Genomic DNA, 108,454 nt, shown 5'->3' with positions numbered 1-108,454 from the left:
TCACTCTGGGGATCATCAGTTGCAGAAAATTGAATTTTTTGACCTCTGGATTTAATGTATGAACTAGAAGAAGCAGAATTAAAGTAACAGTAACATCTTCCAACCTAGAAATTCTGTGATTCTGTGTGATTCTGTGATAATCGGTCACTACATGTGACACTGCCACTACAGAAGGAGAAGAAGAAAATGATTCACTCAGTGGATGTGTGCTATATGAAAAGTCGGTTTTTTTTTTTTGGCATGTGGATATTTTTGTGTTCTGACATAACATAAACTTGAAGGTGAGGGATACTTTCAGATTCTCCTTTCCTAGAAGCAAACAGATAGTGTTATATCATGATTCAGAATGTCAAGGGATCACTCAGAAAAAAATAGAAAACTTCACTCTTCTCCCTGACCTGTTCCTGTATTGCTACTGTAGAAACCACCCTTCTTTCTTCATCCCACGCCCTGACACAGGCAGCTTCTGACCTGCAGCACAATCTCCCAGTGTCCTTACACAGGCGTTTTAATTCTGCCAGCCTAAATGATACTTTGACTATGGTGGAACAGTGATATTGTACAATCATGGAATCACAGAAAGGTTTGGGTTGGAAGGGACCCTTAAGGATCATCTCATTCCCTACCACGGGCAGGGACACCTCCCACCAGACCAGGTTGCCCAAAGCCCCATTCAGCCTGGCCTTGAACACTTCCAGGGATGGGGCATCCACAGCTCCTCTGGGCAGCCTGTTCCAGTGCCTCACCACCCTCTGAGTGAAGAATTTCTTCCTTATATCTAATCTTAATCTTCCCTCTTTTAGTTTAAAGCCATTCCCCCTTATCCTATTACTACACTCCTTGACAAAGTGTCCCTCCCCATCTTTCCTGTAGGCTACTTTAGGTACTGGAAGACTACTGTAAGGTCTTCCCAGAGCCTTCTCTTCTCCAGGCTGAACAGCCCCAACTCCCTCAGCCTGTCTACACAGCTGAGGTGCTCCAGCCCTTTGATCATCCTCAAGGCCTTTCTTTGAACTTGTTCTAATAGGTCCATGTCCTTTTTGTGCTGGGGGCTGAGCTGAATGCAGGACTCCTGGTGGGGTCCCACAAGAGCAGAGCAGAGGGGAAGAATCACCTTCCTCACCCTGCTGGCCACGCTGCTTTTGAGCCCAGCATACAGTTGGTTTTCTGGGCTGTGAGCACACATGGCCAGGTCATATCAAGCTTCTTGTCAACCAACATCCCCAGGTCCTTCTCCTCAGGGCTGCTCTCAATCCATTCTCTGTCCATCATGTATTCATGTTTGGGATTGCCCCAGCCCAGATGCAGGACCTTGCACTTGGCCTTCTTGAACCTCATGAGGTTCGCACAGGCCCACCTCTCAAGCCTGTCCAGGTCCCTCTGGATGGCATCCCTTCCCTCCAGTGTGCCAACTGCACAACACAGCTTGGCATCATCGGCAAGCCTGCTGAGGGTGCACTCGATCCCATTGTCCATGTCACCAACAAAGATGTTAAATAGTGCCAGTCCCACTACTGACACCTGAGAAACACCACTCATTGCTGATCTCCACTTGGACATTGAGCCATTGACTGCAACTCTGTGAGTGTGACTATGCAGTCAATTCCTTACCCACCAAGTAGTCCATCCATCAAATCCATGTCTCTCCAAATTTGAGACAAGGATATAATGTGGGAATGTGTCAAATACTTTGCACAAGTCCAGGTAGATGATGTCAGTTGCTCTTCCCCTAGCCACCAATACTGTAACCCCATTGCAGAAGGCCACCAGATTTATCAGGCACAATCTGCCCTTAGTGAAGTCATGGTGGCTGGCAACAGTCACATTCTTGTTATTTATGTGCATTAGGATAGTTCCAGGAGGATCTGATCCATGGTCTTGCCAGGTACAGAGGTAAGACTGTGAGAATAATTTTCTTCAGGCAGGGTCTTTTGTGAAGGTATTTTATTCATGATTGCAATGGTGGGTGTCCTACAAATATGAGCACCCCATGGAAAGCATATCATAACCTTATATATCATAACCTTATATTTGCTATTACCCGACACCTGATTTCTCCCACTTCCTCACTGGCTGCGTACTATGAGTTCACAACCTACTCAACACTCTTCTGTAACATATATGTACAATTTTATTTGATCAACCCTTTAATTTCTCCCTTTTCCTTTTTTTTTTTTTTTTTCCTTTTTTTTTTTTAAACTCTTTTCTTATGATTAGAGATCTTGTGATTTATTTATTTATTTATTTATTTTACTGTTCTTGCACTGCTCATCCTGTTTTTCTGTCTTCCCCCTTACTTTGGAACAGTGAGGCCTTCTACTGTTCCCTAATCTACTTACCATTTACCTTTGTTATGACTACACAAATACCTTTGAATCCAGAAGGTTGTTTTTCTACTACAAAAACACATTCTACTTCAAAAACCTGTTGTACTGCAAAAACACAAATTGGTTTGTCACAAGACTGACTGGTCTCCAGCTCCTCCTTTTTTCCTTTTTAAAAAATGGGGTGTATGTTTTTCCTCTTCCAGTCAGTGGGGACTTCACCAGACTGACATGAGCTCTCAAATATGATGGACAGTGGCTTTGTAACTTCATCTGCCAGTTCTCTCAGGACCCACAGATACATCTCATCAAGTCTGATCAAGAATCACAAAATTCTGTGATTCTGTAATTTGCAGGAAGTGCCTTTATTTCTAAAGAGACCAAGTATATACATTGCCACTGTGTGTCAATAGCAGTTGTGGATCCTTTCACACTCTGCCTAAAATGCTCTCTTAAATTCAGATCCCTGAATTTGACCTACCTGACCTGCTGTGGTTCCCTTACCCAGCAGTTATACCACAGGTAGAGGATATGGTCATGTCTGATAGTTGCCTCTGTTCCTTTGCAAGATTATCCCATCCTTTGAAAACTGTGTATGGAAGATTATTCCTTCCCAAGCACATATCACTTTTCTCCCTTTTATAGTATATCTTTAGGCACCTAATACTTGAACTTTTCCATAACAACTTCATGCAATGTGGATAACATTGCAACTGCAAATGTTCTTGCCATCTTTGTGATAGCCTGAATGTAGATGGGCTCATTTAGTGTGCCATTCTGTCTCTTACAGATCATCCAAAGTCACATTTTCATTTTTTTAATTGTTAAAATTATGTAAATCTACATCAAGATATATTACAAAAATTGTATATATAATTGAGATGTTTTGGAAAGAAATCAGTATACAGCCTCTTCAAGTGTTCAATTTATAAGTGCTATTAAGTGTTATTAAGTGTTCAACTATATTTGTTCTGAACTATGTTATTGTTTGTTACATGGGTGATAGCCCCTATTCTTAACACTGGATGTGGCAAAACACAACTCCATTTTATCACTGTTACATACTGTCTACAGTTTTTGTTTGCTTTTGCTGGAAATGGAGTTCCAAGTCTAACTTAAAGTAGACACAGGGTGCAGTTTTTATGCAACAGTGCACTCATGTGGCAAGATTTTCAAGTGCATCGATCATCTATTTTGCGATTTTTTGAATGAAATATGTTTTTCATTACAGAAGACAAAAACAACATATTACAGTTGTTATGGGTAGACACTATAATCTGTTCTCCACTATAATTCATTTTAGACACCTTTTCACAGAATCACAGAATCACAGAATTGAAGGGGTTGGAAGGGACCTCGAAAGATCATTGGGTCCAACCCCCCTGCCAAAGCAGGTTCCTTGGAGCAGGCTGCCCAGCTAGGCGTCCAGACAGGCCTTGAATATCTCCAGAGGAGACTCCACAACCTCCTTGGGCAGCCTGTCCCAATGCTCTGTCACCCTCACCGTGAAGAAATTCTTTCACTTGTTGGTGCAGAACTTCCTGTGCTCTATCTTGTGGCCATTACCCCTTGCCCTGTCCCCGCAAACCACCAGAAAGATGTTGGCCAAATCCCTCTGTCCCCCACACCTCAGGTATTTATACACATTGATGAGATCCCCTCTCAGTCTTCTTCTCTCCAGGCTGAACAGACCCAGGTCTCTCAGCCTTTCCTCATAAGGAAGATGCTCCAGGCCTCATATCATCTTTGTGGCCCTCCGCTGGACTCTTTCCAGGAGATCCCTGTCTTTTTTGTACTGGGGAGCCCAGAACTGGACACAGAACTGGATGCTTTGTCACTCTTTTATCTCTCTATGGTTGCTTACTTTGAAAAATTTCTCTTTTAAATAGTTTTGCTTATAGAAGTCACTGTTCCCAATAAAGGGTATTATCCTGATTTGTGACCTCTGCTTCCTTAATCTGCCTCCATTCTTTACTGCCAATTTAACCTCAGAGTGTAATCTTGATATTTATATTTCACTCACCACCACAGACTAAATATCAGTTTTCTAAGTGATACCTGACTATGGTTGAGATGTTATCACACCACAAATGGAGAAAATTATTTGTTGTGGCATGGTATTTGTTCATAAATTGAATATCAAATTCTGACTACAAGTTCTCACAGCCTGAAGGCAAGGCCAAATGTGTAGCTAGGAGCAATAACTTTTATTAGGTTACCTGGTATTGTTGGAGAATGTATAAAGGAGCTTCCAGGCAAAAAAGCTCTTCTTCAAATCCAAAACCAAAACAAAAAAACAACCAACCAACCAAAACCAAAACAACAAAAAACCTACAAAGTTGAAAGCTAAACTACATTGAAAAAACTGCTCTTATTTACTTAGACACACAGAATATAACCACCCAATTTTGTCTCCATCCTTACTTCCAGGAGAGACCTACAAAATACTTTGAGAGGACAAGCATTGAAGGAAAATTCATAACTTGTAGGAATACAAAACCAACCAACCAAACAAACAAAAGTGGAAAATACTGAGTTTGTATTTCATTACGGTCTCTCTTCCCAACACAAAGATGCATATTCCTTAGCCTAACAATTCTTTCTTATTTCATTAAGAAGACAGACTGCCACCTCAAAGAAATCATTATAGGCACCTGGGCACTGAGATGTTTTTGGCAGCTGGAGAGATGATCACTGATTACCAGACACAAGTCCAATTCACTTTATCTCTAGACAAGCTTATCTCCATTAGCTTTACTTCTAGTCTTTGTGAAGGCATTATTAAGTCAGGAAGAAAGAAGCCTTTTGGAGTGCATCTGACATGCTTTGGGCAATCACAAGAGGATATAGGTTGGTATAATGCAAGAATCAGTGAGCAGCAGGAGTGGCAGCTCCATAGCAAAAAATTACACAGGGGTTGAGACACAGCAAGGCACAAAGGGCAGAGCCCTTGTGAACAGGGGGTGCAGTCACACAGTACCCTAACAAGAGGAACATGATTAATAAATACCATACTTTATTTTTTTTTTGCAGTTGATTTAATCTCCATATATCTTGCCGGAAGACCCCCACCACTTCTGTCCTTGTGATGCTGACCCTGCACCTGCAGCCTGGAGTGGGAGCTAGACGTGCTGGGCACTATTACCAAGATACCAGAGTAAACACAAAATAGCATTCCCTCCATTTTTCACCAGGACATGCTGGTCCATTATGGTATTTATTGCAGCTAACACTATAAAGCAATAGCGAACAGTAATCTTTCAGCACTTCACAAGCTGGGAACCATGATTAGAGTAGCCCCAAATGGGCCCCCAGTTAGGGCACACCACACCATGCAGGCCCTGTCTGCAGAAGAATTACTCCACATTTGGTTATTCAGGTTGTAACAGGATTTTCTTACAAGAAAACATCTCTACACAGGGTTTCTGTTGTGAAACGAGACACTGGCATGGGAACTTGTTGTTGCAGTTTTAGACAAAGGCAAGGTCATGCAGGTGGCACAGCAGCTGGTACGAAGTAGGAACTGCCAGCCGTTCTCACAATGGGCTGTCTGGGTTTGTCCTCAGGCGATGGGATACGCACAGTGCAATGCAGGCCCCAACACAGTGCTGTGCATGGCTGTGCTCACCTCACCTATCTGTGGATGGCTGACTGCTTGATGAAAAAGGGTCTTCTCGCCAGGGTCGCTGCATTGCCCTCCATGTTGGAGGTACGCCACTGCCTCAGCTCCACAACCACTTCCTGAATTTGGGGATGTCTGATCTCACTCCTTCCAAGTTTTTATTTCAAGAAGTTTTGGAGGATAAAGCTAGATAGCTTTAGCTTTTTCAGTGTGAGCTGGGTGCTACACCTACTGCTTCTGTCCTTGTAGAAAAACAGCCTGACTGAAGCATTTACAAAAGCTGGCTCCGACCAAACAGGGGTGAACAGAGGGAAATTTCCTGGTGTCCTTAGAATGGAAAAGGCAATGATGATAGAGGAATGGTTCCACTTTACTTTGTCACATATCATGATTTATTCCTGTCAAGAGTGTGTTTTGAGCATGGTTTCCGCAATGATCTCTGCAGAGTTACCATTCGGAGAAGACAGTGATGTCTTAAAGGTGTCGTGGGCTGCTCACAGTAAACATCCTTGAATCTTTTCTTTTTGTGCAGTCATTTTCTCTCATAACAAGGTACCCTAAGCTTTTCACATATGTATGTTGGAGGGGGTTATCTTGAAACTCCAAGCACAAGTTTCTCACAAATACATAATAACAATACTGCAGGCCCCTCTGGAGCCCAGGCAACATTCCTCTGTTAGTTGATGACCATTGCTGTGGTGGAGTAGGACTGGAAAGTGTCTAAGGGCGAATATGAAAAGATCATAGAATCACACACTCATTGAGGTTGGAAAAGACCTTTCTTCAGGTCCAACCACCCCCCTACCACCAATGTCACCACCCACTGAGCCATGTCCCCAAGCACCATGTACAACCTCTCCTTGAACACCGCCAGGGACGGTGACTCCACCACCTCCCTGGGCAACCCATCCCAGTGCCTGACTGCTCTCCCTGAGCAGAAATGTCTCCTCATTTCCAACCTGAGCCTCCCCTGGCGCACCTTGAGGCCATTCCCTGTGCTCCCATCACTGCTTATCTGCCAGAAGAGGCCGACCCCCAGCTCCCCACACACCCACCAGCCCCTTGGGGCACTTCCACCTTTCCCTTTGCTGTTTGTAGCAGCCTCTGCTCCCGAAGCTGCTCCAGGCAGCACCCCCCCAAAGCACTGCGGCGCTTGGACCCCACCGCTTTCACACACCGCAGCACACATCGGTTGCCAAACAGCTTTAATGGGACACGGGCAGCGTTAACTGGGGACACGGGCTGGGGTGGGGGGCGGGCCGTGGAGGGCTGCGAACCCGGCGGGGCGGGGCGGGGCCGCCCCTGCCTGAGGCCATCGCCACCCGCCCCCCCGGTCGCCCTTTGATGACGCCACCCCACCTGGCGCCCATGACACACCCTCTCCCCACACCCCCCCTCCCTCCGCGGAGCTGGCTGCGCATGCGCGCCAGGCGGGGCGCCGCGTCCCTTTCTCTCGCCCCTCTCCAGCCCCCCCCCACCTCACCTCCCCCCCTCCCCTCCCCTCCCAACGGCCGCGCGGGGCCGTTAACCGCCGGCCTCCCCTCACACAGCGCGGGGCGGGGCCGGGGGAGCCCCCTCAGGGCGGGCGGGGGCGGCCGCTGAGGGCGAGGGAGCGGCCGCCGGGCGGGGCCGTGCGCGGGTCCGGGCCCGGGCCCGGCAGGGGGAGGCCACCCCCGTCCCCTCCTCCTCCTCCTCCTCCTCCTGCTGCTGCTGCCGCCGCCGCCCGGCCGCGGCTGGGGGCAGGGCTGAGGCCGCCGCCGCCGCCGCCGCCGTGGGGGAGCGTGGCGAGGGCCCTGCCGCGCGTCTCGGTGCCCGGGTGAGCCCCATGCCGCCCCTCCGCCCGGCCGGCGGCCCCTAGCTGCCCTCACACCATACCCCCGGAGCCGCCGCAGCCGCGCAGGCCCCGTGCGTGAGAGGAGCGGGAGACATGGACCCCGAGCGGCCCCGCGGCGAGGATGGAGCCGGTGCGGGAGGGCAGGGCGCGGGCAGCGGCTGGGAGCAGAGGCTGAGCCCCGAGCTGCAGCAGGGCTACCGCATCCTGCGCGAGTTCCTGCTGGAGAAGCACCGGCCGCTGACAGCGCCGTTCCTGAAGCCGCTGGCGGATCCGGCGTCCATCAAGGAGGAAGGAGGAGGGGGGGGTGGCTCCCTCCCGGGGCATGGTGCCAGTCACTGCGCTCCCCCGGCGGGGATGTGGCTGCTGAAGATGGAAGAGAAATTCCTCGGTGGGCAGTACGCGGGGATAGCGGACTTCGTGGGGGACTTCCGGCTGATGCTGGAGACATGTTACCGGCTGCACGGGGTGGATCACTGGCTCTCCAAGCAGGCCCAGAAGCTGGAGATGATGCTGGAACAGAAACTGGCGCTGCTGTCCCGGTAGGTGTAAAAAACTCTACAGCGGCTCTGGTGTATGCCGTTTGCATGAAGTACAACAGGAGGGTATGGGTTCACGCCCCCCTCCCCCCATACCATTTTTTTTTTAGTAGAACATAACCTTCTGTTCGCCTTTATGTAAAAAGCACTATTTGGATCGCTTATTTAAAAACAAACAAACAGAAAAACATTTGAATGGCTCCCGATAGGGTGAAACATTCAAGCTTTCAGCACTTATGCTAAGAAGAGTGGTGCTTACTGGGACCATTCAAATATTAAAAATGTTTTGGGAACACCAAAGATGGGCATGCTGAAATGCAAAATAGGGGTTAGCACTTCCTGACTAAGATTTTACTTCTGAAAGAAGCCTTTTAGGACTATGGAGACACAGTTGCTTGGACAAGATGTCAAATGCTCCTTTCTTTCCTTTATGCTGGTAAAAGCAAGCGACGCTGCCCAAGTTCTGTGTGACTGTCTCTTTAAAACTAATACCCTTCTCGGTTTCAAGTAGATGATACATTTTATATAGTAATTGTAGTCTGTGAATTTCTTACTGCCTTTGAGTAAGAATAAAATGCTGAGCTGAAGTGCTTCCTTTAAAATATGTAATTTAGTGTCAGAATGTATTTTGAAAATATGCATGATAAAACAGAAGGTAACACCTGGCATATTGTAGTTACAGGCTTACATAGCGAAATGGAAATTGTAATATGCTTAAACATAAATGCTTGGCAGGAGCTTGTTTCTCAGCCAAAGCAGCTGACCATGGAAGGTTTTCAAGCCATATTGTACAAAGCCCAATTTAAGTCACAACTGAAATCCACGTTTTCTCTTGAATTTGACATAGGCACAGCTTAGTTGCATTAAAAATACGGTGGCTTCTTACAGTGAAAGGCCCAGTAGTCTTCCATGTGACTTAATGTTTTGCACGTTAAAGCTGAGATGTTTTTTTTGGGAGAGGGTGAAAGTGAACAAGGAATGGTATTAGGAAATGCGTAAAGCTGTCCATGTCCATCAAGCTTAAACTTGCTAGCAACACAGAGCCTTGCTGCCAGCTGGTAAGAAGAACCTTGCCTCTATAGTGGGAACACTTGAATGCTGTGCAGAACTTAATTGAATAAGACACTGTGAACGTGTACTGTGCTGGTGTATCGGCCACCATGGTTTTGCATAACAGTAGCATTGGGACAATTCAGGAGTAGACAGGAGGAGCTGAACCTCTGATAGGGTGTGAAGTTTTACTCGAGAAAATTGGCAGTATCAAATTTTACACAAGTAAATAAATCCTCACGTAAAGGAATTACTGCTAGAAAATAAATAGCTAATCAAGCAGAGCTTGTAAGATTCACCCCAGGTTCATTTCTGTGTTGTGTGATGGCAATGTCTCAGCTGTGTTGAAGTGAAGGGTGTTTTGTGGAAGCCTTTGTTGAATGAAATGAGTACTTACCGGACTTGATAGGACATGATAGTGCTCAGTGCCTTTTTATTAAAAATTGCGTAAATCAGTTTATGAGAGATGCTGTCAAATAGCAATATGTATATTTACTAAAAGAAAATTGCTGTTGTCATTCTTTCACAAAGGCACATTCTTTTGTTCTAATCAACAAGAGATATTAGACTAAAGGTTGTTCTACCTTGATATATAGTGAGTCTTCTATTAACATTTCAGGGATTTGTAAGGAGTGTTTTGTGGTGTTTTTTTTTTTAATGTCTGTGTGTACTAGCTTGGAAAAAGTCTCTAAGATCTGTAGGAAATGGAAAGGATTATGGAATCTAGAAGTCTCAAAGTTCTTTTAAATTTTGTATCAGATAGATTTGTTTAACAGAATTAGTTTATTATTAAAATGAAATACAAGAAGTAGTTCTTGTAATGATCATCTTTGCTTCCTTTCAGATCAGTGTTTCGCTCAATGTTCCTTAACTACAGTAATGTTGACTGTGTGATTCTCAGATATTACAAGCCACAGAAAATTACCTCAGAGTGGAGGTTGATTTTGGGGGGCTGGATTTTATTTTTTTTCCCTCCTGTTTTCAGAGACTGTGACAGTGTCACTTCTCGTAATAGCTGTGCTGCTGTACTTCAAAACATATAAGATGAAACATAATTGCAGAACCAACTTCATGGTGCAGTGGCCTACATCTTTAAATTTTTCAGTTGAACTAAACTGTTTATCAAAACAACAACAATAAATGCATACGTTTTCTCAGTATTTTTAGGTGTCTTCTAGTTTCTTATCTGAAGTCTTGCGGAAGTATTTTCTTTCCAAATATTTATGGCTTGAAGTAGGAAATTCAATCTCCAAATAATATTTGGTTAATTGAGATAGGTATTCATCATCCTTAACAGATATGAAAACATCTTGGTATTTTATTTGTTTTAAATTTTACATTTTCGTAAAGGAATTTTCAAATGGCAACTCTAATGAATGGCAAGTGAACGATAACTGTTTTAGTCCTGAGTAAATATGTTTGATCTATCGATGGCGTTGAAGTACAGTTGGTAAGGGAAACTGTAATTGTAAGTTGACTTGTATTTTTCTTGTAGGCATTTAAGAGAGAAAACATCGATAGCAGTAACATCTAGAGGATGCTATGGGCAGGAAGATGAGAAAGGAACACCATGCACTTCAACAAGACGTCGTTCCACACCTCGCAATTTAGTAGGCTTGTCAGCAGGCATGTTCGAGTCCGTGATGGTTCAGGTTTTAAGGCAAGAGGAACAGCTGAGAGCAAAAGAAGAAAAAAGGTAAAAGGAAAAACTATTTTGTTCCATCTTGAAATAGCCATATCATCTTAATTCTCTAACAGAGATAGCTCCTTGAGGCTCCCTTACATCACTAAACTTTGTAATGTTCTTTGTCTTTAGTTCCTGAATGAGCCCAGACTTAAGCACAGTGCATCCACACATAAAGGAATTTGTTTTTGCTTTACCACCTTGTTAAAAAAAATATATTAAAGTAGTATAATCTTCAAGGGTGCCATTATTTTCAGATTTTGATACTTTAAATAGTAACTGAAAGTATCCTCAACAATATTTCTGGCTAGCTCAGCCATGCTTTATTGTACTTCTTCAGCTGTTTTACATGCAAAAATTAGATAAAAAAAATACCAAAATTATCACAGAACTAGACTGTAATTATGCTTGTCAGTGCTTCCTTCTCTGATAGCTGGAGGCAAATTAACTTTGCAAGTGCCATTCCTATTATCTCACCAATGTGGCACTTCACCTTGCCAGTTAGGTAACAAATTTACAGTATGTACATAGTAAACTCTGTGGGATTTCGCAGTTTTCAAATGTCTTAAATTTAAGAGGTGTGTAATTCAGGCAGTTGTTTGTGGTGTTCATAAACATGTATACCTTAATAGTAATTTGAGAAACTGTTTCTGAATGTGAAGTGTGATGATAACTATTTGCTTTAGGAAGCAAAATACATCCAACTTTTTCACACTTCAGTTCTAGAGATTTTTCCCATATATAATCAGTGCACTCTCATTTTGCAGGCTATCATCATTTTCAACAGATTTGAAGCCATACAGTTTGGCTGAGTTGATTGTGAGACTACTTCTTTCCTAGATACTATAGTGTCTGTCTTCTAATCTACCTCATGCTTTGCAAAAACCAAAGACCACTAGGGTTGTTACTTCTCTGGTAGAGTTCCCGTGAGCTGTGTTCAACTTTGTATTCAAGATACCAGAACTTGGTCACACAGGAATGAAAGAGGACATCCTAATAGGATTTTAGTTAATCCATACAGTCTATAGAACCTATCTATTCAAGTTTTTTCCTTTCATACACTTTTGTTAAGCACATTCCTACAAAACTGTAATAATCACTGGTTACATCTGAATATACTGTATCTGAATATACTCAGAAGTCCCAGATCCTGTGGGAAGGGTGCTCCATGGCACTGATCTTACAGAACCTTCTGCAAGAGCAGAAAAATTTCTTAACTAGCTTGCCTCCTTATGCGTTATGATTTTGGACTATGACACTTACTAGTAAATAAAAACAATGTTTCAGTAAATAGCTGTTTGGATATTACTTGAACTATATTGATATACTCAAATAATCATGCTTTGGATATCTTTTCATTTTTTTTTCTTATTTACTGACAGATTGACCCTGTAGTTACTTACACCTCTCTGTACCAGTTGCTTCTCAGCTCACTGTAATGCTCACCATAATGCAGGTGTTCAGCAAGTACATTGTGAAGGTGTTTTATAGAAAAAAAGATTTGGAAATTGTAAGGCCTATAAAATTAGCAGTACATCATTTATATCCACGTACTATTGACAACATGCGTAATTTTCCTTAGTATTTTTTATATATAGATGCACATTCTTGCAACACAAAGGTGAGACACCATTTTCCTTCAAAAATGTAGTGCAACTTGCTAAGCTTATTTTGGATTACTGATAAAATAATGGATTATGTTGAATATATTCATATCTGTTGTAAGGAAAAAACGGTTAATCCGTTTATTTTTTAGAAATCTGACACATAAAGGTTAGTACTGAACAGGTACTATTCAAAAGAGCATGCAAGATTGCAGCCTTGGGTAGCTCACTGGAGTTCTCAGTGCCTTCCTTCTAGGTAAATCCACGGCAGCATTCCATAGAGCTACAGAGTTCATCTGTTGGCAGGTGCCGGTTTTTACTGAATTTGCTTTTCAGTCTCTCTTCATTTTTTGTAACTCAGGTGAAGTTTCCTGAATTGAAATTGTTTACGTCTACTTAAAGCATGTCCTAAATTAGCAATGAAAACTTAAGCAAAAATGTGTGATAATGAACAATTATCCACCTGTTTGTCAGGTCACAAAATGTTAATGAGGAATTTATAATTGTTTTAATGTATTACAGTAATATTTATGGTGTAAACTGTATTAGAAGTAAAGCATTACTTGTTTAGATACAGTTTATTGATTATTAATATTGATTGTTTCATTGAGTCTTTTATCACTGTTCCTAAAAAACTGAATGTCCAAATGTATTACTGTAAAATATGCTATCCCATGTCTGAGTATAATTGTGAAAGAATGTGATGCTCAACTCAAGTGGGTGAAGCAGTTAAGTTTTTAATTTCTAATGTACTGAACTATTCTTTCCTCCCAGTCTTCCTGTGCTGATAATTTTTCCCATAATATTGTGTGTAATGTGGTAGTGTAACTTGTTTGTGTGTTGGCAAATTGGTTGTGTTTGGACAGGGACACCTGCTGTTTACCCTGTTTGAAACTGGGCAGTTTGACATACAAAAAAAGTACTTACTTTCTGGCTACGCAGCTGACTTGTCAACATACATACTTTTTAGCTAATAATCATAGTATTAGCTAAATAGCTTAGAATATTTAGCTGCCTGAGTTACATACTTCTAGCCCTAGGTGAGCAAGGTTGCTAATGCTGGAGCCTTGCTATAGAATTCAGCCTTGTGGCTAAAGAAATGGTCAGTTGAGGTCCATATTAAAGTATAATCCTTTGCTTTAGATACTTCCTCTCATAAGGCACCGGAATCTTATGATGGTTTCTGTTGTTGTTGTTGTTGGGTTATGTTTTTTTATTATAACAAGCTTTGCTTCAGTTGCGTGTTTTGGAAGAATATCCTAAAGTGTGATTCTTCTGTTCTTTTCTGTAGTTAATTTTATAGAGATCCTACTCTGAATCTTTTTGTTATTTCTTATATACATGTAGGTACACTTTGTAGATAATTTCCTTCTTTCTTGTTGTCTATCCATTTCTTGCACAGTTTTTCATTTAATTATTTATTTATAACCTCCCCCAGTTGATACATTTATTCATCATGGTAGATCCAGCTTAGAAGATGCCTTTGCATTTCACTGTTTTATAGCTGGTAGTTTCTATATGGCAGTAAAGCACTTTTTTTTTTTTTTTTTTTCCCCAAGTACAATTAGAAAAACGTCTAATTTAGTTTTCTTGTCAATCTTACTTATGAGCTATCTTTTTGGTAAATTGTTCTAATGATCACAATATCAAATATCTTCTTTGAATTATTAGTTACATTTCTTTGAAGTTCTACTCAGCTGCTTAGTTACATGCTACTTTAGTAGCATATTAATACAGATACTGACTTACATATTTGTTAACAATAATTGTGGAATTACTATATAATTGGAAATGCCTGCCTCTTCAGGGGCACTTAGATACCAAAGCATAGGTACAGATTCTTACTGGCATAGTTTTAAAACCCTAGTAAATAATAGAAAGTAAACTGGTTTATTTCAATGGGAATTAAGTTTCTGTTTGGCTTTGGATTGTTGAAAATTATATGACGCACTTCAATGTCTTTATCACCTCTGGAAATGTGGTCCTTAATTTTCACACGTTTGCTAAAACATTTGAGGAATTTAGGTTGCAGGTCAATCATTTAAATTAGTAAATCTTTGCATTACGTGTACTTATAGAGTCTCAATTTTGCCTTTTATGAGGATGTTGTGAGCAAGGAATGAACTGGTTTCTGTGAAAATATGCTGAATATGTGATAATGTGATGGAAGACTTTAGGGGTGTAGAATTGAAGTAACAAAAGCATTCCCATATTTGTGTCCTCATAACGATTAAATGTTAATTTAATTTAGAATAATGCATAATATTACTATTTTGCTTTTAGCTTAGTAGTTTGTTTTTTAAAAGAATGTTTGGAGAAGCCAATTATTGTAGAATTAAAACAACTTCCTGTACCTTGCCATCCAAGTTTGAATGCGTTACCTTTTAGCATAAAGCAGTATGCTTGCCATGTTTGGAGCTGTCAGACAAATAATACAGATTCATAACTGAAAAGAGTTATGAAAAATGATTCAAACTCTTAGCAGTCTTATGGATTAAGTGGGAAAAAAAGTATATCTATAATCTTGCCTCCTTTCACATACCAATGAAATTTGTTGTGGGTGAGAATTAATTAGCTGTTGAGATGTGTCCGCTGACTTAAGGTAGAAAATGGTAAGAAATGTGGGGAGTTGTATCTGGACTCTGTTTTAGGTAATCCCTCTACCTGGGGAGCATGGCTGCTGAGTTTTAAGGTCAGGTACTATGCTTTTATCCATTTGAGAGCTACAAAATAACTGCTACAGACGTGTTCCAAGAATATTTTTTTTCTGTTCATGTGGAAATGTCAGCCTGACCTTAGGATAGTTTGTGTTATTATTATAAACACAGTGCAAGTCTGCAAACATATCCCTGATAAATGTAAATAAAAGTAGGAAACAACAGTTTCTTAACAACTGCTGTCAGCATAAAAGCCAAATGTTTGTCCAGAGGATTTTTCAATGTAAGGATGTTTATCCTGCTAAATATCAAATGTTTTTTTCTCTCTCTCCCCCTTCACTTCCTTTTTTTTTTTTTTTTTTTTTTTAAGGTGCTCACTTTACCTATGCAAGTTGTATTGTTGACTTTACTGGTTTATACACCTAAAATGGCAAGTGAGATTTCTGTCTTTAGGTCACATTCATTATATTTTTAAATCAGCACTACAAAGTGGGATTTGCCTTTAGATACTGTTAGTTATATGGTTTGATTACTAATGTATTGGGAGAGTGAAGCTGGGAATTTACTGACCTATTCGCATTTTAATTTAATTTTACATGAATCCGTCTTAAGCATTTGATTGGTCCATTAACAACAGGGATGAACGTAAGTGGTATTAAAAATTTCTGACCAAGTTTTGGTAACAAGTCACTTGAAATTTAATTGTTCATAGGAGATAAAACTGTTAGTGGAAACTTTCTGTTACATGACACTTTAAACACACAGAGGATGCACATTTTTATAGTTTGTGGTCATGGCATATTTCTCTTGCATGATACCAAAATGTGGACCAAACTAGTTTTATCACACTACTTGAGATTGACATATTTAGATATTACTTTGAGAACATGCTTATTCTTCATGCTAGAAACCACAGGTAGGTTTACATCAAAAGAAAGATTTTAATATACCATTATTCTTTGGTTGAATTTGGAAAGTGTTGCTGCTTTAAATGGATAGATGACATTTATTTGATACTTACATATGAAGAGAAGTAATTGGAGGTTAGCAATCTGGAAATGAGGACATGAATTCCATTATTAGTTCACATCAGTGATATGCACAGGTGACTGTTTCCAGCAGTGGTCAGTGATAGAAGCTTTAGAGGAAAAGATCTGAGAAGTTATGGAAGAGCTCTGAAAAAAATAATCCTGTAGGTACCAATGTATGCTAATCCTATCTGCTCTGGTCATGCCTTGAGGCAAAAATGTTTGTTTACCATTTAAACACGGAAGTAGAATTCCTCCTATTACTAGTAAACCTTGATACTGTTACAATTAACATGGATGTCCTATTTGTCACTTTGGAACTAAATTAACATATCCTGTGTTCTAGTAAGTTAATTACCTTTAGCTTACTACCTGAAGTGGCGCAGCATTTTTTCCTCTTAAACTTGTTGCTTTTGAATGTCATGATGAATTTGCAAATAAAAGTAAATAGAAGTGCTCAATTAGTCTTTTCATATTAGTTTTGTATATTGCTATCATGTTTCCTCTTGCTAGTGGTTTGTATAGAGTCCAGGATTTTTCAGAAGTTTTACAGGACTCTGATTACCAATAACCTCTTTTTCTGAATACCCACTATTTCTGCTCTATCCTTTTTTAGATAGGGGGACCAGAACTGAATACAGTTTTTCAGGTGAGGGAAAACCATTTATTAATATAATGATGTTTTATTTCTAGTGTTATTTTCCATCACATTCTTCATGCATCCTGATATTTGTTTCCTTTTTGACCACCATTGCACACAAACTAGTAACAAGCCTATTCCTTGGAGAGAAATTCACATTCTTGTGTTTGAATGAAGCACTTAAGTTAGGTGTTCATATTTGTATACTGAAGAAGGGAGTTAAAAGGTAGGTGACATGACACAAGCTACAGGGCAATAATTTGAAAGTAAGTTATCTGGCATTTGTTTTAAGAGATTTTTATATGGGTAGGTGACTACTAAAATGCTGTTTTTTGGTAATACTGAATCCTGGCAAAAAGGAGAGACATGGGGTCTAAAGGGAATACATGTTAAAAATAGAAAAACTAATAAATAATTTAGCACATCTAAGCTGTTGCTATCTGCCATTTTTTTTCTTATGTGTTCCCCTTTTTAAACTAGTGGTGATGAGAAACAAGAGTCTATAATTTCCCATTTTGGTGCAGTGGTGCATTGTGTAATACAAAACTAAATGAAAATTTTATGTATTGTGTTCTTTATAACTTTAAAATGTGTTTGTCATGCTGTAGTTCTGATCTGTTTTTCTTCCAGTTTCTTTTAATCCACGTGATACCTAAATTTTTGTTAACTTTCTCCTAATAGGATGAGAGAGCAAGAAAGAAAAGAAGCAGAAGAAGCTAGTCAGAAAGAAATAGAAGAATGGGAAAAGTCACTTTTAGCTCAAGCAGCACCTACAAGGATGGAGACAATGTGGGAGATTCCAGCTATTGGTCATTTCCTTTGTTTAGCACAACAGATTTTAAACCTACCTGAAATAGTGTTCTATGAATTGGAACGTTGTCTTCTGATGCCTCAGTGTAATGCTTTTTTATCTAAAATAATGACTTCTTTGTTAAGTCCACCTCATCGCAGATCTACATTACATCGCAGGCCAACACTTTCTTACAGGACTTGGGAAGCAGCACTCAGACAGAAAGTCCAACACTGGTATAATGTTGTAGGGCAGACTGACAATCCTAATAGCTCTGCAGAAAAACTTGGGTTGTGTCCCCAGTTTTTTAAAGTCCTTGGAGAAGTTAATCCCTTACAGGAAAAACCATTTCACGAACTACCATTCTACCAAAAAGTGTGGCTGCTAAAAGGTCTCTGTGATTTTGTGTATGAAACACAAAAGGATGTTCAAGATGCTGTTCTAGGACAGCCTATCCATGAATGCAGAGAAGTAATTCTTGGTTATGACTACTTGGAGAATGCTTATGTTCATTTTCCACAGTTCTGTGGTGCAGATGTTCGGATTTACAAACAAAAACCTTTTCAGGCTCCTGAATTCCCATCCCCTCCCATCAAAGTAAAAAGAGTGCCACGTATTAAAGTGGAGAAAGCAAAACATGAATACATAAGGAAAAGCAATGGGGATGTCAGCTCTGGTGGTAGAGAAGAGCTGCTACCTCGTTCCAAGACAGAAGCAGGGAAATGTGTGGATTCCACTGTTAGCTGTCCAGAAAAAGAAAAATGTTTAGATAGCTTTAGTGTCACTACAGAGATTAAGATTAACTGTGAAATGAAGACCTCAGGAGTCAGTGACATCAAAAAAACTGGTTGTTATAAAGAGAACTTGAGAAATTTAATTAGTTCAGGAGAGATTGTTGGCATGGCTGGTGACTTTAGTTCAGGAGAAAGAAGACCTGCAGAGAATGGGCAAGGTTGTGCTGAAATGGCCAGAGTAACAGTTGAGATCAGTCCATTCAAAGAGAACACGCTGAAAGCTTGCCAAGTGCTTGTCAATGGCACTCATAATGACCAAGAAATAGATTACCACAAATCTGCTAAAGAAACAGTGCTGGAGAACTCACTTCAAAATAATAAGAAACTAAGTAAGTTGCGGGCAAAAAAGAAGAAAAAGAAAAAAAAGAAGTTGAAGGATATTCTAAATGAAAATCTACAGAAAAAAATTGATGACTTGCAAAGAAGGCGTGAAATTCATCTTCATCCATTCAAATCTTACAAATCTGAGATCCAGAGCAAGTTGTTCATAATCAAAAAGAAAGCAAAACACAAGAAGCACAAGTCTGGTAAGTTGATGCTTTTTACCCATCATAAAAATTAGGGGGTTACTGATTTGTTTTGAACTTTCCTTCTTAGATTTGTCAGTATTTTGTTTTGTGAAATGGGACAGCATTATTGTGTGGTGATGTTCTGATACTAATTTTAGTGTGACTGCTTCCCATTCAATAACATAAGCATATAAAACAGGCTCGTCAGGTACTTAAACCATGATTCATTTCTATAATTTATCTAGAGAGAACATAACTCATTGGAAGAGTTTGTGTATTACAAAACATATTTAGGAGAATGAATCTGAATGAATTAGCTTCAGAGAGTAGCGTGAAGTTACTCTATGCTATGGCATATCACGTCAGTTTTGGCAATATTCTTCCCCTTTCTGATATTACTACTTTATCCAGGTTCCAGAGAAATGTAGAGTAATAGCATGAGATCATGATTCTAAAGCTGTTACTGCTAGAGCTGTGCAGTCTTAGGTCACCAAACAATACTGTATTGACTGTGGGCCTGATAATATTCCTGCTTAGTCAAACAATTGAGATTAAAATGCTATTTGCATAAATACTCTATGACAGATATGGACAGTATCTTGTTAAGTGTTTTAGGTGGGTGATACATAGATCAGATTTCAGTTATCTTTAAAACAATCTTAAAATAGTGAGGTCACAAAGTTGTTGAGTCAGTTCAAACTGTCTGTTAGATGCTGTGTTTTTGATGTTATGTGAACCACCGTAAGCTTCATCTGCTGTCCTCTTGAGTCTTAAGCTACCTGGGTAAGGTTTTATCAGACTGCTTCAAACACTGTATTTTAGGATGCAACAGGCCTGGTTTCAGGACAGTGTAGACTGGAAGGTGAAATACTGTTTTTTAGCTGTAAAGCAATGAGACAAAAGCAAAAAACTGTGTTTAAAAAAAAATAAAGTATCTTTTAAAGAGAATTCAGTGAACTGTTGCCAATGCATTTTAGCTAGAGCTTGAGTGGAAATTTAAAGCTAAGAAAACAGGTTATATTTTAGATGTCAAGTATTTGTGCAGAATACCCAAACAACTGTTTTACCATGTAAATCATAAATTCCTCCTTCCAAAAAATGTCAATGCCACATCTAAACATAAATTTAAGAGTTATAATTTTTCAAATATGTAGTATTTAGCAAAAAATAATGTATTTTGCATTCAATTTTGTTACTGCTAGCTCTCCAAATGTATTACTGTTTTCATCTTAAAAACAGACAGCAAAATAAGTAACAATCCAAATTGCAAGTAAGAGCCTTTTCAGTAAGGGAAAAAAAGGGACGGCGACCATTTTTTTTTTTTTCTGAGGAAGTATTTAAATCATGTCACTTTCTTCAGTGGAGGTCTTATTTTATGTTGCATGCTTAAAAATCTACTTCCTATGAATTATGCAGTGCTGAGAACAAATAGAATGTTTATTTTTTTATAGACTATGTTTGAGAGACTACTACCATTAGCAATATTTGTCATATTTGGAAGTAGCTTTTGAAGTTGATTGATAGAGGTGAGGTTTACTGTGGTAACTGCTTTTCTTATGTCACTAACAAAAATAAGAGAGGTTCAAAAAAGGTTCCTGTTTTCCTCAGTCTTGTTACTTGGTATACTTAATAGCATGTTAGCAGAATTCTTTTATAGTTACAAGTTGTTTTGTTATTAAGGATGAAGGAAAAAAAATTGAAGTGCTGTTAGATGAACTGTAAATGCTGACATGACTTTTTTTAAAGAAATGCATAATTAACAGTTCTCAGAGAACAAATGTGTTTATATATCTGGTATATATTTGATGATGTAATTTCCGAATATTTTCTTATTTTAACTTCTAATTTGCGGTCTCTAACATTAAAGAATTCTTGATCTTGAGTAGATCAAAAACTTAATCCTGCACTGCTGGTGGAAACTGTAATGCTCATTCTAATATACTGAATAGCAATTCCTGAGTATAGACAGGTCTTCCAGTTCTAATTCCTGTCTTTAACTGATACTCTCTCAAAAGAGAACCTTCTTCCATTCAGTTTTCAATTTTGTATGTTGTGTTTGGTGCACTGGATAGTAAAAGTAAAGATGGAAATTCCTGGCTTTTCCTTATTCCTCACATATATTAACCAGTATAGCTAGAGCTTGGATTTCACAGTATCTTAATTCCAAGACTTATCTATAGTTGGTCCAATACCGGATTGTAATGGAGATGATTTATCCAATTATCATTTTTATGCTTTACACTGCGTTTCATTAGAAAGTATTTTCATATTCACACTTCACGCACTTTACACCACAAAAACTATGTCAGTTAAAACATTTGTTCTTTCAGTTGTAATATGTGTCTTCTTCATGAATGAAGAGTAAATTCAGCAGTAGGATGCTATGTGCTGCTGTTTTTCCAATTCCGTATTTTGTCATAAGGAGCTTAATGTCACCAGAGGTAACTTAATGCAGGAAACAATTCCTGTATATTTTTAAGTTTCTGTAACAGTAAACCAGTATCTACTGAGAAATAATGCAGTTAGTCATCTGAGCTTAGGTTTTAATTATATGTATTTTTGTTGTCAGAGAACACTGTGGGTGTAGAGTTACTCCCTTTCATTGTCACTTTCAAACAGGAAGAAAAGTGTGTTAGTACAGGAGGAAGTCCGGAAGAGATGAGCAGAGCTTTCTGCCATGTGTTCTAATGGTGCTTGCTTGGAGTTTTGCTACCTTAACACGGAGCTCTTGTGTCATTGAATGACAAATGATGGAGATTCCTCTCTTCCACTTTGAGTTTTCCTGTCTAATGACTTGATATACTGTATAGTCCCAAATTATGCTGACATGGCATCACTGTTTCCATTCCAATGGAGACATTGTTTGTCATCTGTAGGTGACAGGCAGTCCTGAGCATGATATGAAAGGTCCTGCAAATTTGGTACTCTTTTGTCTTTCATCTCTTAATCTTTTGGGGATTTCCCTTGTTATTCTGACCTTGCTGGAGGAAAATTTTCTTAGAGGATTGCAGATCTATATGATAGTTTACCTTCCTATGCTTGTGAAATCTCCATTAGTCCTACATGTATTAGGCTGAACTGGATAGGAGAGTATTAGATTGGAGAAATGAACTCATGATGATGCTATGCAACAGAAATTGCTTCTTACTGTTTTGTCATTTTTAAGGCTAAATAGTATTCCTCAATGCTCTTCTAAAACTTTATTTTTTCTTTGACAATATCCTTTCAGTGCAGAACAGTGAAAGTGACTTGGTTAAACCTCTTCTGAATTCACAAAAATACTGATTTAAATATGCTCATAGCAATCATTGCTCTTTTCTGCCTCTTATACTTTCAAGGAACATAGTACAAATCATCAGAAATGGAAAAGTGAGTACCTTTCCTTAATTTTTGACAAGTCATTTTTTTTTTTGATGGATTTTTCTAAGGCAGCCAAATTTGAATTACAGTTCATGTTTCAATTAATGTGATTGCCAAATTACTGACTTGCTGTAGCAGTGGTAAGGGGACACCCAAAACATGGCGTTTATGAATATAGATTGACTGGGTAGGTGTTAGCTGAAAACTTTGCATAACTACTGTGAGCAAAACTTAATGGAGAACATGACCATGTTTTATCTGTTGCCACAGATATGGTGGTACTTTACATGTTATGAAATGGAAGATGTAATCATGTTGTTGAATCTGTATCTTTGATTCAAGGCTGTGATTATTACTGTGCCGGTATTCTGAGTCAGTATTGCAGACAGGGTAGTACTGAATATGAGGGGATGTATAATCTCTGAAGTCAGACTTTGACTTCCCACATCTTCACACCCAGAAGGTAATAACATTCTTCTGGGAAGCTCAATGTTTGTCTTGCTGTACATGTAGACAAGGAGTGAAAAGGCATCTGAAGAGCAAACATTCTTATCTTTCAAGAAGGTGATGAGTTATAAATGTTTGACAAGTGAACGTCTGTGATAGAAGGACAGGCTCACAAGGGTAGTTCCATAAGCAACTAGCATGTTGGACATCCATTTAAAATAGTTATTACTGGATTTAGATGAATTAGGATATAAAACATGATTTGGATGGTGTCGTGTCAATAGTAATAGGCTTGTTGCATCTTGACAGCTATGCTGAAGTAGATCATGGGGAACAGCAAAGCTTGCAGTGCAGAGCACAATATAAAAGCACAAGAATTTTAACTGTGTACTTGAAACAGGGATTGGATGAAATTCAAAATATCCAGAGGGTTGAGAAAACAGGAGGGATGAGAGGCTGCTTTGATGTGCCTGAAGCAGATGTTGAAGTGTAATTTCAGTCTCTTACATTACAGTTGGTGTAGAAAACCCCAACATAACACACATCTGCTGTAATTTCAGTAATTTCTACAAACATGATCCTTTAGAAGAACCTTAATGAAAATTCTATACCCTATACTTGTGCTCAAAAAGGTTAATAGCAATCTATGTTTAAACTTTATTTTACTGTATTTTTCTTTCATTAGAGTTGTGTTGTTTTTTTTTTTTTTAAGTATATGGGTATTTTTTTATACACAAAACTTAAAAAACAAATGACATAAAGCTCTACCTGAATGTGAATGAATGATTTTAACATAATTAAATTAAAGCAGTTTTGTAGTATGTGGTATGCTGTGCTCGGGGGTTTTGTCTTCACCTTTGTCTTCAGAGTGGAAAAAACTTTGTTGTAATGGTGTCTTGCCTCTGTATCAGGAACAGCCCATTAACAGTGTTGAAAACTTTAAAGGTGGTGTTCTACAAACATTTGTGGTTTCTTTTCTTTTGCAAGTTGTAACAGTGTTCTTGATGCATTAAGCAGCAGTGTCTGTCAACTTTAATAAACCTGGAAACATGTACAATTGGGTTTACTTCCATTGTTCTGTAAGTCAGCATTTTTAATGCACTTGTTCAGACCTGCGGTGCTGTTTTAACTATATAAAAGCATATGCAAGGTCAATGTGGAAGATTCAAAAGTCTGTAGTAATGCTTCATTTTCCAGATCATTGTGTGTTACGTTTTATGAAATGAGAGATGCTGGGGTCAAGATAAAAGATTAGGAGAGCAATAAGAAAGCAATACATGTTCAGATCTTGCTAAACCTTTGAAAGACATAGTACTTCTTGTAAATTTGCAAAGAGGAAAACTTGCTGTTTTCTTGATTTGGAACAGTGGAGTTGGAACTAGAATGCAATGAAGAAACAGGAATTTTTGCAGTTTAATGTTAAAGTCACCTATCTTCTTCTGGGGAAACAGGCTGTGCTGCATATGCTGCAAAAATTGCATTACTACTCTATGATGACGTCATTTTATAATTTGAAGCACTGATTGACATCGTCAGACAGGAGCCATAAGGTCTTGAACATTCATAATGAAGTTGTACACGACTTTTAGAAATATTCCCAAGTCAAGATGATTTACATTATGATAACTATAAATGAGTTGTATTGCTCTTGCTGAGGTAATTTACAAATGTCAAGAGCATTTCTAAGATTTTTTTCAGAGCTGGCTAAAGGGTTCTTTTCTAATAAAATATTGATTTCCAGTAAATCTTAGAACAGAAGTGTTCAAACAGCATACTATTTAAAAGGAATACATGTAAAAGATCTGTAGATGTGAACTTTTTTTCACTCTCAGCAACAACTTTGTCAAACAAATGACTTGATCAGAAATCATAAATCTGTAGAATCACAGAATGGTGCAGGTTGGAATGCTCCTGTGGAAGACATCTTTTCCAACCTCTGTGGTCAGGCAGAGTCACCCAGAGCAAGTTGTCCAGGATGTTGTCCAGGCGAATGTTGAAGATCTACAAGAAGAGAGACTCCACAACCTCTCTAGCCAACCTGTGCAAGTACTTGGTCACCTGCACAGTTCAAAAAATAATAATAATTTACTGATGTTCAGGCAGAGTCTCCTGTGTTTCATTTTGTGCCCACTGCCTCTTGTCCTGTCACTGCACAGTAATGAAATGAGCCTGGCTATGTTTTTTTTCACTATCACTTTGAGGATTTATATACATTGGTAAGGTCTCCCCTGACCTTTTTCTTCTGTAGACTGAACAATCACAGTTTTCTTAGCTTTTCCTCATAGATGAGGTGCTCCAGTCCTTCCATTTCTGTGGCCCTTAATTTGACTCTCTTCTCCACGGCTGTCTGGCTAGCACTGGCCCCCATGCTCCAGGTGCAGGTTCACGAATGCTGAGCAGAGGGGAAGGGTGACCTCTCACCACCTGCTGGCAACCATTTGCTTCAAAGGCAAGCTGTCTCTTGTTCAGCTGGGTATCCACCAGGAACCCCAGGGCCTCTTCTGCCAAGCTGCTTTCCACCTGCGTGCCTGGGGTTGTTCCTGACCAGGTGCAGGTCTTTGCACTTCTCCTTGTTGAATTTCCTGAGCTTCCTGTCAGCCCATTTCTCCAGCTGTCAAGGTCCCTCTAGGTGGCAGCATGACCCCTGGCATGTTCACTGCTCCTCTCAGTTCTGAGAGAGGGTACAGCACAGCCATCATCCAGATTGTTCATAATGATGTTGACCAGTATTGCCCCCAGCATTAACCCGTGGTGTTACCATTACCACCAGTTACTGGCCCCCAAGTAGACTTTGTTCCACTGGTCACCACCTGCTTGGCCTGGCCATTCAGCCAGTTTTCAGTCCACCTCACTGCCCATCCACCCCACAAATCAGCAGCCTGTCTCTGAGGACCTTTTGGGAGGCAGTGTCCTGAAGGCCTTCCTGAAGTTCAGGTCGGCAACGTCCACTGCTCTCCCCTCATCTGTGAAGCTGGGCATTTTGTTGCAGAAGTTTATCAAACTGGCCAAGCATGAATCCCTGCTGACTGGATCGCTAGATGAGGAAAGAAATGATGAAGGAAAATCAATAACAATCAGCATTTAACTATCAGTCAGAAATCATCCTATCTTTTGGAATTGAGATTAGAACGGATGATAGCTCAAATCAGAAGTAATTCACTGAAGTTGTATTTCTTCTGCTACATTCACTCTGATGATCACCATTAATTTAGAATTTTAAATTTAAAAGCAGTGATGTAAAAATTGTTCACTTTCGAGTTATTTTTGTTCATTTATTCTTTTTTTGTTTGTTTTATTAAATACTGTCTTTAACTGAGGACTTGAGTGACACATGAAACCAGGAATACATTGTTTCGAGCAGAATTTCAGTGAGTGCCCTCCCTAGAACATTCAGTTACTTTGAAATCAACTTTTCAGAGAACAGCATTTATTTCATATTTACTTCATTGCTTTCAGCTACCTCTGTTACTGGCTTATGCTGATGCTCAATGTACAGGTTTCCTTCATCATCCTTCAAACTTCATAACTTGTCCAGTGGGACAGGTATCCTAGTTAACATATTCAAGTTGTCTGGTATCCAGGTTAATGTTACTTGTGTGTGCTTAATACAGTTTCCAGCTTCTAGGGGTGAGCACAGGCTTGCTCTGTGGTGAAAAAAAAGGTATTTTCCTGCATTCCTGCCACAAGATGGAGTTTGTTTTCATTAAAAAAAAAATTAAAAATAGTGTGATAGCTAAAGTGTCACACCACTGCACTGTCCCTTATTGTAGATTGAAAGCATACTGGCAGTGTACTTGTTTCAGTTTGATGTTCAAGTTGTCGTGTCAGCAGGTGAAGTCAGGAAAAGTATCAATTCAGCTTTTGTGCTGTGATGCTACCAGCCCTGAGTGTAGGTTGGTATCACATTATTGGAGAGAAACACTATCTCAAATTCCTAGAGTGTTTTTATTTTCTATCCATAGATAACTGAATTCTAGTTTAATTTAGGTTAAAATGCTGCAGTTAGCTTGAAAAATAAGATGTTTATTTCCCCCCTCTATTCTCTGGTAGAGAATGAAAGGAGCACTCATTTGTTGCACATTGTTGATTTGTTCAGTGAACATGGAAGGGCACTTGCCTTAGATGTCTGTAGTTGTCTCTTCCCTAACCTCACAAATGGCTTAGCTCTGTCCATACTGGAAGTAGAATACAAAGAGCTGATCCCCTCCTGCGGTATGGGAGGGGAAGAGAGATGAGAGTTGCAACTTCTGTCCAAGGTAGGATGTCTCATATCCTCTTTTCCTTTGAAAGGAAACCCAAGAGAGATATGGAACCTGTTGGAAGAATCAGTGTGGAGACATAATTAGTAATCGTGTCACACTTAAATCTTTGTAGTGGGTGAATAACAGTTTATACAGGAATAAAGTAGGACTTGTTCTCCAAGCCCCTCACCAGCTTCGTCGCCCTTCTCTGGACTCTCTTGAGCACCTCGATGTCCTTCTTGTAGTGAGGGACCCAAAGCCGAACACAGTACTCAAGGTGAAATTGAAATTGAAGTTGAACTTTATATGTATAAAAAAAAATACAGTACAGTGTTAATCTTCATTGCAAGTACTGCCACGTAGCAGGCACAGGAATAAGAATACACTAATATCTATTTATTAATCTTTATAAAACATTTATTGAGTACTTGTCCAAATAAGTATTTCTCTAGCACACAAAAAGTAACTTATAACTATTGGAATGGGAGGTCATTGTTAGTGCCTCCAGATGGCAGGTGTAACAGTAACTTCCTTTATGTAGTTGCAACTACTGAAGGAGAAGATCTCTACAGTATTTCAAGATCATAGAATATCCTGAGTTGGAAGGGACACTTAAGGATCATCAAGTCCAACTCTTGACACCGCACAGGTCTACCCAAAAGTTCAGACCATGTGACTAAGTGCACAGTCCAATCTCTTCTTAAATTCAGACAGGCTCGGTGCAGTGACCACTTCCCTGGGGAGCCTGTTCCAGTGTGCAACCACCCTCTCTGTGAAGAACCCCCTCCTGATGTCAAGCCTAAATTTCCCCTGCCTCAGCTTAACCCCGTTCCCGCGGGTCCTGTCACTGGTGTTAATGGAGAAAAGGTCTCCTGCCTCTCGACACCCCCTTACGAGGAAGTTGTAGACTGTGATGAGGTCTCCCCTCAGCCTCCTCTTCTCCAGGCTGAACAGGCCCAGTGACCTCAGCCATTCTTCGTACGTCTTCCCCTCCAGGCCTTTCACCATCTTTGTAGCCCTCCTCTGGACACTCTCCAACAGTTTCATGTCCTTTTTATACTGTGGTGCCCAGAACTGCACACAGTACTCGAGGTGAGGCCACACCAGCACAGAGTAGAGCGGGACAATCACCTCCCTTGACCTACTAGCGATGCCGTACTTGATGCACCCCAGGATACGATTGGCCCTCCTGGCTGCCAGGGCACACTGCTGGCTCATATTCAGCTTGCTGTCTACCACGACCCCCAGATCCCTCTCTTCTAGGCTGCTCTCCAGCGTCTCATCGCCCAGTCTGTACGTGCAGCCAGGGTTTCCCCGTCCCAGGTGCAGGACCCGGCACTTGCTCTTATTGAACTTCATGCGGTTGGTGATCGCCCAGCTCTCCAACCTATCCAGATCCCTCTGCAAGGCCTTTCCACCCTCATTTGAGTCCACAACTCCTCCAAGTTTGGTGTCATCAGCAAACTTGCTCAAAATACCCTCTATTCCTACATCCAGACCGTTTATAAAAATATTGAAAAGTACCGGCCCTAAAATGGAGCCTTGAGGGACCCCACTGGTGACCGCCCGATCATCTTCTTCTGTCTTCTTGTTTTGGTCTGGGAAACTCTTGATTTATTTTGATAGAGAGTGTTTTTATCATTTCATTCTTATGTGATTAGGGAGAAGTGTAAACAAATAGATTGGGTGAAAGCATTGTCTGATTTATGTTCCATCTGTGCAGTGCAGCCTTGAGTTACTGATTGCATTTGTTACTAATGTATGTATACCCTGCAAGGTAGTCTTTTAAAGAGCCACAGGCATAGAAAAGTTGGTTGGAAGGAACCTCTGGAGGTCACATAGTCTCATTCCTTGTTTAATGTACTGCTGTCACAGATGCCAGATATGTCAGCTGTGACTTTGTCTAGCTATGTCTTGAAGACCTCTAAAGATAGAAATCTATTTATTGAGCCACTGTTCCTCTGTTCCCCTATGAGAATTTTTGTACTGAAATGACTGGATGTTCAGTGGCACAAACTGCCCAGAGAGGCTGTGTAGTCTCCCTCCTTGGAGATCTTCAAAATCTGCTTGGACACTGCTTGGACACAGTACTGGGCACCCCACTCTTGGTGTCACTGCTTGAGCCAAGGAGGTTGGACCAGATGACCTCCAGAGGTCCCTTCCAGCCTCAACCATTCTGTTATTTTGTGACTACTTTATCTCTGTGTAGAACTATTGTTGAATGTTTTCTAAATTACAGTTAGTAAAAGCAGGAGACTGAAAGATGGGAAACAGGCAGGGTATGTTGGGTCAGTGCAGGTAACATGAAGAAAGGATGCATAACAGCTTCTTTATTAGGATTTATTTTTTATTTATTTGATTATTATTTTGTTGTGTTTTTCTGGCTCTGATTTTTTTCAGCAATTAAATGTGTACATTGAGTGTGCTCTGAAAGGTACAGTGAGCTATGGTTCAAAATACATCTAGCTGCTCTCAGTAACATTACTTTGTTTGTTGAAGTGAGTCATTTGAACCCTTTTAAGCAGTCTCTTTACCTAGGTTTATGGGCAAGAAAGCTCTAGCAGATTTCAGTGGGAGTGGTTTGAGAAATTGTCGCTCACAGGGTGCCTGTTCAACCCCTTATTCTCCATACGGGAGTGGCGGTTCAGCTTAGTGACTGTGCTCTGTGGAGGTAGGGCTGACGTGCTTGCATGGCCATGCTCTGTGTGACAGGGCCAGTACTAGGCAGCTGGTGGAGGGTGACCTCCCTTGCCATTGCTGTTTTTGCTTAACACATCTGCTTGTCATTTTAGAATCTAAACTCCAAGATCTCAATAGATGTTTACTGTGGAAATCTAATTCTTCATAATTTTATTAAAAGACATTCACATTTAAAATATTCAAATTCACTTACTTGTAGGTACCAAAGTTAGTCTGGAAACTGGACACAGGTGAGTTTACCCCAGGAAGTGCTAAGTAAAAGTTTCTTTAAATCCTTCCTTTATTGAGTTTGTTTTGTTTTGTTCTATTTTGGAGCAAAATTTTCATTTAGAATTTGGTGAATGAGGAAAACCAGGGATTACTTTTTTTTTTTTTTTTTTTTAAGAGCTTAATACTATTGCTATAACTTTTCTTCTTTTGAATTTAAATATGTTATTATACAAGGGTTTTATTAAGGTAGAAGATGAGTTTCCCAAAGTTAGTTTGCTATATATATGCTAATTCTCTCTAGTAGTGCAAATACATGTTGCATTTTCCTTTTTTTTGTTTTGTGGTATGTGCTAGCACCATAGGACATCTGGTGTGTTAAAGGGGGAATGAGACTGCAGTGCTACACTGTTACAGGTATATTATTAGTTCACAGAGGATGTCAGCTAGGGAACTAATTGTGTGGGTCTTATGGCACATATATTCTATTAGCCATGTTTTGATAATGCATACATTGGGCTATATTTCATTTATTTTTTTTACCCCCTTCTTTTCTAAAAATCTTTTTTTTTTTCTTTTTTAAAAAACCTCGATTCAGATTACATTGTAGATTGGGCTCAACTTCCTTGTGCTTCTAATCAGTTTTTCTGTTCTTATTGTTCTGTCTGTTATCCCATATCTTTCCTACTGCATGTACTTCAGGTGTTGCTGCAATGGAAGAAATATTTACTTAAGGTTTTGGTTATTAATTCTTCATTTCTCCACTGTTCCAGAAGGGAGTGCTGGGGCAAAGAGAGAACACATTTCTGTTATCTACATTACTTTTTTCAAACTACACTGCATCGTACAGTACCTGAAGCTGAAAATATGAAATATTTATTTTATTTCAGTATTTTCAACATATTTTAAAATTTTCATTTTAATTTTAATCATATTGGGATTGAAATTCTTTCTTTAAAGATGAAGCAAGATGGTCTGGCAGCCCCGTGTTTTTATTTCTTCATGTTCTTGTCAGATAACATTGCTTTATGGTGTTAAGTAACCACCATATGTCCAGACTTAATTTTCAGTCAGTTTGTCAAGAAAGTTTGTATTAGGTTTAGTTCATTTAATGAACAGCATTATACTTAATCATAGCAAATATGTTTTGAATGCAGTTGATTCCTTAAAATATGTAATAAAAATACTGATAATTATTTTTTTTTTTCATGTTGTCAAAATGTTTGGGTCATTGTTTTAATAAAACATGTTTCTTTATTTTTATCACTTTTCCTGTAATGTGAAGTCTGTGATCTCTTATTTTTGGTAGCTGAGGGCTGTTTAAATTTTGTTACATGTTCAGTATGTGGAGTTTCAAATTAGGGTTGATACCAGCCCTGTGCCCTGTCTTAACAGTGTTTTATTTCAGATTCAGGTACAATGTTCAGGAAACCTCACGATGTAATAAGTGGAAAATAAAAATTTGATTCTTCCCCTCCTCGCCATATTGGTTAATGATTGATTTTTTATCTTGAGATATGAAGAACTTCTCAATGTGTTTTGTTTAATTATACATGTATAATTGTGTGTGTGTATGTATGCACATCTTTGCACAGACAGGCAAGCATCTATTAGGAAAAAATGCAATTCATGCCTATTTTTCATAAATACGAATATCAAATCTGACTTTATTTGTGTTAAAGCAAGTAGTCTGTGATGATTCTATTTGACAATTAAATCAGCATAGTTTGTATGACTCCTTAGGTTTTTAATTAATGCTTAGGACTCCAGAATGTGAGTACTGGCAAAATCTTGTGGTGATGGTTTTAATCTAAATGAATAGGTCAAAGTTTGCCGTAGGAATGTAGAAATAACTGTGAGAATCTCCATTGTCTTGAGCTTATATAAGACGGTGATGCAGCTGCTTGTTTTGAGAAATGCGTGTAATCTGTTGTTAATCCTGGTACTTTACGCAGTTGACCACTTGCTTTGTCTTCAGGATTTTTTGTTGTTACATCCATATATAGTGTAATATAGCATAACTAGGTTGGAAGGGCCCTATTAGGAAGGTGTTTTTTCTGAAACCTTTAGGCTTTGCCACTACCAGAGTAACCATATCAGTAATCCAATTTCATTGGTAACTAGCATATCCGTTTAGTGATTTCCAGATATTGCTTGCGCTTCGAGGGTATTTTTTACTGTAACATAAAGAGGTCCCAGACCCTAATACGTAGTTCACTTTGCAGTGTCAGAGAACATACCTTGCAGGTAAGATACTATATTTCTTAAGTTTGTGGCATAACTTCTGGATTTTGCTTGTTCCAGAACACTGATGTGAATGTTTATTCTGTGAATTAAATTTCTTGCAGTGTTGCCTTAATTTTTCAGTGGTATATTATGAGCATTGTAATGGATTTGTTCTTTTTCTTTATTCTTTTTTTTTTTGAGAAAAGACTTCTCCACAGATACTTGTAGTTTAATGTTTGCTTTTGCTGCGTCTAGTTCTGATTCGTCATGTTTACGTGACTCACCGTCAGCCATCTGTTAGTTATAGTTTAACTTTAAAGTCTGTATGTAATTTGGTTTTATTAATGAAGTACAACAGCATTATGAAGCTTTTCTCTTTTAATCTTAAAAGGAAAAAAATCGGTATCTAAAAAAGCAATCACAAAGAAGAGGAAAGGTGTCACAAAGTCTGCCATACCAGAATTTCAGGTAAATAATTTTAATTTTTGTTTTAAATTCTTGAAAGCTGAATGCCTATATATTAAGTCCTTTACTGTCTTACACAACTTGGAAATCCTAATCAAAGGTAAATTTCCCTTTTCCAGATTAAAAGGTTTAATAATGTTTTTAAACGTGCATTTCACATTTTCTAAATAGAAAAATATTTCAGCATTTTTTATTATATGCAGCTTACATAGTGTTTCACAGTATTGTTTAAGATCTCAGATAAGGTTGATGCAGGACAAAACATGGAAAACCAGTAGTTATTCATGGAATTTATAAGGTAGATATAATTTTCCAGGATAAAATTACTTGTGTTATTTTTTGTGTTGTCATTGTTTTTGTTTTGTTTGTTTGTTTTGTCTTTTTTTTTTTTTTTTTAATGAGGTGTTTCATTGTGAGCCTTGAATTGAATTCTAGCTTGATTTACTGAAGGATTTGAAAAAAAATCTGTATGTTCATGTGTTCATCCTGTTTGTAACTTTCACCTCTTATCTGCACTTGACCTTTAGACCAGAGAGCACTATGCAGAGAGTGGTAATTATAATATGTTTTTTATGGTACTGTAACAGAAGTATTAAAGTACCTAATTTTTAAGTCAGCATTTATGTATGCATACTTGCTTGAATTGAAGTTCTCATTTGGTTCTGAGAATATCCTTTTATAAAACTTTTTTTTTTTTCAGAAAGCCATCTGTGCTTTTCTGAGTCAATAGAATTAGCTACAACTAATAGAATTTATTTAGAAATAAATAGAAATTATTATTCAATAGAATAAGCTACGACTGTTTTGTAAAATCCTCACAATAAATTATCTTCATCCATTATGACAATGGTGGAGTTACTAGAATTTCTGGTGGTAAAATTGATTAGTAGTGGTCAGTATTGAGTAAGGACTGATTTAAATGTATTCTGACTTTCATCTGTGTGTCTGTGGTAGTGACTAAAATCATTCCTGAGAACTCCAAAAAGTAGGTAGCGTCTAAAAATTGTTGGTTTTGTTGTTCTCAGCACATTTGCTGCATGCTATGAATGTACATAGTTAAGTTAGAAATGGGTTTTACATTATTTAACTACTGCATTTAAATAGTCCTCCTAAAGCATTATCTAAAACTTAACGTAACTTCTTGTCTAACCGAGGTAAAGTGTATGTTTCCTTCCTTATCTATTTAAATGCAAAATTAACGTTTTTACATTTACCTATGTAAAATGTTAATTAAAATTTAACAAAATAATCCCATCTCTTTTGATCAAATCTAGGCTTTACATCTGGTTTAGGTGAAAGTAGGATCTGTCAGTGTGAGCAGTTTAATTTTATTAGGGAACTTTTCAAACATTTAAATTTCTTTTTTCAAGAGGACAGGCAGGACTATTATAATGTGCCGCAAACACTTGCAAATAGTAAAACATTTATATTTGCAATACTCCTAAAACTAGTGTACACCAGCAGTGTAAAGCATGTATCTTGATACTTTACATACATAGATTGCCAAATTTCATAAGATATTACGAATACTTGAAGGTGAGACTATATTTTTAAATATTTGATATGACCAGTCTTTACAGTGTAACATGCAAGGGAGGGTATAACCATAAAAGATGTTGTAATTCATATCTAAACGTTAGGTCTTTTAAGGAAGAAAGCAAATAAATGAAACCTTTTTGAAAATTTCTATGCCGTTTTATGTGCCTGCAGTCTACAGATGTAAGAAATTAAGAAAAAAATAAAAGCCATATTAAAAGCCACTTTATTTCATAGGAATAGATCCTGCACCTTAGTGTAAATCCTTCACCTGATAAAAAAAAAATAAAAAATAAAAAATAAATCATTTATCTGAGAAAATGAATATTATTACATTTTTTTAATGTATGCAGTCACAGAGACTAAATGACCCAAATTGTACATTAAAATTGATTATTAACAACAACAAAGAAAATTAGGATGTGTTTAATAATCCTAACATTTATAATGCCAGTTTTAAACATCTTTTTGAGGAAACATATCACACAGATTTTCTATCCTCTCATAGTTTGAATGTCATGGACAAAACAGTGAAAGCACAGGTCAGTGAAAATCAATGAACATCACTCCCTACTTATATGTAATTTCAGACCTTATACCAAGTTTTTAGCTCGAGGGTGTTCTTAAAAAAGCAGTTGTCAATTAAAGTCTTTTTACCAAATAAAAGCACACAAAACATATGCTGTTTTTAATATTTTGTTAATATTTTTAATATTGTTGTACTTTTCCTTTTAAAATAAATTCTGATTTACAAGGTTATAGTTACTGTTTCTTGTTAATGTTTTAAGGAAATGGCAATAATTATACTCCTGTACAGGAAGGCTACTGAGGTGTTTTTTTTTTTATACTTCTGTCCCTGTTACAAAGTACCTTTATATCCAGTAGTGTTTTCTACCAGTCTTTTCCCATCCCTATATACACAGGTAGCTATATAGACCTTTGTATACCATAACTGAAGAAGGAACGCGTTTCAGGGAACTGGGCTAACACTTTGGCTTTTCTGTAACTGTGTGTAACAGTTTCAGCTTTCATCAGCAGTGGTCTATGTTAAATACAGAGCTCATAAAGGAGGTATCTAGATATTTTCCACTTGGAAATTGCAGCAAGAAAAGAACAGTTTCATGGGAAAGTAACTTAAAATCATGCAGATAACCTGAATTTAGGCACAAAACCACACAGAAGTGTTCCGTGTTTACAAACCTTGTCTGAAGTTCCAGCTGATTAAATAGGGTCAAGGAGGGAGCATCCATGATCCAGGGGAGTGTACTAGCTGTGTATTTGTGAATAGATCCACAGATTCAATTTTTTTTATAATGACAAAATTCATTTATTAATTCTGAGGGATCACTGGAGGGTCCCAAGTTGGAATGGTGCTTGTCTTGCCTTAGAAAAATCTGCAGAGATTTCTTATTCCTGTTTTTCCTCCTTGGGGTTCTAGAAAGCAGTGAAGGTGTTTGAGAGATTACCAGAATCTGAGATTGTATCCTAAAGGGGGAAGTTTAACGCTGAATTTGCAAATTTACCTGAAGCTTCCTTTGTGTTCATTTGAGAAACAGGATGCTTATTGCCTGTGAAAGTTCAGCCCATATGTAGTAAGTCCCACGCCTGATCTGAAAATGCCTGTATATAGTAAACATGTACATGACTGATGTACATGACTTCTACATTTATGGAAATACTGACAACCCAGATCTTTAAGTCACTGTGTAATAGGGAATAGGGACTAATTTTTCACTCCCTGTAAGTCATGAAGGAAATGGTTTTTTTTCTCTACAGATTCTTTTTCTCATGATAGATAATTAGAACACGTTCCTCATGAGCAGTGTGTGAAACGACAGTGAACTGTCAGAATGTGACAGGAACATTAGATTGTAACATCAATACCTTTCTTTTTGCATTCACTTTCACTTAACCTGTTTAAACATATACACCAATTTACAAAGGGAGTATTGCTTGCAGAAAATTGAATTGCTAAGTTCATGCAGTTAACAACCATAAGCAAAGAATACTGAAACATATATTAGAGTCTCGTTATGAGAAATAGCTGCTAGATTCCCTATCAAGATGATCTAAAGAAAATTTTCTGTGTGTTTACTGACAGTCAGTAGATGTAATGCAAAAGAAAAAGTTTTAAATTCTGTGCCTAAAACAATAATGATGTAAATAATTGAAAAGCATTATTTTTTCTCTTGCAATATATTGCAAAATAATTGAAGTCATAAGCTAAGCTTGTTAAGTAAGATAGTAAATAAAGGCTGAAATAAGCTATTACTTATTCAACACAATTTTAGAAATTCCCGATGATTTTACTGATCTTAATACATCCTAATGGCAGCCTATAAGGCTATTCAGCCTACAGAAGAGAAGACTTCAGGGTGACCTTATTGCAACCTTTCAGTACTTGAAAGGGACTTACAAAAAAGATGGAGAGCGACTCTTTGCATGGTCAGATTATGACACGACAAGGGGGAATGGTTTTAAACTAAAAGAGGGGAGACTTAGATAAGAGATTAGGAGGAAATTCTTCACTCAGAGTGTGGTGAGGCATTGAAACAGGTTGCCCAGAGAGGTTGTGGGTGCCCCATCCCTGGAGGTGTTTAAGACCAGATTATACGAGGCCCTGAGCAACCTGGTCTAGTGGGTGGTGTCCCTGTCTGTGGCAGGGGGTTTGGAACTAGGTGATCTTTAAGGTCCCTTCCAGCCCAAACTATTCTATGATTTTATAATGATTTTATGTTTTATGACCATAAGTGCATTAGAATTTTTTAGGCCAGCTAACTAAAATTTGAGAAATTCTCGAACTACTTATCTTTGTAGTTTCAATCCCCTTCTGTTTTCCATACAGAATACAGTCCACTCTTAAAGCACTGTTATTCTCATCTTTACTTCAACATGCTGGTTTCATTATGTAAAAAATGTTGCCCAAACGATAGAATTTTCAGAAAAAGCTCCTTCCCAACCAGTGTATATCTTTAATATCTTATCTCAAATTCTTCTTTTCATAAACAAATGCAGATTTCTTCTTTAATGCTTTTGTAGTGGTTTTCAGTACAGTGTTGGAGTGTTTCAGACACTAAACTCATTTTGACAATAAATCCTGTAAGCTGAACTGGTGCTACCTTCATTGTTTTATCAGTGGATAAGTGATACACAGATATTAGCCTTGAAGTACATCTGTTCTGATGCCAAACTGAGACATAGATTTGATTACTCTTCCGTGTCACTACCAGCCCCAAGACAACTAATTTTTATATATTTTAGTTTAGTTTAGTTTTGTTTTGTTTTGTTTTGTTTTGTTTTTTATGTTGATGTAATTTGGACTGATACACACTGACAATTTTGCAAATCGGATTCTTATGTCTCAAGTGACTGTTCTGAAAAGGAGAAACAGGACTAGGACCTGTGACAAGTTTGGCAACATGAATTGTCCGATGACATGTGGAAGCTGTATGGTAAAGATAAAATTGGTATTTCCAGGAAAGCATTCAACTAACATGATACTGGTCATCCTTCTTAAAAAACTCCTGCCTTACTACAAATGAACTTTTAGAGAGAAGTTCATACACTTCTAGCAAATGAAGTACAGGGCTGAACAGATAGTATCTTTCTTTGGTTCATAGTTCTTGCTTTGTCTTTGATCATTGAATTAAACACATTTGGTATGAGAAAATAAAATGCAACGATACAATTCAAAAACTGAATTGTCAGTTACATATGGAGTATGTAAAGTTCTGTAAAGGGAAATGTATGTAGTTCTGTAAAGGGAAATCTCTACCTATGGCTTTTTTGAGTTATGTCAAGGGCTTGATGTGACAAACTTGCACATTTTTGTATAATAATGCTGTATTATAAGTTTGCTTGCAGGCCAGATGGGAGAAGAAAAAACAATTACTTGGCTTCTCTTTTACATTTATGTACTTGGAACTTATTTACATGCAAAACAGACATGCAGTATTGAACCTCATAGAGTTGCCCATAGCAATAATATTTTTCTGGATCAAGAGAGAAACTGTCTGGAAGTTAATTTTTACACATTTTGTCTACAGCAACACAGTGAAAATTTCCTTATTCATTCTCTAGTTTGAACTTCTAAATATGAACACTGTAAATTTTTAGTTGGAGCTGCTCCATTTCCCTAAAGTGCTCTTAAATGTACACAAATATGATGAAAATAGTTGTATGTATGATATTAGAGGCTTCTGAAATGTGTTTTGCTGAAATTGTCTGTTCTGTGTTGTAATAATGAAACAACTTAGTGTTTTTTATATGAATTTACTCCAAATCTAGAACATTATGTGCAACTGAAGTAAAGATGTATTGTTGTGAATTACTGATTTGGCATAAAAAGATATTAGCAATTTTATTATAATAGTGTATTTGTGGGCTTTTTGTGTTTTTTTTTTTTTTTTTTTTTTTCCCTACTTGGATCTGATTATTTTTTCTTTTAAGTTACTTCAACATGTTTTCAATAGTAATGAAAACATTTCCACCTAAGGGTGGAAAAGTCTTTAGATGCAGTGGCCTGAACGAATCTAATAGCTTAATCATTTCCAGGTTAGTAAGTCTGTAATTGCCCTAAGTGACAGTAAGCCAAAACTTAAAGGTCATTTGTGTTTCTTTAAAAATTTACTCAAGGAAATGACATCCATATTGTGAAAGGAAAAATGTAAAAAGCTGTTTGCTAAGAACAGGAGCAAGAAGAAATTCCAATGCATTAGATATAGTACCTTTGCTAAAACAAAAGAGTTTTGATAGGCATATATAGGTTTTCTTTCTGGAATACTTCATATAAACATACAAGGTTCTGTTCATGTCAAAGTTGTAACAAGTGTAATAATATTATAATCACAGCATAGTCCAAAGCTAGCACATATTAACTCACCAAGTTATTGTTTGGTACTCAAGCCTGTTCTGACTCATTGCTACGCTTGAGATAAATTTGGTAATTTGTGTCATTCACTGCAGTTTTGAGAAAATACCTACATTTTGGAATGGAAGCTCATATGCAGAGATGCAATTTATATCTGAAGTGAATTACTTTCTTAGTAATTTGATTTGAAGAGGTCCTTTTTTTTTTTTTTTTTTTTTTTTTACATTAAATAATATAAGGAAATAAAAATCACATGGTTGGCACCAAGTAATAGCATGTGCTTTTAGATTTTATTTGACTTCATTGTGCATTTTCCAAGTCCCACATTACCAAGTGTTTATGTTCATTTGTTTTTTAGCTTATTTGCACTAATCTTGATGAACTCAGGGAATTAATCACAAAGATTGAGAATGAACTCAAAGATCTGGAGGACATTAAAAAGAAATCGGTATGTGACATAAAAAGTTTTCTCTTGTATGAGTATAAAACTATGCCAGTTATTTGCTGAGGCCTGTCAATTGAAGATTTTATGCCTTTTCAGTGATTGCATGAAACATCGTAAGGTTGGAGACCATAATCTTCATTTCTTCTGTATGTAGTACACTGTTCACAACGTTCTTTTGATAAGTAAATTCAGTAACTATTTGTTTACACTTTTCACTGCCAGAATAAAATGTGAGTAGTGGTAATACCTTAGAAGGAGCAGTTCATTTCTGTTAAACATGTTCCTTGAGAACAAACTTGCCAACAGGCTTACTGGGCAGAGTTCTCTTATCTGTCGATGCAGGACTGATCAGATCTTCTTGTGCCCTGACTGTCAAGATGATTTTCAGGATTTCTAACTTTTATTTTGCAAATAAGTTACTAAAACTGTCTTTGCTTATGTTTTGTATTCAAGTAGGTTGTACAGGAATGCATGCTATCTGGCTTTAGATACAATATTGAGATACAAATTTTCCCTGAAGTACCCTGAGAGTCTATGCAGCTGAAAAACTTAAAAGAATAACCATTAGAAAGAGAATCCATTGTGTTTGGGGTTTCGTTAGGAGGCACTGATTCTCCTCAGGGTGCGGGCTGGCTTTAAATGAGTAAATTGTGCTCATTTAAATGGCCCCGTACAGCCAACTCTTGTTAGTAATGACTTTTTCACTGCAGTTTTCTTTATTAAACCTTTGGCAGGCAAATCTGTGTCTTTCCTATGAGTAGTAGCAGACAAAAAAGTTGCTTTTTCTATACCTTAGAAATTAGGATGATAATTAATGTGAATATCCTTAGTCTCATGCAGAAACATCCTTTCTTTATAATTTTTTAAATACAGGAGAGAGACATGGTGCAGGAGAGGCACTGAAAGACAAATTTCAGTGCAGACACTTAACATTATAGCTGTCACAACATCCAAAGAAAGACAGACTTCACTTGAAGTTATTTTGTAGTTGCTAAATTGCAGATTGGTTCTAAGATAAGATTGTCAAGAGGTTATCAGAAAGGCTATGTCAACAATAGAAGAAAAAGCCAAAAATTAGAGTACACATCAGCATATCAATAATCCTAGTATAGGTGAGACTTTTAGTACTAGTAAAACCATACCAAAGCTTGTTCAAGGGTAGACAAATGCTAAATATGTCATAATTGCTCTTTGAACTGAAATCTGATAATGTCATTATGTAAATAAGTTGCATGACTTCAGCAGGAATACTATGTTTAGTTCTAATCACACCATCTTAAAAACCAGACAAACTCTCAAGTACGGGGGAGTTGAGATACAACTCAATCAGTGGTCAGAAGTTATGAGGTAAGGACAATCTTTCTTTGTGCTTGTATAGCTCTATCTGATCATAATTCTGTGTCTTGAAACACTTGTGATATAGAAATACAACATAAAGAATAAAGACTAATTGCTGAAGAAATGATCATAAATAAACAGTGAAGTATTGATTTAAAACATTGGAAATGTTTTAAAAATTACATACTTCTAAAAAATACAAATAAAAAGATGTTAAGTTAGCAAACTTGGCTAGACAGAAAGTGGTTTCACTTTGCAAGGGAAGTTATTAGAGTTGCATTTTTGATGCCAGTAATGCCATGCATAATTAAGTTAGATAACTTTAGAAGAGAGGCAGACTTTTGTCTGTCAGCTCTGACACAAATGGCAGTGGCAGTTCCAGAAGCATTCTCAATTTCTTTCAGTTTTCTGTAGTGCCTTGCATATTAAGTGAAACATACTGATTGGACATTGCAAATATGACCTAATGTGAAAGCTCATTTTAATATGATAAATTATGATAATTTTAAGGCTGTTCATGGCCTTTTCTTGTTTGGAACTGAAGATGGTGGAAATGGTGGTGTTCTTACTACTTCATGGTATCTGTCTTGATGGCTTTTTTTTTTTTTTAATGGTGAATCTTTCTTCTTCATGACTAGCTCTCTTGGTAATACCAGTTATAGTATTTGTTAACACATGTTACTGAGTTAAACTCTCACAGAAATCTTTAAAGCTTATGGTAAATACTAATGCGTATTAAAACTATAGCTTTTCTAATTTACATTAAGACTTTAATGTACAAGCTTTTTCTTTGTCCTAACTGTCCTTTGTTTCCAAGGAAATAATTCTAGACTATATAAAAGGAATTCCTTTTCCAAATTTTTGAAGTACTGAAGTCTATAATGAAAAAGCTGAACTATAAGACTTCTTTAACATGAGTAAACATACTGTTTGCTGGCATTTTTGTAGATAGTTGGACTCATATCTGACACTTTTCAGAACATCATCTGGAGCCAGCAAATGACACGAGAGATACTTAGCTCAAATAAGTTTTGTTTGGCAAGTTAAAAGCAAATTAAAACAGGGTTATGTAAAGGAAAGACATGGATAATTTTAAATGTAGGCATTACTACCAATTCCTCCCACAACAGTGAAATAATAAACCTATTTGAAAGAATTTTCATTACTCTTTTGTACATCTGCAATACCATTTGAATTAGCTATGAATAGAAGTTATCCATTACACTTCTGCTTCATTACTGTTGAGTTTTTTGTAACAATGATAAGATTTTCATTAGTGCCGGTTTGCAGTAACTGTCTAGAGAAAAAAAATGAAATTTGACCTCAATTCTTTAATGCTGAACAGAAATTCAGTCTTAGTATTACTTCTTTCCAGACTGCTTTCCTCTTGAACTCTAGCCACAGTTCAGATGTGAAGCTTCATTTTCACACATGCTTTCAACTGACATAAGCGAAAACTGCTGCCAAAAAATAGTTCCTATTCTCCATCACTCCATCAGCTTCTGTTTTCTCTGCCACTCCATAAGAGAGGGTAGCAAAATTCTTTGTTCAGCTGCATGGTGAATTGAGTCTGCAATAAACCAAACATTCTTTTCCACAGCTGATGAGGTGGTTTTAACCCAGATCATTTTCCTAGGGCAACTTAATAGTGCGTTTGCACAGATACCTCTCTGCTTGTCTTCTGCCACAGATTGAAGGGTTGCTGTAAGGACAAGAGTGAGCATCTCGAACAAAAGAAAGTGGGACTGCTTTTGTCATGAGAAGTGCTCTTTTGTGGCAGCTGAAGTTGTTAGGGATATTACAATCTAAGACAGAGGTGCTCTAAAATTCTCTATCTGTTCAGCTACTAAATAATTCCTCTCCTCACTACCTTATGAATTTCACGATGGAGAGAAAATAATATATTGGGCAGATTTGTTATTTGTTTGAGTATTTAGATGGGAAAAAGAAAGCTGGACACGCATAAAAGGGAATTGATGGATTTGCATCAAGTGGAGGAAATCTAATCCCTGTGTACCATCTTGTAAAATGATGGTGGGTAGCTCCATCAAGAATGTCTAATATAGAATGGCTTCTGGCTTTGGTGCATGTCCTAAAGCATGTGTCCTGGCACAAACATTGTGTGAGGAGCTGTAGAAGAAAAACCAAAGGGAAGTTGGCATACTGTGACTTGAAAGGAGACTTCAGGAGGTGACACCTCCTTAGGTGAAGTCTCTTTTGTACCTTTGAAAGGAATGGAACCTTTCCACAAGGCACCTCGTGTAGTCTGGGCAAAGAATCTATCACCATTTTCTGAAATTATGTGATATGTTATTGTAGTTTTAAAGATTTGTTTGTGACTACTGAAGATATTAGTCTTTATTTTAGTCTGTCTTTACAGGAAAGTACACAGTGCTAAATTTCATTTTTCCCCCCTCATTATTCATGATTCTCAGAGAATATCTTGAAGTTTTCATCAGAAGGTCAAATGCAGCATACAGTGTGGAAGTGAGTCAGAAAGGTGCCAGCACTCAAGTAGTACCTGACTATTCAGCAGCCTTGTGTACTGCTGAAATATAACTGTAATTTGGATCTGCCATCTATTGCTTTGAGTGCTGGGTATTGTCAGAATAGTATCTTAGATTTCTATCTTGTAAACTGTTCTCTGATGTCGCTGTATTTGTCATTATGGAGCACTATGTTTTTTAATTATGGAATTACAGTAGGCCAGCCCCTGATGGACTGCCTTAAAATTGTCAGTATAATCTGAAGGTTAAAGTTCTTGATTTTATTTTGCTATGTAGAAAATTTTATATCCTTAAAGGAAATCTAAGATCTAAATTCTGAGATAGGCTAATAGGACCCAAAAAGAAGCCAAGTAAAAAATGGCAGTTAACAAATGACACCTTTACAAATTAGCATATCTGAAGAGTCAGGAAGTAAGGAACTTGTTTTAAGTGAGGAACTTCTTTTTTTTTTAATTAAAAAAAGTGTTACTCATTTTTGTGTATTTGTGTGTGTGTACACTCGTATAGTGTACATATTTTTAAAAAGTATGTTTTGCTGTGTTTCTATGTCACATTTGAAAAGTGATGTCCTTTCATTTTAAAGCAATAGTAAAAAAGGAATGAATATGAAAAGAAAACTTACAACAAGAAAAATTAGATTTTAATAAGAATTGTCTGTTTTGTTGCTAATACCATCATAGGTAAGATGCAGCGAAAGTCATCACTAGTCAGTAGACAACTGAGAATCTGAAATACAGTGTTGGCTAAAAATCACTCTCTTGAAATTTTACTCCATTTTTACATCACGTTTGCTGAGAATGTATATATATATATAAGCATGACAGTTCATTTGAATGGGAACTCTTTGACATTTGCTCTAACTAGTAAATTAATTAAGAAATGCAAAGTAACACCTTTTGTGTATATATATCAGTATGCAGGATAACAACTAACAATCTGAAATTTTTAATACTTTTTTTTTTTTTTTGCTGTTTTCTGCTGTGTCAGGTAAAATGAGGGAGAGTTGCAGAGTGAATAGAAATTTCTTTACTGCTATTCAGATAATCACCTTCTTTAGTCATCTGAAGCCATTTTTGCATGAAACTGTTAATTAAGCTATTCTGTAAGTCAGTTGTATGTATTTAACTGTTGTATAGTACAGCTGAACTTGAGTATTTTTTAATCTCTTCTTGCCATTGTGTAGTATGAAACTGTGACAGGATTGCAGATGCTTGTATCAGATAGTAAATTTGGGGCTTAGAGAAGCCTGCAGAGGCAGGTGTTATTTCTTAACCTGACTTTATAGTAAGCATGTTTGTTGTAAAGTCAACTGGGTTGCGACAAGATCAGTTAACTCTAGACACTGTCCTATGTCTATGTTAGAGCTTAGATCATCTAAAGAGAGCATAAACATTCAAAGATTGTTTGTTTATTGAAATGCAATAATTTGTTGGTAGTGCCATTGGATTTGAATCATTGCATGCAAGTCTGATTCGTAACTGCATAGATGTCTGCGGAGGGAGAAGAGAGACTGGAGCCCAGGATTCCTGAAGTTAAGTACACAAGGTTAAAATGATAAAGGGCAATATGTTCCAGAGTAGGAAGCCAGACTCTCCCTACAGGAAAAGTCAGACAAAGGTGAGGGGAAGGAGAGTTAGCTAGTCAAAGGAGATAGCCAAGTTGACAACTAGCCAGGGTTTGTAGGAAAAGGATTGAAAATTTTGCTGTTTTGCAAAGGTGTGTAACACTCTAGTGTTCTTGACGTAGTAATAAGAAAGATAAAAACCTCCTTTGTAAAGGTTTTGGATTTTGCTGTTTTCTAATGTTGTTTCTGAAGGTTTAAATTAGGTGGTTGTGTTTCCTAACCCAGGTAAACATCTTTGTCTATCTTTAGGGGTGGATATGTCTTTTAAGTAGATGAATAACAGAAGTGCTGAAGACAAACTAAGGCTTTCTGCAAGCTTAAATTCATACAAGCTTAAATTCATAAGCTGCAGAAATCTGTATTTAGGAGTGCACCTGAAGATTCAGAGTTCAAAAGAAGGGGGGAACTAGCAGTTCAGGTCAGAAGTATTTAGGACTTCTGACATAAATTCGTTTGTGGGATCCACAAGACTGTTCAAAGCCATTTGAGCCACATTGAGCCAGGACAGTATGATGGAACAGTGTCTTTTTATTGTTGTTGTTCAATGTGTTCATAGAAAATGGAAGTATCCAAAATAAGAGAAGAGACTGACTTTTTCACTGCCACACATTAATTAAAAATAAATAAATAAATAAAGATACATAGCAGAAATAATGCAAAATGGCTAATTTACTAAATACACAGAGGAAGAATTTTAGAAATGTATTTAGGAAAGAAATGGGCAATATTGCCATCTGTTTGAAAATGTTTGGTAGGGGAACTGTGTTTGAATAAGAATGAACAACAATTCCCAAGAATGCTTGGTGGAAACATATGCAACCACCAAAAATAGATTAGGGCTTTTACTAATATTTCTGTGATTCATACACCAACTTTACAAATTGTAAAGTGGAAAAAAATATATAGTGTCTTCTCATTTGGGTTCAGTGGAAAATTTGTTGGTACTGGGTTAAATTTTCTTCACTTGTTAGCATGAGGTGGACTTCCTTCTCCCAATTCTTCTGCTCCCTCCTCAGTGAAATATGCACTGAGCTTGACAATTTGGGATGTAAGGAGTTCTCTGTTATACTTGTTTGCAAAGTTTTATATTTATACTAATATACATGCAAACAGATAATTATACTGTCTGAGAAATCTGTGTATGCTTTTGATTTAAACTTTAGATGAGGGGATCATTATCCTAAATCTTTAATGGAATAACATAATAGATCTAGTTGTAGTCTTGCAGCTGAAACATAATATTTTAATTTCATCTCAGGTTCTGTATCACTATGCATCTTCTTCTGCAAAATATCTAACATACTCTTTTTCCATTCTTTGTCCTAAAAACTTGATTTGTACTTTACTGACTTTCGAATAGTCTGTTATTGCTTCTTCCTGGCTTGTCTGCGTCTTTAAAAACACTGCTATAGCTCCAAAACATTGAATTTGGAGTCTGAAATAAGTTTTTGAAATTCACATTTATGTTTGTGCTATTTCTTATAGTCCTGAGATGAAAATGAGCATGTGGAGTTTTTGGAAATTCAAGCAGCTAATTATTTGCTTGCCATGAAGGAATATAGCCAATTATAGGCTTCAAATTTTGAAAGATTTCCCGCAACAATTACTTCTCTGCAATTCCTGGCTTATGCTTATTTCATTAGCTTTCTGTATTTTTGTCTCAGTCTTGTGTTTTTCATAGCTTCTCCAGTACCTCTGTTGCTCCCTGTATTAGGTGTATTTTTTCACAGCTGTTTTCTCTTAACATCCCATCATTTTTCATGCCTTTCCTAGTTTCTAGGCTAGTCCTCCAATAAATGTATGCTAAGATGCTTCACCTAAGCCACTTCTATCATTTATCTTTTAAAATTCCAGATGTGAAGGTGTGAGTTCTGCATCAAAGATATGAATTCATACATTTAATATGGAATGTTTTCATCATAGAGATACTGCTGTGTATTCAGGACATTCCATAGTGCTTTGGATTTCGGTCAGTTAGTATATTATTTTGAAAAAGCATGCAAGGCATTCCTGTCAGTACACATAGTTGAAATAAAACAGTTGATTTTAAGGTGTTCAGTTGAAGGATAGTAAAATATATATATATATATACAGAGTTAAGAAAGATGAAAAATTCAGCTATATGAAAGTCAGATGAGATACTTAATTAGTTAAAAGGAACATCAGCTTTTTTAAACAGCTTAAGATACTGCATGCATCCAGTTTCTTCATGAGTCACAGAAGTATAAATTAATTAGTATCTTGAATTTCTTATAATTAACAGCAAAATGTGACAGTTCAGTGGTATATAATTTGTCTTCTGAGTTAGTTTGGCAAAGATAGTAAGGTAAATACTTAAAGAGGTCTTATAGAAAAGATGGAGAAGGACTCTTTACTCAGGTAGATAATGATTGGACAAGGAGGAATGGTCTTAAACTAAATATAAGGATAACTAAATAAAAGGATAGATTTAGATTAGACATTAGGAGGAAATTCTTCACTATAGGGATGGTGAGGCACTGGAACAGGTTGCCCAGAGATGTTGTGGATGCTCCATCCCTTGGAGCTGTTTAAGGCCCAAGGCTAGATGGAGCTTTGGCCAATCTGATCTATTGGATGGCGTCTCTGCCAATGGCAGCTGGGTTGGAACTAGGTGGTCTTTAAGGTCCCTTCCAACCCAAGCCAGTCTATGATTCTTTGAATATGCTGATGATAAACTTTATCCTGCATTTTTGTGTTTTACAGTTTTAAATGTGGGAGATAATCAATGCACTGATCATCATGTTGTAATTTTGCCCAAAGAAAATTAGGACATGGCTGAATGTCTGGAGAGTCATTTCACAGTAATGAGCTAAATCATGAGATAAAGACACATCCTATAGCAAGAAACTTATTTTTGTGCTCTTGTGTTGTTGTGGGCTTTTTTGTTTTGTTTTGCTTTGTTTTGTTTGTTTTTGTGGTGGGGTGGTGGTTTTGTTTGTTTGTTTTTACCAGTCCATTTGTTTGCAATTATTAATAAGAGTTTAGGATACCATTTCAGGATATAGCTTGATTTGGCTGGATTCACATCATGAAAGTGCAAGCAGAAATCTTACGAAAAAAAAAAAAGCGACAAAAGTTCGAGGGTTGACATAAAGTGTTCACCAGTCTTTTAATTAGTTACAGGTAAATGCTCAAAAAGATGATCAATAAAGAGATGTCATGAGTGAGTTTGTTTTATGATTTACTACCAGTCATTCTTCCTGACTCCATCCCAGACCTCTAATAAAATCAGAGGTTAGCAGATGGTAGATAAAAAATTCAGAATAACATTGCCTAGGGTAAATACAAGTTATTGACTTGCAGGAACTTCAACTATAGAAAGTAACTCCAAGCTTTTCCAAAATGAAAGCGCATTCAATTATAGATGAGTTTGTATAGCACAAGTGATCTCATCATTCATTCTTATTTAGTCAAAGCTTCCACTAAAGTGTCTGAAATTCTAGTAGTCGGCCCGTAAGTTGGTTAATAATAGTATTCAATATCATTCCATCTCTGAATTGAAAAAGTTATTAATCTCTTTTCTTTAGGTATCTGATGTCCAAAGCAGCTGCAGATCATCAACTCCCTCTCCGTGTGACATCACTAGAAAACGGTAGACTGGTGATGTCACACATACCACAGAACCCCGCTGCAGAATGGAGCAGGCCTATTAAGGGTAAGGTAAGTTTTCTCCCTCCACCACCACCCCTTTTCAACAATATTGCATGGTTTTATAAGATTTCTAATTTCTTTATTTTATATCCCCAGGATATAAAGTAAAGACTAAAGAAAACCTTATAAAACTGCATAATATTGTGGTTGTGTGTGTGTGTGTTTATTTAAAAAACAAAACAAAAACTCCCTTATGAAGTTCAGTCCTTACCCCATATACCAATATCCTGGCTCCAGTCTGCTTTGGGGTTCCATGATGAATATGCCAGAATAGTGTATGTTGGGACATCACGGAGAGTGGAGTCAGCATTCCCTGGCTGCTCTGGATGTCAGAAACCTAATTTTAAAAGGTAAGTTTTCAGTTGAGAATGCGTTGAATGTCTCTCTTTGCTTATGTGGAAACATTCAACACATTTCTGATTTTTTTTTTGTTGTGTTTGCATTTTTAAAATTTAGTTGTAGCTTAACACAGCTTCAGGTAACATTTTGTACTTGGCCTTAGTCTAGGCCCTTTTATCTTGTTTGCTTTGCTGTTAATACCATGTGTTGCATTTGCACACACACAAAAAAAGTGTTTTGTTCATCACTACCTAAAACAAGACCATAAGTAGCAGTCATATAGTCAAATAGCAGTATAGAAGCAGTGCTATTGGCAATGTGAATTACCAGCAACATAAGAATGTAATTCTGTGCACATCCAAGTTAGTCACTGGATATTTCTGCATAAATAATCAGTTTGGAGTGTAGGCTGTAAAAGCTTAGCAAACTGAGAATTAGCTCAACTAAACTGAAGGGGAACAACTCCTTCATATGTATTAAGAGCAAGCCTTTCATTGATAAGGAAAGACCTTTTTTCCAGTAAAGATTGTCTTGGGTTGAAATACTTATGTATTTGTATTCCATGTCTACTAATAAAGTGCTGTTGAAGTTCATACACACTGGAAGGTAGTACATCCAGATCTCCATCTCTGCGTACCTCTCATTGATGAGAGGACTGAACCATGGAGCTGTAATAGCTACACAGTTGTATAAACGCTGTTGTTCAACTAAACCACTCACCATGGATTTTCATGGGCAACTGTATTTTGATTATTCTGAGTAGAAAGGTCATGCTATTCTGTGCTTATAAGCAATTTTTTGCCCCGAGATCATAGAATTGTAGAGTATCCTGAGTTGGACGGGACCCACAGCAATCATCAAGTCTGACTCCAAGAAAGTCGAGCAGAACCATGAAAGCAACACAATGCTGCATTCTATTCATTTGTTCATCCCGTTAGCACATCAGTTCATATTCAGAGGCTTTATCTTTCACCTTAAGAAATCCTCTAGTCTGACATTTGAAGAGACACCTTCAAATTTCATGGACCTTGAAGCAGCACTACTGCTATTGCTGCAGTAGGTCAACCGAGGCCTTCTGAGTGGAATTTTGAAAATAGGAAGGAATGGCAACTCAGCAGCTTTTCTGGACAACCTGTTCTAATGCCATTGGTTTCTGATAAAAATACAGTTTCTAAAGTCCATCCTAAACCTTCTGAGCTTCAATTTGTGGCCATTTTATACATAAATATTTATACATAAATATTTGTAAAGGGAAGTTTATGTTGCATAGAAAGTAGGCTGCTACATATTGCTGAAGTAGGGAGCTAGGTCAGAGCTTCATCAATCATTGATTTGCTTTTTTATTGGAAAATCACAAGACTATGTGTTGTAGTTTAACCCAGCAGGCAGTTAAGCACCACACAACCATTCACTCATGCACACCAGAGGGAGAGAAGCATGGAAAAACAAAACAAAACAAAACTCATGAGTTTAGGGCAGTTTAATAGGAAAGAAAGAGGAGAGGAAAAAAAAGAAAAGAATACACAAAGTAAGTGATGTACATCGCAGCTACTCACCACCATCTAACTGATGCTCAGCCAGTCCCTGAGCAATGGCAGTGCCCTGCCCTCAGGCTACTCCCCCCAGTTTTATTGCTGATCACGATGTCATATGGTATAGAATATTCCTTGGGTTGGTTTGGGTCGCCTGTCCTGGCTGCGTCCCTTCCCAGCTCTTTGTGTCTCCTCAACCTCTTTGCTGGCAGGGCATCACGAGAAGCTGAAAAGTCCATTTTCCAGTCAGCACTGCCCTGCAACATCTAAAACATCAGTGTTTTATCACCACAATTTTCATCAGATATCCAAAACACAGCACCCTACCAGCTTCTATGAAGAAACTCTATGTACCCAATCCCAGCTGAAACCAGTACACTATATTAGAGAATTAAATCGCATAACAAACATGATGCTAAATTTTGTAGTGATGTGTCTCAAGCTTGTAGACATTTTTTATTTCCCTTTTTATATTTTAAAATTTAAGGAACAATAGCTGATTGAACTGAACTACAGTTATTGAAAAAATAAGGATTTATTTTTCCAAACTTTTTGGTCCCTATATGTTCTGCACCATGGCTGTTTCTGAGGGAACGATATTCTTTCTGAGGAAAAGATACTCTAATTTCTGTGTGTTGTCACTACCAGATTTACTGCCAACTACAAAACCCCAGTAAAAAAGTGAGTAGTTGAAATACAGGAAAATAATTAATACATTTGTTAATATGTATTTACATAATTGCATAAAAATGATTGGGAATCAAATTGGGTTTTCTAGAGATGGTAAGTAGAGGACAATAATTTTCATTAAAAAACTATCACTAGTATTGTGTGTATTTTTTGCCTTATTTTTTTTTTTTAAGCAAGGAGAAATGTGACCTCTAAAAAAAAAGAACTTTACGTGATAATGCAGGTGGTAAAGTTCTGAGGTCTATTCTTGATTAAGCCTTCTACTTGTGTCCAGCTATTCAATGCATGATACAGGTATCAGTTCGAAGTTTACTCAGTGATTCAGCTAGTATTTATCTGGCTCATAGATACAGTTTTTTGTTTTGTTTTGTTTTCCTGTATAAACCAAATCTTATTTAACAATAAATGAGTATCTTAAAAATTCACCATGTCTTGTTGATTTTTACTCTGTAGTCATTTTAATACATTTTTTCACACATCCCATTCTTTGCTATATCAGATCTTGTACAGCATTTCTATATTCTGACAGTAATGATATAATTTATTTTTTCTTTTGACATAATCCACTGATACTATGTAGTATATAATCAATCACTTAAAACTCTGTGAAATGTTTTAAATACTTTACTGGAAAGATAAATCTGTTCACATAATTCTCTCATAAATTAGCAATTAATTCTGTTGACTGCTAGTATTAAGAGGTGATATTGGTTGCCTTTGGTAGGCTGCAGTATACACAAAGGCTATTTCCTGTTGCAGTGCTCAGTGGCAGGTTTTATGCTGCAGTGTATTACATGTGCAAATTATGACTGGCCACAAGTGGGGAAAATTAGAGCAGTTTCCTGGGTTGCCTGTGGGCTCAGCACTAATTGTTATGTGGTAATGGGGCATAATTTCCTAGTTAAAACCTTCTGATTTTTTAATTTTAATCAAAGAATTTGAAGGGGTAGCTGTTCATTTTGCTATGTAACATGTAAATGATTACTTATAAATAAGATACCTGGTCTTCAAACAAGCATTCAGCCTGATTGGCCCTGCTGCGCATTGTAGAGATCAGCTGAAACTTGTAGAAAGGAATTATTCCACAGTGCATAGAAAATTCATTATTAAAGACTGTCGGATAGCAGACAAGTTGAGCTTTGTCCAGCCTTTTCTTCCATAGGTTTATTTGTGCGCTGGACCACAGGAAGCTGTTTATCAAAAGCTGAAGATATGTATCAAATACATAGATTCCCAAGTCTTGCTTCTTTTTCTTGCAGAACTGTAGTCTCTTTATTTTCTTAACATCTCTGACAAGTCAACGGATGTAATGAATCCTCATTTATGTAAAATGCGCTGAATTACTTAGAATGGCAAAAGTACTATAGCATACCATATCTCTTTTTGTAGCTGTTCATATATCACTAAATCACAGAATGTCATGAATTGTAAGGGACCCACAAAGATCATTAAGTCTAACAGGACTACCTAAAAATTAAACCATACATCTGAGATCATTGTCCACATGCTTCTTGATCTCCAGCAGGCTCGGTGCTGTGCCCACTGCCCTGGGAAGCCTGTCCCAGTTCCCAACCACCTTCTGGGTGCAGAACCTGTCCCTAACCCCCAGCCTGACCCTCCCCTGTCCCAGCTCCATGCCGTCCCCTCGGGTCCTGTCGCTGTCCCCAGAGAGCAGAGCTCAGCGCCTGCCCCTCCGCTCCCCTCGAGAGGGAGCTGCAGGCCGCCTGAGGCCTCCCCTCAGCCTGCTCTGCTCGGGGCTGAGCAAACCAAGGGACCTTAGCTGCTCCTCACACATCTTCCCCTCCAGACCATTCACCATCTGTGTAACCCTCCTTAGGACGTTCCAATAGTTTTATGTCCATCTTAAATTGTGGCACCCAAAATACACGCTGTACTTGAGGTGAAGCTTCACCAGCACAGAGTAGAGCTTGACAATCACTTCCCTTGACCAGCTAGCAGTGCTGTGCTTGATGCACCCCAGTTGACTCACATTCATTTTACCATTGACCAAAACCCCTAGATCCCTCGTACTGGGGCTGTTTTGCTGGCCTCTCTTCCTCCAGTCTGTACATAATCAAGGACTGCCCCAGCACAGGTGCAAAATCTGGCACTTGCTCTTAAGTTTCATACATTTGATGATTGCCCAGCTCTAATTTGTCAAGATCTCTCTGCAAGGCCTCTCAACAGGTCCTATCTTATTATCATCTGGAATTTACTTAGTATGAGTTTGAGTCCTGTGTCCAGATCATTCCTAAAAAAAAAAATAATAATTAAACCAGCCCCAGAACAGAGCCCTGCAGAACCCCACTAGTGACTGTCCATCAGTTTGATGTAATCCATTTGAGCCCAACCCATCAGCCAATTTTCATACACTGCATTATGTAATTGTCTAGGTGTATGCTGGACGATTTGTCCAGAAGGATACAGTGAGAGACAGTATCAAAAGCTTTGCTGAAATCCAAAAAGATCAGGTCTGCTGCTTCGATTGGTTGATTAAGTGGGTGATCTTGTAAAAGGAAATTAATTTAGTTAAACAGAATTTTCCCCCTTGAACCTGTGCTGGCTATGAGCACTGACTGCATTGTTTTTCAGGTGTTTAACTCCTAGAATAATCTTCTCCATAATTTTACCTGGCACTGAACTAAGACTGACAAGCCTGTAATTACCTGAATCTTTTTTCTTACCCTTCTTAAAAGCTGGAACCACACTTGCCAGCTTCCAGTCAACTGGGACCTCTCCAGATTGCCAGGACTTTCAAATGTTTGAAAGAGATTTTGTGATGACATCAGCCAGCTCTTTGAGTACTCTGGGTTGAATCGCATGGGGCTCCATAGACTTAGTGCATTCAGCTGGAGCAGCAAGTCCTGCAGAAGTTCAGTGTTAGTTGGGAGTTTACTGCAGTCACAGTCCTCCAGCTCAGGGCTCCACAGGTCCTAGGACTCAGCATTGGTGCTAAAGAAGAGGTGAAGAAGGCATTAAGTGTCTCTGCCTTGCCTACATCCCTATTTGTAAGGTGACTAGCCTCATCCAGTATGGGCCAATATTGTCCTGGTCATCCTTTTGCTGTTAACATACTTAAAAACGCCATTTTTGTTGTCCCCTGCACTACTGACCAGCTTCAACTCTAACTGAACTTTAGCTGCACTGAATTTATCCCCACAGTGGCAAACAGCATCTCTGTGTCTCTGTGGTTTTCCTGTGTCACTTGACTTTGCTTACAATATCCATACACTTTCCTTTTCCACCTAAGCTCTAGAAAAAGATCCCTCTTAGCTGAGCCAGCTTTCTGCCCTGCTTGCTTTACTTCTAGTACTTTGGAATTGCCTGCTCCTGCACTCTTAAGAGATGGCTAATAAAAAGTGACGAGCCCTGATGGACTCCAGTGCCTTCAAAAGAAGTTTCCCAGGGGACCTTAATAACTAGTTCCCTGAGCAGCCTCAAGTCTGCTCTCCCCATATCCAGGATTGAAATTTTAATGTCAAAATATGCCTTGTTCATTTGCTTATGTAATAAATCAGAGAACTACTACTTGGAAAAAATACTTAAGAGGAATGTATATGTGTCTAAGATCGTTAAGAAAGATGTTTTGTCATATTGTGACCACTGTGTGGGTTTTTTTCCCATATTGTATTTTGCCTATTTAAATGAGGAAAAAAAAAATAGTGCTGTGTATATACACTCTAATTGTTTTTTTGTTTTGTTTTGTTTTGTTTTTTCCCCATTATCTTTTATCCTCATTCAGCCTTTCCAGACTTAACAAACAATTCTCTATGGAAGATCATAAGATGACATATTTCAATTTGGATAAGAAAATAAGTTTTAATTACATGAGTTAAAAACTTAAGGCTTTAGAGCTAGGAAATTGTTGTCCATAGCCTGCTGTTCCATTAACAACCAAGTTGCAGTACATTTCTATTAAAAATTCTTTAATCTAAAACTTTGAATAAATTGAAAAATTATATTGCAAAAACTGTGATTTTTCTCCCTGAAATTTGTAGTAAATTGTTTTTGCAAATAATAATATAAATTGTATCATTTGCTTTAAATGAAATTATTCTAAGATTTCCTGTAGGAATTTTGTTTCTACCTACTAAAAATGTAAATACATTTTTGGTATGAAATAGACTAATACATTTGTTAGTTACCAGCATAAGTGAATTTAAAAACTTAGTGTTTTTTTAAGATTCTGCTTTGATTTTAAGTTTTGGCTATAAAAAACTAACATCTTTACAGTATTACTTTCTTAACTAGTATATTGTCTCTCTGTACCATAAAAACGTGGAAATACTCATTCATCTTACATATGCTAGGGGTAGATAGACTGAGTGAAACTCACTAACATTTTCTTTCAGTTGTTTTCTTTCTATGTTGTATTAACATGTACCATGATTACTGTAGGATTAATACACGAAAACAAGATTCAAGTCTAATGCAATGATAAATAAATGGTGTTTATGTTTTCAGGGAAGATGGTACCACCGGAAGCAAGCAGTAAAGGAATTGCATGGTACGTTGATACGACTGCTTAATGAACTGTTACCATGGGAACCAAAGCTTATGAAAGCATTTCAAAGGAACAGGTAATTAGCTGCTCTTTTTTTAACAATAGTGCATGGGATGTGAAACAGAACAAAGTGAATCTTTTTAAAGCTAATCAATATTAGTTTGCTTCTCAAATAAACTAAGTGAATATATTTTGAAGATAGGAGGGAGGCATTGTCAATGCTTTAGATGAAAGGATTATTTTATGTTCCAGACTAAGTGTCTCTAAGTAAAGTTTAACTCCTAATATTTTTTTTTTCTCTAAAATGGTCTAGAATCCTTAAGTATGCCTATCTCAATAGTTGTACCACAATCCAACTAGGATTTTTATTGCTGTTTATTTGGCTAAATGATTCTGAAAACCTGTATCTACATAACTGGACCAGGACTTCTTATGACACTTTAAGTCTGACTGCATACTGTCTAAAGCTACCAAAATAGGTTGCTTTTGAATTCTCCACAAAGCAATTCAAGTCAATTCTTAAAACATGGTTGTAGCCCTGTGAATTTAGAATGCATCTAGAATTATATGTCAGTGTAGCAGAGGCAGATAAGTAAAGGTGTTAACAGCAGCGAAGATTCTTTGAGATCTAGCACCCATACTCTAAGCCCTGTGGAGATCTGATACTGATTTTATAATGTCATTTGGTATTGAAGATTGGTGCCACTTCTCTGTTATAGTTACAGGTGTTGACCTACAGACGACAGGTGTTGCCCTGTATACAGGGCAACATGTATACATGTTGTCTGTTTTGCCACATAGACACTGAAAGAGTAAATATGAGTGTGTGTTGAATTTTAGATAAAGTTAGGCTGCTGCTTATACGTTGAGTGTGAAGAAAGCAACTTATATAGTTACATGGTGCAGAATTAATTCTGAAAAGCATAAAATATACGACATGAAAAAGAAACAAAACATATAACACCAATGACAGTAAGAGGTGGTTCCTTAGTAGGTCACTTTATGGGTATCATTCATGAATGAAAAACCTTATTTCCTTATTTGGAAATTTAGGATATTTTTGAACACTTCACTTTAAACAATAGACCAAAGTACAAGTTCTACTCATTTCTATTCTTTTCTGTTTGAGTTTCTATTCATTTTTGTCGCTGTTCTTCCTGTCTGTAGCAACTCAGACTCATTTTGGAAAGTGACAGGTATACTGGTAGAAGGAATTTCAGTTTCCAGTATATTGGCTCTCTGGTTTATCCTTTATGTATATTATCCTTTATGTAAATTCTGCTGTAGATTACTAGTTTTTCTTTATTAACTGTGGTGCTTATGGAAGTGGCTCCATAGTGTAAAGTGTCATCACAGAAGTACTGTGTATGAGGGAGGCCTAATGTGAGGGGTTTTACTCATATTGGTGGTGATTTTACTCATGCAGCTGAGGTCTGGCATATATGTGCTGGTAGCTAAAGAAGCATGCATTTCAAGTAGAGGATAGTTTTTGAGGTGAATTTGTATTTCTCATATGTAAGCTCTGTATTGTAACCACAATTTCTGCAGCAATACTAGCCTTGGCATATTTGTGGCAGAACTTCTTGGACAGACTCACTGTACACCAGGGAAAGCTCAAGCTGAAAAACAGTCTTTACAAACTGGGGGTAAAAGAGAGAGAGAGATGTATGGGGGGATTCTATATCAGTGTCTCTCTCGAGTTCAGTATGCAGCTGCTAGTCAGCTGTGTAGTACCAACGACAGTGGTAAAAAAAAAGGTGTCATGAAAGGGAAAAAGCAATTGAGTGAAGACTGCTTATGATAATGTAAGCAGCAGCACCATCACAGCTCTAGCTACAGTTGTAGTGTCCAAAGGGCATGTCAGCCAGTTAACTTCTAATTGAATCACAGTGTTGGCCTGCTAGGTTTTCAATTGCTGGGCAGTGCTCTTTTCAGCACTGCAAGGCATCAATATGGATTAAGAGTCTGGAGTTTTTCTTCCTTCGTTTTTGTTGTCTTTAATTAATAGAAGTACTCTTTATGACTGAAATGCTATTTTCCCCTTCTGAGGTACTCTATTCCTTTCAAAATTGTAGAGTGTAGTGTTGAATGGTATTTGAATAGCAGCAAGGTTTAAAAGGAAAAGTCACTTGTACCTACTGATCGGATTTGTTTACTGGCACCATGCCATAACTTCTGCTGAAGAAAAGAAGGAAATTCCCATTCAGAAATGTTAATACATGTTAATACAGTACTGTTTGCCTAGTGTCCTGCTGTAGTTCCCCAGTGTCCTTCTGTAGTTCTTCCACACCTAGACTTAAAGCTCAAAATCGTAATGGTAGAGTTAATGAAGTATCACTGCACTACATCTTCACACAGTCTTCAATGTTGTTTTCGCTCAGTGAGAGTGTCAAAGCTGAGAGCACACAGATAGGTCTTACCGCTCCTGATGAACCTCACCTGGCTCTCCATCTGCATCCCATGTCCGCGGGCCCAGGACCCCAATTTCAGGTCATTATGCAGCCGTCAACCTCTGCCATACAAATGTTAGTTTCCAGCTCAGCTATAGCACTGCCCCTGTCTGGTTATGGGTCTTGCAGATCTTGGCTGACCCACAGGCTGAGCTCAGTCCTGTATCATGATTGGGCCCAACAATGACTGGATTGGGTCTAACCCTGGTGGCCATCACTGGGTCTGATCCTGACCTGAAGCTGTGAATTGACTTCCCAGCTCGACCTCAGACCTGCCTCATCACCAGGAACTTGCCTGTTGATTTGGGCTCTTGGCTGAAAACAGATACCATCTCCAGGCCTGCTCTGTACTCCCACTCAGGGGCAGTGGGATGATGTCCTGGCTTGTGAGTCTTCTGCCCTACCATCTTCAGTACTCAGTTCAGCTCCTCCCTTCCCATCCCTTTGGCGACAGCTAGTCATTGCTGCACTTGGTGCAAAAAAATATGTTTTTAACCTATAAGAATGGGTAAAATTAAGGTATTATTCTTACTGTGACGAAGGCTTGAGTTTAGGTCCAGACTGGATTCTAGATTCTGTTCTACACGAGGTGTTAATTGCTATCACCTTATTCTTTTGCTAATTAATACTCCTGAATATTTTGTTGGTTACCACAAGCTGAATCATGCAGTTCACTATATTTGTATGCTAAAATATCCCTCGATCTCATCTAAACAATGGCATAGAAGAAGGGACAATGCAAATATGCAGCAGTTGAGGAGTGTCAAGTGTGCTATAAAATGGATGTGTTTCTGAAGAGTGCTCAAGTGAGTAAAGCAGCTGTGCAATTCCATCACATGCACGTTCTTAGTGGAGTGTGAACGTGTGGAAATGACAGTGGCAGCTGTTCTAATGGCCCAGAGAATAAAAAGTCCTCTTGAAGGAGAAAGGTACGTTAAGGTCCCGTAGCTGGGCCAGAAGCACGATGCATTCAAAAAAACAAAATTTACTTAATTCTCGAGTTGACACAGTTTTCAGAGGAAGGAGTAGACTTGTTACAGCTAATATTCAAGTTCATACAGATACGTTTGTCACAGTGCAAACTGAAGTAAGAAGCAGAAAATGAATGCAGTTCAACACTGACAGACATAATTGACTCAGTCTTTTTGCTTATAGTTAGAGGACTTAATGGCATACAATTCATTTTTTTTGGTGAGGAAAGAAGTATTACTGTTACTTCATGTTTATGGGGCTTAGAGACTTGCAGTGCTACCCTGAAAAATTTTGAAGGACACAGGCAATTAGTTCTACACCAACTACTGTAGCAGCAAATACAAACAAAAGAATGTTAAAAGAAAGTGGTATTCTTTGGTAAAGTTAGTTTTGTTACTTTCAAGGTCTAGATTGAAGAAGGACTACGATGACTTTAAAAGACATCCAGACCATGATAAATTTACCAGAGAATTGTGGAGTAATGATGAAAGTGAGGTTGATGCTGGCAAAGATTCTTTTGCAATAGTAAGCAGTAAATCTTCAGAGTCTGCAGAACATGTGGAAATTCCCAGAAAAGATCACCCAGACAATGGTAAGCATTTAATGGAATTTGATAGCCTGAACTTGATCCATGACCTGAATCAAGTTGATTAAGGAAATGAATTTCTCTATGTGAGGTTGCATCATAGTTTTTACCTCAGCTACCATTTTGTTAATATTAAAATAGATTTAGACATACATCTGATAGGTGTAGGCTAGAGGGGGGCAGAATATGACCAATCTGAGAGTTCTTATTCATGCAAGCTTTTGCCATTTTTAATGCTGAATCATTTCTGTGATCACATAATGTGCCTGCTCAGAATTTAACTTTGTGGTAGATTGACCTTGGCTGGCTACCAGATACCCACCCAGCTGCCCTGTCATTCCCTGTCCTTGGCGGGACAGAGAAGAAAGTAAGATGGGAAAAGATAAAGATTGGTCGAGATAAAGACAGGGAAATCATTTACTAATTAGTGTCACACACAAAACAGACTCAATGTAGGGAGAATTAATTTAATTGATTGCCAATTCAAGTAGGATGGTCAGAAACAAAGACAAAAACTAAACCACTTTCTCCCTACCCAGGCTGAACTTTACACCATTCCCAACTCCTCCACTTCCTCCCTGCACTGAGTGGCATGAGGTGGGTGGGGAATGGGGGTTGTGGTCAATTCATAGCAGTTTCTCTCTGCTGCTTCTTCATCTTCACACCTTTCCCCAGCTCTAGCATGGGTTGCTGCTGTAGGCAGCAGTCCTTCAAGAACTGCTCCAGTGTGGGTCCACAGGCAACAGTCCTTCAGAGTAAGACTGTTCCAGCATCAGTGTTCTTCTCCACAGCCCCTGGTACCTGTGAGGAGCCTGCTCCAGGTACCTGTGAGGAGCCAGTAGGCACTTCATAGCCTGCAACTTCTTTCAGACTGTGTACACCTGCTGTGGTGTATGGTTCTCCATGCTCTGCAGTGTGGATATCTGCTCCAGCATGATCCTGTCCACGAACTGCAGGAAAATATCAGTTCCATGCCTGCACCATCTCCTTCCCCTCCTTCTCTGAGCTTGGTGTCTGCAGGATCAGTTGTTTCTCAGACATTGTTTTCTCACTTCTCTCTCACACACTCTGATGCGAAAGTTTTCACATTTTCTTAAATACACTTTCCCAGTGGTGCCCCCAGCCTGACTGATGGGCTTAGTTGTGTCTTGCTGTGGGTCCATTTTGAAGCTACCTGGATCCAATTGTGTTTGGCACAGGGGCAGCCCCTGGTCGTTTCTCTGTGAAGCCAGCCGTGCAGCTCTCCCATTGCCAACACTTCACTGTGTAAAACCAATATAAAACTAAATTGGAAACAACTTGTTTAAAGAAAAGATTAAGTAAGGCTGACTAACAGTCATCACTTCAGAGACTGCTCTTCAGAGTTGTCATGACAAATGCTTATTTATAAGGTTTAGGAACAGAGCCACCTCCTTCAGCAACCCCAGCCCAGGAGTCCTTACCAGGCCACTGAAGCCCAGCTTAGTATTCCCAGGGGCCCGGGGTCTCTGATCAGGCTGAGGGGTGCAGCTACCGCTGTCCTTTAGCAGGTTCAGCCAGTGGCGAAGCTGAGCACACATCCCAGAGATGCACATGCACACAACACTGTCACACATACACACATACACACATGCACACAGTGACACAGCCTGTCACGCAGGCTGCCACAGACAAGGTGCTGCCTTCAGCACCTGTGTTAAAGTCTGGCATAAAACATAATCAGACAGCTGAGTCCACTTTCCTTTTTGTCTGCTAGAGATAGAAACCCACTGGTGAAGGTGCACACACAACACTCTCTAGGTTCACAAGCATGTGCAGATCTTCTCAGTACTAGGGTGGCCCTCTCTGTCCACCTGGTACCCCTGCCCAGATCCCATGCTCCTTTACTTGCTTCACACATCCCCCCTACTCACTGCCTCGTCCAGCTTGGTGCTTGCTGCAAACACAAAGCACTAACACCCTCATCCCACAGGCACTCCACACTTGCAAATTCCCCTGGATGTACCAGCACAAACTGTCCACCCACCTGATACCCCAACTGGGACCTCAGGCTCCCCTACCCTACAGCTAGTCCAGCCTGAAGTTTGCCAGTGAATTACATGTGCACACCCCTACACGCACCCAGTCTGGGGAAGGTGAAGAGCCTTGGGCCCTCTTTTCCAGAGGCTGGCAGCAGGCAGACTATCTGTGACCCCCCCCTACTTCTCCAGTGGGCAGTGCTGAGTCCCTCGTTCACACCAGTCCCCCCAGTAGCTGGTTTCAGGATGCACACACCATTCCCACCCCAGGCAGAGACACCCTGCCACATACACTACAGTAGCTGGCACTGCAGGCCAGGAGCACCTACACCCACAGTCTGACTCCTGTAGTTAGCCCCCAGTCTATCACTCCAGTGTCCCCAGTAGCTGGCACTGCAGGTACAAAGTCTGCAAAACACTTCCTAGATCCAGGGGGCTGAGGCCCCTCCAGCTATTGATGGTCAGGCCCCCACCCACCCCAGTAGCTGACACTGAGTCAGGGGCACCTACTGCCCTGTTTGGTGCTGGCACCAAGATTTCACTCACAAACACAGGTCTCACCAGTAGCTAGCACTCATTCCTTGTAGCACAGACACACACATGGATGGGGTGTGAGATTACACAGAGAGATCATTAGGAAAATATTTAATAAGAAGTTAAAAGACTGTGATGACCATACGGAGCACTTAGCCAGAAGAGAGTTCTGTCTGGCCCTGTTTTACGTGTGATGAGCTTCTTCTATTCCCTTTTCTGCCCACCCTTGCACCCCCACCCCATCTTTGTTACTTGCAGCTGCCCCTCACCTTAAATATCCCTTCATGAATTTGTCTAGCTCTACTGAATCCCACACTCCAGCTCTCTGTCCATGATCCCCCTGGTTTACAGTCTGACCAGCTGCGAAGTCCATGAAGTCCTTTTTTTCCTGAAAGTGGCACTTGTAGTTTCTTGCATAGCCCATCAGTTGATGGGACCAGTGATATTGTTTCTTGTCATTGTCTCCATGTCTGTTTTTTTAGATCTGTGCCTCCATATATTTTGTTTCTGATCCCCCCTTTTTCCATTAGTGTCCCAACTGGCCAGCTCCCTGATTAGGTAACTTTGCCTGAATCAATTCTCACGTGCCCTCATCAATTAGGATGTCTGACCAGGTTTAGTTTTCCTCAGTTTCCCCCATGCTGATCAGGTTTCTGTCCCTATACATTCTTGTTTATGGCTTCCTTCTTTTCTTGTTATCCCCTTTTTGCATTGAAAAAGGTCGTTGACCAGATGCCCTTAAAAGAGCAGACATTCTCCTTCCCCATAGCCTTACACTTACAAACTAGCATTTTACCTTTTGCTAAACACTATCAAATTGTTGTGTAGAGATACCAATTGCAAACTTGTAAAACACCGTTTCTGTTTTAATGTCCTTGCAGATGAAATGAAACTACTAGAGATGAATTTACCTGCAGGAAAAAGCAGACTTCTGAAAAAAGAATCAACTTCTAAAGAAATACAGAAGACACTGCCCAAATCTGTTAAACGACAGTCCAAGCAAAACTGTTGTCTGGATCAAAGCACTAATGAGCTTTCACCAAGGAAGAAAGCTAAACTAAGCACTAGTGAGGCTGCGGTCCAGAGTTCAGAAAGTAGCCTACAGACAGACAGTTGTTTGACTGAGCTGAAACAAATTGAAGGGTCACCTCCAGAATCATTTTCCTTGACAGATCCTGCAACATCAGTGTCAAGCTTTCTGAAAGGGACCAAACCCATCCAGGCCTTGCTTGCCAAGAATATTGGGAACAAAGTGACCTTAACAAATCAGGTGTCACCTTCACCAGGCATAAATGTACCTACTTCTGAAAAGCCAGTTTTATCACCTGTCGAATCATCACTGACAAAACCAGCATTGCCCTGTCAGACCAATTCAAAGACTCCTTTACAAATGGTATACAAAATGCCAAATGGTCATTGTGTACCAATAGACCTTAACAACAGCTCCGTGAAAATTCAAATGCAACCCATGATTGACCCTAAAACTGGAGAAAAAGTCATGCAACAAGTTCTTATTTTACCTAAGAATTTTCTTATTCAACAGAAAGAAGGAAAAATTGTGTCCAAGGACATGAATTCACTACAACAAAAGACTTCTGAGCTGCACTGTGCAACTTTACCAGAAATAACAAATGTCAGTGTTTCTTTAACACCTGTACTGGTAACAGCACCGGCAAATGCTGTCACTCACTCACCAAATACAATTTTTAACAAGAATACCACCAACTTGTCACAAGGGACTGGTCCCAAGAACAGCACACAAACATTGCCTGGTATAACTTCAGCAGGTAACTTATTATCAACAGTTAAGGTTTGCCAAACGGAAACTGACAAAATCAAGACTACAGTTTCAACTACCACATTCCCTGTGTCTTTGACTTCACCTACTATTTCCACAGCTAGTCAGTCTTTGATATCAGCAACAACATTAAGTACATCCACAAACACTGCTTCTGCCTTGCATTGTCTTGCCTCACAGCAGACAACTGAATCCTTTGAAACTAGGCAAGAATTGAAGACCGTGTGTATTAGAGAATCACAATCTATTCTGGTCACAACACGAGGTGGAAACACAGGAATTGTAAAAGTACAGACAAACCCAGACCAGATTTCATCTACTAGTATATCTTCTAGTTCAGTTTTCACATATGCACCTCAATTTCAGGCCTTTTTGGTGCCAAAAACTACAGCATTACCATCTTCTACTCTTTCATCTGTAGCAACAGCCACATCTGGTCTCCCACATTTTGGACAAACATGTGTTTCTGGATTTACCCCCGCAACAGCTTCTTCTGTTAACATTCCATCTTTCCCAGTTGATTTTAACCAGGAGAAAAATATCAAATTCACAGTACAGCAGCCTGCTGTTGGGGGCACTTTGGGTCAAGTAACAGAGAACACCAGCCAAGTGTGTCCTTTGTCCTGCATTTCATCAGCTGGCAGTTCAACATCAGCAACTCCAAAAAGTCCTGCTATTGTGACTAGTGTTGGACAAAATAGCACCGTCATAACTCCAAATTCTTCCATGCAGCAACAAGGTGATGCTAAAACTAAAACAAATACTGTTATACAATATGAATCTAGTTCTAGTTCAGCAACAAATGGGGATTTAATCAGTGGTACTCCAGTCCAGAAACTTACCTTAGTCACAAATCCACCTATTTTATCCCCCTGTGGGGCATCAGGAGTCAATGTTATACCTTCTCTAACATCCACTGGTATCAGTGCTCAGAAATTAGTTTTCATTAATACTCAAATTCCCAATGGCCCATCAGTTACCAATTTAGTTGCAGAGTCTCTGAAACATAACCTTCCTTCTTCCCTCAGCAAAACCTTTGATAAGACCACAGAGCAACCACAGTTGGTTCTGATCCCGACTACAATAGGAGCACCAATAAGAATACATTCATCACCAACTATTGCTCAAGTAAAAGATGTGAAAATTGGACTAAATATAGGCCAAACCATTGTAAATACTAAAGGCAATGCACAGCAGACTCCACCAGTTAATCTATTGCACTCTGCCATTTCTAAGGGAGAAGACAAAAAGAGCATGGGCTTGGCTTTATCTGTGACAAGTAATAGTAGTTTGGTTCCTGTGTGTTCAAGTTTTGTGAGTCAAAGTGCTGTGTCAGTTAATGAATCTGTGTGTGTTGCAGCAAAAACTGCAAATTCCTTTTCAGTAACAACAGCAAATGTAAGTGCAGAATCTGTTTCAGTAACACCGAGTGGGACTTCTTCTGGGACACGGCCTACTGTCTTGATTGGTGGAAATGATCCCTCAAGAATAAGGCCAATTCTGGGTAATCGACTGTGTACAGCAAATATTGGAAATACTGTGGGTATATCAACTGTGAAAACAGGACATCTTGCTTCATCTGTGCTGATTTCAACAACTCAGCCAGTGGTATCTCCTCAAAACTTAACACCTACTTTGCAGTTTCCAGTCATCAGCTTGTCTGGATCTGTAGCCACCCCGCAGAAAGTGTTACATACAATTCCTCGTTTGGCGGCAGTTTCAGCTCCTCCTCCAGTAGCAAAAAGCCAGCTGCCCACACTACTTCAGTTCCAGTCACCTGGAGTTTCAGCTGCTGTGCCAAGTAATGCAGGTATTCATAAACCTCAAAGTGTGTTGACCACTGCACCTGCAAATACAGGTAAAGTCATAACTTTTCCTACGTTGTCATCACTACAGTGCCAGCAGGTGCCTCTCTGTATAGAGAAACAAAGTCATGCTTATACTTCCACCATTCAGATGTGTGCGGCTTCACCAGCTGTAACGAGCAAGGCAGGTCAGCCGAATGAACCTAGCATTCAACAGAAAATAGTCATTAACACCTGTATGCCTTTGGCACCCGGAACTCAGATAATGATTAATGGTACTTGTTTTGTTGTGCCACCACAAGGCCTTGGAGCTGGCAGCCATGTTCTTCTTCTGTCTTACAATACAAAACAGACTCCTCCTTTAAATATTAACCATGGCCAAGAGGCTCAAGGTATACCAATTGTTAATTCAATAACCTCGAAAATCATGCTAGCACCAAGTAATTCACTAAGTTTGCAAACATCAAAACATCCTTTGAAAAACTCTACAAAAATTGTGAACTCTTTTGGGTCTGCAGATGCTTTACCCATTGTTCATGCAACACCACAGGTATTAGCTACTCCAGCTAGTTCATGTACTCCACTGTCCACAACAACACTGTCTGTGTCTTCGGTGATAAAATCTCCTGCTAATGTTCTAGCTCCATCTGCTGCAGTTTCTGCTGTTCATCCTCCAAATTCTCATTTACCAAGCAACACTTCAGTGTTTCATTTGGACACTTCTATCAAAAAACTCTTGGTTAGTCCAGAGGGAGCCATTCTGAATGCTATAAATACTTCAGCGTCAAAAGGTTCTTCAGTGTCTTCATCACTGCCTCCTGTGGTTGTGTCCACAAGCAGAAATCCTACCACTGTCTTCCCAACATCTCAATCATCTTGCCTTGATAAACCTGACAAAGCTGCATCCTAAATTTAGAGCAAATGAGCCACTTTGAAATTGCGGGGCATTCTTGACTTTGGAAGTTATAACTGTTGAATAATTTCTTACATTGTTCAAAACAGTTGATTACTCAAAATTACTCAAGATTACAATTCTTTACAGTTTACCTATGGGGATAAGAAGAAAAAAATATATTTAGTTTGTCAGAGAATTGTTTAGTAAAAAGGTCAGAAATGACCAATGATTTCATTAAACAGTTTTGAAAAATCTAGCTTTTTGCACATGTTCCATCTTACAGTATGGACTGTTTGGCAGTGTGTTTATGACAGTATGTGTCTTCTTTTTATTTGTCAAATTTATTTTTGATTTGTTTCTGTAAAAAATATTTATGCATTGTAAAAAATGCAGTCTGTTATAGAATTGTACATATTCACGAATTCCTAACAATCTGTACTAAACTGTATGTACAAAGAACTATGCTGTCTTATTTATGTTTTGTTTACATAATGTATAGTTTTTTAAGTATTTTAGTAACTTTGGACCAGTGTACTGTTTAGCAGCAATGCAGAAGAATCTGCATATAATAAATCAAGTTGCTGTACTGCATTGTGTTGGCAATAGTTTAAAATGTGTCTATCTGTTAAACTATGGCAGAACACACACACATATATATGTGTGTCACATCTTCCTAATGCAGATGCATCTCAGTTTTTGGAATATGGTCGAGTGAAATTATTTAATATCTTCTGCTCTTCTGTGTGGCTTGCATTTCACATGGCTTGGTGGGAGTTGGAAGGATGGCCATCTTGTTGATCCACCAGGCACAGAGAAGCATAGCCCATACTTCATCCGTTCCTGATAAATGTTTGATTAAATTGCCTAAAATCTCCAATGAACGGGTAAGGCTAGAAATGGTTTCACAGATGGCAGCCTAAATCACACTGCTGTTCAAGACTACCTTGTTTTATGTAGAGCTCGTGGATTTCTTGAAAATTCATTGTCATTTTTGCAACCTTGTGTTAATTTTCTTATATGTAAGAAGCCCCCTTATGGGTCTTCTTCAGTCTAGTCAAACCACCCATTTTTTTCACCAGTCGCTTTCTGGGTGAGTATTTTTTCTTTAGCTTTTCATTAGTCCATATCATTATGAAAGGACAATGTTAAAACGTCACATTAAAGGAGGAGTTGTAAATGCTTTGGGCATAATTCACCTATTGCATAAACCTTCCCTTTTTATGGACTATGTTCAATATGTTGGCTTAGGTTCAGCTTTTGCTGTGATAAAACCCTTGGGTTGTCTTCTGTAGATCAGCAGAGTTCGTAAGTACCTGCTGCAGTGCATATGGAAATGGAGAAGTTTTTTGTTAACTTTTGAGATTTGGATGGGATAAAGAAAGGGTTCCTTTAATGAAGCACTTATTTTGTGGAAGATGATAATTTTAGAAGTGCTGTTTTTTTTTCTGTTGATTGCTTGGAAGCCAGACTGAGGCCAAATATTTTTGTATATGTAGGATTTTTTCATTTTATTTAGTTGGGGGGGATTATTTGCTTGTTTTAGTAACTAGGAAACTAGAAGTCACAAACTGTTGTGACTCGAAAAGGGGTGTGTGGAGGTGGGGCTTAGATATCTGCCTTTAGCAGCATTCTTAAGACTGATTTTTGTAAAGATGAGGCTTCAGCTTTTGCTCCTTATCCTTTTGAGTTTTCTCCTTCCCCTCTACGTTTGCTGTACACAGTTTGGATCCTATCCTGGGTAGAAGAATAAAACTGCAGCTTACTTTCTTTGTGTCAGATGCCCTTCATACTGTTCTGAAAAGCAGTTTGGTCACTAGTTTACTGGAGTTGGAAAACAGTGAGAAGAGAAACTTTCACCTTCCATACATACTTTCCCTTTCTGTACTAACTAAAAAAAAAAAAAAAAAAAAAAAAAAAAAAGTTAGCTTTTGTGGATCAGCAACCTCCATCTTATCTCAGGGCTGTGAAAGACAAAATTCTCAGAAAATTCTCATTTTGGGGGTGTGAGAAGGTTTGCTTTTATTTTAGAAAGAGCTCTGTGTTACACCTTACCTACTTGTCATTACAGGCATTCTGTAATCTATTTTTTGTAAATGGTGTCTGCATGCTAGAGTTTACAAAGGGTTTTTAAACATGATGATATTGTACAGTTGAATGCTATAGGTGACTTCTGTTTTTAAACAGAGGAGGGTGGTAAAGGGTGGCAGTTTCTTCATGGACAGAAGAGGTGCTCTAAAACCATTGTATTCCAGCAACACAATTTATATTTCACTGGTAGAACCTTGGGACCAACTTTCACAGATTTTTCTTTTGTCTTCAAGTGTTGTGTTTTTTTTTCTGTTGTTGTTGTTGTTAAAATGAGGGAGGCTGTTTAAAGAGAAGAGCAGAGGTGCTCACAAAGGCTAAAATTGTTGTAGCCTTTTATCTGCAGCTGCACATGAAGTCCATGGAGAAGAGAGAGAATTTGTCAAAGATGGTTTAGGTGAAGCAACTTGTGTCTTCTGTAACATCATATTTATGGAAGATCCTCTGTCTTCATTAGCAAGGCTAATTGTTCTTAGGGTACTCAGCCCCCTGACTTGGAAGATGGAAATGAGAAGTGAGATGAAACTGGGAAACAGTAAGTGACCTCCTACAAGTTTTGAATGTTCCTAAGTCTGTGGGACCAGACAGGATTCATCCACTGAATGAGCTGGCAGAAGTGGTCACCAAGCTATTGTAAATAATTCACCAGCAGAAAGGCGGTGGATGTTGTCTACCGGGATCTTAGTGAAGTGTTTGACACTGCTTCGCGCAGTATTGTCCTGGAGAAACTCGCCATCCCTGGAGGTATTTAAGAGACGTGGACATGGCACAGGGTTTAGTGATGGGACTTGGTGAGACAGCTGAGGTTGGCAGTTGGACTCGATGATCTGGAAGGTCTTCTCCATCCTAGATCATTCTACTGTTTTATGAAAATTCTTTTGCTCTGTATTGAAACACGGTGGCTAGCCACCCTAAGCAAATGTGTAGTGACGGTAACTAAGAGTGTTAGTGCTGGATCAAAGTAAAGGTCCATCTATCATGTCTTTTGGAGCAGTCCAACTTAGTATAATAACAGGGCAAGCAGCTAGTGACATATTTCCTGAATACTCTTCTAATATCCAATAATTTGTGACCCAGCATCTCCCTCAGCCAAACATTTTTTTTTTTTTGGTTGGTTGGCTATGTGGTTTTTTTTTTTTTTTTGATGTTGTTGTTTTCTTGTTTGTTTTGTATTATTTATTTTTTAAATGTTATTCAATGACTCTCAATGTACTTTCTCAATCCTTCCTAGAATTCTGCCTAAACACAGGTAAACTAGTACCATCCACAGCATCCTGCGGTAAAGAGTTTTCCACATAATGTGTAAATAATCAGTTTGTTTCTGAACATGACAGCAGCTAATTTCATTTGATGCTGATAGTATTTCTAGTGGGAGACAATAAACCTTAACTCTTTATTAATTTTTCCATGCAGCTTATGTGGTCCTTTCCCATGTCTCTTGATGTCTCTTTTCCAGAATAAAGAGGCAGAGTCAATTCAGTAATTCTAGGGACGTGGGATTAGAATAGTGCATATTTCAAAAGATGCAGGAGCACTATGAATCTGTTCTGTACTGACCTTGTCACAGAAATATCAGTTGTAAACCAAATATACTTAATTGTCAAAATACATTCAGCTTATCCTATAAAACTACACTCACTTACAAAACCTGATTTTAGAGACATGATGTTCAAATGAAATTATTGAAACTAATCCAAGTCTGACGCTCTTCTCTCTCTCTGTAGTCCCTGCTTCAATTTGTTTTAGCTTCTTTGAAAATGTAGAACAAGCTAAATTCTCTAGTGATTTAGAACATGATGATTTTTCGTCTCTAATAATTTTTGTGCATAAGTTTTTGAACACAAAATACAAAATTAAGTCTGTATATTAGGTGCGTGATCACTCTATTCACTGGAACCCAAGTAGAAGTTTTTGAGTTAAGAGGCTGCTTTTACAAATGTGACAGATTATGTTCCATTTCAAATATATGCCTTGAAACATAAAATAATCTTTAAGATCTTGAAGATCTTTCTTCCTTTCTCAAAATACTAAATTTGCTTACAATTTTCTTTTTCACACTAGGGTATCTGGAAAACAATCCTTTCTTGTTTCATATATGATTGTTTCAGAAACTGCAGGAAACTGGTGTTCTTACAGTATCTTTTATTTCAGTCTCAGCTACACATTAAATGGAAACGTTATGTAAAAGCTAAGTAAAAGAAATGTAATGAATTAATTATATTGCCTATAATGAAGTTTATTACACAGAAAGTATATTAAAATGTGCATAAATATAACTTTCCACCTTTTGCAGATGGAGGAAGTGAAGTACAGAATTCTTCCTGACTCTTGGGCCACTCTCCACTCTCCACTATTTTTACTATCCACTAGTAAATATTAGGCAACTAGATTATTACTTTGTTTTTCCCTATTCTTGCTTTTTACAAAAGAAGAAAAATGAATTGGAAAATTAAATTGTTTTCAAGAATGTGAGTGGCACTGACAAGTAGTATTTATAGAAATGAAGAAGTACAAGAAACAAGACAGGAAAGGAGCCACTGTAACTGATTTTTGTGATTGTCCTCAAGCTTTAGAGCTCTGTTTGTCACTATTGGCATCATAGAAAGAAGACAAGATTCTTTGCTAATTACCTGTTCATACTGGTTCCTTCTAGTAAATGTACAAGTATAATATCAGAATATTTTTGCTGTCTGTAGCCCATGAGCACCTACTGCCAAGATATACATTGGGATCCTGTCCCCTTATGTGCTGCTGTTGACAGAATCATTCCTCACTCCCCTTTTTTTTATCACTTGCAGCAGTAAAATAGAGTTTTACAGAAGGATTAATGACTAGTATAATGAAAAAGTCATAGGATGTCTTGGTTATAATGATAAAAAAAAAAACAGAATTATGATGGTATCAATTTATGCAGTACAATAAAAATACCATTTTTAGTTACTGGGGAGAAGGAATTGCTTACATCTGTATAATAAACAGATGTAATAAAACAGACTTGTGAATTCACATCAGCAAGAAGTCAATACTACATGTAAAATTATGATAGTTTGAGGCTCGTCTGGCCAGTATTCTGCAGCTCAGTTACATATTATGCCCTCAATATATGTAGTAGTTGTAGTAGTTTTCGTATGTAGTAGTTGTACCTGTAGCTGCAAAGTACATGTAATCTTGGAAGAATCTTTGATAGACAAAATATGGAAGAGGCCTTTCCTAAAGATTTTCTCTTAGATGTCCGTGTTTATTGGCCCAAAATGAAAATGATATTTCAGACAAACAAACAAACAAACCTCTTCAGCTGGTGTTACTTTGAACTTCAGCTGGATTCCAAACCCATGCATTCATGAGAGGGAGAGATCTTCACTATCCAAATCTGGCAACAGATTGAACCACTATCTCTTCCACAAGTCATGAGAAAAGTACACAGTAGGAAGAAGCTGCAAAAGCTCCTTCTAGAAAGTTTTCTTTCCCTCTTTGGCCTAGTAAATTGATGTAAAATCATAATATTTTGTTCAAAGAACAGCTCACACTTAAACGTGAGTTTCTTACCTTGGCACATGGAATACCAGCGACATGGTTGGTGCAGCAGCCTGGTCCTTTTGAGAGATGTGGTTTGGGCTGTGCATTTATCCCAGGATCCTCTCACTGTAGTTGCCAGTAGAGAATGCTTAGTGGAAAGGACCACAAATATATTTATAATGAGTTAATTTTCCCCGGTATGCGTACATAGCCTCCAGCAGTAATTCCAGCAAAATTATGTGAGAGAACTGGGGACTGGCAAAAGGTGCATAGTAATTCAGAGAAGCAGAGCAGAAAAAAAAAAAAACACAGGCATAGAACGCTAAAACTGCTTCTTTAACTAAAGCAATGGTGGGAGAGGCATATGAATGCTTGCTAAAATGCACAAGTTCTTAAAAAGGAGTTGACTGTGAAACACTGTTGTTGTCCTTCCTGTTGGTGAGGCCAAAAGCAAGAAATGTAGAGTAGTACATGGATTGCATATCCTGGGGATTACCAGTGCTGTAAGAAAGACAGCACATCTTTAGCTGTGCTGACACCAGAAATGTTCAGGAAAAGATTGCTGGAGATACAAAAACATGAGTAATATATTGCAATATAGGCATCCTTTTAATCCTTGCAAGGATTACTCTATTGGAAATTAAAGTTGAGGGAATATTCACACGTGCTATATGACTTTGCTGTTCTACCAAAAATTCTGAAGTGGTTCAAATTTTTGTAAAGAGGGTTACCAGACAAAAAAAAACAAAAAAAAAAAAAAAAACAAAAAAAACAAAAAAAAAAAAAAAACAAAAAAAAACAAAAAAAAAAAAACAAGACTAAAGCTCCTACTGTAGATAACCCTAGACAGAAAATCTAGCACTGAAAAGTGTTAGCCTGGACTTCAGTAAGGCCTTTGACACAGTCTACTATAAGATCCTCAGAGAGAAGCTATTGAAGTATGAGCAAGGTCAACACTGTGTCCAGTCTTGTTTAGCATCTTCATTAGTAATGTAGATGATGGGGTAGAGCGCACCCTCAGTAAATTCGCCAGTGACACAAAAAATTGTGGGAGTGGCAGATTCACCAGAGGGCCATGCAGCCACCCAGAGGGACCTTGTCAGGCTGGAGAGGTGGGTTAAGAATCTCATGAAGCCCAACAAGGAGAAGTGCAAAGTCCTGCACCTGGGGAGGAACAACCCAGACACCAGCACACATTGGAGACCACCCAGCTGGAAAGCAGCTTGGCATAAAACCACATGGGACTCCTGGTGGACACCAAGCTGAACATGAGCCAGCAGTGTGCCCTTGCTGCAAGAAAGCTGAAGGTATTCTTGGCTGCATTGGCAATGTGGAAGCATCACCAGCAGGTTCTGTCTAAACACCAGGAAACACTTCTTTACTGTGTTGGTGATGGAGCACTGGCACAGGTTGGCCAGAGGAGTTTTGGAGTCTCCCTGCTTGGAGATCTTTAAAACCTGATGGCACGTGGTTGTGGGCAGCCTGCTGCGGGTGTCCCTGCTTGAACAGGGACAGGTTAACAGATGACTTCCGACCCTCAGCCATGCTGTGATTCTGTGTCTAGGAGAGGCAGCAGATTTCATTCATTCATTCATTCATTCATTCATTCATTCATTCATTCATTCATTCATTCATTCATTTATTCATTTATTCTGAGGGTCAGTAAAGTTACATGGGGCATAAGTGATGGTATACAGAAACAGAAATCAGTTATCTCTGCCATGGTAAATGGTAAAGGGCAAACTGACCTGTATTGAAGCCTTAGACCTTTCATTTAAAAATACTCTCCATCAAATGTGAGTGAATTCTTTTCCAAAATAGCTACAAGAATGCAGCTGATGAGTACAAGGTAAATTCAAATATAAATCAGGAATGAGGAAGGCTGCTTTTCTGCGTAAGCAGAGGCCACAGTGAACACAATGTTCAGCACAGCAGTCTGTTTCTCCCATCCAGAAATGAGAGCTAGCTGAGTTGAAAAGACCTGACAAAATCAGTAGTAAATGGCTAAAGTATTTGTATTGGGCCATCTCTCCTGGTCCCATGATTGATGTTGTTTACTGATACAGTGTACTTCTTGGGGAAGGAACAGATAAAGCATGTAGTCTACACACATAATGGGGGCCGTACCACTAAAATGGTTTAGAAATATGAGAGCACATCTGATGCTCAAGCACTGATGCAGTCCTTGGGCCGTGTGAGCACAGAAAGAGTGGAGTGCATTGCTATCACCTGGGAAGAGTTTTCTAGGGCAACAAGAGAAGGCAATAACTGTATCTTGTTGCTTAGATGTCAATAGTTAAAATTATGTGTTGTCAGTGGATTCTGCATTGTGTCCTTTTTCTCTGGTTAAAAAAAAAGGGACCTGAAGTTGCCTCTGATGAAGGAATTTGGGAGTGATTCAGCCTTGCCTGTCCTTTGTATTTTCATGAACACAAGGCATCAGGGGACACAGCTGCCCCAGTGTCTTTTCCAATGTCTTTTGCACTGGCTCAAGAGTGGCACATATGTGGACAAAATTTCTTGAAGAACTACAATTTTGCTGTAAGAAAAGTAGTTCTTTCTGTTTGCTGGAAACCAAACCTTCTTTGAGCCTTGTATTTCATGGGGAAAGGTGCTACAGTCAAATCAGATGATTGTGTAAGGGTGTGGAATACAGAGAGTCAATTCCAAAAAGTGCACAGGGGCTGGATGTTCACTGTTAGTGTGTATGGCAAGTGCAGACAGTAGCTGTAGACAGCTTTGTAACTTCTGCACTGCTACTAGTTGATCTTCTTTACTGGACATAAAGTTCAGTGCAGAAGTAGGGCCAAAAGACAATGCTGGAAGCAGCTGTCAGTTCTACTGGGCAACAAAATATATTTAATGAAACGGTATGAACAAGTCATTCTTCCAGCTTTGCTGCACGGTTCAGTATGCAGTCAACAGAAATGTACAACTTAATAAACATTGCTTCTCCAAAGCACAGACAAACTCGCTAACCTTTCCCTTTACATACAAAGTGAAAATGTTTGCTTTTAAAGTATGTTCCTTAATGGAGAAGTCTTACATTGCATAAATATATGGACATGTATCAAGAGAGTAATGGATTTTTTACCAATATTAGGCAAAAACATGAATCAAGATATGTTGACAATGTTTTATTTAACTGAAAAGCCACAGGCAATATGGTTAATAGCTGCAGCAGGTATTAAGCCAATGGAGATTACTGAGGTGAACATTCTTGTATTGCCCTGGAAACAGCTGCATATACCCGTCCTGTCCCAGTAGATTTGTGAGACTCTAAGAAACCAAGTGCTTCCTGGGGAACGTCCTTGGTGCTTTCTTCTCACAGCTTTCTGATGTAAGTGGTATATATCCTTTGTCACTTGGCACAAAGTCCATGCTTGTTGAGAATTACAGTTGTATTACAGGTGGTCTGATTGCAGCCTGGTTGTAAAGAGGATAAAAAAAAAACATGGAGCAGGAGATCTTTGACTTTGACTTTTATAACCTCCCTGCGCATGACCATATCAGAGGAATTCTAAATCCAAAATTTGGTGACCAGTTATTACTCTGACATTGTTCAACAATTTGTCTAACATGAAAGTCTTTCCTGGACATTTGAAAGCTCCATACCACAATCTCCATTTCTGCTGGTTGTGATGTTTCTATATATTTCTCTTTCTCTATAAGGGTACAAACTTCTTAAAAATTTCAGCTTGTCTTTGGACAAGTGCAGAGCAATACAGAAAGTACATAACAGCTGGTTCTTGCAGCCTGCAACTGGGGCAGTTACAAGTCTCTTGCTTTTAAGTTCTGACCTGTTCTTTATTGGTATTTTTAATGGTTTGGCAGACAGCCTTGAAATCTGTCTATATTGAGTATAACTGTTTAGAGCAATTACAGATATTTATTACCTTTGAGCAAAGATATAATTTACTAATCTACATTAAAAAAAAAAAAAAAAAAAAAAAATTCTAAAACTCTATGTCTTATTATGAGTAGAATTCACTGAGAGAAGGATTTGGGAGTTCTGGTGGACCAAAAACTCAACTCGAGCCAGCAGTACTTGCAGCCCAGAAGGCCGACTGCATCCTGGGCTGCATCAACAGAGGGGTGGCCAGCAGGTGGAGGGAGGGGATTGTGCCCCTCTGCTCTGCCCTTGTGAGGCCTCACCTGGAGTGCTGCATCCAAGTCTTGGGCCTCCAGCACAAGAAGGATATGGACCTGTTAGACTGGGGCCATGAAGATGATCAGAGGGCTGGAGCACCTCTCCTAACGAAGAGAGGCTGAGAGAGCTGGGGATGTTCAGCCTGAAGAGAAGGCTTGTGGGTGACTTTATTGCATCTTTTCACTACTTAAAGATAGCCTAAAAAGAAATGTAGAGCAACTTTTTGCTCAGTCAGAAAATGACAGGACAAGGAGGAAAGGTTTTAAAGTAAAAGAGGGGAGATTTAGATTAGAGGTTAGGAGGAAATTCTTCATGCAGAGGGTGGTGAGGCACTGCAAAAGGTTGCGCAGAGAAGCTGTGGATGCCCCATCCCTGGAAGTGTTCAAGGCCAGGCTGGATGGGACTTTGGGCAACCTGGTCTAGGGGAAAGTGTCCCTGCCCATGGCAGGGGGTTGGAACTGGGTGATCCTGTAGGTCCCTTCCAACCCAAACCATTCTGTGATTCTGTGATTCTCTATCGTTATCTATCATCATAGGCTCACTTGTGTTTAAAACTCTTTTGTTGTATTAAGTGATTTGTGTTTGCCTATTTATTTACTGAGAATGAATTGGGTTAATTACTAATTGCATTTAATAACTGTTCTGTTAAAATATATGTATATTTTTTTCTGTAACTCTTTCCTCTTTAATGAATATTGTACAGTTTTAGCTGCCTCCTATTGCAAGATATCAGGCCTTGGGTATAAACTTACTGATCTGCATATAATATCAAGTAATAATCTGGCAATTGTTTAGTTAAAGGCTAAGTAAGCAATAGCTGCCAAAGCAATGTACTTTAATTTACATGTATCAGAATTCTTTGTTTTCTGTTATTGCTCTTCTTTCTTGCCAGGACAGCAGTGTGATCATCTTTATACCCACTGATGGATGTGAAATAACATGGCCTGTAAGCAGAAATTATTAAAATGTGTGGATCATATTTTACGTTTCACAAGGAATTGTTTCTTTCCAGATACCAGTGACGTGAGCCACAAAACTGCTGTAACATATAGTCTCCTTGGGCAGGTTAATTTTTAGAACTGCTGGTAGGGAAAATCATTTGTTTTTTTTCAACAGGACATGTAGTCAAATATTTTTGCCTGTTTTATGACAGATTCTTGTATATTACTTTCCAGGAAATAGTTTGTTTATGTCTTTTTTAAATTAAAGGGGTGGTGGGGGGTTGAGGAGTAAGCGGGGAAGATGTAAAAAAGTTTCCAGCACTTTCTATCTCGCCTATGATTTGTATTTACCGTTGGTAGATCTGTGAAGGAGGCAAGATGCCCACAGTTCAGCACAGTGAATTAATCTGACCATAGGCAATGAAGAACTTAAAACAAAAGTACATTCAGCTTTATTGAGGCATTTCAAGAACTAGTTCTGTAAACTATGCAGGAATACTTTTCAGCAATTGCTTTTGAAAACATGTGATTTTTATTACAGTTTTAGCTTTAAGAATGTTAAGCTTGTACAAGAAATCAAGAGGGAGCATGAAGAAATTGTGCTGATGTTCTCAACGTCTAAGATCTGTTGTTAAGATCATGGTGAATAAGGTGGTGGTAACTGATCTGCATCAATTTTTTCATAAGCTGGTGGAGCATTGGGTACCTGTGGTAAGAAAATTGGTGTGAAAGATTGAAAAAACAATTAAGGCACAAGAAAAAGAAATTAAATATGCAAGGAAGTATTTGCTTTCAGATCAGAAGTTGTATTATAGCTTAAAATAGCTGAGCTAATTCATTATGTCTTTATATTATCTAAGTTTATTTTTTTCTAACATGTTTTCTGGGTTTGCATCATATTAAAATGATTTTGTTTGTATCATTTGTATCATTCGTCCAAATAAATAATTTTTAAATTTATTAAGATAGCAATTTTATACGGAAAATATTTTATATGTTAAGATTTCAAACTGATACATAAGACTTTAAGAGTCTTGACACATGTAAGTTATCTTATTTGCAATGTTAACAATTTAGGAAGCTTATTTAAAATTGGTTATAAATTACCCTTTTCACTATTCTCAAACTGTTTAAACAACAGCCATGATTTGACATATAAATTTATCAATTAAGTTATTTTAACTTTTTAAAAATTATGTGGTTTTGAATGTTATTCTTTCTTTCCATAGTGATTAAGGTAGCTAAAACCTTGAAGTGGTGCTCCCACAGGTTGCAGTGTACCAGACACAATCTACTTGCTGTCAGTCGGCACAGGGTAACATCTATTAGGAGCGTCTATTATGTATATATTATATGTTATATAATGTATATTATGTGTATTATGTATATAATAGATGCTCCTAATATATATATATAATATATAAGATGTATAACAGTGTATTTCAACATTCACATGCTACATCATGCTAATAGATTGCAAAATTGTCAGACAACTTAGGAAAAGTAGGTGAAAGAGATTTCTCTTTAAAAAAGAAGAATTATTATTAGTATTTATCTAAATAGTAATTTAAAAAATCACAGTAAAAATTGTACAAAATACTACTTCTTAACAGTTATTGTAGTCATTGAAGACCCAATCTAGAGAGCACAACCTAAGAAAGAATTCTTTGAATGACTGTTTACCAAGATTGTCTTACCGTATCTTACTGCATTTTAAGTAAATAAGGCCCCGAGTTGCAACTTACCACAGAATCAAAGTTTCTGTACTCCTGCAGAGCCATTTTGCAGTCCACTATTCTTCCCTCACCTACCATGGTTCGTATTGTGCCCATGCTAGTGCTTTTGCTCTGTGACAGATCAAGAAGAAACACGGGGAAGGTGAAAGAGAAAAGAAAATGTGAAGCTGGAGTACACTACATCAAGGTATTGTATGGTTGGACTTGATGATCTTTAAGGTGTTTTCCAACCTAAATGACTCTGTGATTCTGTGACCCTCTAATATTTGGCAGTATTTTACAGTATTTATTAGAATCTGGGATTAGGTACAACAGCAGCAAGTAAGAGAGGCAATCTATCTAGCACTTTCTGCTGTCTCTGCCAAGACATGCTCTGCCTCCTACATCACCAGTTATACTGCCATCAAAAATAGGGATTGCATTTTAAGGTCCATGACCACTGCAGGGACCCTTTTTTCCACACATTTCTGTCTTTAAACTCAACCTTTTTCCATTTTCCATCATGTTTTTGTACGTTCTTTACCGATTTTCCCCTTTCCAAAAATCCTAGCAAAAATAAGATTTTAAAAAACAAAAAGTATCTGCAGTGAGATGGAATTAAAAAAGACATTGTGCTTTTTACCATGATGTGCAGAAATGAAAGAAATCTGTTTTATATGGCAGTTCAAGTTTTATGTGTTCTTCTAGTGGATGTGCCTATTGGATAGGTCACTGGAAAGGTAATAGGACAAAGTTGTTGGGAACATCAAGGAAATTGATTTGCTGACAAGGGTTATATTTTTTAATACAAAATGGTTAAGTCTTTTTAGAAATATTAGGGTAACTAAAAGATATTTGCCACTTACATGGTTACAAAATGCCTCTTTCTCACAGGAGAGAGAACAGAGCTTCAAAGATAAAGCTTTGAGACATTCAACTACAAATTTTGTGGGATGGATCAAATATCATTTAAAAAAAATACTGTTGAAGAAGATAGAGCTGCCATTGTACCCACTGAGCAGCCAGTATACAGCACAGAAAACATGGTTTTATGTGCATTTAAATATAATGCTTCCTATAGATCAGCCTTTCCACTGGTGGGTTGTGCAAAGCTGGGCAGTTGGCTTCACATCCCCATGCTTCTGTTTCCTCTGCCTGATTTGCAAGTTCTGCAGGGTGGGTAGTGCTTCATATTGCATAGTTTTACCCATGTGTATGTTAGCGAGAAACAATGATGTCTTATGACAGGTTTGATGTTCTCTCCATTAACGTAATGCAAATAATGATAATATGTTTTCAAAATGCTAATATGCAACCTGCTGTGCTTACCCGTAGACTTTTACAGCCACTACGTCTCTTGTAATACCAGCAGCCAAAGATAAATAACATGGCCAGCACCAAAATGAAGATTCCAATACCCAGGCCTCTGTTAAGAAAGCAAAACAAAATAATTAACAGCAGAACTAGATGCATTATTTTGGGAGCAAGAATGGTTAGCACAAAAGCTTATATCTGTATCCCTTTGTTAGAGGCAGGCATGAAGCAGGATTTGCCTCAGAAAACAAAATATCAGTAACTTCAGCCAGTCTCTGTAGATTGAGGAGTTTGTTCTCTGCCAAGATTGTAAACATTTTAAAAATGAAGAATATATAGCTTCAAAGATAATAATCTACCTGTGACCAGTGCTTCTAAAAAAACTCCATGCTTGTAAGTCTAGCAATCATCATTCTGATATTGGAAGAGAATGAGAAATAAAATAAATGCTATACATGCAGAGACATATCTCATGTTTAATTGTTAAATTTCTCCAGGCAGTAAGTATTGAGAATCCTAATTGCATCACATTACAACACAGTCTGGTAGCAGAAGGTTGGCTTTTGTTGTTGTTGTTGTTTGTTTGTTTGTTTTAGGTACATAAAGCACTACACAATCCCAAAAACCTTGTAAGAAACTTTAATTTTTTTCATAAACAGTTCTGTAATTCTTAAGTTCTTGTTTCCTGTCATACTAGGCACAGTATTGATGTCACTGAGTCATTCTAGGGAAGGTGGTCTTTGCAAACTATGCTGTGAGAAATCTTTCCCACTGCTCACCAGGACTTAGAATATAAGGCATAGTTCCACTGTTTATCAGAAAGTAGAGTGACAAGGTAATTGCACATTTCCTTGTCATAAAGACCTCTTCCTCTTGCACTAATGTACTGTCTGTTAAGGCACAGAGCATTCGTTGTGGAATGAAGAGTGTCTTCCCCTTCGTCTATTCTCTGTGCCCAGGGATGAACATATAAAAACAAATGTGTTGCAATACATGTGTGTATGGTACAAGTCACAAAGTTCGGAGTCCAGCAAACCAGTACTAGAAGAGTATTCCACATAAAGATATCCCAAGCACATCGGAAATATTTGCCTAAAGTAATAACACATCACCAGGGAGATAGTGTCTCTAGTAACCCAAGAAGCAACATAGTTTATTGTAAGCCAAAGATCACAAAGTATTAGCTTGAATTAATTCTGCTTAACTTGAGCTTCAACCAGAAATGACTTACTGAGAGACACATTTGTATGGCATTCATGTCTCTACTGGTTTTTGATGGTATTTTACCATTTCACTGGTGTTATTCTTTAGGGTGAGATGACGCCTTTTTGAGATTCTGAAGAGAGGTATGTAGACCTGGAGGTAAATCTTACTGTAAATATCACATTACACCAGCCTCAGAAATGTAATTCTAAGTGATCCTCAATAAGCCCAGCAATTTTATTGTAATAGTTGATTACTTGCGATCATATAATCAATCTCCGTATTCTTGAGTTCTGCAGATCTTATTTTTCTTAACCATTGCGTGCACTTTTATGTAATGCAATGACAAACATTACAGACAGCTACAAAACAGACAAAATGCACTACACCTACATACATCAGAGATTTTTTTTTTCTGATACTATTTTGTAAATTTCTTTTCAATGTAAGTTTTTTCTTTCAGCTTACATGCTAAAATAGGTTTTGGTTTATGCTTACTCTTCTAATGCAAGATAGCTGTGTCCTTTTCCTCTGAAAAAGTTGCCATCTGGATGGTGGTTTCTTCTGGGCATTTTGAGACTTTAGTCTTGTTCAAACCCACAGGACAGAACTATGGCCCTAAAGTGCAAGAAATAATTTGTTATCTTTAAGGCATAATATTATCAACTTTTTCATTGAGTATGATCATTTAGGAGAGATAGGACAATCTGATATTTTCAGGATAGAGTCCATATAGATCCATATGTATTTGCAACTGTCCCAATTTAAGGCAAAACTCAAAACCGTAACTATGAACAGTTCCACCGTCACCAAGTTACTTGCATCTGAGTGCACCAGACTATGATTTGACATGGTCTCTCTAGGCACCAACTGATAACAGTTCTGAATTAAAGTCTCTTAGGTATATAGGGAGAAGAAAAAAGGTATTTTGCCTGGACAGGAAGAAATATTTGGAAAAAAATATGCATATAGTATTATATGCATGTTATATGCATATTATATGCCTTCAGGGATGTGTTTCTTTATTTCTATTACTCTCTATAAATGTTCAAAGGCCAGATGTTCAGTCAACATAAATTGTCAAAGATCTGTTGATTTCAGATGGTTACTAACTTATACCTGCCGACAAGCTGCATTTAGGAATGCAGGGAAGATATAATCTTAAGTTTCAGTTTTAAGAAAGTAATATTCCAACTAAAAATAGTCTGAACAGTTACAAAGGAAAATCCACAAGTAATCATGTTTCTGTCATTTAAGCAGCACGACAACAGATCCTATTTGATAGTATCTTCCACATCTTCCTACCTTACTGGGGTGAGTATAAAAACTGGTGACCTTGCTGAAGAGAATTCTAGCCAAGGAAGCAAAATATTTTCAAAACTCACTAAGAGTCAGTTAAGCCTCTGCTGAAGCATAATTTTTAATCAAGATAGAAAAGTTTGAGTAGAATAAAAAAAATACAAATCTTACCTCCTTCAGACTTGTATTCTGTCTGTTGACTAAAAGCATGTACAGCTTTATTTGACTTGATCTCTTTTTTTTTCCTTCTTTGATCTGTTCTCTTATGACTATCACGAGTTTAAATTCCTTTCAGTACAGCTTCTGAATGCATTAATTAGCGTGAAAGGGGCCAGTAGACAACTTTTCACTTTCTTCTCATAGTCTATCCTTCCCTCTTCACAAGCAGCTCAGAAGTCTGTTACTTCTTCATGTTATTACATGCCTTCTTAGAAATGGCTCAACACCATTACCTGCCTAAGCAGAATGACTTCCTGAAGTGGGCAACATACTCCTAGATTAAGACATGTTTTGATTTTTGGCTGATTTTGTTGCTGAGGGTTGATGTAAACAGAGTTTCTGCAAGTGTTTAACTAAAGCTTTTTTTATCCGTGCTTTTTGTACCATTGTAACACCGAGCATAAAGTTCTGTGGAGCAGAACTCAAAGATGGATGCTGTTATGTTATGATCGAAGTGTCTTAGATCAGAGCAAGTACGGTTAAATTCTGGACTGGCAAGCAAATGCTGCAACGAGAAGAAACTCTCTTCTATGGGCTGCACAATTTATGGGGCCTGGTTTTGTGGATTTTGTGTGAATTATCACCATCTCTGTTTTTGTATGCACATACGTTACACTAATTTTGTTCATAACATCAGACAAGAAACAACAGTCTTTAATTAATCCAAAGTTTCTGTGTTCTATGGTGGGCCAGAAGTGCTGGTATCTACCAAAAGATACAATGACCATGAACGTCCATGTTCTGTTCACCCTTTTCCCCAGTGAATCAATAACTTGACCTCTCTGTCATAAATTTTTGCTTAAGTTTGAAGGACTTTGGTTATCTTTAAATGGATGAACCTGGCTCTAAATTTGGTTGGCAAGTTCAAAAAACAGTAAGAATAGGGTGTGAAATTAACATCCGTTTCCTTAGGAAATCAGGTGAAAGCCTTAACATCAATATTTTCAGTGATCATGGAGCTGGGAAGAGCCAGATCATTTCTTCTGCTTGTGTGTTCCTATGCTTTTTCCCAATGAAGGTAAAAATCTTATCTTGTTTAGATGGGATATTTGTTTGGATTGTTCTCTTTGGAGGTGCCCAGTGCCAGGACAAGAGGCAGTGGTCACGAACTGGAGCACAGGAGATTCCAGCTAAGCACTGGGAAGCACGTCTGTGTTGTGCAAGTGACCGAGCACTGGCACAGGTTGCCCAAAGAGGTTGTGGAGTCTCCCCCTTGGAGACCTTCAAAAGCCACCTGGAGGTGGCCTGGGACAACCAGCTCTGGGCATCCCTGCTGGAGCAGGGGTTGGAGCAGGTGACCTTCAAAGGTCCCTTCCAAATTCAACCATCCGGGTATTCTGTGATTAACACCACAAGACCCATTAAAGTCTGAAACAACCATTTTTGTTGTTGTTGTTTTCAGAAGGAGTAAAGGGAGGAAGAAGAACGAAAAACAGTAAGGAACATAAATTTGCTTATTTACCTAAAATGATTTGGTGTTTCTTTTACAGCATTCCAGATTAATTTAGTGAGAGTTTCAAGTGTGAATGAGATACAGAGAAACTTTCTGTAGATACCTATGTAAAATGGTAAATGTACACTATCAGTCTAACAAAATCCCAAAGAAACATGCTGGCCCTTGGGTAATACTTTAAAAATGTCACAGAGTTCCTTATCAAGACATGTGTTTTGCTGAAGAAAAGCTTCACTTCTGGGAGGGAGTTCTGACTGAAGAGTATTCTTTGTTCCAGAATAAGCAAAGCTGACACAGAAAATCCATGTGATACCAAAAGCAGTGGTTTCTGCTCCTTCCTTACCTCAAGCAGTGTTGGGGGGGGGAGAGTTTCAACTGATCGAATATTCTACGTCTGAAAGAATTTCTTGTTAACAGTAAAATAAAGGGGGTGGGGGGATGGGATGGGGTGGGGTGGGGTGAGAGGACAACTTTGTCCTTAGTATGTGGTGCCAGCTGATATGTAAATGCACAATGCTGCTATTGAGAAATTGGGTGGATGAGAAGGTGAAACACCATTTTATAGTTCTGACCTTAGTTTCCTTACAAAGCCCAATTTCTCTGAGGTGATGTTGCTAATGCCTTGAGTATACAGTCACTGGAATTTATGCAAGGATTTCACAGGTGTTACGTTTTAATACCTAACATTTCAGGAGCAGAAGATGGAAGAGGAGGTATAATTACAAGAAACACCAGAGAAATCCAAACTTTTTCTCACAGCCAGCAGTCTGTGGCAGACCTATACACTGATGAATCTTGATAATAGGTATGATGCTTCCCCTATAACTGAAAATAATATACTTGACCTTTTAAAAAGAATGGTGGTTGTTTTTATTCTGCTGACAGTGTGATTCCATCTTTCTAGGATGAGATTTTTATTAATTTGTTTATTTCCCTTAATTGATAGTCTTTATTTTTCACTGGCATTTAAGGGTTCCTGTAGCAGGCAGAGCAAAGAAACATATGTACCTTGATAAAGGCTTTAGTTTTGCGTTTGCTGGGAATTTTGGTAGAACCACTTCAGTATTTCAGTGCTGGATCTACATCAACAACAAACGTGCTACATTAAGTGTGAGTAAGGGGACCTTTCAGTTATGATGAACATCCTCATCTCTTCATGGCTTGGGGTGATGGAGGAGGGGGCAGAGAAATCACCTCCCTAGATCTGCTGACTGCCCCTGTGACCACAGCCCCAGATGCTGCCAGCCTCCTGTTCTGCCCTTGGCAGATGTCAAGATGCCTCAAAACACAGAAATTGGAGACAGGGATTGTAAATAAAATAGAGAATTTTAATTGAAAATACAGAAGTTTAATAGAAAGGAAATGGCCTGTATGAAATATCTCTCCATTCGTTCTCCCTCCAACAATTCCTCTTTCAATCTAAAAAAATGAAGGGTTATTTTGAGCATCAGAAAGCTGCAGTGACTTAGATTTCCACAGAAATCTAAGTTATTAAATTGAAATGACTGAAACATATTTTGCCAGAAATTTCAAGTCCTTGCTACAAGTCTTTGCCTAGCCAGTTGTGTCTCTCCCACTCTTTGTTCTGTAATCCAGCCCTCACTGATAGTTTATTAGTAGTTCAGCTAATGTCCTGTAAATTAAATTAAAATTTTGAAATTATTATTATTTCAATGGGATGAGAAATAATTATTGTAGATGTGTGATTGATGTTAAACTTGGCTATGCAGTTAAAATATTTCAATGAATAAACACTCTGAAGTTCATAAGTAAGGCAACTATAATATTTGGTGTAGCTTGAAAGCCCTAACGTGCTATGTTTTTCCTTCAGCTTTTTTTTTTTTTTTTTTTCCTATTTTTATTATGTGATCCAGTCCTTCCTCTCTTCTCTATTACTTCTGCCCCAGATAAAATAAAATTACAGAAAAGATATTATTTGGATACAGACTCTTTTTGTTCTCATAAATCAAATACATGCTCAAAGAGCCTTAGGATAATTGCAATGTAGAACTAAAGAGGAATTCAGGAAATCCCAAGCATTTTAAAAATCCTACTAATATTGACTTTGGAGAAAATCGGACAAGTCCTCAAAAGTTGTAAGATGTCCAGTGTAGTCACACCACTACATCATGTTCTTGATACCTTCTGTTTTGCAGTTTCAGGAAATGGAGAGAAGGGTATGGTAATGTTGACTTATCTGGTTTAGTATTAGTTTGACTTCCTCTTTCACTTCTTTGTTGAAATTGATCTAAAATAACTAAAAATACAGCTGCTAGGACAAGAGTGGCTCCTGCCATGTAGAAGCCTGCTTTGTAATCTCCAGCCATGTCCACAATCAGACCTGGAAAGAAAAAAAAAGACAGTAACGTGACTGATAGAAAACAGGCTAATGTGAATTAGCTCATCAGGGTGAACATATCCTCTCTTCAAGGGAGTATACTGGCTATATAACTGTGTTTCAGATTTCTAACCCATGAGTGCATAGAATATTGGTCCATTATAACATTTTAAAATATAAAACACAATTCACTTCTCGTTTACTTTATATGTGAGCTGCTAGTAAAACATAATGTTATCCAGTTTGAAACACTTTCCAACCCAAAATATGATGGGCAATATTTTGGGTATGATGGGCAATGGCAGAAAAATAAACAAATCGTGCAGCTTTGTATCTTAGCCCTATATTCTGAGGTGTAGCTATCGTTACACACTGTACATTCGACCTCAGGTGTCGAGCAGTAGTTTAAAGAAAGAGGGGAGATGCCCTCTGCTGGACACAGGTTGATAGGTTGCCTATAGTGCTACTACTGACCTCTGCTAAACATTTTTCAGTCATAGGCGTTATTGAAAGAGAAGACGCTGTTTTTTAGGTAGCTTTAACCCAACTGAAAGACCTAAGCCATTGTGCACCATGCAGAAGAAGCAGTTGAATAGTAGCAGTGCTGTCGCAGTGCATGCACTAATAGCACTGGCTGCTCGTTGGGTACAGTGGCAGCTCCCACTCCTATCTCACTCACATCAGTCCTGCCAGACAGAAAAACTCTGAAACCAAATCTTTTGAGTTTTACTCTTAGAGTAGGAGGGAAGAGCTCTTAAAGCACTAAAGGTTCCCTCTGCTTTTGTACCTTCTTTTTTGCTTGCTGCATATATGCAAAAGGGGTCACAGTGATCCCCAAGTAATCAGCATTTGTGACCAGGCATTGTACCTGTAAGGCCTGTTACTGTTGTAGTTTATTAAGATCTTCCTGGCATAATTTGGATACTGTTTCATCTGAAGTTCTCCATAATCTTCCTTGTTTCTGTATCTTCAAAAGCAGATTAAAGTGTTACCGTACTTACTCTGACCCACTTGCAGCCTATAATGTGGTGTTGTTACCACAGAAGTCATGGTAGTCTGTGAGCAGTCTCATTTTATTCAGCGGCCTTTGGATGAGGGCTTAGATCTACTTTTTACATTGGTAATTTTTCTGCCATATCACTTCATAAAGTCCTTACAGCCTACGGCTAGTTTTCCTTGCATTTTTCCAAGATGACTCTTGCCTACTGCCAACCAATAGCCTTGTACTGTCTCATCATCTGCTTTCTCTTTCTACTTTTTTTTTTTTTTTTTTTTAATGCTGCCTCCCCATTTATTATATTGATTAGCTCAAATACTGTCTGAAAACAGCAGGCATCTCTGTGAATATTTCCTTGGGTTCACATAACCTAATGTTTCAAGCTGTTAAATGTGACCTTCTGTATAAACCTTCCAAACAATACCATCATTTATGCAACACCATTAGTCTCAAAGTTCCAAAAATCCAACAGTATCTCCTCTGCAAGTATGGATCTGCTGCTTGCTCCAAAGGCACACTTTCATAACAAGAGAATGGGAGTCCATCAAGTGTGATTCAGGAAGCAGGAACACCATATGAACCCTGCCATTCTTCCCTGCTTTCATGTTGAAGAGGTATCTCTAAAACCACAGAGAAGAGAGGAAGCAAGATATTTTTTAGAGGAATTAAACTGACTCTTTGTTTTATTTACTTCTTGGTCCAGATACTCCTGAGCTAACAGAGGGCAAAATTTGGTCCAGATACAGATTTTTCAGTTTGGGTTACCACTCCTCATACTCTTATAAACTGTACTTAGTGAAGTATCAACTTACCAGCAAGAGGAGGCCCCAGAAAACCTCCAGTGCTTCGAATGAGCATGAAAAGCCCTAGAGCACTGTCAAAATCTGACATGCCCACAACATCTGCTAGCACTGTAATGTGAACGGCGACTGTTGTGCCAAAGAAGAATCCATAGAAGCCAGTGAATATTGCCAAGGACAGGTAATTGTTAGCCAGCGGCAACAGCATCAAGGAAGTGCTGATCAGTGTAATTGTCATTGTCAGTAAATGAATAGTTTTGGTAACATGGAGATTGGCGTACCAGCCACATAGCAGTCTGCCTGCGAAGTCCACCATAGCCAAAATGGATAGCAGGGATGCAGTCCAAGATTCATCTATTCCCAGGCTGTAGCTAAGTGGAACTAAAAATAACGGAGGAACAAAAAAGCTCATAGCAGCTAATATGCCAAACATGGCATAAAGAACAAACTCCGGTCTCCTCACAAGCATCCAGTTGAAGGTTTTGTGGGTGGAAGAAGACCTTTCTTCTTTTTCCATCCTAGATGCACCAGTGACAGGTGGTGTTTCAGAATGGCTCGCCTCAAGGCAGCAGTTGCTTGTCAAGGGTCGCATGAGCACTCCACAGACACAGATATTGAGTTGGATGCCACCTATGATCAAGAGGGCACCTTTCCATCCATATTGGCCAATCAGCCACTGGAAGAGTGGCCCAAATGTAAATGCAAATGCACATTCTCCAGCACTGGCAATAGCATTAGCCAAAGCTCTCCTCTTGGAAAAATAATGGCTAACAATGCTAATGGCTGGTGTCCATGAAAAGGAAATCCCAAGTCCTGAAAAACACCAATACAAATAGTACCAGTTCGAAACTGTTGAGGTATTCTGTGAAGCTGGAAATTAAAACAGTCAGTACTCTTACATTTGCAAAGTTAAAAAAGGAGGAAAATAAAAATATTTTTTTCCTCATGGGAGCATCAGTTCAGCTGTACTTTGTGTAAGACTGTATTCATAGCACTTGTTCTGTAAGAATAGGTTTTATGTTCAACTAAAAAAAGACGAGTGGGGGGGGGGGGGGAATAAAAATAAAAATAAACCACTGTTTTGACAAATTTGCACCAAGATTAGAAATCATATGACTGTGGAGTTGAAACTAAATAGACCAGTAGTGTTCATTCTGACCTAATTGAGGATGGTCCTAGATCAGATCTTTGCATTAAGGTGAGTTCTGTTCAGGGTTAGGAGGTGAAGGAGGATGCAAAGGAAGCTGGTGTATTACCTCTACTTTTCATTGTTTTGCCAGACTGCTTGACTTTGATCCTGCTTTAATTTAATTTAATTTTAATGGCTCTCTAAAAACTACTTAGCAGGCTCAGGACTGCCAAAGGACTCAAATTCCAGACATTTTCTCAGACATCCAGCATGCAACTGGGAATGGCTTATTTTATTCCCTGCCAGCGTGGCTTCCTGTTCCAGGAAAGTCCTAGTTGAAAATAAATTTCTGGCCTGTTTTCACCTGGAGTGAAGCAACGGATTTCAATCAACTGAAAACCAGGAAAGGTGTTCAAAATGTAGTATTATGTGATAGAAAGTACAAAATTTGGGATCTCTAGGTCGCTGTGCTTCAGCATCCATTAGGTTCTTCAGATGTTTACAGAGCTGTTAGCTCTGATTAAAAGAATAAAACACTTCCCATTTGCTAGTGGCATATAATTAAGAGGTAAAATTTACTAGCATCTAATTATTACTTTACTATGTCATTCAGTTTTCTAGCACAAATTCCAGAGTGGAAAATGGGGAGAACAACTTTTAAGGAAGGTTGAAGGTTCCAGATATTTATAAAATCAAAATAGAACTGAAGTTTTAGAACTCCTACTATTAGCATAAGGGCTCTGAGTTGCTAGTGAAAGAAACCTGTAAAGCCATAAAGTCATACCCTGTAGGAAGCCAGTTGTTGCATACATCCAGACCATGTTGAGCCCAAGAAATCCCAGTGCCATTCCTGAAAAAGCGAGGAGTCCTCCAGTGACCAGAACTGCCCGATGGGAGTATTTTACACATAGTGAGCTGGCAACAGGGGCTAGATCAACAGCAGAACAGGAGCAAGATAAATACGTTAGGAACATTAAGCTGATTGACATGATCGAGCAATCAAATAAAGCATTCAAAAATGAAATAGCTTTTATTCAAAGAAGCAAATACCCAGTCCTTTGTTCTGTGGGGCTGTGGTGCATGTGTGAGACAATGCCACAGCCTGAATTCTGCTGTATTCTGCTGGACACGAGGGCTGACCAAGATCCTCCCTCATAGGGAAATGACAGCCCTGGCAACACAGATTCAAAAGAAAACGCACATATCTATTCAAAAATCATTAAGTGGATTTTTTTGTTGTTGTTTTTTAATGGAAAGAACATTTCAGTGTTTTCTTTATGGAATGGTTCTACTGGATATAAAGACACAACCATGTGTCTTTTCTGCATGACAGAAATTTATGTAGCCCTTTAGCAGAAAGGGAAACCCTGTCCTCAGAATCTCTAGGTTAATCTATAAAAATTTCTTTCTTAACCTACAAAAATGTATTATTGTGAACATACAATATATATGGCTGGCACAAAAGGTTTCTGGAGAACATCAGCTTTTTACCTTCTACACTTTGCAAAATCATCTGTTCATGAAATTGTGAGAAGTTTTATAAAGGACAAAAAGTTGAGGTTTGTTTTTAGGTAATATTTTTCCAGGAATTCTGCAGTTCATTTCTTAAATGAGTATTTGACTGGTACAGTTCCTGTCAGCAGACTGTGGGAACTCTTCAACACAGAGAGGAAAAGTTGCATGAAGTACAGAGCTGAGGTTTTTTTCCTCAATCTCACAACTTGGTGCTGCAAACAAACAAACTTTTCGAAAAACGAACAAACAAAAATACCAACAAAGAAATGTTAGGAATGTTTTTTGCTTAAGCAAAGATCAGTTCTTGCCTAATTGTTTTTCCACCAACACCAAGTTCTAGTTGTATAGTATACTTTATGTATACTTTATACTTTATGGTATGGTATACTTTACATAGAATATAGTATATGTAGTATACGGTATGCTGTAAGGTATACTTTATGGTATACCTTAATAAGACCATTCCTGTCACCGAAAGGCACTCTGTTCTGTGCGGATAAAGTTCACGGATTTATGAAATAATAATGGCCACTAGATGGAACCCAAGTAACACGGGACAAAACCCGTTTTTCGGTAGGGTTTCTTAGAGAATACAGGTAAGTTTCATCAGAGTTATTGATATTTTGGACTCTGGAGTTCCGGGATGTAATGAAATTCAATTAATGAAGGCCTTGTTTACACACTGAAATAAGTGGTAAGACAATGAAGAGAGGGCAGTCAGCAAATAAGGTTTTGTGGTAGGTTGTAGGGGCAGGCTGTTTTCCGCTCCCCCTTTTAAGTAAGATGAGACTTTGGTAACTAAGACAAGCGAAGTAAACCTGTCAGAAATATATTAACAACCATAAAGGCTGTAGGATGCATGTTATCTGAGAGAAGCTATACAAACCCAACAAGTCCTATCAGCATTTACAGCAAAAATACAATGATTTGATAAGCGCATACAATTGATGCTGGAATTCAGGTGTGGTTTGTAAGATGTAGTGGAAGGGATGAGACAGGATGAAGTGTATGCATTTGGAGAATCATACACATATGATGAGCAAAAGAAGAGAAAAGTAGGCTGAGAAACAAGAAAGATCCATAAAGTGCTTAATGATGAGAGATCTGCAATTGGAACAGAACTGCTACCACAGAGCAATTTTTTTTTAGTAGAGAAAGAGAAGAAACAGAAATTGAACACAGGATAGCAGGAAGAAGAAAGGAGCTAGTCACAGAACTGGAAGTGGAGAAGACAGCAAGGGATCAGAGCTTGAAAGGATAAAGGGCAATGCTTAGAAAACTTACAAGCAACCACAGTGCCAAAGAGAAAGGTGATGGGAGATACATGCTACTACCAGGAGGAGGCCTATGTATGTGACGGGGAAATCCTTGCTCTGGTAAATTGAACTGCCTGTTACAGATGCAAGCCCCCAGGCAGAAACGTGCTCTCCTTTCATGAAAGACGTGGAGATTCTGAAAAGATGTTGAAAAGATCCAAATGGGAAAAAATTAATAATTCACTGATCATCCTTCATACTGAGCCAAATGACACTAAAGGTTTCCCAGTTGAACATGTTAGGAAAGACTAAGCCAGGCCAGGAAAGATGCTCAAAGAACTGGTGGCTCAGATGATCTTCAGCAGAAAGTCTTCTGATCCCTATAAATGAAGCAAAGGCAGGAGAAGAAGGAAAATTAATGAGTGATGCAAGAAATTGTGAACTGCTATACAGAAAGGTTTTAGAATGTTTGGCCATCAAGCCGTAAGAGATGTATTTTAAAAGGATTTTGAAGACTGAGAAACAATTTCTACTGAAAACTACAGCTTTCTTTGAAGTATACTAGCCTTACACTGCTAGACAAATGTAATTTTGCCGGTTGACATTAGCAATGTCATTTAATCTGTTCTATCCTTAAGACATTTCCATATAATGTAAATATATTTTAAAAACAAATAAACAAACAAACAAACAAAAACACTTTTTTTTTTGAGTTCTTTTATCTGCCCTCCTCCTCCCCCCCCCCCCCCACACACACACACACAAAACAGTATCACAGTTAGGTCACTGATTAGGCTAGTTTGTAAACCAAATTGTTAGATTCCCATTTATTTATTTCTGTAGACCATGAAATAGATGGAAAAGCAGAATTCTCATTGATTTTTCAATTAACTATTTCTGTCAGAATGAAACAATACTTTGAATAAAGCAAGGATAGCAGTTTATGGAACTAACAAAATCCTGTCAATCCATGTTTTGCTTTATCTTTTGACTTTGATTTTGAATTACTGTTTTGTTCTTCCTAATAAACTTCACAAAGATAAATCAGTTGATCTTTGGAAGTAATGCAATGATAACCAATAATACTGGTACGTGTGGACTGAGTAGGAGGTATATAATTGTACAGCATCTATGCAATGAAACATCTTCACAATCAAAATTATGATAACATTTCTTACATAAGAATGCTTACCTGTTGCAATTATATATCCATATGAGAATATGTAGAGAGGGCCTCCCAAGTTCTGTGCAGTTTCTGCCTGCACGCTTGGAATCTTCATTATAAAGGTGAAGGATGATCCAGTTTACAATGGCAAAAAAAGACTGTAAATGACTACTAAGTGAAGAGCCAAATGCAGTACATCTGATATTCTTCCTTTAGTTTGGCAAAAACAGGCATTTGGCCAGACCCAGTAGATCACTGACTGCATTTGACTGGTATAGTTTACTTTCTCTTTCTTTTCTGTTTGTATATTCTTGTCTTCCCTTTCCTCTCCATAGGTGAACTGTTTATTTTTATTTTTATTTTTATTTTTATTTTTATTATTTTTATTTTTATTTTTATTTTTAAACTTCATGAGCTTTCTCTCAGATCATTGACTTGGAATCAATTTTGTCAAGAGAGACAGAACTGGCATTATGCAGAAGGAAAGGGGAAGTTTGTGAAGTGAAAAAGGAGAAATGGGAGGGAAGCAGGGCTGACTGAGAGTCACCATTTTGGCAGCAGATGGCTTATCTGACAGGGTCATGCTTCTTGTCATCAAGCTCTTAAAAAAGTGATAGTCACTGCAAAATCAGTGAATTTGCACAAACTGTTTTAAGAGCTTGATCCAACAGGGTCTGAAGTTCTTAGGATTACCTCCACTGAGTTTGATGCAAAGCCCGTAGGAAAGTTGAATCAGGAGTCTAGGTACATAAATTCTCTAAGGTAACCTGATTTCTTTGTATACACAAAGAGTCCTCACTAATATGGGTACTTTTTTTTTTTTTTTTAAACAGCGTAAGGTAGCATTGTCTTTACATGCTTTGGTTTTATATGGCTTTTGTTATTGTTGTTGTTGCTTTGTGTTTTGTTTTGTTTTGTTTTATTTTGTTTTGTTTTGTTTTTAAGGAACCTCTTCAAAGCTTCTTGAGTAGTTAAGACCTTAAGCCAAAACGCTTGAAGATCACTTTTACCTACCTCCTAAATGAAAGGTGGCAATAGTTACTGACGTGATCCAGGAAATGGTGCTTGCAAGTTCATCAAAGTGTTCCTGGATTTCAACAAAGAACAGGCCAAAAGTCTTGAGAACAGCAGCAGTCAGACCCATGACCATGAAGGCTGACACCACCACAACCCATCCATAGCCACCATCTGGTGGACTGCTCTCTTTGGCATGCATCTTTTCCATGTCTCAAATCTTCTCTCAGTTTTGGTTGTTTATTTGTGCTTGTTTGTTTCCTTTTTTCAGGAGTGGTGGTGAAGATTTTTAACAGATCTGCAAATTAGTAGAAGGCCCATCTTAAAATAAATTAATTCAAATACTCTTGGAATAATTTATACAAGTAATTACCTAATGAAAATGCAATATGCATTTCAGTGGTTTGATTGAAAATACTATCTGGGAAACAAATGCTCTAGGAGACAGAAGGAAAATTAGAAAGTAGAAAAAAGTAAGTAAAAGAAGAAGAAGAAGAAAAGAGAAGAAAAGAAGAAGAAGAAAACCGTATGTATGGAGGACAGAAAAAAAAAAAAGACACAAGAAGAAACGAAAATGGGAGGGAAAATGATCAGAAAAGAGATGGTTCTCAAAGACAGGTCCAGGATCCTTACTATTTTAGTTAACTTCAAGAGCCCTATCCCGCACATTTTACAAGAAAAACACTTTACACCAGAAAGGAGAAAAATTAATGCCTGAGAGGATACTGTGCTTCCTCATGTTCCCTGAGCAATGCAATAAAATTTACAAACTTTAAAGTCATCCAGGCAGTTGTTTGTACACATTAGCCCCTGATCATAAGTGTGCATATGGATAAAGCATAATTGTAATTTCTATGTTGCTCCTATGAGTCATACCTATGAGTCATATGAGATATTAATATGTGCTGCAGAAAACTTATGGATTACCAAATGCTTAGAAGTGGTCTCTGGCCAAGGAAGTCTCCAACCTGCAAGTAGTAAGGAATCAGGAAGTATCACTTTATGCTTATTCTATTCCTAATCATAAAAATCCCCTTTGGGCCTAAACCAATATATTTACAGTGTGAGTAAACTTTCAAGGAACCATAGAAAAGAACTTCAGGGTGATCTTTGTAACACCTGAGCATTTATAAGTCTGGATGTTCCCAACACTGCAAAGCATTTTTATCAGAATGCCTACTTGTGAAGGCATCTTTACAGGTACAAGTATATCTTGTTAAATGCAGTACTAAAAAAATGCATTTCTCCTTAAAATTTTGTAACACACTGAAGTGCATGGAAGTGCACATCATGAAGTGCATGGAAGATGTGGGATCTGGCAGAGAGAAGGACATTCTTACCTTTTTCTTGTTTTTCATGGACAGTATAAATAATTTTGAGTGGGTATATGGTACTAAATGCAAGAGACCAAATAATACAGACATGTCACAGGAAGCAGCTTTGTTCTAAAAGTGAAAATGTGAGCTAAAGATGAGTTTAATATATTTATCTTCCTTGTGTGCAGCTGAGAAAGTTAAGGGTACCCCTGGAAGCCATCCAGTATGAAGCAACAGTCACAAGTTCTGTGATTTGCTCCACTGAGGTACTTGACCTCAGGGGGGGCTAAATCACGGAGAAAAGGAGGGGGAAAAGTAGCCATCAGACCCTTGTGGGGATCAGAAGCAAAATCATCCTGCCGCCATGTGTCTGACTCAAACTTCTGGCTAACATATGGCACTGGATGCATTTACATGACAGACATAGCCAGACAGATTCATCAGTTGCAGAAGGTCTCAGACAACATCCTGAATATCTTAAAACTTAGACAGAAGAGAGGAAGGAATGCCTTGTGTTTGGGGTGTATACCAAGGAACCTGGTTTTCATTTTCACAGTTTGTGGGTGATCTCCGGCAAGTTATTTGATCTTGCTGTGGCTCTATTTTCTCAGTTGTCAAAGGTAGCTAATACTTTCAAAGATCATGGATTTTGAAAATGTTAGCACTTGTGTCAGTGCTCAGATACTGTAAGAAAATTCAGAAACTTGATCCAGCTGTAACCATATCTTATATTCCTGGGCTCAATGCCATGGATGTAATTTGTTCTGAAGTACTGAAGAATGCTAAAAAAGATGCAACGCTCAGGCTAAATAAGCCTTCGTGGGAAGAATGTTACTGATATTGCTGCACTCTGCACGGATATGCTTCTGAAAGGGATTTTGATTTTTGCTGCAAGACAGATAGAAGAAATCCTGCTACTTACCAGGCAGCACACTGACTAAAACAAGCATGATAAAATCTACTTCCTGACACCACCCAGGACTCTTCACCTTCATTAAGCAAACTCTGCCCTAGGAGGAGTACAAATCAGGGCACACTGCTCACAAGACTTAAATTAACTTTTTTTTTTTTTTTTTCTTGACTACAAATATATCTTCATGTCACAGCTAAGAATTCATTCTCCAGTCTGTTTTAATGATCACATTGCTACATACAACTCCAAAGTGAAATGACTAACTGAAAAGGGAAATGACTATTCCAGCTGCTTTCCAAATGAAACAACTATTTTAGTTGCTTGATTAATTAATGAAGTTATCATCTCCCATGAGCCTTACAGATGTAAAAGCAGTGCAGCTACATACTGCAGGGAATTGCTGAAATGCCTGAGATGAGTAGAAGAAAGCTTAAATGTTGCAGTTGGTGGGAATGTTTCTGACACTATGCTCTGCTTTCTTCACTCCCTCACTTGTAAATGAGAGATGACTAAAAGCACATAAATGAGAAAAAACTCATCTGAGAAAAACATTCAGGATGTCTTTGAACTCTTAAGTATTAATCAATGGTAAATGGTAAGTTTTTAATGTCTTCACTTTTCCCCTTGCCCCAGAAACTGTTTTTTTAAGAGTAAGAGGGAAAGACCTGGACGGAAACTGCTGCCGCAACTCCAAATACAGCAGAGCTGTGCTAGTTACTGCACTTCTGACACAAATTCAAGAACATCTCTTAACAAATTATCCTTTTTTTATTTCATTAACATAATCTTAGTAAGAGTTTATCTAATGAATATTATGTACAACACAACTTAATGACATATCATATCAGGATTGCAAAGAGTGGCTGAATGCTCTAAACAGACAGTCTGAAGTAATAAAAATAAAGCATTGCATAAAGAAATTACCTTATTCAGATAACCCAGATTTTTATGGGATATGAAGTTCATCCTTTACCTTCTAGTTGTATGTAAGTTCTTGAGTTGTGCTGCAAACCACTGGGTCATCTTACTCATTGTTCCTTGTATGCACAGTCTAGATGAAGAAGCCAATCTCTCTCACTCAGGATGTGCAAATTGTTAGATTTTATAAGGATTCCCTCCCACCTCTAGAAAAGTCATTTGGCTCCACCTACACTCAGAAAAACAAAGTTCTGTCCTGACTGAAGATCAGAGAGAGCAAAATCAGGATTGGGTGAAAGGAATGGAGAAGGAAGGCAAATTTTATAATGTATCTACATTGTACTGGTACTAGACTTGGATTACTATCCAAAGTTTTTATTTAACTCAACTATTCAGCCAGTCAAAAATTTAAGATATATCAGTCAACTTCAAACTCCCTAGTATTTTGGGGCAGTTACTGCCAGTGAGTTCAAACATGAAATTAACTTGTCTTTTCTCTTCCAGTTGTGCTGTTGGCCAGATGTTGGATACTGCTGAGTATCACATAGCCTGCAGCAGCCACAGAAATGATAGGAAGCCTGAATATGCAGATCTCAAGCCTGCAATATGCATGGTCAGAATGTTTTGCCATATCATTCAGGCATATTCCCCTTTGTTGTATGACCTTTTATTTATTTATTTATTTCTTCAGGGGTGTCAGTTTCCTAAATACTGCATTGCTCTGCTAGATTTCATACAGCTTTTATCTCCCAGATAACACTGCTAGTTTATGGTGACTCTTTCTGTATTTCCTAACCCTTGGCCTTGCACTATGCTCATGCTGGCTATAACCTGTTATTATAATACCTTGTGGCAAGGAGTAGGGTGAGAGGTCTGTTGCAGTGGTTTGTCATTTATCTGTAATCTTATTATTTACATACCAGTGTGCTTATCTTATGATTTGACCAGTAATCTCTGAGTCAAGGGGCAGGACAATGCATGGGTTGGTCAGTTGACTTTGTATAATTAAGACAGAGATGAAAAAATTTGGTTTTATATTTTTTTATCCTCTGATGTACTGCATGAGAGAAAGCTATCTCCATAGCTTTAGGACTGACTTTTGAGATATTGAAGCAGTTCCAGCTTTTATCCAAGGATAAAACCTTCCATCTGACTTTGGGTGGACGGACAGCACAGAAAAGTTAATTTCCTGTAAGAAAGGATATGATGAGCTTCTAAGCACTCAGTAGCAGAAAGAGGAAAAAAAGGGGCTACTATAACCATTCACCCAACACAATTAATCTGAGTATATATTCAACTTAGGTTGTATCCTCTTGCTTAGTTGGTATTACAATAGAAACAAATAAGTAAGCTGGAAAACAGAGGGTAGTTCTATATGATAAGATTTCATACAAGATATTGTTTAGTAGTATGTTCCTGTTGGTGCCGGAGAGTCCTTATAGCATGCTTCCAGCCATGAGGGATTAACTGCATCTCATAAATGAATGATTCTACTGAAAATTTCATATCGGGCAAGTAAACAGAGTGAGAGCTTATGTGCAGTTAAAGAGGTATGTCAACAGTATCACCTCACAATTGCCTCAGTCCAGCAGAAGAAACAAAGCCTAGGGTGTCTAATAAAAACTTCACAGTCTGCCATTTAATTTCTTTATTTCATGATAGTTTTAATGCAAGTTGTTTGAAATATATAGAATGTAGGTTATCAAAGTAGACTTAGTTGTTAAATGTGTTAAGCAAGTCTCTGTATATAGCAGTGACATTCTGATTTCTTTCATTGGGATGATTCTCTATGACTGTTTTTAAGGGCTAGGGAAATCAAAAGAATATCAAAGAAAAATTGTGTGTGTGTGTGTGTGTGTTAAGTGTGATTAAGTGTCTACTGATGACAGAAGTGTTGTTACCATCCATTCTTTGCCTTGCTGCTGTCATGTGGACTTTTACACAGAGAACCACACTGGTAGATTGGTGAGTTGATCCAGCTGGGCAAAACTCTCCACCGGGGCAGTTCTTCAGTTTGGAGAAATTTATTCCGGGCCTTCAGAAGGCAGAAGGCAGAAAAAAAGTGGACAAGAAGAAAACCTGAGAGATGAGGCTGCTTAATCCAGAGCAGAAAATTACACGAGAATTGTAGCACAATTAGTATATTCACACAGCTTGGGAATCTATGATCCTAGAAACTCTGCTTAATAGGCAAAGAAAAGTATGTGACTCCAGAGGTATAGGTGTAGATTGCCAACTGAACTGTGGACTAATTTTAAGGCAAAGTTTCGAAGTAATGTGTCAGGAATTATGTTGCTTATACCACCTTTCTCCTTCCTTCCCTTCCCATGTTGGAGGAAGCTATATATCATATTGCCGCACAGCTTCTCTCTGAAGAGCCTGAGAGGCCTTGATCTGAAGACATCTTTATGCCAGGTTTTCTTACAGCCTTATATACATATAAGGTTGTGTGTATGTGTGTGTGTGTATCTATATATATAGATAGATAGATAGATATACATGTACATATATATAATGGAAGACTTGTTAGTGTTAGGTCAGAATTTGGACTAGGTGGTCTTGAAGGTCTCTTCCAACCTAGATGATTCTGTGATTCTGTGTGATTCTGTGATATATGTGCTAGATGAGTAGGTCTGGTTCTTGCACAGAAGAATGTTCTTCCCATCCTAACTCTGTAGGCTTACACTACCTTCTGGAGTCCCACTGTGATAAAATAAACCACCTGTATGTTTACAGGTGGGTGAAGCTAATCTGTGTTGTCCAGATGGCTATGCATATGATAGATGTTGGACTAGATGATCTGAGAGGTCTTTTCCAACCTGAATGATTCTGTGATTCTGTGGTGAGGACTGTGACAAACAAGACTGTATTTCTCACTTAGAGCTATAATCCAAATGGAAACAAACAGCAGAACAAATGGATATTGTTCATCATAGCAGAGGTTAATATTCTGTAGTCTCTCTGGAAAATGCTTGCCAGTGTTTTACCACCCCCGTGATTTTGTTTTCCTCTGCATCTAATTTGAATTTCCCTTGTTGCAACTTATAACTTCGCCTGTTGTCCTTTTGCTGTGCCATTTAATACATGCCAATTTGAGTTTCTTATTCCTGAAGAACTGCCCATTATCCCAATATTGTGTCATTTTTTAATCATATAGGTTCAAGTCTATACATGAAATAGTGATCTCAGGAATAGTGCATCAGTCAGCCCATCTGATTATTATTTTTTTTAATATTCTACTCACTGAAATTACAGGACATTGTTGATGCCTGTCATGACTGTAATTTAAAACCAGAATGTTCAACCTGACAGCACACTGAATACTCACTTTCTACATTCCATCTTACTCCATACATTTCATCTTTAATCATAATCATGTAATTTGGGTTTCCCAAAACTACTCTTACATATTTCTATCATAGTAGATTTTTGCTCAGTTGATCAGGCTAAAATACTACTTCCACAATTTTCTGTGAGTATATGGAATGTTTATAGTACATGTGCAGCTTTGTACAGTACTTCTCCCCAGTTGCTTATTCTTCCTCTTTTTTTTTTTTTTTTTTTAATTCCAACATAAAATCTAAGCCTCTTTGTTTCTTAAGGAAAAAAAAAAAAGACTCCAGTTGTATAAATAATGTTTACACCTTTTCTAGTTTAGAATTTAAGGATGTAATAATACTCTAAGAGAGCTTTCAGGTATCCACTCATATATAGAAGACAACAGTTTATTTCAGGTGGAAATGAGATTCTCTTCTGTTCAGATCTGGTTTGTCAGCTCAGATTTCACTGAGTACTAGTTTACTCTTTAAGTGCTTGAGTAAGCACAAAATGTGTTCATAGGTAGACTTCTACACAAAATATTTGGTGTGAAGTGAAATGAGAAACTGCCTGGAACATCTGTACTTCAGGAAATAATGGTGATTCATGATCAGAAGAGATTATGATTAAATTCTGCCCAATGAAGTCACAAAGAGTTATTTAACCATTCAGGAGCTAGCTGGTGTCTTGATTTTTACTATTAGACCTGTAGAACAAAATTGGCAATGATCTAATCATATATGCCTTTCACAATGACTTTTTCATTCTAATCTGGAAAGTGAGATTAGTGGCTTAATGGCTCTGCTGCTGTAAATGGTTGCAGTTCCATCAATTTCAAAGCTATTTAATCCCTTTCATCATCAGAAAATTTCTTCATTAATTTCTCTGTTGGAACAGGGCTGCTTTCATAGAGGATATACCTTTCTATCGTTTTTTGTTTGTTTGTTTGTTTGTTTTTGTTTTTGTTTATTATTATTATTATTATGGTAGTAAATGAGAGATGAGGTAAACAAGTCTCCAAATTGTACTTCTTATTTAAATAAACTGGACAAACACAAAAGGCCAGCTTGCTATAAATACACAGAGATACACAGAGTCTGGCAAAGTCTCCTAGCAGTCAGCTGTTCTCACACAGAAGGGCTGACAGCTTATGAAAACATGTTTCCTACATTCAGCAGTCCTTGGTGATGATCATACACATCCCTCCAACTCTAACTACCAGCTCTTACCATGCACCCAGTCATTTTTATTTTTTTTTCCTGGCCAAAATATTTATGAGAGCATTACATAAACAGATAGCAAGCCAAGACAAAATATTGCAAGGCCACATGATTTCTCAACTAAACACCATGTTTATCAAAATGATTGAATCAAAAGCCTTTGTCTTTGGTTTGTTGTGTTAAGTGATTGCTGATGCAGTATGAGTAGACTGAATGTGAATTGTCTGAGGACGGTGTGTAGGGAGATGTTAGCATGGAAAGGACTAGGAGACGATTACGGAATAAATAAACAGACTGGCATTGCTGACAAAAACAGCTACATGGGATGCAAAACCAAACTGGGTAAGCAACATAGGTAATCATGGAGTGGCTTGAAGTCTTGAAGGAAAAAAAAAAAAACAAAAACACAAGATAAATCTTGACGTGACTGAAGGAGAACCAGGCAGGTGATTCAGTTGCATAATGTTGTTAGGTTGATGGATGAAGGTGGCAATTTCTCTGCTTGTTTTCTTGTGTAGATAGGGTAGCTGGCAATGAGACTATTGGAGAGGTGAAGGGCAGAGACAGCAATCAAGCTATTGAGTGAACAGGGCTTGATAGAAGCTGTCAGACTGTACAAGAATGTGAGATACTTAATACATACTGGAAGAAAAAATTGCTTATATTTAGAATGTGTTCAGGTTCTCCTATTATCAACTTCACAGAATCACAGTTTCACAGAATGGTTGATGTTGGAAGGGACCTCCAGAGGTCATCTTTTCCAACCCCCCTGCTCAAGCAGGGACACCCAGAGCAGGTGGCTTAGCTTAGCAAATGATCATTAGTTTAAAATTGAACCTTTCCAGGCTGGGAGCAAAAGAAGAATCCTTCTGCCCTGAAATCACAGCAGACATGCTAACAATATCTCCCTGCCCCTGCCCTCTCTCCTCCAGCCATTCTCCTCCAAAGCCCTTGCCTCCTTTCAGTAACAAAGGGAATGCTGAGCCTAAATTAGAGTATCCTATTCACAGAGTGACATAGAGCCTTAACAGGTTGTGAAGGCAGGATATGTCTATCTGAAGAAAGGTTGTTTGGGTTTTTGACAAGCAATAATCAGTCTATTTTCTATAATTATTGGTTATGATTACAGCTCCCATTACAAAATAACAGAATAAGGGAGAGAGGGAGTACAGAAAATATGTTTCTTTACACAAGAGGGAAAAACACCATTTAAGTCTATCAAAAAAAAAAAAAAAAAGGCTAGGTGTGGTGTTAATGCAAACAACAATCTGCCTGTCCCCTATCAGTCCAGAAGCTATGGATGGTTCTTCCAACCTCTAGTTGCTGAAATGAGTGACAAGGATATTACCATTCTCTTCAAAGTACAGGATGATTGTAGAAATGCCCAGTTCCTGGGGGTGTCTTGGGGGCTAATGAAACTTCTACTGTCCTTGTATCTTGGGAAAGAGATGGAAATGTTTAGTTAAATAAGCTCTGAATGGCCTCTGGATGACATCTGGGAAAGATTTTTACACGGATTCAGCTGAGAGTACAAACGTCAAAGGATACAGGCTCATCTTCTTAAACTACACTGTCATACTCAACGCCATCTATGGACTAGATGTGGAGCTGTGTGATACAGTGAGACAATAAAAACCAAGAAGAAGAAATGCAGACTTCCTTGATGACATGAAGTGTGCCTGTGTAGAAGATCTCTTAAAGTGAAAAACATCTGAGCTCAATAACTTACCAACAGTTCTGGCTAACTGGGGAGGTCCCAGCTGACCAGAGGTTAGCAAATGTGACTCCAGTCTACAAGAAGGGCAGGAGGAACAACCCAGGGAATTACAGGCCTGTCTTCCCTGACCTTGATACCAGGGAAGGTTATGGAGCAGATCATCTTGAGTGCCATCACACAGCACACACAAGACAACTGAGTGATACGAAATTTCCAACATGGGCATGAAGGGCAGGTCTTCCCTGACTAACCTGATCTCCTTCTCTGATAAGGTGATTGCCTCAGTAGGTGAGGAAAAGGCAGTGGATGTTGTCAGCCTGGATCTTAGTGAAGCATTTGACCCTGGTTCCTGTGGTATTCTCCTGGAGAAACTGGCTGCTCATGGCTTGGACAGGTGTACAGTTTGCTGGGTGAAAAACTGGCTGGTTGGCTGGGCTCAAAAAGTGGTTGCAAATGGAATTCAGCCCTAGACTGGTGGGCTGAGTCCAGTCACATGGCATTCAACAGGGCTCAGTGCCAGGTCCTACACTTGGGTTACAACCCTATGCAGTGGTACAGGATGGGGGAAGAGTGGCTGGGAAGTTGCCCAGCAAAAGAGAACCTTGTTCACAGGCAGCTGAACATGAGCCAGCAGGGTGCCCAGGTAGCTAGGAATGGCATCTTGGCCTGCATCAGAAATGATGTGGCCAGCAGGACCAGGGAAGAGATTGTCCCCTTGTATGTGGCACTGGTCAGAACACACCTTGAATATTGTGTTCAAACTGGGGCTCCTCACAAGAGGAACATTGAGTTGTTTGAGTGGGTGCAGAGGAGAGCAACAAAGTTGGTGAAGGGTCTAAAGAACAAGACATGTGAGGATCAGCTGAGGAAACGGGGGTTGTCTAGTCTGGAAAAGAAGAGGCTGAGGGGAGACCTCATTTCTCTCTACAGCTACCTGAATGGTGCTTGTGGTATAGAGGGTGTCAGTCCCTTTTCTCAGGTAAGAAGTTATAGGATGAAAGTAAATGGTCTCAGGTTGTGCCAGTGGAGGTTTAGACTGGACATTAGGAAGAATTTCTTTACAGAGAGGGAGGTCAAGCTTTGGAATGGGCTGCCCAAGGCAGCTGTGTAGTCCCCATCCCTGAAGGTGTTTAAGAGATGCGTGGATATGGTGCTTAGGGACATGGTTTAGTGATGGGACTTGGTAGGTCAGGTTGGCAGTTGGACTTGATGACCTGGAAGGTCTTTTCCAACCTACATGTATATGATCAAAAAGAGGATAGATCCAATGCCTGAGGTGTGGTGGAGGAGTGAAGAGCTAGCTCTATCGTCATATGTGGGCAGAGACACCTTGTGAGATCAGCAGCAGTCCAGCTCTGGCTGCAGCACAGGGAAGTAAGATTTGCCCAAACCCACAGTTCTCACTGGGAAGGGCTGAAACCATAGTCCTTGTAAACTCGGCATGTTAGATTTAGTTTCTCCTCTCTGTGGGATTTCCTGCTTCCTGCTGAGCTCCATTTTCACTCAAATCTGATCTGGGGGATCCTGTCTGTCAAACCATGTAACGCTGAGTGGCTGACTGGTACATGCTGCTGTGACAGAAGTAGATTCCCAAGCCAGCTGGACAGAATCAATGCTTTGACACCATGACCATGTGTTTATGTTAAAGCAAACAAACGGTTCTGCCTCCCTGCAGAACGATTATTTTTCCCTTGTATTTGACACAGGTGCAGGTGCTGGAATACCACTTCTACTCTTGTTTCATCAATGCAGGAAAGTTGCTGAAAAAATGAAAATAGTCAGACAACACTTAGGAGGATGAAAGAACTGGAAAAGTAACTGATTGAAGAGAAGTGTAGAAGGACACTTCATTGTGATGTACTGTGTTGGGTCTGTCTGAGCTGGAGTCACCTTTTCCCTGCAGCAGCCCACACAGTGCTGTACTCTGCACTTGTAGCTGGAACAGCACTGATATCACTCCAGTGTTGTGTCTATTGCTGCGTAGTGCTGGCACAGCATCAGGACTCCTTCCAAGCCCCCAAGAGCCAGCAGGCTGGGGGTGGGCAAGTGATGGGGAGGGGACATCGCCGGGGCAGCTGACCTAAACCAACCAAAGGGATATTCCATAACACCTGATGTCACACTCAGCAATAAAAGGGGGGGCTCTCGTGGGGGACGGGGCTGTTCCTCCTGAACAACCACTGCGCGTCTGAGGCCCTGCTTTCCAGGACATGGCCGAACACCGCTCGCTGATGGGAAGTAGAGAATAATTTTTCCTCTCTCTGTGCTTCCGCGCGGACTGATTGCTTCTTTTGTCTCTGTTTTTTTCCTCCCATTCCCTTTCCCTTTAATTAAACCTTTCTTATCTCAAACCTCAAGTTCTCTGTGTTGTATTTTCTCCCCCTTCCTCTCTGAGGAGAGGGGGAGTGAGAGAGCGGTTGTGGTGGAGCTCGGCTGCCCACCTGAGTAAAACCACCACATGTACAAATACATTCAGTGGATCAAAAATCTTGTAACAATGGGATTTTCAATTTATCAGTCAAACATCCAATGGATGGAAAATTGAAGCTAAGAGATTAGTGATACAAATAAGTCACACTTTAATGAGAAGGATGTCTGATTATGGGAACAATTTACCAATTATTTGATGGATGGTTCATCATTGCTTATTTTTAATCAATACTAAATGCTTTTCTGAGGACAATGTTCTTGATCTCTTTCCCTAAATAGGTGATTATGGCCTTAACCTAAAAAATTGCATTTGTATTTATTTGCTCAGAAAAAAAAAAATGTAATCCTGCTACTGTCTAACTTGGGTTTGCAAGTTAGAAAACAAAGCAGGCCCTATGTCCCTGCAGATGAGATACTGGGTTTTTAATTTTTCTGCTTATAAGCAGAAAAAAAAAAATCTGCCTTTTTAGCTTATATTACATGCCCAGTGAACAAGGGATTTCCCTCTGTTTTGAGGTGAGAAAATGAAGCAGTGTCATTTACAAGAACTAGGTTAAGCATCAGTCTTCTTGACATAAAATCAAACTGAATATATGCTGAATCATTTGGAAATTAGATCCAATTACCTTAAATCAGTCATTCCAGACTAACAGAGCAATAAAAGGCACCACATTTGTTGATGTATTTGACTCTGACGCTTCATTCATGTCAAAACGTGTATGCACTATACTTCTAGCTTAATTCACATTGCACACTGCCCTCCCAAATGCTGTGCTCAGAACAGATCATAAAAGGGCTGTCACTAATCCAACTATCAGAAGACTTTCCAATCTAAATGAGAAAATTACTTCTGAATTTTGCATTGACAGAGCATTAAAAAATGTTATGTATCTGGGGAGTGTGACTGTCACCAATGTCAGTAGTCTGGTCTGCTTTTTGACTGAGGGTTCTCAATACCCAGATGTTGCCCAAACAATGAAAGAAAAATGACCACTGAAAGGGAAAGGATGAAGTTCTTTTACAGCCCTAATCCTGAAATATATAGAGAGGTAAAATAAATGAATAATGCTTAGCTGCTGTTTTCTCACAGTGTACGTTACCCCTGAAATCAAGAATGCAGAGCCTGTTCAAACATAGTCAAATTGAGATTCAGCAGCTGGTGTTCCTGGAGAGGAACAGTCCCTGCATAAAGCTGCCTAGGTGAGTTTTTCAGGACTGGTGGCCCCCCGTGCTTTAGCACTGATGGTGTTTTACATGAGATGAAAATACAAGATGAAAGTCCATACTTAATTCCTGGTCTGATTTCTCGGAACAGATTTAGGACTTAAAAATTTCAAATGAGAAATGCAGATCTACACTGAATACCCGGCCACATCTTTCTTCAACATCATATCTTTTTCTTTGTATTAATATCTTGTCATCATGCAGATTACTAAGATGGCATTTTCAAAGGGAGGCTTGAATAATTGTGTTGCAAGCATTTCCCTGGACTGATTATGCACTTGCGTGCTTGAGAAAACATTTACATTGGAACTTTTCAGAGTAGAGCTGATTCGCGTGTAAAATCTTCTGGGAGCCAAGTTTGGGCATGCGTTTTTCCTGATCCCATCTCGTTGGGAAGAGAGAGGTAGCATCGATAAGTGGAAAAAAAAAAAAAAAAAAAAAAAAAAACAGGAAGAAAAACTGAACAAAAGAGAAATC

At 38.4% G+C, this 108,454-nt stretch overlaps 3 protein-coding genes and 1 long non-coding RNA gene across 8 annotated transcripts; 1 reads left to right on the top strand and 3 right to left on the bottom strand.

Moving 5' to 3' along the window:
- Positions 1–5,507: 5,507 nt before the first annotated feature.
- Positions 5,508–7,188, bottom strand: LOC311427531. The gene is made up of 2 exons (XR_014687404.1): positions 7,124–7,188; positions 5,508–6,666 (listed from the first exon to the last, which is right to left on the bottom strand). It is a non-coding gene; the product is annotated as an uncharacterized lncRNA (long non-coding RNA).
- Positions 7,189–7,446: 258 nt separating this feature from the next.
- On the top strand, positions 7,447–67,403 carry BRD10 (bromodomain containing 10). 3 transcript variants are annotated; one of them, XM_084505283.1, is made up of 8 exons: positions 7,447–8,319; positions 10,862–11,062; positions 17,661–19,090; positions 32,645–32,721; positions 39,483–39,572; positions 55,736–55,851; positions 59,602–59,789; positions 63,196–67,403. In XM_084505283.1, exons 1-8 carry the CDS (start codon positions 7,874–7,876, stop codon positions 66,825–66,827), a joined length of 6,180 nt encoding a protein of 2,059 aa, XP_084361409.1. In that variant the 5' UTR covers positions 7,447–7,873; the 3' UTR covers positions 66,828–67,403. The 3 variants fall into 3 exon arrangements, with proteins under 3 accessions (XP_084361409.1, XP_084361410.1, XP_084361411.1); XM_084505285.1 differs by lacking the exon at positions 7,447–8,319 and adding an exon at positions 16,956–16,988 and having other exon boundaries at positions 10,958–11,062; XM_084505284.1 differs by lacking the exon at positions 39,483–39,572.
- Positions 67,404–78,141: 10,738 nt separating this feature from the next.
- MLANA (melan-A) lies at positions 78,142–82,308 on the bottom strand (the record flags this gene model as incomplete). Its single annotated transcript, XM_084504807.1, has 4 exons — positions 78,142–78,210; positions 79,250–79,351; positions 80,549–80,645; positions 82,235–82,308. The coding sequence occupies 4 exons, from the start codon at positions 82,306–82,308 to the stop codon at positions 78,142–78,144; spliced, it is 342 nt and encodes a 113-aa protein (XP_084360933.1).
- A 3,770-nt stretch (positions 82,309–86,078) lies between these two features.
- LOC311427679 (monocarboxylate transporter 13-like) lies at positions 86,079–98,178 on the bottom strand. Of its 3 annotated transcripts, none has more exons than XM_084505223.1 (5): positions 98,075–98,178; positions 94,922–95,219; positions 90,756–90,899; positions 88,855–89,655; positions 86,079–87,048 (listed from the first exon to the last, which is right to left on the bottom strand). In XM_084505223.1, exons 2-5 carry the CDS (start codon positions 95,130–95,132, stop codon positions 86,822–86,824), a joined length of 1,383 nt encoding a protein of 460 aa, XP_084361349.1. In that variant the 5' UTR covers positions 95,133–95,219; positions 98,075–98,178; the 3' UTR covers positions 86,079–86,821. The 3 variants fall into 3 exon arrangements, with proteins under 3 accessions (XP_084361349.1, XP_084361350.1, XP_084361351.1); XM_084505224.1 differs by having other exon boundaries at positions 98,124–98,147; XM_084505225.1 differs by lacking the exon at positions 98,075–98,178 and adding an exon at positions 92,987–93,122 and having other exon boundaries at positions 94,922–95,028.
- Positions 98,179–108,454: the final 10,276 nt, after the last annotated feature.

Source organism: Aythya ferina, assembly GCF_964211825.1.
Source record: "Aythya ferina genome assembly, chromosome: Z".
Classification (NCBI taxonomy): domain Eukaryota; kingdom Metazoa; phylum Chordata; class Aves; order Anseriformes; family Anatidae; genus Aythya; species Aythya ferina.
This window is presented reverse-complemented; position numbering and strand designations above follow the sequence as displayed.

What these genes read in the sequence shown, in the direction of transcription:
- BRD10 (XM_084505283.1), top strand. Translation starts at nt 7,874, where the DNA reads ATGGACCCCGAGCGGCCCCGCGGCGAGGATGGAGCCGGTGCGGGAGGG. An exon ending in ACACAAGAAGCACAAGTCTG is followed by an intron (nt 19,091 to 32,644) that starts GTAAGTTGATGC and finishes TAATCTTAAAAG; the next exon opens with GAAAAAAATCGGTATCTAAA. An exon ending in AAAGCATTTCAAAGGAACAG is followed by an intron (nt 55,852 to 59,601) that starts GTAATTAGCTGC and finishes GTTACTTTCAAG; the next exon opens with GTCTAGATTGAAGAAGGACT.
- LOC311427679 (XM_084505223.1), bottom strand. Translation starts at nt 95,132, where the DNA reads ATGGAAAAGATGCATGCCAAAGAGAGCAGTCCACCAGATGGTGGCTAT. An exon ending in TGCCACCTTTCATTTAGGAG is followed by an intron (nt 90,900 to 94,921) that starts GTAGGTAAAAGT and finishes CTGTTGATCTAG; the next exon opens with CCCCTGTTGCCAGCTCACTA. An exon ending in TCTGGGGCCTCCTCTTGCTG is followed by an intron (nt 87,049 to 88,854) that starts GTAAGTTGATAC and finishes TTTTCTTTCCAG; the next exon opens with GTCTGATTGTGGACATGGCT.